Source organism: Aphelocoma coerulescens, chromosome 2 (genome assembly GCF_041296385.1).
Source record: "Aphelocoma coerulescens isolate FSJ_1873_10779 chromosome 2, UR_Acoe_1.0, whole genome shotgun sequence".
In the NCBI taxonomy this organism is placed as follows: Eukaryota; Metazoa; Chordata; class Aves; order Passeriformes; family Corvidae; genus Aphelocoma; species Aphelocoma coerulescens.
The window spans coordinates 118,479,329-118,623,092 of NC_091015.1; the positions used below are offsets into that span (position 1 = coordinate 118,479,329).

The 143,764-nt window shown below is 41.6% G+C and overlaps 2 protein-coding genes across 3 annotated transcripts in view; both read left to right on the forward strand.

The window, feature by feature from the left end:
- The first annotated feature begins 19,205 nt into the window (after nucleotides 1-19,205).
- COLEC12 (collectin subfamily member 12) lies at nucleotides 19,206-115,680 on the forward strand. Its single transcript, XM_069004569.1, has 10 exons — nucleotides 19,206-19,410; nucleotides 30,956-31,006; nucleotides 96,362-96,484; nucleotides 102,614-102,712; nucleotides 105,184-106,230; nucleotides 107,675-108,163; nucleotides 108,284-108,420; nucleotides 109,133-109,242; nucleotides 110,938-111,083; nucleotides 112,264-115,680. The coding sequence occupies exons 1-10, from the start codon at nucleotides 19,404-19,406 to the stop codon at nucleotides 112,281-112,283; spliced, it is 2,229 nt and encodes a 742-aa protein (XP_068860670.1). The 5' UTR covers nucleotides 19,206-19,403; the 3' UTR covers nucleotides 112,284-115,680.
- Nucleotides 115,681-133,527: 17,847 nt separating this feature from the next.
- THOC1 (THO complex subunit 1) overlaps nucleotides 133,528-143,764 on the forward strand; it is a 19,006-nt gene continuing 8,769 nt past the window's right edge. The window contains exons 1-14 of one of the 2 annotated variants that reach the window (XM_069004570.1): nucleotides 133,528-133,950; nucleotides 135,061-135,134; nucleotides 135,242-135,302; nucleotides 136,236-136,302; nucleotides 137,354-137,472; nucleotides 138,154-138,202; nucleotides 138,702-138,797; nucleotides 139,084-139,166; nucleotides 139,641-139,714; nucleotides 140,312-140,420; nucleotides 141,492-141,623; nucleotides 142,040-142,140; nucleotides 143,382-143,448; nucleotides 143,619-143,669. In XM_069004570.1, coding sequence (XP_068860671.1) covers nucleotides 133,768-133,950; nucleotides 135,061-135,134; nucleotides 135,242-135,302; nucleotides 136,236-136,302; nucleotides 137,354-137,472; nucleotides 138,154-138,202; nucleotides 138,702-138,797; nucleotides 139,084-139,166; nucleotides 139,641-139,714; nucleotides 140,312-140,420; nucleotides 141,492-141,623; nucleotides 142,040-142,140; nucleotides 143,382-143,448; nucleotides 143,619-143,669 — 1,266 coding nt within the window. In that variant the 5' untranslated portion in view covers nucleotides 133,528-133,767. The remainder of the gene's footprint in view (nucleotides 133,951-135,060; nucleotides 135,135-135,241; nucleotides 135,303-136,235; nucleotides 136,303-137,353; nucleotides 137,473-138,153; nucleotides 138,203-138,701; nucleotides 138,798-139,083; nucleotides 139,167-139,640; nucleotides 139,715-140,311; nucleotides 140,421-141,491; nucleotides 141,624-142,039; nucleotides 142,141-143,381; nucleotides 143,449-143,618; nucleotides 143,670-143,764) is intronic. The other variant, XM_069004571.1, reaches the window with a different exon arrangement.

Below are 143,764 nucleotides of genomic sequence, written 5' to 3' on the forward strand. Positions count from 1 at the left end.
TAGGCACAGTGGAAAAAGAACACCATATAACAATTCAAAGTGAAGCCATCTGGCTTTGTGTCCATCTAACAACGCTAACAAATATCCCACATCTAAAAGAAACATGCAGTACTATTTCTGTGCTGTGATCATTTACTTCACTTTGAAGAAGCACGACACAAACATGCACATATTAAATGAAGCGCGTGCTTCTTCCCGTTTTTTTTACCATGGCATTTCATTACTTCTTTGCCTGTGCTTCAGCAATTTTGCCTCCACTGTGGTGAGCCTTAAAAATAAAAAAAAAAATTCTCAAAGCCATGATCTTGCTGTTCCACTTGGTGTGGGCTCCTACTTTGCAGCCCAGGAGAAGGCAGCTTGTCCAGACGTGACTGCAGGTAAACTACTCCACATGAAGGGAAAATAGAAGGGAAATGCAGTTATCACCAGGATGAAGGCCTTAATTCACTTCAGAGTAACTCATTGGCTTGTCCCATACCCAAGTGTAATGTGTTTACACTTCCAGTATGTGAGTGCACTGGATGATGCAAGATAAATATGAAACATGAAAATATGAAAAATGTCTCCCTTCCTGTTGGCATTTTGATATTGCTTGTGGGAAGAAAAAGAAAAGAGCAGAAGGGATTTCAAGCTTAAATTCATGCTACTAGGAAAGTCTTACAATTAGTCTACACCCAGTCTTCCTTAATGTGTGGTCTCCAAGACATCAGAAGGGAGACTGTGAAATGATTGCAAATAAAATTTAAAAACACACGCACGCACACATATTCCCACAGATGCAAACAAGCAAGCAGACAAAACAGGAGAAAATAAAACTAAATATATAAAACTAAGTAAATAAAAATCCTGTATGGAGTCTAGCCTTAGTATTTGCCTGTAGTGAAAACTATCTTGGCAAGGTGATCCTTGGATTTCTTTTTTCCTCCCCCGACCCATTAGATCATACTTCAGTAAGGAGCAGTGATAACAGTGGCAAACACCTTTAGTGAAGACACAAATTTCACCAATAAACAGTTTGTGCTCACACAAGCACAAAAGGGCTTCACAGAAAAACATCACAAATAGACACAGAGTTTGTATGGACAAGCCTGTCAGTTTGGGAATGCTTATTTTAATGCTCCTTTCTGTAAAGCCATAGGCCAACACAATAACTCTGGCCCTTCCACCACAAGGAGGTAGGACAGCTTTGATGAAATAGCTCTGCTTGGAAGTGAAGATGGGCATCTCTGTAGCTGCAACTGTATTTTGGTTAGGAGGCAATTGCATCTCTCTTGGATTCTCCTCCAGAAGTTGGTACCTGTCTGGTATCTATACTCTGAACTGTCCCTTTTTGGAGGCACAGAAGAGATGGGCAATGGCCAAGGACTTGTGCTGCTGCAGATCCCTTCATCCCTCCTCTCCCACCACTGAAGGAAACTGCAGGTTCCAGATAGAAGAAAATTCATAAGAGCTTCTGCAGAGCAGCTGTCATGATCTCTGCACCTCTTCAGGCCCCGGGCATGTGCAGCTGAGTAAGCAAATCCATAGGATGGCCAAGATTTAAGTAAAATAAACAAATAAATTAGTTAATGAATGTTGATATATTGAACTCCTAATTTATATATAGCATCCACAAATTATCATTTGAGCCTCTCAAAAGATGGGAATAGTTTGGCATATTCATTAGAAATTGCAGTATGTTGTTCCTACTTCTTAAAAAAAGAAGTCCAAGGAGCCTCTTGCCTTTCAAGAGAGGAGCCAGGGGCAGGCACCAGCAGTGGTGGAACTCCAGCAGTTGTGAGTGGGATCCTGTACCAGGATCCAGGGAATCCTGATGTTTGCACGCACACACACACATGCTCAGCTAATCCAACTCTGCTGATACTATCAACAGCTTTTCTTCTTCTTTTTCATGACCATCTGTGGTTTTGACTCATTTATTCCAAAAATGTGTAGCTAACTCTGCCTAGCTATCTAAAATTAAAGATCTTAGCTGGCTTTTCCTTTTTTTTTTTCCTCTTTTTTTAAAAATGTGGTTTCATTAGAATCTGTCCTCATTTCTGCTCTTGTGACTGAAAGGAGCTCTTTTAGGTGTCCTAAGACAGAGGAGAAGGGTTCAGAAATTCTGTATGGTATTATCTTCATTTAGGGGAACGTGTCTGAGAGAGCATTGAAATCTTCTGTGTCCGTGCTGAAGACTTTCTCTTTTTCCTGGTGACACAAGTGTTTTCTTTGCCATTAGCTCACCATGTGGGAATCAGTGTCTTAACATGCATAACAGTGCAGCAAAAGTTTAGAATATGCTACAAAGCTTAATGACAAAAATATGTGTAGAATCAAATAAATCAAAATCTTGCTTTTGGACTGGTTTCTGTGGGTGGAAGGTTGTTCTTGTATTTCATTTTAAAGCCTTCATTCATTCCTGCAATAGAATGCTATCTGTTTTGGTTTTAATTTGGTCAACTTCATGCAGTTTTTTACATGCAACAGTCTATAAAAAGCAAAAGCTGCACTTACCATTAGACAACAGATTTAAGATACCTCTTTGCTATCTTTTCTCTTTATCCAACATCTTTTTAAAAAGTATGTGATGTTTACAGTTTGACAGAAAGTAATGCCTTTTACTCATCTTAGAGACTTTAGCACCAGGGGCCTCATCAAATGTGTGTCTCTTAATCACACAGCCAAGCAGTCAGGCTCAAAGGGATTATTCTTTTTAGCATAAACTCACAAAAATATGTCTTGTTGAGGCCTCCCAATATGATGTAATATAAAAAATATATATAAACATAGGAATTATTCAGAGAGGTTTTGCAATCTTGACAAACTACCCATTTAAAGTTGGATCTTTTTCCTGAGAGGGAAAGTTATTCTTAGCATCAGAACAGAGCCACTTTCAAAGTAAAGTAAGTGAAAGGGGGGCTTTACTTGTTCACAAGTAGTTCAAATTTGTATAGACCTTGAAAAAATTGCAAACGAAAAAAAATGGCTGTTGAATTTTGCATCAACATGTAGAGAACTGCAGTAAAAACCTTAGGAGTGTTACAAGTGGAGCAGGAGTGGAAAAGTCAGGGTGGGCAACCACCCAAAGAAGCAACAGGGAAAGGTTTAGGAGTGCAATATCTGCTGTTAATACCTGGATTGGCAGCATTGAAGAACCCAGATGGTCTGTGTGCAGCTTCCCAGGACACCCAGACTGGGAGACACGGAGGTGGGCCAGGCTGAGTAACTGATGCCTCAACTTCTAGATGGGTTGGTTGAAAGAGGCACACACAAGCCCACATCACTGTCATCAATACAAGAAGAAGCCAGGACATGTGGGGAAGACTTAACAGGTGACCCTTGTCCTACCTGCCAAGGAGTCCCAGACAGACTGCCTGGATACTCATATTTGGATGCCTGAATGCATTGATTTGGGTATATATTCCTCCTGGTGCTTGTCAGCATCAGTGTATGGACACAAGAGTGTGAGTGAAATTTACTCCATTTTACAAATAAAATCACCTTCCCCTCTCTAACGGTTTGCCTTGATTTTTGATAGATCACTGGTAGTGTTGCAACATTATTTCTTACAGATGGATGGGAATTTCTGGCTTTCAAAGAACTTAGTGTGTTGTTATGAATCAGCGATTGCTCTGCTGCCTGCCTGCAGTGAGCACGGGCAGGTTCCAGCACAATTTGCCTCTAATAGCATAAAATAGTAGTTACACATCCAAACCCATCAGATGTTTGTTTAACTGTATTGGATTTGCCCAGTTTTCCTTTCTGCCAATAAAATACTAAAAAAAAGGTAATCTTCTCAACACACAGTGAAATCCTGACTCTGCTGAAGCCAATGGCACATATCCCATTGATTTCAGAAAGGCCAAGTTTTCAACGACGCCTTCGTGTCTTCCAAGCTGTTGAATGTGAAAGCTGAAAGCACAGGATGTCTGCAAAGATGCCTCCTTACCAGGCTCTCTAGAGTCAGCACCATCAGAAAGAGCAAAAGCAGTAAGACTACTCTAAAAAGAGCATATTCAACGATCAGCTGAAGTTCAAGCAGATATTTAATAGCTTTTAAAGAACTAAACAATAGCCACTCCTGTAAGAGATGAAAAGTAAAGAGCATCTTTCCCAGTAAGGTTAATGGCAGTTCAGTCCATCCCTCAGGAAACAAGCAGCAATATCTACATCCATGTCTGCACTTGTCCTTGCAATATGTTAATTTCCTTCCTATGGAGGTTTTAATAAACTGCCATCCTGTCTTAGAACAGTACCTAAAACACAGGCTGACTTTTTCATCAAAATATTTGCCAATGCAGTAGTGGTCTTTTCATCTAAATTGAAACATTTTAAAATATGTTGATAAAAATCAACTCCTCCCCCAAAGTCTTTCAGCACAAATGTTTCAAGAAAAGCAGTATTTCAAGAAAATAAATTTCAGCATACATTATAAACTTCATTTCAGCATTCTGAAATTATGTTTCTATTTTTCTTGTATTAATTTAAAAATAAATTTTCTAACTTATGGCATGTTATACAATACTACAGTTAGCAGATGACAACATAGCACAATGCAATAAAAACTATCATCACAGCTGAAATATTTTATTCCCTTACTGGGTTTTACTATCTTTTAAAATCATTACTGTGTGCTGCTTTCTATCACCAAATGAAACATCTTTCCTTGATCACAGTGTCTCGTTTTTTGCAAAGATCTGGTATGTCACTCCCATCCAAGTATTTCCTGTTTGTTTTGGAACTAAAGAGTCTGATAAAGTCTTTCAACACAACAGAAATCGGAGACAGCTACACTGAGAAGATTAAATGCTTCAATGTGTAATAAACAGAAGCCCAATTTAATGATTATTTAAAATAATATAGAAAATATAGTTGCTCTGAAGTCATAAACTGATTTCAAAGCAATAAAAGTGGCATAAAGTAATATCAAAATGTAAAAATGTAAACCAATAAGCACAGCAAATATTAAAAATATTTTAACCCAGAATTTCAAACTCCAACCCATAATTTACAGTCTTCTAAGTAGATAGTATTTTTTAAAAAACATTTTACACCATAGAGTGTAGGGAAAATGGGTTCAAATGTCATTTTTCCTTTAATTCAGAATAAAAACAAATTTTCAACAGCAAAATTTCCTGAACACATAAATTCCATCTTTTGATCAGAACTGTTATTTACGCAAACAAGACAGATGAAAATTCCTCTTTTCAAAAAGTGCCACGTTATATAACAGCATGAGCCCAAGTGAGCATTTAGTCAAAACTGTTTAAAGTCAGAGTGGTATTAATAAACCATGAAGGAATTCAGTTATTGTTCCAATATCAATTCATATATCATCACCATGTACAGTGTAAGATTATATATAGATTTCTTATTAGCCAAAAATGCTGCCCATCAGCATAACCAGGAAGCACAAGTCCAAGTAAAGCTGTGTAATTATATACAAACCATTTCAGCTCACCCTTGCCAAGAAAAAACATTAACAAAAGTGTTGTCTGCATGACCAATTAATTCCTGCAGAAGGCTGAGAGCATCGGACCGTGCACGAGGCTCTTCACCTGCAATATTTGGTAATACAAGGGTCTACAACTGAGTGAACACACCTGAATATATCATTTGTAACAGTGTTTTGACTGACCAGCATGAACTTGCCATAAAACTAGCAACAGAGACTTTAATGTAGAATTTAGAATTTACTTTTTTAAAGAATCATTTAGGTTGGAAAAGACCTCCAAGATCATCAAGTCTAACCATCAACCCAGCACTGCCAAGTCTTCCACTAAACCATGCCCCCAAGAGCCGTATCTACACATCTTTTAACTACCTTCAGGGATGCTGATTCCACCAATTCCCTGGGTTTAAAATGTCACAAAACAATCCACTCGATAGGGCCCACCTGGACACATATAGGTTATGAACTTTCAGCTTCCTCCTTCATTCTTTGCAGTTATTAGTTGCAGTCTTGTTTCACAAGACTCTTAAAATTCAATGTTTTGGCAAGAGCAACCCATTACAAGAACTGCCACCACCCTGAAAAAAGCTTCCACTGGTATAAAATGCTGCAGCCTTCTTAGTTAGCAGAGCAGATCATGTCCAAGGTTTCATTCTTCACATTTCAACCCCACCATAAAAGAAATCCATTTCAAGATTTCTTGTCTGGTGATCAGATGCCCACACAGCTATGTCAGTGGATGAATTCATCTCCTGCATTATCACCTCTTAAAGCAATTGTTTTTCTGGGGCAATTACCAAAGTCAGCAAAGAAGCTCCAAAGTGCAGCAAATGGAGGGCTCACAGGAGCAGTCTGCTTCTAACTGGGTGAAAGAAGCTGGATCATGGCCATGCCATGTAACACAGGACTATGTATTGTACCTCCTATCAATGCAGAGGATTTTCATATTTCATGGATTCAAAGTTGAATTGGGACTGGAATACATTTTGAGAAGACATAATGAGGGTTATAGACTCCCTATTTTCCCAAATAACTTATGTAAAGGTCATGTTTATGATTTAACTGAGCTCCAGTAATTCATCACAACCACTAGAGGAGGGTGGTGAAGAAGAACACGGAGCTGGAGCAGCTCTCCTATGAAGACAGGCTGAGTTGGGGTTGTTCAGCCTGGAGAAGAGAAGGCTCTGGGAAGACCTTATAACAGCCTTCCCGTGCCTAAATGGGGCTACAGGAGAGATGGAGAGGGACTTTTTATGCACACATGTGGTGATAGGACAAAGGGGAATGGTTTTAAACTGACAGAGGGTAGGTTTAGGTTAAATATTGGGAATAAATTCTTTACTGTGAGGGTGGTGAGGCACTGGAACAGCTTGCCCAGAGAAGCTGTGGATGCCCCATCCCTGAAGTGTTTAAGGCCAGGTTGGATGGTCTAGTGGAAGGTGTCCCATGGCAGAGGGTTGGAATTGGATGACCTTTAAGGTGCCTTCCAAACCAGACCATGCTGTGATTCTATGATTCTGTGTTGAACACTTTTTCTGAAATTGGAGGCTGCCCTTCCACGTCCCTTTTTTTCACCCTAAGGATGCAAAAAGGTCTTGAAGAGTTACCAGAAAACACTCTTAGTCACAAGGAACTCATTCCCTGCAGGAGGGGGAAATGAGAGGTGGCTACAGTTATGGCCAAGGCTCTGCTAGCTGAGTCTGTTTGCTGGCAGCAGCTCAGTCCCTCTCAGGCAAGGTAATGCTTGTTCCTGTAGCCAGCAAACACAGCCAGTTCTCACCCTCATCCCACGAGGCACCGAGCTGCTGCTGAATCAGGGTTACACAAAGACAAATGAGCCCAACGGGAAAGGGCAGGGAAATGGAGACAGCTCACACTCATAAAATGAGAAACACAGCGTTAGAAGAATTACAGAGGCTATAAAAATCCTCTGCACTTTGGAAGGTCCTTCTACTAGCAAAGCCTGGGAAGTCCTTTCCCCACAGTAATTCCTCTTCTGTATCATCCAAACCTCAAATTCCTCTCTGGAAATGAATGTGGATGGGACTATATTTCCCTGTGGTTATTGCTGAATGACTCAAAACTTTTCCCTCCCTTTTCCTGTGAGACTGAGGGGCCACATCAACCAGCAGCAAAATTTTGCACTCTGTGTTTTAGTTCTGTGAAAGAAGTAGCATCTGGGCCAACAGAACAGGAAAATGGCTTACAAGTTCCAGCTTTCTTTACTTGCAAACACAAATATTATCAATATGTAAAATAAAAGACAATAACATGAAGTTAGGCTGTTTGGCTGGGTTGATGGAGGCTTGCAAGGGTGGACAGAAAGTGGCTCCATGGCAGATGTCCTGCCTTTAGTACAACATACACTACTGCTCCTATGAGCTGGGCCAAGGCAAACTGCCTCAAAGCATCCCTGTTTGCCACAAACACCCCACACCTAATGTACATTAACCTGGGCATATTTCCAGCAGGTTCTTCTTAGGATTTGTCTGGAAAGGTCAAAGGGGAGGAGACCACTGTCAGGAGCAGCTCGTACTCTCCAAGCTGGACCCATGGCTGAATGTAGCAGCACCAGCAGCTGCAAGGCTGAGCAATGGCTTCTTTGCCCTGGTCTTCACCAACAAGATGTCTCAGACATTTATGCCTAGAAGTAATGGTCAGGGAGAGGGAAACTAAAGAAAAAGGAAAAATAATTGAGTCAGAGGTTCCTTGACTCTAGGAACTAAATCTATGTCCATGGTAGTAGATAGGGTTTGTCCAAGGGTTTGAAAAAGGTTCAAAGGATAGTGGCTAATGATTCCTGCCACCTTGTCTGGAGACTAGTTACAAGCAAGATCTGTCCTATCTTACACCTTTATTCCTGACCTGAAGGAGGGGATGGGATGCACTTTCAATAAGTTCACTGATGAAACCAAACTGGGGAGTGTATTCACTGTGCTTGGAAGCAGTTGTGGGATCTAGGCAGGCTGGAGGACTGCGCCAACAGAAATGTTTTGAAATTGAAGACCAAGTGCAATTTTCTGCTCCTGGAATGGACCAACTTACTGGAACAGTACAGGCTGGGCACTGGGAGCACGGGGAGCACCTCCACAGGAAGGGCTATGAGGGCTGTGTGGGCTGTGGAGGACAGTGAGCTGAACATGAGCCAGAGGTGCACCCCAGCAGGGGACAGCAGCTTCCTGCTGGGAGGTGAGGGAGAAGATGGAGCTGGGCTCTACACAGTGCTCTGCGTTGGGAGGATGAGAGACAGCAAGCATGAGTTGAAACAAGAGAGGTGCAGACAAGGCATAAGAAGAAACTTTTTCAGCCTGAGCCATCAGCCTGAGTCACATGCAGGCAGGGTTGTAGGCTGCTCAGAGAGGCTGTGCAGCCTCTGCCTTTGGAGCTTCCAAGACCTAAATAGGAAAATCTGACCTGGTCTGGTCTCACAGCTGACCCTACTTGGAAAAGGAGGCTGGACCAGAGACCTCCTGTGGTTCCCTCCAACACAAATGACTCTGTGTTATAATTTTGCTATCCAAGTGGGTTTTGTTCTCTGATACTTCTGCATATATTTGGATATTCATTTCTTTGCGAGAACCTTGACTATGTTCATTTAATAAATTAAAAAATGGAACTTTATTACACAGGCAAGTATCTCGGGGGGGGAGGGGGGAAGGAACATTATGAGCAGACCAGCTGCCTATTACCAATTTTGAAGTACATTTTCTGAAATCTAATACAAAGCATAACCAGTAACACTCCTAAACTCAGAAAAATACATGGTAACAGAAGAAGCAAACTCTTCCCTACTTAAACCTATAAACATCCCCCAGGAACAATGGTCAGGTGGTACTTCTGGTGCCTTGTTTCATTCTCCTTCCCCATGGAAATGTTTTTTGCTTGTATTACATGTGGCATGTGGACTGAACTCAGTGTCTACTGCTGCTCCATGCTTCACAGTTCTCCCTGCCATTGCAGTTATCCATTGCCCAAGAAATCCCAGAGATCTCCAGGTCATAAGGGAAAAATTTGAACAAACAGGTGTATCTATATAGTTGTTCTGCAGTTCATGCTGATTTTGACAGATTTTGACCAAAAATTGTTCTGTCAACAGGCATGCCTGGTCTTTTTCCATGAAGAAAACAGCATTACAAATGACAGCATGAAAATTCTGCACTTCAAAGGGTTATTTTATACATGTGTGACAGAACTCTTTCCTCTCCATCCCAACTGTCCCTGCAGGAACAACAAAGCTGGTGAATAACATGGAGCTTTGCTCCTGATTTTGTGCTGTTCCCTTTTTGGGAGACAAAGCTGGTGACCTCACTGAGCTCTGTCAGCCACAGCAGATGTGCTTGTGCTAGAGCAGGAGTGAGTTTTTTTCAGTCTCAATACTCTGCTCTAGCACCTTGTGCCGGTTTGGCCAAATTTAGAAATATATCCTCTGAGAGCAGGCAGGTGACAACCACCCCTCCCCCATCAGGTTCAGGGGAAAAAAAAAATTTCCTCGAAGGAAAGTGAAAACTATTTATTTAACAAACACACAGGAAAAGGATAATGATGCTAAATAATAAAACCTCTCACTCTGCTGAGAGAAACCTGGGAAATTTTCAGAGTCCTTCCGTAGATCTCTCTCTGTCCCTCCCTGGAGCTGGGACAGGGTGGTGAGCCCACCTCCAGGGCCAAGGCCTTGGTGGAAGGTCCTCCCAATGTATTCTGATGTTGAAACAGTCCAGCAGAGAAAAAGAGGAAAAAACAAAGTCCCAGGACAAACAGAAGTTCAACTCTCCGTCTCTCCCGGGGAAAGAAAAAGGAGCTGAAAAACTGGCCGAAAGCAAGCCGGGTGCTTTCCCAACTCTCGCTCTGCTGAAGCAGTTGAAAAGAAAAGGTCTCTATCTCTGTGTGACCTTGAACGAGCTGCAAACTGCTTTGAAGAAGTTTTGCTCAGGTTTTCCTCCCCCCTCTCAGGCTCAGTTTAAAGGCACAGAAAGGCACAAAATTAATTTCTGGGCATGGGGCAGCATGGGGATACACATCACAAAGTCACCCCAAGACACACCTGCACTGAAATGGGCTAATAACAGCACTTACTTGCTGAACTTTAGACTGAAATGCTTGGAATACTTTTTACACAAGACTCTGGAAGCCAGCTGCATGTGGAGTAGTCATCTTTCAAGTAGAGAAAAGGATGGTCTGTACTCTGCCTGGGGAGGTCTGTGTGGCTGATGCTGAGCCTGGAAGCTGAAGGCTGTAACTCATGGCTCAGCTGGGCTTATAGCTAATTTTATGTGGATCTGAGAGAGGTATGGATGCATGTGTTTCATTCCTCACAAATATCTCAAGTAGAGAAAATGGACTTTTCTATTGTGGGAGAAAGCTTTGTAGAGCTTTCAAAAGACCTGATAGCCTGGAGTGACAGAAGAAAAATCAAAATCAGCTTGTTCCCCTGTGTCCTCTCCACAGATACCTCCAAACACATTTTGAATTATGTCTTCCCTTTACAGGGTTGCATGATAGATGGAAGATTAAAATCACTGGCCACCATGGTCATTCTTTCTTCATTCCCGAACTGGTTTTGGCCTTTCCTTAAAGTTACCCAATACTTTCCATTATAAGGACCTTATAGCCTTGCCAAAATTCAGTCATTCTAGCTGTAATTTCTCCTGCTGGCTGGATTCCTCTGGCTGATTTTGCTTGGACTTCTTTTGATAATTTTTTTGGAAAATTTTCAGTCATTTCCAAGAAAGAACCTAGGGGAAAATGTATATATTGTTGCCTATGTCAAAAGCCTGTAGATGTTTTCCTTTAAAAACTCTCATTTCCCAGGCTTTGCATCACAATCCTGAAATCTGGTGGATAGGTGATCTTTGTGCCTGGAATAACATTTTCTCTTTCCCAGTGGAAGTCTACACAGCATAGAAGCAAGATGTCAACCACAGATTTGCACAGTGAAGAAAACTTGAAGTCTTTTAAGAGTTCTGCCTCACTTATTCTAAAGGTCAGAGAAGAGGCAGGGGAAAAAGAAATTTCTGATTTTCAAAGCTGAAGCTAGAGAACAAGACTGACTCTGCCAGGGACAGGAGCAACTATACTGGGTCTGGTTGGGGTGGAAGTAATTTTCTTCAAGTAGCCTGCATGGTGCTGTGGTTTAGATTTGTGACCAAAACAGTGCTGTTTCTGCTGTTGCTGAGCAGTGCTTGCACAGCACCAAGGCCTTCTCTGTTTCTAACTCTGCTGCCCCATGAGTAGGCTGGGAGTACGCAAGAAGCTGGGAGGGGAGAGCTGACCCAAACTGCTCAGGGACATTTCACACCATATACATCATGCTCATCAATAAAACAGGGACTTTTTGTGCTTAACTGCTGCTTGAAGACTGGCTGGGCATCGGTCTGCTGGTGGGAGGTGATGAGTGATTGCCTTTGCATCACTTGGGATCTTTTTTTTCCCCATTCACTTATTAAACCGCCTTCATCTTGACCCATGAGTTTGTCTCAATTTTGGCTTTCCAACTCTCTCCCCTGTCTCTCTGGGGGAAAGTGGTCAAAGAACATTAAAAGGACATCTGAGTGAGAAACTGGGTGGGAGCCAAGCTGCCACCAGCTGGCCTTGACCCATCCCAGCAACTCAGCAACACCCAGCTCATCCTAGTCTGTCGCTACCCATGTTTTTCTCAACAATCCTGATAGGAACCGTATGGCTTCATTTGCAGAAGGACTGAGCACTGTCCCTTGACACGGAAGTCAATGGGATGCAGCCTTCCAGCTTGTAAACACTGAGCATGCCTGTAGCTGGACTGCTGGTCTGCGATCAGCAGACCATGGCCTCGTGTCTCAATCATCCTCACGTGGGGTTTAACTCAGAGCCTGCCAGGGCTGCTCTTTGCAGGTTTCACACACATAGAAAGCAGGGAGAGAAAGGTCAGAGGCAGCATTGTGTGTAGCTGAGCCTTGTGGGGCTGCCACTAGGACTTTTAGCCAGGCTTGTAAAGTAGAAACTGGAAGGTGTCCTCAGGTGTGTAGTGTAAACACTGACTATAACATTGGGTACCTTGAGAAATCATTGCACTTCAAGTGATTCACTTCTTAGGGGAGAATAGCTTTACTCTTACTGTGGCTCAGTCCTATGAAATGGACTCCTCCTTACTGCTTGCTAAGTTTAATTAACATTTGTGAAATGCTACCCTGACAACAGGAATAGAGGAAATCAATAATTTTATCTTTAGAGAAGAGCATGAATGTTGAGTGAATGGGACTTATTGGAGCAAAGAAGAAAAGATAAAATATTGAATGGGTGCTCCCTAAATGAGTTCAGCCCCTTCTCTGTACCAAATAAATGGAATTACTGGAGAAAAAAAAATTAATACACCATTATAAACTAGTATCCATATTGATACCTTTTGTCAGTAGGAATATATGTCTTGTCAATAATTCCAAACATCGGCAGGTATATTGAGGTCCCATGGGAAATCTTTCTCCTGGCATCTCCTATCCTGTGAGTGCTTGATCTCACCACCTCAGTAATGTTCTTTGACCACAACTATTTGTGCATGTCTGACAAAATGAAAAAGCCATGGTATCTCTCCAAAATCTTCATTAATATTTCCAGTGAGTATCTCATGCTCTGTAATCTACCTGAAAGAAGACAGAAGCACTGCATCAGAAGCAACTGTTGATAATATGGTCTCAGAAGCAATATATGAGGAGCTATTTTTTCACTACCTATCTTCTGGTACATTCGTTCCTTTTGAAGTCCATTTACTGTAAAAAGAAAGGTCAATGTAAACCTGGTAAATGCTACTAAAAGTACTAATCAGAGTGGCCATCTTTTATTGTCAGTATCTCCCAACAAGCAAAACTTCAAAGGTTCGACATTCTCCATAAACATTAATTTACATAATTTACAGACGTGTTCTACATAGTGACCAAAATACTTTACAATTGCAGTCATGATGTTCCCTGATTTTCAAAGGGTTTTTTTCTGTACTTTCTGGGCCAATGTCAGAGCTGAAGCTGTAATTTAATATTCCCCTGGACCTACTTACACCCACTTGTTGAAGCTTCAGGGAATCTTAATGGGTGGAACTCACAGGCTGAGGAGCCAAAATACATTGCAATAATGTTAACTTAATATAGGGAGGATTCACTGTATTTTTATGTGCTTTCCTTGCTGTGCTCCTCTCCTGTGACCAAGCAATATAGAAGCCACACTCAGTCTCTGAGGTCTGCACTGCCAGGCAAGAGGTCAGGAAGACCATATGTGGTATTCCAGTACCTGAAGAGACCCTACAAGAAAGATGGAGAGGGACTTTTCACGGGAGCACGCAGTGACAGGACAAGGAGGAATGGGTTCAAATGGAAAGATAATAGATTTAGATTAGATAATAGGAAATTATTCTTTACTGTGAAGGTGGTGAGGCACTGGAACAGATTTCCCAGAGAAACTGTGGATGCCCCATCCCTGGAAGTGTTTAAGGCCATGTTGTATAGAGCTCTGAGCAACCTGGTCTAGTGGAAGGTGTCCTTGTCCACAGCAAGGGGGATAGAAGTAGATGATCTTTGGAAGGTCCTTCCAACCCAGGCCATTCTATGATTCTGTAACTGTATCATGTATTTGGACTTACCATGTGAGTCTCTACTAACATAACCAGCGAGTTTGGTGAGTGGACACAGCTGAACCAAGCTCTGTTGATGTCTGTAAGTAGTTTACACCAGCTTCCACTCCCTCTAGTGCCAGAAGCCCTTACAGAGAGCTCTGTGCACCACTTTACCTCTGGGAGAAGCTGCACAGCCAGACTGGAGCATGCAGAACACACCCAGCTGAACCCCAGATGTGTGGCATGTAATGACAGCAGAATGATGCTTCTCTGGGCTGACACAGCCCAATTCTGGGTTCCTGCTGGCTTGCTCCCACTGAAGATAGCCATAAACTGAACATCACTGGCATTTGGACGGTCTCAAGAACATGGAGAGATCTTTGCTGCTTTCTGTCAACATAAATCAAACTCTGGCCAGTATCATTTTGATAAACTCCAGCTGAAGAGCTGACCTGGTTAGACCTCAGGTAACAAGAATCTATTCCTGATGCAATCAGAATTATTTTTCTGTGTGTTGAAAGAAACACATACTATGAGCAAACAAAATGTCATAAGTAATGTATAAAAATCTGCTTCTGCAAAGATCCTAATAAAATTAGCACTAATTATTTGGTCTTGGTTTTACTGTCTTCAGCATTTAAGCACTCTAGCAGTAAGGGAATTACTTTTCATTATGGAAATTTTGGAGTGCAAATGTCAAACATTTCATTGGTTTGGATATTCAGCAGATACAACACTTACAACTGTTTTAGGAAATTTTGACAAAAAACTGTGCAAGGAAATCGGTCTGTGAATTGCCAGAATAAAATTTCACAAACTTTCTGAACTGCAAACAGTCTCTCTTCATTCAAAATATGAAAAAACACTGCAACAATGTGTTTTATCAAATATCAAAAATATGAAAGAGTGGTCCCTCAATCTCATCCACAGATAATCATAATAGCTGTACTTCTACTTGCATTCCAGCATTTTGCTTTTCTTTAAATTTAGTGCAATGTGACTATCCACCTTATTCTAGACCTGTCTTCCTTTTTTCCTTCCAAAAAAGTCAGTTTCTAAAAAGGTCACAGCAATTGAAAGACAAGAGAACTAGCACATGAGCCTTTGCATGATTAACATCCAAACCATGGCTAGAACAAGTCTGTATCTCTGAGTAATTCTGGCATACTGAAAAGACAACCAGGTGTTTTGCTGCTTTCAGAATCTCCCTCAGTCTCACAGTTAATCAAAAAATAGGAAAGGAAAAACAAGAACCAACCTCACTTGCCAGGGACAAGTCTAGATATCTAAATATTTTCAAATTATGAAGCTAATTACCCAGATTAGGAAAAGGCTCATCTGCAGATTTCACAAAATTATTAGCAAATAACTTCACCATTTGTTCCGGATCATTTACAAACTCATTACCCAGATCCAAGGATAATGTCTTCACTCTGGGCACAGCTCCAAAATGGTCATTAACAACAATATGAAATTGTTGCGCAGAAGAAGATTTATCATTAAAATATGTTATAATACTCAAGTCTTACTTTTCAAATGCACATTTTGTATTGTACCCAAATGGTACTTACTTCAGACAAATGATCTTCCACATATGGTTCCCTTGTCACATGCAGTTCTCCTCAATGATGCATGCAATTCTTCTTCAGACATTTTTTAATTTAATTTCTGCCCTTTCTATTGTATGTGGGTTCAGGCTGTGAGAAGGCTGCCGATCAAAAGAGAATGTCACACATACCTCCATGTGCAAGGACCAAGGCTTCCAGTATCTCCAAGACTTGCCAAAGAGCACAAATTTTGTAGGTTAGGCCCTGGGAATGAGCCAGGTGAAGGAAAACTGTCCATTGTGAAATGGAATCAAAACGAACAGGAACTGAGCACATTACCTGTGGTTTAAATCACTTTAGCACAGCCTGCACCATTTATTCTAAAGTGAATACAGAGAGATCAAACATTAACATCTTTCTCTCTTGGATTACTGCTGAATTTGAACACATCTTGCAGAGTAAAAGTGAGTGAGACCCATTATAAACAAACATCCTTGATATTCAAGAGGAGACTGTAGCAAGGAAAAAATAAACAATTCATACGTGGTTGGTAAGTGCTTAAAGTCACACTGTGCCACAGCAACTGCAAAGCACTCACTTGGGTACCTTATTTCAGCATTTGATGAATAAATTGTGATAGTTCCATATAAACAAGCCATATTAAGGCAATATGTAAACATTTCTAAAGGAGGATGATTTGTTTAGATCCTTTAGTCCTCTGAGTCTGAATCTGGCTGCAACATGGGACCACTTTGTGACAGGCAGCCCGTCATGGTAGTAAACTGCTGTTATATTACTATTGTTGGATGAAAAAACAGGCCTCATAATTTATGTCCTGAACTAGGGTAACAAAGAAGCCCCTAAAATGAAGCATTTCTGTGAAATTAGTTTCCCTAGAATGTGGTCTAAAGTTTCCTAAAAATAAGAGAATATGAAAATATACTTGAAACTTTTTCTGAGAAGATCAGTGGTTTTCACCAGAAAGGCAATATAACTATATTTGGCAAATTTCACCGTAGCTTTAAATGAAACTTGAAAAATATGAAAGAGTGTATAAAAGTTTAAGTTTGTGAAGGCCTGTGACTGGGCAACACAATATTATGTTTCCCAGCACAATACAACCCTGTGTTATGTAGTGTACTGCACCCTAAATATGTATGTATTCAGCTGAACATATACAGTAATTTACATATTCCATAATATCAATTATCCACTGATACTTGTTAAGTGTGCTTGATCAATTACCCCATCTCCATGAACCATCAACAATCTGTCTTCCCCTTCATTAATCCCAGGATTGCTAAGGGTGGTGATGGTGTCTAATACCTACACCTTCCTCTGGTGGATAGACATGGATCTGTGGGAAGGAAAAAGGAATGCTCACTTCAGAAACTAAAACATAAAATACTTGGGTTTAGAGGAAAGGTTTGACATATGAAACAGTTCATGAGTTTCCTGCATTTCTTTACTAACACTAGATTTTTATAGCAGTATTAGCAGAAGCTCATCAGCCATTTAAATTAACATATTTTTACATATACTTTCTTACACATTCCTAACATACGTGTAAGAAATCCAGTGTGGAATACAACTCCCGTGATTAAAAGCCTATATAGAAGCTTACTCTAGAAATATGAAGCATCCCACTGTGCTCACAAATTAATAAATATTTTCAAGCCACAAGAATGAAGGTAGATCCCAGGCCTACTGAATCAATCATAATCTCTATTTGAATTCAAAATACCAATCATTTTCTTTCAATTAGTAAGGAACATATTTTCTGCAGATGCAGCAATTCACTCATCAGTCTCTGCAATTTTGGTTGCTACCCTTCAGTTCACTAAGGTTACTGTACGAAAAACTAGAAAAGCATTTCCATTTACTTCTTTTGAGTAATTTTCTAAATTCCTGCACAGTCCTGCTCCTTGCACATCCCCTGATGACAAAAGTTTAAAGTAATATTCTTTTCTCCTCATCTTTTTTTACAGCATTCCTTCTGCATTGTGTTTTCAAACAGAAGTATCCTCCTACGGAGAACTGGGGCTTCATTTTTGCTTTTGTCCAGTCCATGAGAAGTGATGGAAAGATTTCTTTTTGGAAACATACTCATGGGCTTTGGATCGGAGTCTTGATAGCTTTTAGTTTTGAAAACTGAATTTTATTGATTCTTCAAAAGAAAAAATGTAAATTAATTTAGGAGACTTACACCACCAACTAAGCATGAGCCTGTCTCATAAACACTGTGGTCCTAATCCAACACAACACTACAGGGCACCCATAATTACCGGATGACTGAATTCAGATTTAAGTGTTTTACTCATAATATTGCAGTCAGCTGCTAGAGTGTAAACTAAAAGCTAAGTCAAGTCTCTTTGATATCTGAGCCCTGCTTTAAAGCAGCAAATGCCTACTGCAGCTGGTATTCCAATATTTTCATCAATCCCAAACTAAAGGTACTGCCTCCAAATCAGCAAAGCATGCTCAAGCTGATGTCAATGCAAGTAATAAGACCAACTGAAGGAATTCAGATTTCTGAATCTTTCTTTTTTGCTCTAGAATGACTACTTTCAGTGGATTTGAGCCTCCATTCCTTGCTGATATGAGATCATACTTGATAGGTTTCCAATGCTTTTTGTCTTGGTGTTAAATTAATGCTGTGACCCTGACCTTTCTGGTACACTACGGTCCCTATTGCAGCTATAGACCCTCTGAAAAGACCATGTAGTATAATAATTACTTTGGGCATCTCTGCATTCAACAGGCTGTGATGCCTCTAACTGCAAAGGCAAAATCACGTGCATCTTCTCACTGCATCAGGAAGGACTCTCTGGTGCCTCCACTATTTTGTTCATCCCCAGAACGAACTGGTGCACATTGCACCTGCCCTGCCTCATCAGCACTGATGTTAATACTCAAAGCTGGATCATAAACATTCACCACTGTCTTTAATTGCCTAAAAATTGGTAGCTTTGCAGAAAATCAAACCATGCCTTTCATGAAAGGAGGAGCCTGTAAATGATGCCTTATTCCTGGCAACATGCAGAACTAGAAAAATAAAAGATGACTGGCCTGTATATCCCTAATCCCACAAATATTTACACACACTCTCCAGTGCCTGTAGTGCACGCAGTCCCCCTGAATCCAACAGGACTAGTCGTGGCCCTTCGTTCAGCGCCAGGGTGAATTTCGTACATGCTGCAACCTCCTCCCAGCCGGCAGCTATTCACCCCCGCTCCAGGATCCCTCGGTCGACGTGTCGCGTGTGAGGCACGCTGGTGTGGGGAGCTGGAGAGGTCACACTCACGAGGAAACCCCCGGCTGCCTGCCATGGACGTGGGGAGTGCAGGGACGGGACCGTTCTCCTCCTGGGAACACCACGTCCCACTCGAGCTCCCCCGGTCACTGAGGGATGCCCTGTATGTCCCGTCCCGGGCTGCTCCCCACGGACAACCCCAGCTGCCCACGACCCCGCATCCCGGGAACCCCGCGGTCCCGCGGGGCGCGGCGGGACGGGGTGCGACGCCCCCAGCCCCCTCCGCCGGCGGGACCCCGAGCCCGCCCCCGCCGTCCGGCCCCGGCCGCGGCCCCTTCCCCGGGGCGGAGGGAGGGAGGCGGGGCCGAGCCGCGGCTCCGCGGGGCCGGGTCGGGCTCCGCGGGGCTGGCGGCGAGAGCTGGGTGCCGCCGGCGGCCGAGGAGCGAGGGCGAGCGGCAGCGGCCGGGGCTGCGCAGCAGGGCCCGCGGCGGGGGCATGGCCCGGCAGTAGGCAGGGAGCGCTCCGCCGCCCGCCGCTCCCGGCGGCAGCCCCGCCGCGCCCCGTCCGTCCTATGTGACCCGCCCCGGCGCCAAGATGAAAGGTACGGACGGGAGCGGGGCGCCCGCTCCGCCGCCCGCACACGTGTGCCGCGGGCACCGGGCAGGGCAGGGCGGCATGGGCAGTGCGGGAACGGTGTGCGGGCAGCGGGCAGGCGGCGGGCAGCGTGCCCGCGTGTGGACAGGCTTCAGCAAGGGGACAGTGCGGGCAGGGCGGTCTGTGCCCGCGGGGTGAGCCGTAGCCGGCAAGGTGCTGGCAGGACATCGTGCGGGCAGGTGGCGGGCAGGGCACGCCGGCTGCGGGCCGGGCACGGGCAGCCGGTGCCGGGAGAGGCAGAGCGGGGGTCTCACCGCGACCCCGGTCTGCGGGGTCTGGCTCGGCGTGCGTCGGTCAGCCCCGGTCCGGGAGCGGGCTGTCCCTGTCTGAGTGTGTGAGTGTGTCCCGGCGTGTGTGCTCTCCCCAGCACGGTTTCTCTCGACACCCAACTTTTATCTTCTCCCTCGCCGGTGCTCCGAGAAGACTTGCGTTTCTCCCTGGTTTATTTGTTTATTTTTTGCCAGCGTTTTGCGATGTTCTTGGTGTTGCTTCTAAACATCTGGCAGTGATTAGGTGCCAGTAGAGGCTTAACTGGCTTGTGAAATGTATTTGGCGTATTTCTCCTCTACATCCACCGACTGGAAAATTTTTGGTCTTTGCTTTGCATCTGTTCAAACTGAAACTACGTTTCTTTTCCTTTTTGTTTTTTTTTTTCCTCCCTTCCTTCTCTTTTTGTTTTAAATGAGTGAAACACTTGACCCCATCCTACATAGCTGTGACTGAGAGGTATTACATACTTTAAAACGAAATAAAGAAGCAGATTGCCAAATTGCTACACTGTAACCTAGTAAAGATGTATGGGGGGGTGGGGTGCAAGAAAGCCTTCTGTTTATGAAAATTGATAGCCTTACAGCAAAAGGCAGAGGCTTTACACACTGGGGAATACTTACAATGAAAACATCAAAGGACATTATGGAAAGTTCAGGAGTTAGTTGGGACTTTTGTGAGAGTTGAATCCAGTTTTTCTTCAGAGGCAAAAATAAGCTTAAGGAAAAGACGTACATATATGAAAACTGCTTTTGGGCACCAGTGTGCCTGTTCTTGGATTGCAGAGTTTTTTTCCAGATGCCAGGAGGCCAGTAAACATCATGATAGTTACACTGAGTTTCCAGAGTCTAGGACACCAAATGATGTGATTATTTATTCACTTGCCAGAGTAGCTGCCTGAAGGGAGGAAAAACTTTTGGGGGGCATTTATTTTGCAAGCCCACATACACTATTTAAGTTACTTCTGACACTGTGGCATGGTGTCTCTCCAGGGCCATGCAACATATTAAAAATAATGTATTTACAATGCTCTTTATTTGATGAGCTCAAGGTGGCTCATGCCAAAAATTTTGTCATCAGCTTGTCATTATCAGCATAAGTGTAAGGGCAGGAACAAACCAAAACAATGGGGATCCAGTAGTACAAACCTGTGCCTGTTATCGCTGAAAGCCTTGCACTCCATTCTTTGGGGTTTTGGGGAGAGCTGGGATGCAAAGGACCAAGGATGGGAATAACACATAATGCAGCCTGTGTCTCCTTCCATTCTGCCTCCACTGCTCTTTGCAAAGCAGAGAAGTGGCATTCAAAGGGAAGATGTAATTCCTGCTCCTGGGAGCACTTGCTGGTGCCCCACACTCAATCAAAAGGGAGTGCTAGTCCTTACCATTTGGTTTCCCTAAGAGTGATCACAGCCAGCTTTATTTCTTTCCCCCAGAGAGTTACAGAAATCAGTAATAAAACATGCAAAGAAGAACACTTGAATGACTGTGCTAATAGCAAAAGAAAAGCTTCAAACAAATCATCACATCAAGTGCCTTTGCCAGTGTTAGGGAAGTTGGAGAGCCAAACCAAATTTTGACTCGGTGATTTCCTTTTCTGGGTATGGACTTGGCTTTTCATATTTTCTCTTTAAACTTGATGGTAGTGATAATTGTAGGACTGTAGAACTTGGTAAAGTTACACATTTTTCTCAATAAAAACAAAAAGATCTGTTGATTGCAGCTGTCTCTGTATCTACTCTCTCTGGAGAATGGAGGAATATCTAAATAATTACATCACTAAATATCTGTAAGGAATAAATTATATTTCCCATTGCTGGTATTTGTAATGTGTTATGTTTTAAATCAGTAAAACAAATTGAAGTTTATGTTCAATATGCTGGCAGTTTTATTTCCAGCAAACAACACTGAGCTCACAAACTTTGTGATTATTTTTAGTAATAATTCATGTGACTTATATGGGGATCTGACTGCTTTAGGGTCAGATTTATCTTTATCAAATGATACTTCTAAGTTGTAGTTATTTTTTGGGGTGTGAAGGAGTACTTGTTGCCTGGGAAACAAATGAAAACAGCTTCCACCACCACATGTTCAAAAACATTGGCCCTAATTTAAGACAGGGACAAGCATCGTTAAGACTGAGAACTTCTTCCCATATATCTGCAATATATTTTGTAATTACTAATTTAAACTCTATCTGTAATCACTACTGTCATGGTGATAAGTATTTTCCCTGAAATATGGATATTATTTGGATAACCATTTAATACTAATGCCCAAACTCAGGCAATGACAAAGTCAGGGTGGTCATTTTGGGAGTGTTGCATCAGGATGACAGAGAAGCTCTTAATTATGATGCTCAAAGTAGCTTAGCTGTTTCTTTCCACCACTCCTCTTTCCACCTCCTCCCCCGCCTCCTCCTCCCTCTCTGCCATTACAAGCACCTTGCTGTGTACCACTTGTATAGCCATGGTGCTGGAGGACAAATCATCTAGGATCCTGTGAGTACTGGGATATGCTCAAGAGCCTGGAATGTGACCAAATATTCTGTCTTGTGCCGTTCCTCTCATATGCTAAAAACAAATGCATGGGGAGAAGCAGGTTTGTCCTTGGTTGTGTTCCACTGGAACCAGTGAAGCCCACAGTGCCTCAGGAGCAGCCTGGCCTGAGTGCCTGCCTTTCTCAGCACCACCCCTTTACCTCAAAGGCAGCTCAGTGTGCTCCATGCTCAGCTCGCAGTAGATAAGAGTACACTGAGCTCTCACAGGATATGCCAGTTCGGTTTATCCCAAGTTTGCCTTACACAGTGAACACTTTATCAGACAATTAATTAACATATCAGCCTGTATTGATAAAATTGTCTCTTCTGTGGGACTTAGAGCCTGGATGGAATTTGCAAGTAATGCCTACATTTACAAAAGCTGACTGTGCATGCAAGTTCAGTTGTTCTTTCTTGACTACTTTGAAAAGTCTGAAATAGTCTATTTATATGATGTTTACCTTCTTGACAGGTTTTGTATTTCTCTTTGTTTTGACGCCACTACTAATTTTAAAGAATAAAGGAATAAAAGTTATAATTTTGTAACACTGGAGGAAAGTCTCTCTCTCCTTTGTGTGCACAAAATCAAATGAACAGTCATCTGCAAATAGGTCTTTCTTGGTTAGACACTTCAAACCAAGAATTTCAAAAAATTCCAGTCCAGAGCATTTTGCAGAAGTCAGAAAGCATCTGAAAATTAAGGATTCAAAGTGGAGCGATCCAGTAACCTTTCCTTAGTCCAGATAGAGCTTATATGAATAGTAACATAAACATGAAACATATGCAGGAGGTCTGAGTGGTGTGTGTTGGACATGTCACAGGACCCTAAAGCAGAAGTTCAAAGGCATGAGCAGTTATAATAAATGTGTGATAAAACACAGAACAAATCCTGAGCAATGCTACTTTACAGTCTGTGTGTGTCCTGAATTAGTTGGTAGCACAGAGGATTTTAAATATATGGATGAGAAAGATGCAAGCATGTGTCAAAGGATATTCTTATTAACAATATAGAGGAAAACAGAGCTATTGAATTACAAGAGAAACCTGTTACTGCACAGATAGAAATATTACTATACAACTGCAAAGGATATTGAGCAGAATTAGCATATAAGCCATTTATGACAGGACCATTTTCAGTAAGAACTTGTAATTGTTCATCATTGGTTCAATTCTACTTTTCCAGCCACCTAGGACTGAATAGGACATAAGAATAGCACGGGCAAGCCTATCCCTGTGAGGAAGGGAGTTGTTTAAAATCTCCTGTGGCTCTTTCTTCTCCTACTTTGGATAACGTAGATTCATTTTAGACTGATTTTGCTACAGCTGAGGGCTGAACAGAGCCCTTTTTTGTTGCAACTATTAAACAGTTTACTTAGATCACTGAAAGACCGTTGTGCCCAGAGGTTCAGACACTTCTGCCTGCTAGGATAAGGAGAGAAAGGTAATCTTGCAGAGAGATAGAGCTGATCAGACCTTGCAGAGATAAAACAGAGTAAAATAAAGAGAGCTGGGAGAAATGTCAAGGATGAAAGCAGCTCAGTACTGCAAAGGATGCATGCCCAGTTATCTTCAGCTTCACAAAACGTTCCTTATCCTGAGGTTCTGTGTGTCAGAACAGAGAATCTCTCCTTCCCGCCCTCCCCCTTTGAAAGCAAAATAAAGATGCTTTTTACAAGGCATGGAAAGTGAACCTGATCCTCCTCATAATGTGAGTGCGAGGGAGGGAGCAACCTCAGATGAATTGTCTTTGGAGTTTGACCACTTCCCCCTAAAACTGCAATCCCTTTTGGTGCATAAATTTGAGGTGCAGACTGGGCCATCACTGGGGAACAAAGTGAATGAATTATGGGAGGTAATAGAGGCATGTGCTGTTAGGAATGTGTATGCCATTTTAATACTGCTGTTGATTGCCTCCTCTGACATACGGACAGGGAGGCACGATTTTTCAGTGCACTAATGAGAACAGATCTGTTTGCTCTTAAATCATTATTTTGAAATACAATATGATTTAAACTTTTAACTTCTAAGATTGATCCTCCACACCATGCAGCTGCTCTTGACCCTGGTACAGTAATGATGCTGTGTGGCACTTATGGGCTAACAAGTTGCGTTCAAAACTCCCTATTTAACCCCTATTCAAAACCCCCTATGTCTTCATCTTGTGCCTAAAGAATAAAACTAGAGTGATTGTTGTTATACCTCTAAACTTCACACTCTTCTGTCTTTTTTTGTGTGTTCTTAATGTAAATGCTCACATTTTTTGGGCATAGCAGTGGGGGAATAGATGAAGACCAAGATACTAAAATGCACCCATTTGTCATGATTATTGTTTTGTTTGTTTTATGCATGTGTTAGGTGATGAGAGACACCAGCCAAGTCGTAGGATAGTACCAAGGGAGGATCTCTGATCTAGGACATTGCCTCTTTGAGTCACTAAGTTAAGCAGATAAATTTCCCAAATCAGCAGTCTGGGATAGGACAGAGCTGAGGAAAAGCCTGTTTTGTTGCCAGAATCCAAGCTCAGACATCACAAAGGATGCTTTGGGATGCAGGGAGGTGGGCTCTCTTCCAGGACAGCCTCAGCTGAACCTCTGCCATGGCTGCCTTAAAGACCAGGTACTCTACAAGTGCAGATTCCGTGTAATCTCTGTCCAAAGGAGTTTGCTGCTTGACAAGCCAGACAAAGGAAGGGGTGGCTAATATGGACACAACACACTCAGCAAACAACAGTGAGTGTTAGTTTGACATGTCAGCTTGGGATCCTGTCCGTCAGGAAGTGCTTTAAGCGTGGGGTGGGATTTTATAAGGGAGGGCTCATCAAAATAGAGGCAGAGAGCAAGACTTGACTATGAAAAGGGCCTATAAGGAAAAAGTAGTGCAGAAAGGCAGAGTAAGAGGACAAGTGAAATAAAGCATCTGTGAAGAGAAAGGGGAATGAGCAGCCCATTAGCACAAGCAGGAGACTGTCCAGAAAAAAAAATATGAAAACCAGTGGAAACTAATTAGACTGATGAAGTCATCAACATCTGAAGGCCACAGCTGCTTGCTGTGCTTCTGCTGGCTCCATTTCACCTCTAGGTCAGCAGTTTGAATGTAGACCCAGTTAGTAGTGAGCAGAAATGCATATAAATCTGGTGGCAGCTCAAAAAGCTTTTGAAATGTGATATGAGAAAGATATTGGTGTCGCTGTTCTCATCTGTCTGAACAGTTGTTAATATTACAGAAACCTCACTAGTGGATGAGTTTTGCCTTTCAGTGAAAGTGCTGAGATGGAGAGAGTGGGCAGAGGCAGCTTTTTGACACTGCAAGCAGTCTCTCATGAAGGAGATGCACTTGTTACACAGTTCTGAGCAGAGTTCTTCATCCATGCTGACTCATGGGTTAAAGAGAGGAATATTGTGATTTTCATCTAATGGGCACAGCTTCTTTCCAAATGGTACAAGTAAAAATGTCTCCTTGATAATATTAGAATGATTTTTGTAGAGTTGCACTGGGATATAGCTCTACAGTTCCCATTAAGTCAGTAGGAAAGGTAAGGCTCTAACCATTAAAGCCCTTTGAGAGAGAGATTCATTTTAGATGAAATTCTTACACTGTATGGCATTTTTACTACAAATTAATCTTACAGTCTGAGTTTCCAGCCTGGTACTTAGGGGTAAGTTCTAATGTACTGTAATTCGAGTTTTCAGGGGGTTATAAAGCAACTTCTAAAATCTGAAACTTGGCATGACAATTTTCAGCCCAGATGCCTCATTCTCTCCTGGAATAGATTTTCCCAGATTTTGAAATGCAATGTAGAATATTGGTGTGTTTTCTTTATTTAAGACTTCGAACAAAGTCTTTAAACAAGGACTTTGTATTCATGTTTGCAGCACACAAGTGTTCGAGAAATTATTGGATACCACATGTCTACAGCCACCATATGACCCAGCATCTCTAATGGTTCTGAGGTCTTGTTTGCTTCGTTAGTTAATTAGGTTTAAATGGCTGAGCAGGGTGTACTGTTAAAAAGGAGACAGCTGGACACGTACATTAGTGGTGTACTTTCTGTAACACCTTTCATATGCCAACAATGACACCTGCAAAAGGAAGGGGCTAAAATGGAAACAACTTCCCTAAAATCACCTTGCACCAAAGATCTGGTGCCGTGGTTTTATGCCTGTATTGTCTCAGGGGCAGATTTAGCATCCATTTTGGCTCCAGGCCAGCTTTCTTACTTGACCTCAGAATGACTCATAAGTGATCCATGATTAATTTATTTAAGATTTAAGAACAAGAAATTAAACAGTTCTGCTCCACAGATTTGCTTTGCCTCTAGCAAATTAATCAAATGAGAGTCTAATTTGTTTTAGATTAAATGAATTCCCTCTGTTCGCTGCGTTAATCCCCAGCTGAACTGCCTTTTTATAATTCCCACTCCCTTGAAGCATTGTACTGTAACTTATTTAACTCTACAACTGTATTTATTAGAGGTGTTGCAGTAATAGCTTATAACTGGAGGGCAAGTGGAATTTGGCATTGATACTCAACGGGGCATGGATATTGCCAAAATATCTCAAAGGGGTTTTTTTGGTTTTTTTTTTAGACCAGAACTCTTGCTTTGCTCTGACTCCCTAAAACATGTGACTTACTGCTGCCGACAGTGATTTGTAGCAGTTTGCTGTAAGCTCCCCATGACAATCTGTTCTAGCATCCAAAGAGACTCTTGTAAACCCAATAAAAAAGGAGATCTCCAGTGGCCCTTCCCCTACATGGTTAAATACAATTGGTTGCTCACACATGTTTCTGTTCTGCCCAAAGCTCACCTTTTTTATGGACCTTCCTGCTGCCAGAGTTCTGTACAAGTCAGTGGAATAAGAGACCAGTTTTTTATGTTTCTCCATCTTTCTTATTCTGGATTCTCTATCTTTTGGTTCACAGCTGAGAGCTCACTTGAGCGTCTTATAACTAAGTTAGGGCTGGTCTTCCCAGTACTAAAGAGTTAATTCTTGTGACCAGGACATAACAACAAATTCTGCTTGATTGTCTGCTTCAAGGAGGAGTCTGCCCTCCATAATTTTCACCCATGAAAATAAGCCTTGCCTACATATTAATATATGTGTATGTAACAGAAATACTGCATTCATTCCAGTCCTCTTTGCAACTGAGAAGGACTGGATTTAAACTAAAGAGAAATATTTCTAACTTAAGGCTTTCACAATGTCAAACAAGCCCTTCCTACACCACTTGCAGCCCCACTCAAGAATGGGCACCACTGATGTGAAAATGCAGAATTTCTGTTTCTAAGATCAGCCACTGGTGCTCAAAGCTCATGAATTTCTTTCACACCGATTTCTGATACTGCTTTTAAAAGCATAAGCCATTAAAATGTACTGGAGGTGTTCTTAGTATTTTCTTTCCTACTTGGTGTATATTTTCTTAACCTCTGTAATTCATAACAGATCAAATTTTCATGGTTTTCACTAGAAAAGCTGTTACTTTTTCAATGAAAACTTAAGTTCTCCTGTATTTTCGTGATTTGAAGCTATCAGGAAGCTTTGAGATTTTTGTAGAACTTGTGACAAAAGTTTAACATTTCCATCACTGGAACAGGGAGCTGAGGGTCAAGTTTCTGCTGCCTCCAGTGAGGACAATGCTGCCCAACAGGCATGGGACAAGCAGGCTGGGTGCAGGGCTTTGCCTTAGGACTTAAATTTATAGGCTTAAGTTTTAATATTTCAAACACAGACTTCTTTTGAGGTCAGACTTTCAACCCATCTTAGTCTGTTTTTCCAAATTTCTGAATTTGGAAATTTCTGAATTTGGTAATTTCTGAATATTTAGTCTAAACTTACTTTATTAATTTCTTCCATCTTTATTTTCCTTAAACTTCTTACATTACAGTTAATATTGTAAAATATTGTATTTGCACATGATTTCAGCAAAGTTGCAGTTGTGACTGAAAGAACACTGAGCTTTGCCTGTTAAATAATTTTCATAGACTTTCCTTAAAATTACATTGACTGCCCCTTGCAAGATCAGCTCACAGAGACTGAAAAACATTTAATGTGATGTTTGAGATTTTTGTGAGCGGGAAGATGGGTCACCACTTGATATAGCTGTCCTTGCCCATTTCCACTTCTTTGTTTCAAATACTATGAGTGCTCTTCAAAATTAGGAGGTGAATGAATAATTCTTGAATAAAGAATAATTAGTATATAGAATGATATATAATATAATTATATTGAATAACTAATGAATAAAGTATTCAAAGCTTAAGGAAAAAAGCCATCCCTGGCATGAATACCATGCAGCATCACAAATATTGAAAAGCATATATATATATATTTAAAAGTACATGTGTGTATCGAAATATGCAAAATGTATTTATATAAATATATGTTGCAAATACAGAAAAGGCCAAAGAAACACAAATGTGATTAAAGTTGTAAAAGCCAATGCTGTTGGTCTAAGTGTGAAAAACAAGACAACTATGGAAGGGGCTGTCAGCCTGGGAGGAAGGTCTTGGAGATATGGTGTGGGATGAAGCTGCAGGATTTAAAGGTGGCCTGGCTGTATACATCAGATACGGATGGGATAAACCAGGTTACACTCCTGAGAAACAAAGGAGGCGATTGTGTTGCAGCCTGATAGCAGGAGAGGGCAGGAAGCTAAGGGCTCTGGTGCTGTTACCTTATTTTGTGCAGCATTTTATCTTTTGTGCAAGAGGGGAAGATTTTTCCTAAGTAGCTCACTGTTGGGATGAGAAGTTGGTTGTTGACTGTTTATGGTTTATTGGTATTTGTCTTGTTTAGTTGGGGGGCCTTGTCTTCAGATAGCATTCAGGACAATTGTGAGGGTTTGGTTGGTTGGTTGGTTGTTTTTAAAGGCTTCTTTCTGCTTTCAAAATCAGGATGTGTTTGTTTTGCCTAAGGAACATCCACTGCCTCTTCCACTTCTTAAATGCACATCTGAATTGGGGGTCTAGCTAAAGATACGCACAGGAGCACTGCTGGCAGTAAGCAAAATGTCTTACCTGGTGTTTTTAGCTGTTTAAGCAACAGTGCTGCCTCAGTAAAGGGTGATGTTCTGCAAAATTACACATTTCATAGACTCTGCTGCTGCTTCAGGCAAAGTCTCCTTCAGACTTCTGTGCGTGGCACCTCACAGGTCACAAGGAGGAACAAAACAGATTTCCTGCTGGAGACATGCACTCAAATCATTTAGGCTTTGTTGAGCCTGGATGCAGACTGTATCTTTACCTTTGAATTCATCCCCCCAAGGCTCTGTGCTGGCCCAAGTTAGCTGTGGCACCAGTTAGCCCAGTTTTGTGATGCAGAGCAGCCCAATTGTGCAGTAAGTCTGTGGGCAAAAAAGGTCTAACTAAACACAGACTTCTCACTCCATCACACGTGTTTATCTGCTTTGAGCTTGCTTTTCCTCCACCAGTCATTAAATGTTTCCTCTGGGAAATACAGAACTCGGAGAAGAACAGCCTGGGCTGTGCTGCCCTCCCAGCAGTTGATGGAGAGGCTGGTGCTGGTGATGAGGCCGGGCTTTTGCCTTTCCTGACTCAGCAGAATGAGGGGTTGTCTTGGTGGAAGGAGGCTGAACACATGAACACAAACATATCCTTTTTTCTAAAGTAGTCATGAGTGTATTTCTTTTGCTGATGCCAGCCTTTTCCTTTGCTGCTAGAAGGAAGTGGAGAGAAATTCAGCTTCTGACAAAATAAACTTGTGATTATTAGCATATTACTGCTTGCTAACTGTAAAGATGAGAACAAAAGGCATGAGGGAATCATCAAATGATAGAATATGCTGAGTTGGAAGGGACACTCAAGGATCATCAAGTCCATCTCCTGTCCCTGCACAAGCCAGCCCCAAGAATCACACCATGTATTTGAGAGCATTGTCCTAATGCTTCTTGAACTGAGGCAGGGTTGGTGCTGTGACCACTTCCCTGAGGAGCCTGATATTTTCCTAACAGCCAACCTAAACCTCCCCTTACACAACTTCCAGTCCCTCAAGTCCCATCACTGCTCACCAGAGAGAAGAGATCCAGGTTTTCCTCTCACAAGGAAGTTGTAGACTATCCTGAGGTCTCCCCTCAGTCTCCTCCAGGCTGAACAAACCAAGTGACCCCAGCCACTCCTCTAGAGCCTTCACAGTCTTCACCATCTTGGTTTTATTTTTCTTATCAGATCTGACATTTTCAGGCCAAGCTGCATGGGAGGTGGTGGATGGATGGATGGATGGATGGATGGATGGATGGATGGATGGATGGATGGATGGATGGATGGATGGATGGATGGATGGACAGCCATCCCCTCTGACTACGGTGGTCCAGACAAGCCTGACCAAGTGGAACATTGGTGACAGTTGTGGCTATCATTGTGATGAGGGACATATGTGTCCTGGTCTGTACTTAGCTGGCCAAGCAGGCCTCAGGATGGCTGCCAGGTGATAAATCTACACAGTTTGTAATCCAGAGTTCTGCTGGGGATTCTGTTTGGGGGAAAGGCTCTGAACTGCCTTCTGCACTTGGAGACAGAGGTGGGATAGAAGCAGCACAGGGGAAGAGCAGTAGCATGCCTAACAAATCAATTGAACTGACATTAATTCATGAACATGCACCTGTAAAATCTTCTTCCCATCTTTTTCCAGTGGTAGTAGTAATAATCTGCTGCTGTGTGTTTCTTTCTCCAGACGACTTTGTGGAGGAGGAGGAGGTGCAGTCCTTCGGCTACAAGAGGTTTGGTAAGTGCTAGCAGTCTTCAGGTTGCTTTTGTGTAGTGCTGAGGGTAAGTCAAACACTTGCTTTGAAACACCTTCTTGCTGGCAGCATCAAAACATACAGGTACAGTCCCATCATCCACATCCAATGTCCTCCCAGAGGAAGGTGTGATGTTTAGACTTGGTTTATTTTCTTGGCAAACATAAGGATTCCAAAATAGTTCTTTCATTATGAAATTGAAGCCCACACTTGAAGAGAAATGAATGTGCAGGCTGTAATAAAAAAGGGGCCATGCCTCTTACATATCCTCTTCCCAGCTGGGCATTGCTTCAGCCCCCAGACAGATGTGCAGCAGGGTTTGTAGGTGTTCCCCAGAGTGGTTTCATGGGATCTCCTGTAGACTTGCAGAAGCTGTACTGTCAGCTGAGCCAGGACATAGGCTGTGCACTTCTCTCAAAGGTAAAGTATACAGTATGAATGCATTCTGATGTCAAAAATTATTAAAATTAGGTTGGTCACTTTCTTTCCTTTTTCCACTTTCCTCTTTTTTTTTTATGTTTGTTCACCCAAAATGGTCTTTTCATGTGAGGAGGGCAGTGCCACGCATCTGTGCACCGGGGTCAGCAGCCTTCGAGGCCCCTATTTTCAAGGCTCTTGTGATCTCTTTCTGAAAACGTTTCAGTCTCTGCAGTCAACAGTTTCACCCAGGGCCGGGGAATGCCTGTCCCCGTGGCAAGGGGAAGGTGACATGGTGGCCTCTGAGCTCCCACAGTGCCAGCTCGGTGCTGGAGTAGCCAAAGGGGCTTATCATCAAAGCTGCTGGTGCCTTTTCACCTATAAGTCATCAGAATAATGGTTCACCTCATTTTTTCTGTCCTGGGAAAGTGGCTGCAACAAGAGTCACTTTCAGTGACCCCAGCTGGCAAGTGGATAGGAAAGGCAGGCTGAAAATAAAAATGAAAAATAAGTCCAAAATTCCTTCCATCCCAAAAGTAGCAGGGGGAGGCAGCATAAGATGTGGAGTTTGGGAGGTGGGGATCACATTCGCATGACCTTTTCTACCCCCTGAACTACTCCACTGCTCCCTGCTGTTGAGCTTTATTTTGGATAGATCAGCCAACCACAGAGCCAGCATCTGTGGCTTGGAAAGTCCTCCATAAGGCTGCACACAGGTTTTTTTCCTACTTTTGCTGTTGTTGTTGTTGTTGTTCTGGATTAAGCCCTGGAATAGCAAAAAAGCAAAACAAATCTTGAGAAATAGGAAGAAATGTTATCTGTTCATTTCTGTCACCTCCAAATGAGTAAAAAATATTGGTATTCATTAACAGCTATAAAAATAGGTTCCCTTGGTGTTATCCTCTACCTGGCTATCCCTGGTCAGCACTCTCTTGCAGTGAACTGCAGAGAATTTTACCGAGCAGTGGGTACTCCATTATCCTTACTATCCCAATAGTAAGTGTGCTATTGTGACATAATGGGATTTTTGCATACTAACTTGCTGTCATTAACTTCTTTCCCATGGGTATTGTGATGCTGCCAAGGTGAGTGATTTCCCCCCTTAGAAATGCAAGACCATTTCCAGAAATGCTTGTGCTGTTGGGCTTGGTGGGGCAGCATGGAGGGAAGAGAGGACTGGCAGCCAGGAAATGGTAGGAGGAGATTTCACCACAAGAGGAGGAGTCAGGGTCGTTCCACCCTTAGGAACCAACCATAACTGCCTTATGCCTCAGGAAAACAACATTTCTGTGGTCAGGGAGGTATCCCAAATATCTGCAGTACAGATGAAGAGCCTTGCTTGACTAAAGGGAGAATAGGATCATGAAGCCATAGCACTGTCACTGGTGAGAGCTGTAATTCAGTAGTGTCCCAATCCAAGCAGCATTCTTTGTCCACACTATTTTGGAGCCCAAACTTCCTCCCATACTCTCCTCATCTTTCCCAGTATCATGGAGCTCAGGGAGGATCTCAGCTGACCTGGTTTCCATACATCCCTGCACCAGCATACATGCTGTTTGACTGCAGATGCTCATGCTTTTGTGTCCCCTAAAGGGTTTATTTCCCTTTCTTCAGAAAACCTGACTCAGTGTATTTCCACCTCTGTAGTCTCTGCTGCATTTCCGAGCAGCCTCTGGAGGGAGTGGGAGCCTCGTGCCTTCAGCAGTGCTGGCAGCTTCCTCACCTGGCACTGGGCTCCTCCAGACAGAAAGGTGACCTGCACGTCTTTTAAAGACTCCAAACTCAGTGGGCAGCTGGGTCAGCATTTCAAGTGAAGCACTCTTGGCTCTTGGGGCCAAAATGCACCTGAGTAGATCAGGCTCCTGCCTGACCAGTAGGAAATGTTACACATGCTGTCTCAGTTGGTGTTCCCTCTTGGCCCTGTGTTCTTGACGGTAAAAGAAGGCAGGAAAGAATCCCAAGGCAAGAGCCAAGTTTTATTACACAAACCTTGATAAAAGGTCATTTTAAAAGAAGTCCTGTTTGTCTGCTGGCTGGCACTGTAGAAATGCCAGTGCTGCTCCTGTACAGCCTGCTGGCGTGGGCCGGGATAAAAACAGCAGTGGGGTTTTTGTTTCAGGAGTCATAGTGCAAGAGCAGTTGTGTTAATATATTGTGACTGGAGAAGTCCCTGTATGTTCTATGGACATGAGACATGGAGGACCATGAGTCAAGTACCTTTGACTCCATCATTTGGAGGGCTTGTTTGGAGCACAATGTGCTCTGAGGGGCAGAAGGCTAAAGTATAACTGGTTTGTAAAAAATGTGGCTAGCAGTCAGTCACTGCTGGCAGCTGGGAACATGTGTTGGTCAGCATTTGGCAGGCAAAACCTTGACCAAGTTGCTTTCCTAGAGTTCAGCTGAGGAGTTTATTATTAGCTGCTTTGTTGCTGGAGCCTGTAGTTTGGTTCAAGGAAGGAAGAGATCAGCAGAAGGAGGGAGGGAGAGAGGCCTTCTCCAACGATTCTCATTTTGGGGAAGAAGTTTTTGAAAAGAGGACTGAATATGCACTGTCTTACACCACTTCCCCTTTTTCTGAATCATTCTGTCCTTCCTTTTCAAATAAGTTAATTTCTGGGAATTTGTCAAGCTGCTGTATTTTTTAGTCAATAGAACATTAACCGGTCATATTAAGCCAAACATACTAAGCATAACACGCTAACATATTAAAGAACAATGACAACTCCTAGGAAAATACACATCAGATTTTTTCTCCTTTGAGCTTGGGACAGATTTGCTGCAAGGGGTCAGCGAGAATGAGGAAAACAGTTTTTCCAGCTCACTGATGCTGTTTACTTCTTTTCAATGGATGCTACAGATGTGCAGGGATGCTGCCAGAAGTTGCTCAGCTGCAGTGCCTCCAGATTGCTGCACTGAAAAAGTGAGGAAGCGTGTTTCTTATCCCAGTTACTTCATCTTCAACCCCATTTCTCAGGCTGTTTTAAAATTATCTGCTCCAGATGGCAAGCTAAGCCTCTCCACTGGTTTTCCTCTACCAGATTGCCATCAATGTTAACTCTTTCATCAATCAATGTCACTGGTTTGCACCACCCCATGCACAACTCACTTTGGGAAAGAATGAATGAGGAAAGGGCAAAACTTCCTTTCCAATATGATACACTTTGGGGATGCTAAATCTCAGGCATGAGAGCTCAGACTAGTTTCTAGATGATAGAAGGATGAGATCTCTTTCTGGCAGGATTTGACTCTTTCTTCTGAGATTCGGGCTCCAGGTATCTCCACAGGCAAGGGAATTGAAGGTATCAAATGGACTCCAAGGTAGAAGATCTGATCTTCCTAACTCATGGCATTCTGAGGTAATAGATGTAGAATTCATTGTGCATTTTGTTTCTTTATGTTAATGTTTAAGAACTTAAGATCTGCACTTTAACAAATAGAGTCTTTTAAGTAGAAATTTCACCATGAAATTACTGATTGCATAATTCAAAGCTACAGTAAATATGGAATTGCTGAAAGCAGAGGAGATGGTCTTTGAACTGTTGCGAAGCACACTTGTGGTATTTTAGAAAACAGACTTCAAAGAAATGAGCTGAAAGTCCTGCTGATGAAGAGAAGCTTCCCAAGGTATCAGAAGACAGGACCAGTACACTGTAGATAAGTGGAAGACTAAACAGCTTGTGTAAGATAATTGCCCTTTGCCCTTGGCAAACACAGCCAGAATTGCAGACTGTGAGCCTTTTCTCCTTAGAAACACCCATCTTGGTCACCTCCATGCTCTAGACAGTGAGTCAGGATACTCCTCACCTTCACCTCCCCTCTTCCCTGCTGAGCTGTTGGTAGGAGACAGTCTCTCATGTCCCTAGGGAGGTCCAGTGCACACCAAGGCACTGGTCCTCCAGCCTTCTCCACACCCCTGAGGTCAAGAGCTGACAGGGAAAGAGGGATAAAAATTAGTACGGGGCCCCCTCAGTGAAGGCAGGTACTTCTTTAGGTAACTTTTGTAGGGTATATAAGATATGACTGGGTCAGGATACGCCTTCCGTGCAGTTACAACAATCTAGCCCCTAAGCATGATTCCAGGTGTAAGAATCAAGTCTAGGAATTTCTGGACCAGGAATGGATGAATCATCCTGCCATGCAGTAATGAAATCAGTTATACTAAAAAAAGATGAGGGGGAAAAAAACTGGTTTAAAAACATACTTGTAAATTTTTTTTCCCTGATGAGTGACTTGGGAGCAGCTGAACTAGATCCATTTAACTGCTTTCTCACCATGCACTGTTTATAGCCTTTTATACAGTAAGAAGCTATATATTATTACTTCACCTTTGATAAGATACAACTTAGGGAGTTTTAGGAGTGTACAACTGATAAAAGCCATGTGAATAGGTTACAGCAAAAATGAAAACTTTAAGATACAAAGCTTTTTCAGAAAAGGGTTTTTTTAAAAAGTACAGGGGAGTTTGTGCCTATGAATAATTGTTCAGATATGATGAAAATTCATGGCTCAGAATTTTGCGATAGTTCAGGAGTAGCATTTATTCATTAACACTGCACAGACAGAATAATTTTAGTCCTAGTCTCTGGATAAATCCAGGCTATTGTTCACAACTCTAACAGGAAGCACCAAAAAAATGTCTGGCATCAGCCAGGTGTGCTATGGATATACACAAACCTTAAGCCACTTTGAAAAAAAAAAAAATTCTAAGCTTTAGGAATTTGTCAACTTTTCTTTATGGTTTGTAAACGACCAGTGAGGGATTTCAGGTGCCACAACCACATACCTCCCTGGGCATTCTTTCACATGTATGCCTGCAGTGTGTAATCATATGGCTCAATAAAAAGTCAGAGGGTCACTCATAATCACAAAGCCAGAGCAAAGTCAGGCACGTTGCTTCCAGTTCACTGATCTGGCCATGTGTGACAGATGAGGATTTTGCCTGCATGCGTCCTGGGGTATGAAATCCCCACTGAATGGTGGTGCCTGTGTGGCTGTTCATTTTAGTCCAAGAAATTCCATTTGGAGTGACCCTTTTAATTGCCATGGCCAGTACAGTGGAAGGGGGCCGAGCCTGCCCTCTCCTGGGGTGAGCCCTGAGCAGCTGAGAGAATCCAGCACCCTCAGAGGTCCTGGGTTTGTGTTGGGGCTTCAATCCCAGCATCAGGGGCTGCATGGGGAGGGACCACCTATGTACAGTTTCTTTGTCTTTCTTTTCTTTTCCAGTATGTACTCCCAGTACTGGAGCAGTTGGCAGGGAACTGAAGTCTAAATAAATAAATAAAGAATGCTGACATGTGTGCAGTATTGCCATTGCAGAGGAACGTGCTCAGGACCTGTCAAGGTGCCCCTGTGCCATCAGCATGTCCCTTCTCTGTCAGTACCTTTGGCCTTTTGCACTGTAATGGCATGTGGGATAAATGGAATATACAAACAACAAATTTGAAACTGCCTATCTTCATAAAGATGGAGAATAGTTGGTGGACCCTGAGAAATCCATCAGTGTCGGGCAGTAACAGCAAGATCCAAAAAGTTATCGGGTCTATGTGTCCTGTGCTAACTTAGGAGCTGAGACATTCAGGTCTGTGGGTTTGAGGCTGCCCCTCTCCAACCTGTCCTGCTGTGCTTGGCTAAAGGCACTTCTAATCCAAGCCTGTAAAGAGGCCTCTTAGCCGTGCTGTGGGGACTAAAGTCATTCCAGCTGTGTGTAGTTATGTAGGCAATCTATTTTCTCTTAGTTACGGGTTTTTTCCTATTTAGTACAATTAAAATTCTTGACGTGCTTCTTCATATATTGCAGTCGCATGCTTGGAGCAATACCTGTTTGATCAATCTCTGTCTTTTACAGGGGTGAATTGAAAGGTAGTGTGGTCACCCTGATGTGTGAATTTTGCTCTGTCTTTTTCATTAGAGCTATAAAATAGGTGTGTGGGCTGAACAGTACGTTGTATTTACGAATGGAATGAAAAACATTGGCTACACTGCAGGCGACACCTGGGGATTTTGTTTTTATTTCCCTGTAAACTAGCTAGACAAATAATGATGTTTGGTAACATCAGCTTGCTGCCAGAACACCTAAGCTGCATTGTGGGCTGTTCAACTTCATAGCAAAATTACCTGTGAAATTACTGTCTTGAAAGGAAACTGAGCACTGTGTTTTCAGCACTTGGTATCATTATGTTTTTGTGCAAAGGAGTAACACAGGAAAACTGTGGCAGAAATGAAAACTTCAGATATGAAGACATCATGAGATGGAAGGAAAAAATAGTTGAAAATACCCATTAGTGGACTCTGCCAGCACTGCCATGGGATTGTAGAATGCACCAGCATTACTCCTGAGCTCCTCTTAAGCTTTATTCCAAATACAAGTCTGCATTTGTAGCCAGCTGCTACTGTACTCTGCTCTTTACTGCATGCTGTTAACTCTATGCTTGCAAGTGCTCAGATGTGTCCAGTTGATCTTTGGCTTCTCTGTACCTTCTTCATAATGATTTCCCATCAGAAAGCAACACAGGGACACTGGTCTTACCATGAGAAAGGGGGGGACTGTATTCCCTTGAGTATTTTGTTGGATGAACCTAACAACACACAAATTAAACACATACCTGTCATGTGCTGCTTACTTTGATATTCTGGATTCTTTTTATTTCTTAGGCATTTCCTCAACCCATACTGTAGCTCTGTGTGTTGTTGGTGCCTGGTTTCCCATGCTCCCAGGGGAAGCCACTGCAAGGACGATGTGAAACGTAAGCTTCACCCAGACCTGAATGTGGGACCTGGACCTAGACCCCCTAGACCCCTGGACCAGACCTAAATGTCTCTGCTGTCCTCCACCATCACACTCAGCAGCCCTGAGCCTGGCCAGTGTCTTGGCAAAGTAAGATTCTGAGTGCAACATCATCACATTGTTGTACTTGACTCATTTCTTGATAATTTTCAGAGAGAAAATTTTCTGTCTGAAGATTGACTTCCATATGAAATCTGAATATAGGACTTAGGGTAGGAGTCATACGAGCTACTTTTAGGGATCTGAGGCAACTACCTCTTTAAAGACCCCTGTCCTTAAAATGGCAATAGCAAGGAGAGGCCAAAGAAAAGACTTCCATGCTGAGCAAGAGCATCACCATCCTGATCATTTTGAGTTACTACATAGATAATATTGTCAGTTCCAGATCTCTGTATTATGTCCCATTAAAAAGCTGGGGAAAGCCTATAAAAGGCTAAAGAAGCCTGTGAGAGAGAACAGTGTAAGGGATAGCACAAATGAAGAATGGGGTAAGTGTTTTAGGCTGATTTGTCCTGTTACAAACACTAGCAAGGAAACAGTGTGTTGCTTTGCCAAGTCACAATCAATTCAAACTCCACCGTGCTGCTCTACAAAATATTAGCCAAAATAAAGCCTGGATTAAAATTTTACCCAGTCTCAATTAGTCTTCTGTATATGGGTAAACCTTAGGTGAAGCAGCCAAGAGCCAAGAAATTTCCATTTGTCCCATTCCAGCCTGGGTTAAGTGAGTGGGCTGAGACTCTGGAAAGCGGAGAGAGGTCGGGAGAGAGGCGTGCGCGGGAAGGAGCCTTGCTCAGCGCCCGGAGCCGGCACGGACAAGAGTTGCGCAATGGGTGTGTGGAGAGGTTTGTGTCCTGCAGATACTTTTCAGCTCGGTCAGGAAAGCATCTGGAAAATCCACCCACTCAGCCAGAGAGAGAGATTGATGCCTTAAATAAATAAAATGTGAATGTGTTTTTGTGATTCGGCTCGTGACTCTTAATGGAGGCAGCTGAAGTTTCTGTAGTAGATGGAGTGCGAGACCCAAGGATCCACTTCTCTTCAGCCCAGCTGAGGCTTGTAAGGAGATTTTGTATTTAAAGTTGTGTGCAGACATTCAGGCCTAGGGTAGCAAAACTTTGTGTCTTCTCTGGTTTCATAATGCCACAAAGATGCAGACCAGAATTATTCTCCTTTAAGGACATCTGGGCACAAGGGTCTGCTTAACAGGGCTTCACTGCATATTTTTCAAAACCTGAAATTTTAAATATTTGGAAAATGCTTACTGATTTGCAGATGGAAGATGGAAAATTCTACCGAATTTTATATTTTGAATTAGTCCAGGAATGGATATGGAAGCTTTTACTTGCCAGGCTTGTTATGGTCCATATACCCTACATTTGGTAGTACTCAATGCAGAGAAAACCCTTGCCTTTTATGTTTTGTTAGTGGGTTAAGGTAGGATTTCAGACCATCTGTGTATGTAGTGACAACTGTTGACTGAAGGATTCCTTACATATATTTCTGCTTTATCATATGACAGAAGACAGTCTGGTTACAAGAAATAATAATACAAAAAGCCAAAGGATATTTTTCTTCCTTCTTCCTTTGTCTCTAGAAGTTAATTGGTTCAGGTGGAAATCTGGTGTATAATGCTTCATATAATTGGTGATTTCATTTTAAATCTGACCTGTAAGTCTCAAGTTTGGACTAGGAGAGATCTTGTCCTTAATTAAGACTTTGCACAGTCTGAAGCCAGATTAATCCAAACACACACTGTCCAGGTTTCAGCACAGCATCTGTGCACAGCTAAATTCATTTGTCCCCAGAAGTTACTACACATCCCTGATTATATGCACAGATGTTTATGTTTAAACCTATGTGCTTTGTGTGAATACCTCCTAACTGGATTTGGCTTAGTATATAGGACGACCTAACAGCACAACTTCAAAAACAGATCTGGAGGACTACATTGCATGTTGGTTCCATCTGGAAATTTGTGCTCCAAACATTGTTTCCTAGCTCTGGAAAGCCAAAAATCTGAGAGGTGGTTCTTGTGCTCACTGTATTCCAAGGCCCCAGTCACAAGTCTTCTGGCTGCCTCAAACAAAATAACTTGTCTCCTTAAGAAAGCAGGTTTCTTCTTGTTTAATGACACTACATGTTTAACCTCTTCTGCAAATTTATGAAAATGACCATATGCAGATTTCAGTGTTACACAAAATTTCTTTACTCCAAGTGCCTTGCAGAAAGCAGCAGCCTACCTTGGTTTTAAGGGGAGGCAAACAAACCAGCATCACGCTCTTCTGCTCATTACAAAAGGAGCTGAAAAAACCTTCCAGAATATTGATAATTTTAATACTGATACCTGTTTAAATAGTTAATCAAGGTTAGCTAAAATTAGGAGAAAATTTGGGGGGCTCAAAATAATGAGTTTGCTATGTGTGAGGGTCTGGATCAGCTGAAATACTGGAAGAGGAAGAAGGAGTAAACATGTCTTCATCGTCTTTCTCTTGCCTCATCAAAGAGAACCAAAGTAAAGATCATTTTTCAGAGATCTGTCATTCAACCTTCCTTTGCTCCATCTCTGCTGGTCTCAGATCAGAACCATCCTTTCTGCAAGGTCCAAAGCAGCACATGAAGCCACATCTGTGAAAGATCTCTGTGCTTTGTGTGGTGTTCACAGCTCAAGTTCATCAAGGTTCAGAAAACTGCAGGCTCTGTGGAGATGCTGGTTTGTGGTGCCATGGTCTGCTTTTGCTTTTTAAGAGGTAATAGGAGCAAGGCAGAGGTGGCTCTGTCCTTTTCATGTTCAGCTGTAAGTCTGTCCATTATTCCCCCTGCCCACTTGGGTTAGCTCCCAAGTAGTACAGCAGAAGGTAAAAAGCTCATCTCAGTACTGAGCCCACCGAGAGGATACAGGAGGGAAATTTGGTAGCTGCAGGAAATGCCTGCCCTTGTCAGAGGGCAATTGGCACCCCATAAACCCTGTAAACTTCACAGCTCGCCTCTTGCTTCAGCAGGCCTTGTCTCCGGGCCAGGAGCAGATGAAGACACAGCGTGAGTTTGAACCCCTTTGCCCAGCAGGTTACCACCATGCATGCTGACCCACAGGACGAGAGGGTGCTGGCTGGGGCCCACCTCTGCAGCAACAGCCACATCTGCTCCTCTGCTGCAGCTCTGACCTCTGAGAAACTCGTATTCTTGGCAAGCTGCTGTGTGAAATACAGCATGGTGAAGCTGTTTTTATTCTCAGTTGTCTTGCAAAAGGTTACTGTGAGTAGTTCTGTGCTTTAATAAAAAGAAATAGAGCTGTGTTCTTCACAACAAGCCCTTTTTATTACACTTGGTTTGAATAGAAATTGGCCTCTAATCGTGTCTTCAATGGAAAGAAGACCCCTTATGAAAGCCTTTCATTTACTACAGAGAATGAACTTTCCCATGCATGAAACCAGATTACCAAAACAAACCCAGAAAATAAGCAAAAGAGCTACCAAGAATATGTATATGTCCAGTGAGTGTTCAAGGTGACTTAGAAGACATTAGTTGGAAGTGTCTTTGTAAAAGGAAGCAGAACAGCTGACTATGAAATTAAAAAGCGTCTTACGTCAAAGGAACACTTAGATCACTGTAGCCTTCTTCATTTTGAGCCTGGTGATTGTGCTGATGTGGCACTACAATAATTTATTTTATTTTTCTCCCTTCTGGGAGGTTTCTAAAACAATATTTTAAAAATAAATAATGTCTAATGTCTTTTCAGTTGTTCTTCTGGGAAGACTTGTGGTGAGTTGAAAGAAAATACTTGGTGAAGCTGTGAATGGGAGACATTTCCAGGGTGGGTGTGTTTTGAGGTTTGTTTGGATTTTTATAACACTCTACTCCTATGTCTTTTTTTTTTTTTTATATAGTTTTCATAAGCTTTTAATACAAGGAAACTGAATTAAGAAACTCTTCCATATTCCACCAGTTATGGGAGCTTTGCAGGAAGACATGTAATAGAACTATTACCCCCTTTGCCATCCTGCTGGAAGGAAGCCATGATATCACCTTAGTCCTGCAATCTTCACTCAGGCAAAATCCCAGCAAGGGTTTTTTGGCAGGCACTTGTCTGTCCTTTTGCTATCAGATTTGTATATGAAAAGGATTCGTAGCCTCCAAGTGACCATTCAAGATTGCTGTTTCCAGAACATCAGAGTTCCCAGAAGGGACCAAAGGTAGTGCTGTGCTCATTATGATCTCATGAGAAATGTCCTTTTTCTCCAAAGACCTTCAGTTTGGAGATTGTATATCTTGTTCCCCTGCTCCCCCACACTGAGCAACACTTCACATCACAGGTAGGACTTGTTCCTAAAGCATCCTGGCACAAAGTGGAAAAACACCACCTGAAATCAAATTAGTACTTGAGAGAATCAGTAATTGTTCATATAATTTCCTTTGAGCTTTTTTAAACAAAGTACAGTCCTGCAGAGTTGACTGGTTTTATGAAAGACATCCTCTCTCCGATGGACACATTGCGTCAACTCAGCCACCAAAACTAAGCAGTTGAGGGCACAACTGGTTTTTTGTCACTGGAGTTACTAAAGCTGCATGAAGTCAGATGGGGTTTTCCTCTTGTCCTGTGCTGGAAGTCCAGTGCTGAGAGCAAAAACAGGAGAGCCAGGCTCAGGGTGGCACACACGCCCTGCTGCTGTGGGGAGGCAAAGCCACACAGAGCTGGCAGGGAACAACAGCGAGGGGGTCATCCCAAAACTCAGCCAAGGGACTCAGTCATTGCAGTCTGGTTACTCTTACTTGACTGCTGCTCAGCAGGGTTCATATTTCTGTGCCCATTCATAAAAAGCAGTGTCCCTTTGGACCTCTCTGACTGGTGCCTGTTGGGGCCATTCCTCTGCTGGCTTGATTTACTTTCTTTTCTATGTACCAGGCTTGACTTCATCAGAGCAGAGCATGCCACACAGGCATGTTTCAGGACAGGGTTAAAACCATCTGCAGTCTGGAAACCGGCAGGGTCCCCAGAGAGTGTGTTAAACCCAGGGAGTGCTGATCTGTTTCCTGCCTTTGTTATGATTTCTGCCATGTAACCCAATCTCGCCCACCAACCAGCCTGGCCAGCTGAGTCAGCAGGGCATGGACTGCTGCCGCTCACCTCACGTCAGCACAGCGAGCCTCCGAAATCCTGGCGGAGGGCTGGCTGATTTTCAGGTTAATCCTGCCCTGAAATCGGTGGGTGCTCACCGCCTTCACCCCCAGGCATCGGAGAACAGAGCAGAGCAGCAGTGGGCGGGTGTGAAGGGGATGCTCCCTGGTCAGCTGCCGTCGTGTGCCTGTCTAGAAGGGATATACAGAGCTATAAACTCACTGCTTTTTGTATGGGTCCCAACACAGCCCTTTAGGAAAACCCCATTGAAAATGGGTATAGCATTTAAGACTCTTGGGTGGGGACTCTTCTTTCATGTCCACTTCCACAATGTTTAAAAGGCTTCATGTTTTTAAAGAAAATAGAGCATTGTCTGCACATTTTTAGCCCAGCACAGTCTGCGTGGTCTTGCAAATGCAAATAGATAAAATGGGACGTAGTGTAGTGAGGGCAGGGAAGGAGAGCCGTGCCATGACCCTCCACTGCTCACAAATCCAGGGTGTTTCACCTCCCACACCCAGAGACAGCCAGGCCCTGCGTGTGCATCCACTGCCTGCCTGTGAGGTGGGCTGCCCTCACCCTGAACGCTGTCACTGTTCGATGTCACCTCAAACCAGCACCCAGGCTTCTTTGCCTTCTCCAGGACTGCCAGCCCAATGAGGAGGAGCACAGGTGGGAAAAGCCTGGTGCTGCCAGAATAAAGGCTGATGAGTTCTTTTGGGGAGAGGGGTGGGGTAGTGGTGGAGAGCACGATCCCACTCGCGCTGTGGGTCCAGGTCCCCTGGCAGAGATGTTGTGCTGTGCCCAGGAGCCCTTGCGTGCAGATGGGAGGCACAGAGTGATGCATGGCAAGAAAAACTCATCTTCTCACTTTGTTTTTTCCTCTTTCTTGCAAGACTGACATGAGCTGGCACTGACACCTGATCCGCTTTTGATCTTTTTCTAGCACGGGCTGTATGTTTTTTAAAGCATTTCGCTGCCAGAGCTGACCACTACTAAGAGAGAGAAAAAGCAGTCAGCAAACATCCCCATTTAAAACGGTGTTAGTTTTAAAGTTTGGCAGATTACTTTGCTTGTTTTTCAGACACCTCATAAGATGTTGCCGGCAGATTTCCAGTAAATTAGACATTTAAGTGAAAGTGGCTTATTTGAAGTATTTGAACAGTGTCATGGGGAAAGCTTAGGTAAAAGACAGAGCTGGGAGGAGGATGATCTGTAATTTGTCTGCAGCTCTGCCTCGTGCAGATGAGATACCCACAGCAGACCATTATTCTCTTCATCTTATGGTTTGTTATGAGGATTTGGGATTATCCATTCTGATTTCCCAGGCCTTAAAATTCTGATTATGCATTTCAGCTGTAGTACAGTAGGCAAAACATTGTGGGTTTTTTTCTGGGATTTCTTGCTTCAGGCTCTTTTTGAAATTCATGGAAGCTATCTCTAACTTAATTTTCTCATAATAATTGTAAATATCTTTTAGAAATCTGAGGAGAGTGGAGAATTTTGTGACTGTCTCTCAGGAGTTACATTCTTAGGTCACAGACAATTCTGTTCCAAATAGCTGCAGCTCCGCTGATTAAAGCAGTGTTGTCCCTGACAGTGTTGAATTGTGAAATGATTTGGGTAGGTTTGTGTTATCCCACTGTTAGAAGGCAGAGAGCTGAACAATACTTGTGCAGCCAGCTGAAAGGCCTAAATAAGTATGTTGCTTTAAATCACAGTAAGATCCATCATTCATTTTCATTGTATTTAGTGAATTAGAGCCAGGATCTCAGTGAGCAAGAATAGATTCCTCTGTAGCTGCATGTGCCATGTAGTCCTTTAACACTTGTCAGAGGAACATAAGCAAGTTTGTTAACACCTGGATAGCATCAGAGAATTATTGCATCTCACTGTGAAGGTTTTAAAGTTTTGCAGTAGTAAAGTTAGTCCTGCCATGTAGTTTTGCATCAGGTTGTTATGGGATTTATAAAAAAACCATTTTGTTCAGTACTTGGTCTCCTCACTAATTGATAGTTTTAAGAGGCTCTGTTTCCTTTTACTTAATTAGTAAGTTGGTCTTTACTGCAAGCTGATTTGGGATGGACATTCCAACATCCTCATTGCTGTATTACTAACTTTTAGCGAATAATAGAGATGTTGAATGTGGTCCTAGATGACTGGGTGATAAAACAGCTAATACTTAAACTTGATTTTATGGTAATTTATGTTCTGAAACCATATCCATCTCCTCTATATTGGATAATATATATTATCTCAGTATGTATGCTTCTGACATTTTCTTATCTTTTAATGGGGAAAACCTTGTAAGAAGCAGACTGAAAACTCAGAGTTTACCACCTTGCACCTCTGTTTTCCAACTATTTTTATGTGTCAAGGAACACTGTTAGTTACTTGTTGTTATGCCCCAAATGTCTCGCAGATATATGACAAAGGAAAAACAGCAAGAACCAGGAATAAGCAATATCTTACTTCCTCTGTTTTGTTCAAAAAAGCTTCAATGTTCATTCAGCTCCCTTGAGGCAGTCCTCTGTCCCCCTCTTGATTCTGGAAAAGGGTTTCTTGCTGCTTTATGTATCTGGCCCACTGGGCCATACACATGTCCCTGCTCCATAGATGAGCTGCCACAGCCATGTTTACCTTCTCGTCCAAGCAGTAGCACCCCTCTTGCTCTGCAAGGTGGGGCTTTGTTCATGAGATTACTTGGAACACTGCCCAAAACACAGACACACACAAAAAAAAAGGACAGTTGACCAAAACAGGAAGGCCAAGCCTTTCTTTTAACACAAAATACGGTCATGGGTATCAGCAGCCTCTGTGGATGGTGAGCTCATACCCATTCCCTCAATGGCATTTCCACTGCAGGCTGAGGGAGGGACTGGGAACAGACAGAGCACCTGCTTTGTATCCTGTGCTGGTTGTTGTGGGTTCACCGTGGCCTGGGCTAATCAGAACGGACAGCAATTAAGAGTAATTGAGGTAGTCTTTCTAGCCCAGTGATTTCCCTGTAGCTTTTAATAAGGAGAAATCAGAAGGGAAAACAAATGCTGTTGTTCACTAAGCTCTCACGAGCGGTTTCTGCTTGTCTCAGGATTCAACAACTCATTAGATGGAGAATTGGCAGCATCTGGTTTGAGTAACACCAGTTTTCTGCATGTCTGTGTGATGACATTGTTTACATTCTTGAAACATGTGGAATGTTAATTTTTCTGTTGGGTTTTTTTTCCTTGGTATGGGGTTCTTGGGTTATTTTGAGCCTGAGCTTGTTTTCCTCTATTATGTAAGAAGTCAAGAACATAGGAAGTGTGATGCACTTTCCTCTAGTGATACTGCAGTTAAAGAAACTACAAAGACAGGACTGGCCAAGTAGGATCTTTGTCACTGGCCTTTGGTCACAATAAATCACTGGGTTGGGAAAATATATTAATAATATTATTTTGTTTGTTTGTTTGTTTTATAATGTTATCTGTGTCTGGTGAGATGAGGACAAGCAAGTACCAAACAGATTGCAAAAGAGAAACATGTTTGTAGTGGTAACTGTCCTGGCTGAAAAAGCTGCTTCACCTGCAGCCTCTGTTCTGGGCGGTCTCTGCTGGGACCATGCCTGACATACCAAACCTGTGAGCAGTGTCAGTGCCTGCCAATGAAAAGAAAAAATGTTTAGGGAAATTTTATCTCCCTCATCCCCCATCCCAAAATGTGGATTACTTTTTTTCTCCCCATTTGTTTTGGCCTAAATTCAGGACCCCAGAGAAAGAACTGCAAGTGGTTGGTGAGAAGGGGCAAAGAAGATTCCATGTAAACTGCTCATCTTGCTGCCTACGTTGCAGAGAGCCCCTCATGCCCACTGCTCTGTGGATGCTCTTGCCACACCATGCCTGTAGGAGGACACCTCCATGTTCATGCATGCCTACAAACTGGGGTCCTCAACAGCCTCTATTCATAACATGCAACTAAAATGGTGAATCCTCTACCAAGTTCTTCTCATAAACACCACACGTTTTTTACAATCAAGCCATTCCAGCGTAAGTTGGGATCAGTGAACTGTGGTAGAGAGTACTGTAACAAATGGGAAAATTGTGCTTGTAAATGCATAAGCTTTTCAGAGGCAACTGCTGATAAATTCTTTTAGTTTACCACAGCTTCTCCTAGGAGATTTGTGTTTTTCCTTTTCTTGACATCAGGGCTTCACAAATAAAGGCATATAGGCTGATGTCTTCATCAGTTTCCCATCAGGCAACTCAGGTCTTGTTTTGGAGGGTCTGTATGCTCTCAGTCTATCTGTATACAGAACACATATATTTATGATGTTCTAGAGAAAGCAAGCAGATTCAGAGGTCTTCACTTCAGATTAGCTACTACTTTGAAAATACTTTCTCAAAATGCAATTTTCACATTTAAATAATAAACTGTCATGTTCTTCCTTCTTACATACCACCTGCCTCACCCAGATGTTGATGTGCATTATTCCTGTCATCTGTGCAGTAACCCTCATCTTTGTTCACTGAATGCTTGAATCTTGTTTTTCCAAAGCCTGACTAAAACAGTCCTGTGGCTTCCTGTAAAGCTGAGAAAATCAGATATTCTTCTTGACTGACCAATCAAATACAGGAGGAAAGCTTTAAATGGACAGTAATTGAAGGTTTGAAGGAAGTTTGCACCCAAAAGCTAAATCTGCAGCCATGATGGCACAAAACATCCAAGTAGTGAAAACCCCACTGGATCCTCACTCTCTCAGTGCTTGGGTTCCTTTTTGCATGTCTAAAATCACAGAAACACAGAATCAAAGAATGGTTTGGGTTGGAAGATACATTAAAGGTCATCTAATTCAACTCCAATGCCCTGGGCAGGGACATCTTTCACTAGATCAGGTTGCTCAAAGCCCCATCCAACCTAAGTTTTACCATGTCCCATAATGAGAAATCTACAACTTCTCTGAGCAACTTGTCCCAGTGTCTCACCACCCTCATCATAAAAAATTTCTCCCTGGTGTCCAATCTAAATCTACCCTCTGTCAGTTTAAAACTGTTTTCCCTTGTCCTATCACTATAGGCCCTGCTACAACACCTCTCTCTGTCCTTATTATAAGCCCTCTGTAAGAACTGGAATGCTTCTATAAGGTGTCCTTGGAGTCTTTTTTCCAGGCAGAACAACTCCAGGTCTTTCAGCCTGTCTTCATAGGAGAGGTGCTCCAGTCCTCTGACCACTTTTTTAGCCCTACTCTGGACCTGCTCCATGTCTTTTTGTACTGTGGAAACTGGGTGGACATACAGAACTGTATGAACAGTGTTCCAGATGGGGTTTCACGAGAGAGGAGTAGCTGGGAGAATGATCGCCCCTCAACCTGCTGGCCATGTTTCTATGATGCAGCCCAGGGTGTGGTTCATGCTGGCTCATGCCCAATTTTTCATGCATTGGTATCCCCAAATCCTCCTCTGCAGGGCTGCTCTCATACCCATTCACCTCCCAGTCTGATACTGGGGATTGCCCAGACCTACATGCAAGACCTTGCACTTGATCTTACTGAACTTCATGAAGTTCATGTAGGTCCACTCCTTAGACTTGGTCCAGGTCTCTCTGGATGGCATCCCTTCCCTTTGGTGAGGGACCACTGATGCAGTCATTCCATCATAGAAGGCCTCTGGATTACTCAGGCATGATTTGCCCCTGGTGAAGACATGCTGGTTGTCTCTAATCACCTCCCTCTCTTCCATATGTTTCAACATAACTTCCAGGATTACCAGTTCCATGACCTTACCAGGCGTGTAGGTGAGGCTGACTGGTTGGTAGTCACTTTTAGCAATGAATTCAGGAATTAAGTGAAAGACTGGGGAGAGAAGGTATTTTTTCTGTCTGTTTTCAGCCTGATTCATGGCCCATCTATTTGTGATATGGAAGTTTCAAAGCATCAAATGCTTCTTTCATTTAGATTTCATATGTGGGATTACATACTGCAAATAGGACTGCATTGCACAGGGCTGAATTTGGTGTTACATTCCAAGTATGTAAGTTTGTTTTCATATGGAAATACCTCTCTTCAGAATTAGTGCAATGCTGATGTATTGCTCTAATAGTAGAGCTTGTCAAAAACTTTTGACTCTTTTGTCCCAGAAAAAAATGCTGGCATTTCGAGTTTTTGTTTTGTTGGTCTGAATAAAGGCACCGTGTGATTCCCACCCACCTTCCCCCTCCAAGGGACTGTTGTAGAAATGATCATCTTGGAAAAGCTTATACAGCTTTATTTTGAGGTCTTCAGCTGAAGACCAGCTTCAGAATTCCTGAGTGACTGAGCTATTCTACTTTATTCTGGTGTGATTTAAAATCTTGCTTCTTTATTTCATGGGATGAACAGATTAGATAAATTTGTCTCATTTTTCACTAGGAGGCTGGGCTTCCAAGCTGGAAATGCATGGGGTATCACAGTGGTTTATTTAGGAATACTGCCCAGTGTTTCTTTTTTGTTGCCTCAAAGTAAACAAATTTCAATTGAGTAGTGCAATTTTTCAATTTTGCAGAATGTTTTGATGCTTGTTCATTATGCTTTGTCCATGATCTAAACATTATCCACAGCTTATTTTAGTTTCCCTTAAAGAAAAATCTGAAAGTGTTTGTAAATATTAAATCTTTCAAATGGAACTGCCTTCTTCCATAGACACATTATTCTAGTAAAACTTCCATCGGGTTTAATTTCCAAAAAAAAATTGTCACATTCTTCACTGTGGTTTCATCAGCAGTGCCCTGCTCAAAAATACATTGCAGACTGCCCCTCCAGAAATTCTGTATTTAGTATCTGAAAATCTGAGAAGATCTGACTGAAATGTTTCATGCTTGCAGTGAACAACTGTTCCCTTTCCAGTGTCTAAATGATGGGCTGTTGCTGTTACTCATGATGCTTATTTCATAGCATCTGAAATTCATCAACAAAAAATTCATACTAAGAATCGTGCAAGATCTTGTGGTCTCAGCAGGTGAGATGAGCAAAGAGTGGGTAATAACCTGCAAGCCAAGGGAAGGATGTGACAGCAGGAATTCACACATCTGTTGGCTTCTAGGCTTGAGATTCAAAGTGTAAAAATCATAGACAGTAGTAGCATTTTAGGAGCATCCATGATTCCAGGAGAGCCCTCCCTACTGGGTTACTAAATCGTCAAGTCTTTATGAGGAATAAATAAATTAGTTCATCTCTTAGCTGTCATATAAAAGCATATTTTCATCTATATTGCCTTCCACAAAAATTACTGAAAACAGGCAAGGGCTTCTAGCCCTGTTTGTAACCAGCTCGTAAACATGAGGTTGAACTATGCTCCAAGCAAATTCATAAACACTTTTTTTTACTTGTTTGAGTTGTTTCATCTTAACACATGCTACACATGCTACAGACCAAGTCTTTATGTGTCCATCTTCTTTATCTCATTTAAACATCCTAATCTGGAACTAACACAGGGACATTTTACTAACAGATTTCCAGTTACTTTTTTTTTCCACTTTGAGTATCAGAATACAATGTGAGTTTAATGAACACATTTTAAGAAATCACCAAGAGAATATGTAGTAGAGCTCAAATTATGGTTTCTAGATGCATCCAAATTATGCTTTAGAGAACAAAAACCTCTCTAAAACTTGCAGAATAGGATGCAGAGATGGAGGACGGGGAGGGATCTGACACTCCCATTTCTTCTGCTCAGTGCAGCAGAGGTTTAGCGTCAAGTGATGTGGTTGTGGCTGTAAAACTGTTCAGTGTCCCACACAGATCAGGGCTGTATTTGCTTGGAGTGTTCTATGCTGAAAAAGGACTTGTTGACAGACTCCTTACTGCAGCAGCATCATGGAAGGTATTACAGCTATTTCAACATGTCTCTGGCAGGAGTTAGGCAAGTTTGAGGCTTCTGTGGTATCACTGTGCTTCCACATCAGCATTTGTGAGAGTTAACCTGGCTCCTTATAAGCAAATATAAACAAACCAGTTCAGGTTGTATAAATTCCAGGGGTGGAACCAGTGCTCACAGCTATGACAAAACAGGAGTGTGACCTGTCCAGAACAGAGGGATACTGTTTCTTCCTGAAACACTCTGAAGGCAAGGAAGATGGAATCTGCTGAAAACGTATTTTTGATGAAAAATAACTGTAAAGTTACCATGTTTTCTGATATTTAACTTATTCTGTTTGTTATCTGAAATGATGGCACGGGCCATTTTTTTATTACTGTAGTATGTTTACCAAGTCTCATGTAATTAGACTGTTTTCAGTAGAAATAAGCAAACTGAAGGAGCAAGTGAGATCTTCTCGGATCTTTCTGACAGAAATCCATGATAAGCAATTAAATCTTTGTCCTGTCACTGTGGAGAAAGGCAGGGTGCCCACTGAATCTGATTAAGCTTTTCCCTTGGATTATTCAGGCAGCTGAGTCCATCAGCTCTGCCTAGTTTGTTTGGGTTTTTTTTGTCTGAGGTAGGTTGAATGTGATGTAGAGGGGTGTAAGAAAGCACACTGGACAGATCATGCTTCTGTATGATGCAGGATTTTTTGTACAGTTATTCAGCAGGTTAATACATAAAAACACCTGCTGGGTGTTTTCAGGTGGCTGCTGACTGCATTCACTTTCATTATTGAGGGCTCCTTGGGCACATTACAGAATGGTCCAGGAATTGGCTGCAAATCATGGATCAGCTGCAGTGTTCTGGATGAGGTGTTGTGCACCCCAGCTCCCAAAACACGTAATGTAAACAGGATGTGTTTCCTGGTGAAGTATGGAAGGAGTCTGGCTGACCTGCTGTGTTCCTCTCCAAAGCCTTTTGGATGACTTAGAGGAGCTAGGGAATCACCAAGGGGATCAGGGATTGAATTGTGAGGAAGGTTTGTAGAGTTTGGGGTGTACTCACTGCTGAGCACTAATGAAGCGAAGCTGTCCTTGGCTGTGCATGCAAGGGGGTGATACTGAGTTATGTAGCCCATGGGCCAATTCTGTGTAAATTAAACTCTTGTTGACACCTCACGGGTTTGGGTGGGTGGCATGTACTGTTTCCTTTTCTATCCAGAGCATTTTTGGGGTGGTCATAGCACTTCAGAGACTTGCACAGTGTATACCTCCAGCATCATGACTTATAGTCCACTGTCTTCTGCCCAGGACAACGTGGTGACAGGGTGGGCAGCCATGCCTGGGTTCAACAGCAGGGGCCTTGAAAACCACCTCCCATGCCCGGGTTCAACAGCAGGGGCCTTGAAACCATGCTTTTGGGGCTGCCCCCCACATTTGACCCCAGCTCTGCCAAACTGGGGAATTTTCACTTGATCCATCTCACCAATCTAAAAGGTATCATGCTTTTTATGCCTGCTTATGACTTCTGTCATGGCTAACCAAACTAAGTAGGTATTGATAAAAGAGAATTTGGTGTCCTGGATCCACCATTAATTACTACTTAAGAATGGCTGTGAGCTGCAGACTTCTTTCAGTCTTCCCCAGTTTTCATGAGGATAAATCCATGATGAGATTAAATAATCTTCCTCAGGATGCAGCAAATTGCGTAAAGGAAACAGTCATTTGGAAAGAAGGATGAAGCAACCTGGATGGGTATGTTAACCTGGGCACTGAGAAACTCTGGGTTCTTGAAAATGTTTTCCAGGGGCTATCCCAAAGTCCATATAGCTTCATTAATCCAATGATCAGTTCCAGCTATTATCATGAGCACCACAGCATAATAATCGTCTCTGTGTGCATTACTCATTCTCCATTTTATGGTATGTCTCAGTGCTTATTAAATCACTGACAGTGGGAACAAGCCATGCATTGAAGGAGACCTGGATGTAATTAAGCATTGTTCAACTGAATCCTATTAGTGTTAAATAACAAAAGATGTTACACATAATCTGAATTAGTAAACTACATGGAGAGTACAGCAGAGTCACGAAGGCAAGGAATGATGCTCAGCAGAGACTGCTGCTTTGGGAGATATAACCTTGATGACATATTAGCCATGATGCCTGTTAGCCATGTGTCATTAATTCTGGCTTAACATTCTCCAGGTATGAGAGAGAAATGCTGAGGTTATACAGAAGCTGACTAAAGACAAATAAAATATGGTCGGGAATAGAAGAACAGGAGATTTTTGTAGTTTGTAGTGAGCACACGCCCAAAATAAGAGAAGACAGAAAATACTTCAGGGTGGTGCTTCTGCTTTGTCACAGGAATGGATGTGAAGTCCTGGGGAATCCTCTGAGCCTGTGTGACAGAACAATAGGAGCCAGACAAACCACTATAAGCAGACCCCAGCAGGAACCCCTCATCGTGCAGGTGGCTGACATTGCACTCACAAGTCTGCTTGTGTGACTGTGGTGCAGTGCAGGGACACATGAACACACAGTAAACAGTACCATCAGCATCCAGGGTAGAGATGCTCCTTTTCTGCAGCAGAGTCCAAGGCAACCCAACCCTACCAAGCCCATTTTCTGACTGACTTGCATCTCGTGTGTGGCTTGCACTCAGGCTCAGATTGCTAATAAATTCAGTCCACTGAGGTGCTCTAATAAGGGATCAGTTTTAGGCTCTAGCTAGGTGCGAGTCTTGCCAAGGTAACTGTGCTCAAGTACTTAATTTTGGATGGATTTCCTCTTAGCACCTGGAAACCTATAAATGTGTGAGTTGAAAGGCAGGGAGAGAAAATCCTTCCAACTCAGAATATTCTGTGAAATACCTGGGAGATCACTTATTTCCCCTGGTCAGGCAGGTGTTCAACCATGTCCAGAAAAGCTGGCCTCCATCACATGTAACGGTGACTTGGGAAGACAAACGCAATCACTCTAAATGCCCCCGTCTTCCCCCAGCTCTATATGCTGAGCATGATGCCATATGTTATGGCATATTCCAGTGGTCAGCTGGGGTCAGCTCTCCTGGTTGTGTCCCCTCCCAGCTCCTGGTGCACCCCCAGCCTACTCACTGGTGGGGTGGTGTGAGGAGCAGAAGAGGCCTTGACTCTGCATAAGCACTGTTCAGCAATAATGAAAACATCCCTGTGTTATCAACACTGTCTCCAGCACAAATCCAAACCATGGCCCCATATCAGCTACTATGAAGAAAATTAACCCTACCCCATCCCAAACCAGGACAATAAGCAAGAAATAGCTGTGGACTTTAGTTTATACCTCATGTGTTCCAACACAGTGAAATGTTGTAGGAATTAAGGCCGACAGGCACAGTACTGAATGCAAGGATGATGAAAATAATACTGGTAGGATTAGAAAAAAATATACTGATTATTATTATTATTATTGTTATTATTGTTTCATCAGAGGTCATTATCCTACAATTTTTCTGTCAGAACCGGATTTCAAAAGTGATTAAATGATTTTCTTTATCCAACCATATTTCAGAAAATGCCATTCTCACCACGTATACTTGCAGAGGAAGATGCTCAGTTACATCTTGTACATCCATTTGACTTATTAAAGACATCTGAAGCTAAAGAAAAATTTTGCTAGTCACTCTTCTTTTTTATTAGAAGAAGAGAAATCACACTGTCTTCAGCACAATTATGTTGGTTTCTTGTGTATCATGTCATGGATAAGCTGCATATTCATCAACAAGGTGGGGAGAGATGAAGAGTTTTTATGAAAATCTTTTCCTTAAAAACAGTAGGAATTTGCTGGTCATTTCTCAGTCATCACTGATCTTTTCAACAAGGGAAATGTGCGTCATCATCCTTTTGGTAGAGGAGATGAGACTGAAACCAAGGCAAGAAATTTGCTTGTATTCATGGCAGATCAGTGTTTCTGAGGAGCAGGTAGAGCAACTAGCAATTAATGTATGCTCTGACACAGGACAGGAGGAAAGTCCTGGTGGTCTTCCAGCTGTAGTGCAAGTGCCTGTGTTGTGCTGGAAAATTTACATAATCTCCATCTGAAAAAGTAAGGAGGAGAAAACGCAATTTACAGATTGTGTGGTTGGTTCTTTGCTTCTGAGAACAGCAGACCACAGTCACCAGGAGAAAGCAAGGGAGCTGGAGGCAAAGCAAGGCTGGTGGGGGGCACCCAGGTAATTTACCTGACTGTATCTCAGATCCGTGATCCCAGCATGGAAACAAAATGCAAAACACATTGAACAAGTGATTTATAACTGAGGAGGTAAGTGCCAGAACTAAAAGTTTAGTGTTACTGTGGGAGATTCTTAAATTGAAGTAATGGTAGGAAATGGCACTGTTAGGAAAATGTATAGACATTTCTAGAGCATGTAAAATTATTGGTAAAAAGTAGTGAGGCCATGCAAACCCAATTCACAGTGCAAATTATCTGTCATATACATTGTCTTTCCAAATGTAGGTGTAAAGGATAAGACAAGTAACTATGTGGCCAGCTTGTGCTATGGCTAAGAAACTTGGCATAACTAAACATATCATACAGGTCTTCCCTGTGGAAGAATTCCACATTTAGAAGGAGCAGGTGCCAGTTGCATCAGTGCTAGAGATGAGTTGCATCCAGCCAGAACCAGTAGGAATGCAAGCTCCAATGTGTTTCAAGAAAGAAAATGAGAACTCAATTTTAGATCAAATTTGACTATGGGATCTTGGTTCTCGAATGGTTTCATATCTGGGAGAAATCTATGGTTTGTAAAAAGTTAACACCTTAAAATGCTAATTGTGGTCAAGAGGTTTCTGCCATTCAAAGTAAATGATAGTGCTTTGTTGCATGTAAATAAGAACCTAATTTATTTGTCATCGTACCAAGTTCTCCAGTCATCTCTGGTAGCTGTGTCTCTCTGAGATGAAGGAAATTTTCAGCTGGAGGGAGTAAGTGCAGCCGAGTCTTCTTTTGCTTTTTTTTTTTTTTTTTTTTTTTTTTTTTGAGTGAAACTGCAGAACAACTACAAATGCTGCACCAACTAAAGAAGTCTGTAAAGAAATCCCCCAAGGGGTGTTTGCTGTTGTTTTCAGAAAATTCATTATGCTATTTTCAGATAAGAAGTTAAGCTATGGGGAATAAACACAAGCCTCCCAAGCCCTGTGTTTGAGAGATATCTAGATTGAAGGCCAGTCTGTTAGAAGACAAATCTACCATGTAACCCCACAGATTTGTCCTGTATCTGTGTGGTACTTTACTTGTGGGTTGAGACAAGTAGTTGTTCACAAACAACTCCTGTTTTGTTTCAAAGCCACATTGTAGTAGGCAAGTTGTTTGTGCAAACGGAGTTAGGAGCAGCTTTCAGCTGGTATGAGTACCTGCTGACAGGCAGAAAATTACATTTGCAAATGTTTTATCAACAATATTTTATGCAGAACCTTTTGTAATGAAAACAGTAATATATCTTCTTGTTTACTGCAATGCTGAGTTTTTAATACATCACTTTCGCTCCTAACCATCTCATGATTCAGGGATTTGGAGAATCTGAGGAGTTCATGTGGGTCAGGAAGGCTGTTTTGAACCATGCTCTGGGTGAGGCAGAGGTAATGTCTGGTAACCCACCTCTCTCTCTCATATTGCTAGCTTGTGCTGACCCCCAGTCCCTTTCCAGGATTGCTGAGACTGCCATATCTGTAGGATGGGAGTAGTCCAGCACGTGGTCTCCAGATCAGTGAATCCACCCACCAGCCAGGTATATACAGGACCTAGGATTGAAAAGCCATAGTTTCAGGCAGCAAGGGAAGTGCAACTCTTCTGGCCTTGGTTGCTGAGAGAATAAAGAGTAAAATCTGTCTGTAGACTGGCAAGGATGAGATCCAGGCTCCTTGGCTTCTATTTAACAAGGGTACTCCCCCTATTCATTGGTGTTCACGACTCTCCTTAGCCTTGGAGAAGTGAAGAGAAACTTTGAAGGAGTGTTTCATCTGACGAAATGCTTACTTGCTGAGCTGTCTGAGTGACATTTCTTGATTGTTAAGCTCAAGATACATCTTAGCACTTCATGAACTGTTGAAAAAAATCCCTTCCTGATGCTCAGCCAAGGTGGCCATGGAAAAGCAGCATGGCTTGAAGGGCTGTCGTAATTCCTAAAATTGCTTTAAACACCCTGTGCTACTGTGGGAGAAGTAACTTTGGAAACAATGCGAGTCCCTCATGGTCATGTAACCTAGGGAGTCTGTGCTGCAAAATGCTTTGGAGGCTGCACTTCTGCTGGAGAGGATCCTGTAGTCTGCTAAGGCCTGGCACTGCTGTTGGCTGAAGGGGAGTGTCACTGCTTGTGATGCCAAGAGCGAGCCGAAGGGCTCCTTCTCCTCTTTGAAGAGGAGGACCCCAGAGCAGTGTTCCTTGGTTACACAGTAAAATAATAGAAATGCTAGTTTAAATTTTGAATTAGTAAAGAACTATTTTTGGCTTTCTCAGAGACAGCATCTGTAAATAATCAGGCAGAAGCCTTTCCATAAAACAACACAGAAAAACCTCAAAGAGCATTTAGATTCTGCAACATTTAAACAAGATTTTTAACTCATGGGGAAGCCAACATCAACACAATGCTTCCTGCACATAAAAGCATGGAATTTCTTAGCAGTGTGGGGGCAATAAATGGCTATCACATTTCTCTCCTTTCTAAAACCTAAATATTTTTCAATGGAAATAGTAATATTGATGGAAAAAAGAAAAGAGGACCTTGAGTTATGTAAGAATTTATTTAAGCTCTGAACCTCTGTACACTGCAGACTGGAGACTAATTAAAGAAAAACTTCAGCTGTTCAGTTTTGCTCTAATTGTCCTCCAAGCTCAGGAGATCAAATATACTAGCTGAGATCCTTCTAATCATTCACATTCATGACCCAAGTTTTGAGTTCATTCCTGCTGCTCTCAGCCAGGTCCATCCATAATTCAAACAAAAGAGGTGAATGATATACTCTTAATTCTGTCCTCTACAGAGGCAGGAGGACGTGATGATGAACAGCTATACACATTTATGCGCCTAGCAACCTCTGACCACAGAGTTTGCCCACAGTGTTTGTGAAATCAGAAATTCATCCATAACCAAGTACATATGCATGGGTTATTTGTTAGGGAAAATGTAAACATTTACCAGTGAAAAAAAATTAATACTTTATTCAGGATGCTGTTACCTTGATTTCTTAGCTCTTTTAAGTGTGCTGTTGGCTCAAGGGGCTGCCTAGTCAGGCTCTTGTGCTTTTGAGTGGGAAATTGTTTATGAAAAACTGGCTACATTTCTGGTCATTAGACCTGACTGAAACCTATGGATCTCCAGGCTGTGGATGAATGAACCAGTACATACCAAGTTTCTGGGAGGGATGACTATTGCAGGCAAACAAAACTGGGAAATGTTACGCTTTAACATGGCTCCACAAGCAAGCTGTGTGGTTTCACAAACCTCCCCTGGTTCATGAACTGCTGCTAGAGAAGGGCTGAATTAAGCATTTATTTCATCTGTGTTAATCTCTGGGTAAAGAAGCAAAAGTCAGTCTTTCACTTCCTGTTTACCAGTCTGGTTAGCTTTTAGCTATAGTTTGTAAGTTGTCATTTAGAGTGTCTAATTATCTAGCTTCCCACAAACAACAGATTTGTGACTTTTCCCAGATGAGGCATAGTTATGAAAAGTTATACAGTAGAGGAGTCAAGATAATGGTATGCAAAACTGTGCCTAGATCTGTTTTTCTCTGCTAAATGATTTACTCATTTTGATATTCTGACAAATGCTAAAGCAATTTCCCAAAAAATCCTAATGTTTGCTTCAGCAGCAGCTTTCAGAGAAAACAAAATGTTGTGGTTCAGACGTGGGGAAAGATGGTCACAGAGATACTGAGCTTACCAAAGTGCACCCATTAGGAGTTCTCAGAACCCTCAGTAAGAGGTCAGTCAGTGTTGGTGGCATCTGGGAGCCACCCAGTTGTAGCTCCTGGCTGAACTGTGTCTCCTGGCCACCTCCTGCTTTCTGGCTCCCCCAAGCAGGTAGTGCTGGAGCACAGGCACATAAAGCAGTGCCCAGGCTGTGCATGGTCTCTCTGGAACTCATCACTGCCCTTTTCAAATGCACAAAGGGCATCTAAGCTGGTTTGCAGCTTTGAAAATCCTGGTTGGGTCTACCACCACATGAAAATGCTGTGATGAAAGTAAAACGTGAATGAAGACAGACTCCATCTTCTGGAAAGATTTTAAACTCTGTCCCACAGTAAGAATTTCTTTGGGGGGATTTTTGGTTTGTTGGGTTTTTTGTTTGCTTGCTTTGTTTTGTTTTGTTTACTTTGTTGTTTTGTTTTATTTTCTAACTGTTAAGTTTGGGAACAGAACAGAGATTGGCACTTTCATTATGGAACCACGAGAAAACCAAAGGTTTGTTCTGTAATTCCTTTTTCAGTGTAGCTTTCTTTTCACAGAATCACAGAATGGGTAGGGTTGGAAAGGACCACATCTGGTCCAACCTCCTTGCTCAAGCAGGGTCATCCTAGAGCACATGGCACAGGATTGCATCCAGATGGTTTTTGAATATCTCCAGTCAGGGAGACTCCACAACCTTTCTAGGCAATCTATTCCAGTGCGTGGTCACTCCAAAACTTATCTAAGCTGCTATCAGGAGAACAAAAAGCTGATGTGGAGTTTGTTATCAGCAGACTGACAGACCTGCGGTGATGAAAGTGTGTGTCAACCCTTATGTGTTGTCTGCACAGTAGTTTGTTTACTTGTTAATATGACCTGTGGCTTTTAACATTTTTCTTTGACTACAGGACTTACAATTTAAGAAGGATACTCTGTGAGTTTTTCCTGAGGAAGATACCCTTAAGAAAGGTTTCCCTGTAAGAAGGAAGGATGCTGAGCAGAGGAACTCACACAGGAGATAACTGTCAAAGTATGGCAATCTTTCAACTCTTCAAAGTAGAGCAAGAAAGTGTCACTTAGCTGCAATGTGGTTGACAAAAAGGTTTATTAACTTGGCTAACACATATCTCTTCAATTTACAATTTTTCAGCTAGTGTAAACTGATGACAATAGATTTTTAATACTTAAATTGAAGATATAAAAAGCAGGTGCATTTCCCCAAGTTACTTGACCTTACGTGTCTTATGCTGTTGCACTGTCATACAGGTACTCTAATTTTTCACATTAGATGCAGTATCCATGCAAGACATGACTTCTCATGGTACTTACCAGGAGTACAGAAAGTAAAGGCAGGAACAGGGTTGATGTAGTCTCCCAGATCAAAAAAACAGTGGACAAGATCATGCTGTTCAGGTGTTGTGAAACATTTTCTGTCATCCTAGTTCAATAGGTAATGAATGCAGCATGATCAACACCAACACAGAAGTAATAGTATACAATATGTTTTTGAACTTTTTGTTCCTATTTTCCCCATTCGCTCTTTTCATGCCATGTGGGTAGCTAACAGATGTGTTACATTATACTGCATTAAATCCCGTGGAGGCAATAGTCTTAAGTGCTGTGTCAAATATTTATAATGTGGAATTGTTTTAGGACAGGAGCCAAATGCAATATGGCATCCCTCATAGTGTCTCTCTTGTTTTTGTACGAAGCGGAAGCTCAGCTACTTACAATTACAATTTTACTTCTTCTTTAATCTTCAACAACCCTTTTCGTTTGCCACCATTCAAATATGTTTTAATTACTACCGTACATTAGAGTCACTGTTGCTTTCTTTATTAGCCCTCTTATTTAAACTGGGAAGGGCCAAGTTCTCAAGATTCTCTAGTCCTGTTTCTCATCTGGCTGGGTAAGACCCATCTTCCTTGTGCCCGTGAGGCTCAGCACACGTGCAGGAAGTATGGACTGATTCTGTGCCCTCCAGCAGGCCCATGGCTACCAAGCAGGTGCTGGGAGGTGCCAGCCCGGAAGCCATCAGTGCAGGCTGGGTGTGAGGTGATGCCGTCATGAGGGGCCCAGGATTTGGCTTACTGGTGCTTCTGGCCCATGGGTGAGGCTGTGGGATGTGGAGCCCAGGGGGGCAAATAAGCCTGGAACATCCTGCCAGCTCTTTTATACCTTTTCCATTGCAGGGAGTTTATGCTTTTTGAGATTATGTTCTCCTTGGTGTGCAAGACACTAATAGTTTCAATAGCAAGAGGAATTTTCACTCCTAAATCCGCTTTATCTGCATAATGCTGTGTTTATAGACATCTTGCCTTTTTTTTACTTTGCAAAAATGAAGACCCTAACCATAGCAGCCTGTCCTGAAAACATCTCAAATATTTGCAGATATTTTCTCTTTAGAAAACCAGCAGATTAAGGGAGTTTGTTGTTCATCTAAGGCCACATGTCTTCCATTTATGAGTCTGCTTAAATGCCAAACTTCTGCATGCATCTTTTACTTTCTTTGACTTCCAAACTTATCCAAGTCACTCTTTTAATGGAATTGATTTACAGGTTAAGTTAGTTGTTAAAGATTCTTTACTCAGAAATACTGGCAATATCTTTACTCCTTATTCAGAAATATTTCTCTCTGAATGCATTGGTTACTCAACCAGCTGTATGATTGACTGCATAATTAAATTGTTCTGTTCTTTTGATTGTTTTAATCATTTGCCCACACATGCAGGATCCCAGCCTCACGGTTTGATACTCAACAGGAAAATATCTTTTTGTTTGTAGACAATTTTCTAAAGACTTCAGATATTGTTTTGTCATGTAGATAAACGTTTAGAAGCATCATTCTCGTCTACTGTAATTCACAGGGTTTCAGTTTGGTTGAGGCCAGAGTCTGTTTCAGTGCCTCAGTTTGTTTGTCCATTAGCCTGTGGGCATGGCTAATGTAGCATGGAGAATGCCCACATATTTCCATGTCAGTCTCACGTAGTGACACATAAATAGGACTGTTTGCTATCACTCTATCACTTGAAGTGAGACTTTACACTGATCAGCATTGGTGTGGCTCTAGCTAAAATACAAGAAAAGATGGATGAGATGAGATGAGATGAGATGAGATGAGATGAGCACAGAGTTGAGTGATGAGATATTTTGTACAATAAATGTGTGTCCTCTGCCAGACATTTTCTGAGTGGTGCCAGTCCTTACCCTGCACAAGTGGTATGCATTAATTTCAGTGCTATCAGTCTTACTGGAAATTTTTCTCCACATTTAGCAACTTAGAGAATGCATTCAACTGCATTGTCTTGGTATTTTATCGATATTTGCTTGATTTCCAAACTAAACCCAAAAGCTTCTCTATTCTGATCATTATCGTAGTACAAAGAGGGACAGCTATGAACAGTATGTAGCAAGGAAAATGAGGATAGCATCCAAGTTTCTTTGTAAGGGCCTTCTTTTAATACTTTCAATCCCAAATCCTAGTGTAAAATAACATAATTTTTATCATAGTATCTTGACAACCTTAATCTTCGCTGCTGGCACAGGCTGTAACTCACTCTTCAGACCCTTTCTCCTGTTTGCAAAAGGCCTCAAGGAAAATGGAAACTATCTGCTGTTCCATTAAAAAAGCAATTGAAATAAACATAAAGATCTTGGCAGAGAAGTCCAAGTCAATCTTGGTTTCTCAATTCAGTGTGGCATTTTCTCATTCCTTAAGAAAGGAACACTGTCTGAGGTTTTCAGCTACTCTGGGTGGGCTCATGAGCCAGCAAAATGAAGGGGTGGTTTCTACCAAACTTGGCTCGGGTCTTGTGTAGCAGCTCATAAACACCATGATTTACATAATCTCTCCAGCATCTGTGTGAAAGAGACTGTCAGTCAACACTTCTGGCATGTCAGGGTCATTCTTAACACATCAGATGTGAAAGGGCACCAGCAGGGTGAACTTAATATCCTTCCACTGATGTGATCCACATACCATCCAAGACAGAGAAGGATGTTTTCAATCGGGTCAAAATGAAGATGACTACAAGTTGAGACCGTTCAGTCTCTGAGCCGTTTATCGATCAAACTTCATATGTGATATTCTTGAAACTATCTAAATTTTCAGGTCTCATTGAGATATAAAATAGCCAGACTGTCAGTCTGGTTTTCATTTGTGCTCCTTCCAGCTCAGCTGTAATTGAGAGCAGCCTCATGCAGTCTATCCATAGTTTCCATATACCTCTTTTAGGCCTGTGTGCTTCCTGCTTTCACACAGGGTCCATTAGAGTAGCAACAAGAGAGAACTTTGGGGAAAAATAAAGAAAATGTACAGAATACATTTGCTCTGACAGACTATTTGACTACAGGACCCTGAAGAAATTTTGGGTTTTTAATTCATGCTTGCTTTCAAAGTCACGGGGTGGTGGTTTTTGTTTGCCCTTTAGTCCCTGTTTGATTTCAACAAGGTTTAGTTGCTAAGGCACTTCCTAAAGTCACAGGGGGTTTGCATCTGCATCTTTAGATGGTATAGTGCCCGTAGTAGCCTGTGCCTGCATGACTTGCTCTGAGCCCCAGTAAAAGCCAATGAAAGGACATTGTCCATCCCAGGACAACATCCTGGTTCCTGGCCTGTTTTTCCTTCAGTATGTGAAGGAAAACAGGTGAGGTACAAGAGGGCAGTGGGAAAAAATAAATTAAACATTTTATGAAAAAATTAATGAGGCAAATGACTTTGTGAAAATTGTCACACCTGGGTCTCAATCTTTCCTTAAGCCATGTAACATTTCTTAGAGCACTTAAGAGTCACTGCAGCCCCTGACTAACTGAAATTCCTGCTTTCATGCTGAGCATGTTCCTAAGTTCAATCCCCTTCCTTCAGCAGGCTTGAAAGAGGGAATGCTTTCAGTCAGGCCTTCTGAGGGTTTACCCACTGGCCTATGCAATGTCTGTTATGGCAAAAAAATCAGCTTCATTCTTTACATATTTCCTCACCATTTGTCTGCCATTATTCATTAGGGGCTTTTTCTAGTTCACTCAAGACATAACCATTTGTTGGATGCTCTGGTATATCTTGTTATATATTATCCCTGGAATCTATTTAGTGCCTAGTATTTTTTTGAAGCATTTTTTTTTTAAATCATTTGGAGTCTGCCTATGTTTTTAATAGATTTCCATCTTTCACATCCACAACGATGACAAAAGTAATGTGTGAGTTGGAGATTTGTACTTTGGTCTTTTAGAAATAGATGTTCGCTGACCAAATATTGTTTAAAATGGTAAATGTGGCTGTTGCCCTGTCAATTGATATCCTGCCAAAGAAGATGGCCTCATCTCCTTTTCTGCATCTCCAGGGGGACAATACGTTGTTTCCAAGGTATGGAAATTATTTAATGTCCAGTATTCATGCTTATTTCCAAGTAGTATTTGCACTAAGATGTCACTGAGGATATCATTACTTTGTTGGGTTTTTTTTAATAACAGACTATTAATACTTCGCTTTTGTGAAGCTGAATGCTTCATTTGCATGTTGGCTGGGCTTAGAAGAGCAGGACTATCAGCAAACTGAGCTTATTGTTGATAAACTTTGTAGTAACTTTATGGTAGACCTTCTCTTTCCTCAAAACTGAAGTACAAGTCAACAACTGGAGATGGATATGGGGATTTTGTTCTAGAAAGGCCAAAGGAGCTGGGTTTTAGGAGTGCTAGGGAGTGTGTGGACCATCAGGGGAGTGCTCTGCGCTCTTGTGCTTTGTCGTGGCTTTTTTGGGGAAACACTGTTGCTCCAAAACATTAGGTATGATCTGTAATAAACATTGGAAAGAGTGTTAGAAGAATGTGCTTGTAAAATTAAAGCCAGGTCCAGCTTTGAGTCACTCTGTGATAATGCCTGCCTTTTGCAGACTTGCTTGTTTTAATCAGTTTAAAAAGAGGCTGAAACGCCATGATGATGAACATCATTTGGAGAGAAACAAATTGAAGTAGAAGGGAGTTCAAATGCACATCTGTCCTCTTCTTAATTTTAAAGAACTTCTTATGAATAAGTTCCAAATGACACAAGCAGATTAGTTTGCTGGTGCTTTTTGTCAATTGATTTTACTTCTTTTTGACAGCTGCACCCCTGTGCAAATGTAAAATCTGAGCTCCCCACTGAGCTCTGAGTTTGGAATAATTCAAACCTCATCTGAAACTCTTTTTCCAAGCTTCAGTACTGTCATTCTTATATATATATATATATATATATTTCCAAGCTTCAGTACTGTCATTCTTATATATATATATATATATATATGAAGTTCAAGTCTTCTTTTTCTTACATAAAAATGGTTGAAGGACTTTTTTTTCACTGAAGACTGGTTGAACCATGTCCAGTGTATTTAATTCCAAACAATCCGTTCCGTGTGTGATTATAAAATGCTTTTCTTTGCAAAGTAATGTGGGCACCTCTTTAGTACAGTTTTATAATGCCAGTACCTCTTTCTCTCTCCTAAGTCTTGAAGACTATATGCAGCTAGTAAGAGCACAAAAAAAGGTCCATTTATATGCAATGTGCATGTGTGTGTTTGTGTATACATAAAACATGCATGGATGCTACACATGCCTGAGTTAGGGAGTATCCTATGGAGTTCTAGGTACATCATTTACCACAAACATGTTTTCTAAGGTGATGGTAGGTTTCCCATCTTACTCTGCTTTGTCACACTGAGAAACAATGAGGGCTTTCCAAAATAGTTTAGATGCCATATAATTATTTTAGCAGCTGTGGTTTCAGTTACCTTTAATTAGTTCCCCCTGCAGCTCTAAATAGAGGCTTCTGTTAAATGCAGTTATTTTCTTCTGCAGATGGCATGATGAAGTGTGGCTACTCATAAAAGGAGACTACTGAACACCACATGGCAAACTTGAGGATCTAAAGAAATGTGATTATGAGTTAAGGACATGGATTTCTCCATGGATTATTCATGATTTCCAGTCACTATGTTTTTATATCAGAATGGTCAGCCCTAAATTTTATGTCAGCTGGCGTTGCTGAAAAAGTTGTCTTAGATGCTTGAGAGCTGGTGAGATAACCCTCCACCTTAAAAGCAAATGGTGCTTTGACACTGTCCTGTGTTTTCCCATATCATTTACGTGGTTCAGCGGCCCCAACCCTCCTAGAAAGCGTGGCTCGATCTCTGTGAACATCTGTTAAACACATGAAAAAGCCTCCTAAAGAGAGTTTCTTTCTTTTATGCATAGGATAAATTTTCAGACCCCATTCAGGCCAAGACAGTTACAAAACACTTCAGTTGGAAACTGTAGGGCTGCATTCTGTTTCCACAGGACTCAATGGTATGTGCCCTACTGCCATCCATAGGAGCAGACATACGGACTACTTCTTTCCACTTAAGATTTCATATAATGACTTCTTACAGAATTCTTCAGGTATTTCAAGTTCATCAACTTTGTGACTCTTCAGCTGTATGAACAAAAGCCACATGAAGCAAAGTAAGGGTTCACAACAACACGAGTTTTAAGGGGTAATTTTAATTTTTTTTGAGAGGTAAAACCAAACACAAATAAAGATGCTTGACTTGTATTGCTGCTGACTAACAAGGAGGGATGTATCAGAGTCAGGACTTGGTTCTGTGAGCGTGTACTTCAGCCTGGAAGGCAACACAAGACATGGTGTAGCAGGTCCCAGCAGGCAGGAGAGCCCTGCTGGCTTCCTTCTGCAACTTCTGGATTGTTTAATTAATTAAAGAATTGTTTCTCTTGCAATCACAAATGTTCCAGTTTGCACTGTTACCCAAGGTCAGAGCTCTTCTGACCTCCCTGGCAGAGGAAGAGAAGGGTAAGGAAATCAGGAAAAAAGAGAGTAAGCAAATCACTCTAAGGAAGCCTTGTTTCCTTTACCCCAAACCCAGCAGAGCAAAAAAGGCTGAATTGAAAGGCAAAAGGGCTAAGACTGAGATTGATTAAGTGAGGTCCAACCCGAAGAAAAGGCAAAGAATGAAACAACTAAGACAGAGAAAAATAAACTACATTAAGATTGAGCTCAGATGAGGCAGTCGGCCGCTGGCCAGGAGGGAGCAGCTGCGGCAGGAAGGCCTGGGTCCCATTGAAACAGAAAAGGGGCCATCTTTCTGCTGGAATGAAAGGGCAACAAAAAAATAATTCACCTTGAAAGGAACAGAAATGGGATTTGAGGCCAGGGGAAGGGCAGAGAGGAATAAGAACTTGTGAATGAGATGAGTTATTTTATTTCTGAGAACAAGGCAATGGCTGTTAAAATCCTCCCAGAGAGCTGTGTGATGGTGCAGGTTAATCAGACCAGCCAGAGCGGGTAGGACACTCCGAGCAGCTTCATGTTGCATTCAGACTCTTGAATGAATGCTTGAAAATCAAGCAAATTTTCTCATTTTTACCAGGGGAGATGAGACAGATGACATACTATACTGATGACATCATGCCTCGCTCCAGATGTGAACAGAGAGGAGAGAAAGTGTAAGATGGACATTTCACCACAAGCCAGTGAAATCCTCGATACTGAGGGAGAACATGAAGTTGCAAATCTCAACGCACTGAGGTTCCACAAAATAAAGGGCAAAAGGAGGCAAGGCAAAACCCTGTGCAATTCTGAGTTAAAATTCCAGGTTCAAGCAACAGAGAACAGATACCTTGAATTAAATGTTCATGCCTTGTAGAAAATGTACTGTGCACAGCAAGTTAATGTCGCATTAACACCTCAGTGTCACAGCAAAAAGCTGTCTGCACAGTGTCAATATAGAATTTAGGCTGGAGGAGATCAAAGGGTATGGAGAGAGCATCTCACCTGAAACAATCCACGAGGAGGTTATTTAGAAAGATCCTGTGGTTTCATATGTCTCAGAGCACTTACCTGCTGTTAGAAGAAAGATGTCCCACTTCAAGAACTGTTCCAGTCTTGTGGTACGAGAATTGTAGGTTTTAAGGCCGTGCATTAGAAGCAAAATTTTCAGGTGTACGTACCTAGTGAATGTAGAAGCAAAATACCCTCTTCAATTCTGCTGGACTGGAGGTCCTAACTATCATAGGGCTCCTCAAACTCCCTGTTCCTAAACTGTCCCATTGATTCTTGCTAAATTAGATGCCAGACCTTTGCTTCTTCAGGTGAACAGGTCTTGCTCCAACCAGACTACGAGAAGGTTGAGATTCTTTAGCTTGATGTATTGGTAAGACTGACAAATCCTGGGAAAAGGGACACTGTTGGAATATATATACTAAAGCATGAGAAATACAGCATATGACTCAGCTCAGGAAATCTTCAGAAAACCCATTTGCGTCGGGGAAAAAAGAGGAGCTAAGTAATGCTGCTGTAAATCCTTCACTGATGCAAATACTGTGTGGGGACAACAGGAGGGTGGTACCACATCCTTTTCTTTTCTTTTTTTTTTTTTCAGAATTGCTTTTACAGGTTTTTGATGATGGTAGATATTAATTAATTGTGAACTTGTTTGAAACTCTTGGTAGTGTTTCCATCATCTTTGAGTAGGTGATTTATCTTGTGTGTCTGCAAAAATTTACAGCTGTACCAAAAGTAGCTGTTTCTCAGCACTGCATAAATTGTCCCCAGATTTATACTGACAAACTATGCAAAGACATGCTGGGGTTTTGCAATATTATAATGCATGTTGAAGCCCTCCTATAAACTATAAACATTAGGTTAAAGAATGACTGCCATGTTTGCTATTTAAAACTTTTGCAACATTTTCCCAAACTTTGGAGTACTGTTGTAAACAAACAAACAAAGCCACAGGAATGACTACAATTAAGCAGTATAAACAGGCTGCATCCAGATCAAAACAAGGGCTAGCTAAATTCAAACAGTTATGGTTGCATTCTTATGCAAAAGAGGTTGGTTTGTAGTCTGAATGACCCTATCCCTGCGTAGCTATACCAGGCTTTCCATTATGGTGTTTACTCTTAGGACCTGCAGTTAGGTGAACTGGAGGTTAGAGTACAGCCCTGAGAAGCTGTGGCTCAGGTTTGGCTCTCTGGTTCTGGCACAAAACTTTACAGATAACCACATCCCACCTTTTGAGCGGGTAACTGAATACCTGAAACACTGCTCAGCCCCGTGCCTCCTCTGAGTCGTATCCCGATTTCCCAAGGTGAGCACCGCACACACAGCCTGAGTTACAGATTGCTGGCTCCTGCCCAGTCCAACGAGACACAGCAGCAAGCAGAGCACAGCACAGATAGCCAGCTCTGCAGGGGCATATGCTTGTATTTCATCCTTGTGTGGCAGGGATGCAGCTAGCGACACAGGGGGAAGGCAGAGGGGCACCAGAGGAGCCTGCTGATGAAGTCAGTGCAGGAGGTGACACCAAGATGATCCTGGAGTAAAGAACCAGCAAAGGACAAGACAAAAGCAGTGAGATCCATCTTTAAAAAGCCTTGGAAATACACTAGACCCAAAAAGTGCCTAATCTTTGTGTGAACCAAGCCCTTGGTTTTCCAGCCCAAGCAAGCCAGCACAGTAATGCCAGCTTCCCCATGTCTCTGCTAATCTTGATGAATGCAACTTAGAACATGAGAAATGCAAATCTGTACAGTGTGTTGAAAGAGTTGTTGTGACATGTCGCCTGTGGTGAGCAACTCCTAGCAAGTGGGAAGCCACAGTGTGTGGCAGCTGTTGCCTCTGACTGATCTTCAAGGGTAGCTCCAAGCCAGAGTGCATTGCAGTAATTACGTCTTGAAGAAAAATGGAATGGAAGTGGAAAGCTTTGGCTAACTATGCCAGGACCTGGGCCTGAACAAAAGGTTCTAAAGCCTTCAGCAAAGCAAATACTGTGTGGGGACCTAACCAGGAGGTTAGTGTCCCCTCAAAATCATGAGCTTCTTGCATGAGAAGAGAATGGCAGTCTTTAACAGCAGCAGAAACAAGCCTTTCCAGTGCATCACTGTCTTTCCCTCCTGTGTATCAGTGAGGTACACATCTGGAGTTGAATCCCAACTCAAGCTATGCTTCAGCAAAAAGAGTCAGTCCAGTCCAAATGTGAGCCAGAAACTGGAGAAACAGAGGAAACTGAACTGCACTGCTTAAATGAAGGCAGATTTGAAACACACGTGTCGCCTGTGAGTAATGCAGCAGGCTCCTCACACTTACTGAACTGCACCTATGGCACTAGCATGTGCAAAATAAATGGCATACATATTTTTCGTTTCTAATTTGATTTCTTCAAAGTCTATTCTTTCAAACCACTGTGGAATGTTAACTAAGCTTTTAATATCTATTTACAGGACAGAATAGATATTTTGTATACACTTACTGCCTCTAGATTTTTTTTTTTTTACAGTGTCACATTGCACTGCAGTTGAAGCTTTTTTTTTTTTTTTAATCCAACCCCAAGTTTCCATGGTTTTCTCAAGATAAAGCCAGAAATTGTAAGTGTAGTCAAATTTCATGCTAGTTTGGTGACAGGAACACAAGGAATTGAGGCATAGTTAGGTTAGATATAGCTTTGGTTTGGACCTAGGTGTAGCCAAGTGCTTTCTCTTTAAATTTTCCCAGTTCTGTGTATTATGTTATTAAAGAATGCAACGCATGTGAGTGGGTATATAAACATCCCCCCAACAGCAAGGAACAAGGCAGCCTGCAGAACGTGTGGTTGAAGTTGTCAGCTGCAGATACTTAACCCACATGCAGGAATGGAAATACTGGAGACATTCAGCTGTTCTTGGTCTGATGAAGTATTTTTGTTTGGGGTTGGGTTTTTTTATTATTGTTTTTGGGTTTATTTTAATTAAGATGACAGACACCTCACAACTTCTGCACAGAATTTATAGTAGATGGCTCTGTCTGTACTTGGTACATCACACAGATATGCTACAGCAAGTAGCCTCAGATGGGTTCTCACATACAACACTTGGAGCTTGGCATTGTAGGTCACTTCTCTGTGAAGAAGACATTCTCTGAAAGCAGTGAAAGCTGAAACATCCCTGTCTGATATTGTTACCTTTTCAAAAGATTCTCTAGCAAAATGAGATGAGGAGGTGGTTTTGGGATTCTCCTGTTTCTTGAAGTGCTGCTAAGGCTTTAGAAAGAACTTTTTTAATTTGTTGAAACACTTCTGGGCAAGAAAAAAAATATGGCTCACTGCTGAAATTACTCAATGAAAAGCAAAAAACATAGGGCTCTGTTTTGATTCAAAATCATGAAAAATGACATGTGGGGCTAGCCCTGCACAGATTTTCAAGAGGGTTAAGAAGAATTGTATGAAGAGATTTCTGCACTTTGCACAAGGAGGAACCAATATTCTTAGTCTTTTGTTCCGGAGTGGCAAAGGTCTGAGTTTGATGTTGTGAATTTTCCCTTTGGTGTAGTAAGGAGCACTTGCAAACTAGACACTAGCTGTGGGATCAAACCTTTAAATGGTTTTCTTGAATATTGAAAATACCGAGCAAAACTGCTGACTCTGTACAGTCAGAGGAAGCACAGACTTGCATGAACCTTCATGTCCCACAAAAAAAGTAGGCTTATTTTGAGTATCTTGTAGTGACACAATTATTCGTCCTTGTGCTAAGACAAATGTAAGGTTTGCCTGGCTGTCTAAGCAGAAAGGCTCTGGAGGGGTTTGCATGCACAATGTCTTGGGAGAAGCACATTTGGTCTCAGAAGGACATATCACCCTTCCACATTACTGAGCAATCAGTTTTTTCATTTTCAGATTTAAATACATTTGCCCAAGACTGTTGGCATCTTTTCCTAGCCCCTCATTGCTTTTAACAACACACTACAATTGCAAAATGGTGCAGCTTTGAAGTTGTCTGCACAGAAAAGTGAAAGCCTTTTTATTCTTCTGAATAAGAGTAACCACATGAGGATTTAATGTGCTTTAAGTCACATGCAACATGCTTCATATGTCTAATTGATTTATCTTAGCTTTCCCACATGTCCTCACACAAGCATGCCTCAATGCAGCTTGAAAGGAGGGAGTGCAGCCTCCTGGCTGAAAGCTGATGGTAAGTAATTAAACCTAGCAGCAGTGAGAACCCCTGAGAAAAAATCTTTGGCAGTTTTGTACACCATGTAGTGAGCATGGGTCACCAAGGGCCTGTAAATAGCATCATAATGACTGGTTCCTCAGCAGGGATAAACATGTGCTTTGAGTTTTCTAAATGATTCAGAGGCATGCTGTGAGATAACTACTGATAACAAGCAGATGTGAAGTTTGCTTTTCAAGACAGGGAGGCTGAGGAGGAAAGTCAAGTAGATTTTGGCTTATGGTCCACAGAAAGCCTGATATTTGAAGATCATTAAAGCTTTTTCTTTTTTTTTTTTTTTTTTTTTAATTCAGAGGAGGAACTCAATTGTATCTGATGAAGGTAATGCCGTTTTAAACCAGTTCTTGTCAGAGCTAGTGGGATAACTGTAGGCAAAGCCTTCTCTGAGTTTAAATCTGAAGACAAAAGTGACACCTCACTTTTCAGGATTAGGAATGTTGTATAATTTCAAAATCTGTTTTACATTTTGCCAGTGCCTTTCTAAAAGCTTCCTCAAAACTTGCATATGGATAAGTCCTTTTTTATTTTTTTTTTTTTATTTAAAGGATGCCTAAGTGTTGAAGGATGTATTTCATCATACCAGACAGGAGGACACAAAACAAAGGTGCTAAGCTGATGTGCCCATACTCAGTGGGACAAGTGCAGTAATGCTGTGGTGCTGGAAGTGCAGGGACAGGCTCAGTGTTAACTTGGGGCTCCCAGCCCTGTGTTTCACGTTATCAGCAGTGATGCATGAGCAGTAGGATCGTGCATTTGAGAGGCATCAAAGGAAATCTGTCGGTCTCCCCAGTCAGGTTATCCATTCTTTCTCAGGGAGGTTTGGAGTTTTGCTAATAGTGCACAAGTGGAGTGATATAAAGAAACTGCATCTCTTGGCATTATTTAAAAAGCCAAAGACCATGCCAATATTCTTTCCTTAATTACAAGAGTTCACAGCAAGCTGAAAGGTGAGATGAAAGCTGTTTCAGTGTTCAAGGAGAGAGTGAACTATTTAGTAAGAAAAGTGGTTGCAGACATCATTAATCCACAGTGACTTCTTTGAAACATGTTGGAATGGTTGTGGGGATGGATTTTTTTTTAAAGCAGTTTTTCTGTATGTTGTTTTGGAGTTTCCTCTTAAATGGCTCACCCTTATGCCTCACAATACTTGTTTTTTTCCTGAAACAGCAAAAGAAGAAGAAAAGTTTCTCCCCCCCCCCCCCCCCCCTCCTTGAGGGGCCAGAGAGGGAGAGAAATGAAATCACCAAAGCATACTGGGGCTCATCAGTTGCCATATGTGTCTGGTGCCTCTTCAGTTTCTGCTGTGTCCCAGGTTTCCCAACAGAAATGCACTTGTTCCTCCTGTGACAAGAGCTCCCTAGCTGAAGGTGCACCCTGCTGGTGCACATGCCTGTGTGGGAGCTCACCCCTCGTCTGAGGGTGGAAAGAGCCAGGTCTTTGGGCACAGTTTGAACGTGACTGGCCTGACACACCTGGCTTCCCAAACACAAGTCCCAGGTGAAGCACAGGTACTAGAAGCAGGAAAGAGGTGACTGGGGTGACTTTCCTGGTGCAACAGGAAAACTGATAAACAGATAAACATCTCTTCAAATGCATTAAGGGAATAAGCATGACATACTAGTAATATTTTCCTTTCTGATCTTCTACCCAAGGAAGATCCCAGCATGGCTCGGGCAGCCTCTGTGTGCTGAGAAAATTATCCATGGGGCATCTACATGTTTGCTCCTTGCTGTTCAATTGGTTTCCATAAGCACAGGCAGCTGGTTACTGGCTGTTGTGAGATACCCTCTTCAGCCTGTCCATCAAAACTCTTTTTATAGTCATATAGTTTGGTGCAATTAATGGTTTTCAAGAGCATAGAGTGCTTTAAAAATGCATAGGCTCATAACTTTACAATTAGAGGGCACCATTATGATCATGAAGCCTGACCTTTTACAAAATACAAGAGAGCAGAATTGCTGAACAATGCCCGTAATTTTTTTTTCCTGTAGCTAAGGCATATTTTATTAAAAGACACCCAGCCTTAATTTTAACATTTCATGCAGCAGAAAATCCTGTTTGTCTTTTTTGCTGTTTCCTATTGTTAATCATCATCTCTTATAAGAATTATCTGTTTGTGTCTACTTGGAATACGTTTAACTTCACTGTCCACCACATTGGCTTTTATCATGTCTTTGTCTATTTGAAAGCCATGTATTGTCAGAAGGGGTTGCATTTATGAACAAAACATAAGTCAGCTTAGCCTCATCTTTGATAAACTCAGTAAAGTTACATTTTCTTTAACCCCTCATTTTAAGGAAAGTTTTTATCATCCTTTCATCTGTATTGTCCAATTCAATTTTGCATTTCAGTTGTTCAATGAGTAGATGCAGAAACAGCATAAACTATTCCAGTACCATCACCAGACACAGTTATACCACGTCTCTAATTTTGCTTACAGACTTAGCTATGGCATTTACTCTCTCCTCAGTTACAGGGTTTCCTACTGTCAGGCTCTGGTGGTTACCCACACTGCCTTCCCTGCTTGCTGAAACACAGTCACCTATCCCTCCTACGTGACTGGGCTCTTGCCTTTTATATTTAGTTGGCAATATTTTAAAAGAAGACAGTACTGGATGAGCAAAACCAATTACCTCACAATTGAGCTGCCTTGTAGTTCTGACTCCTCTGTATTTTCCAAAGTTTGTGTCCTCTGGTGGGGTTTTCAGCCATGACCCACAGACTAGTGAACCTACCACAATTGCCAGGTATTTTATGCTGAACAGACATATTCTCCATATCCTCATGCACCTTTTTGGAGATTATATTGCCATTTGGAAGAATGTGGGGCTGAACACGGGTTTCAAGTCAGGCTGTTTCTGGCTCAGTGCCTCTTTGATGTGTCCTCATTCAATAGCCAGGTGGGCTTGCAGTCTGTACAAAACTTCTGACAACTGCAGCCTTCAGATAACAAGTGTATCAGCATGGTGGTAACCTCCTTTTGATATACAGTGAACATCTGTTTCTGTCACAGCCTCCTTACATGACACGATGCTATGTGGGGAAGGCAGATACTCCTCTGAGCCTTTGTTGAAGCGGTATTGCCATGAAAATGGGTGGATTAACTGTCTCTCCTGCTTTTTCAGGGATTGAGAGAGGAGGAAGTTTAGAGGGGTGGGTTTTTAGCAAACTTTGTTTTGGAGTGTTTCAAAAGCCCTCACTGCCAGACTTCAGACGAAGCAGCTATAAATACTATACTCCCCAAGTCATTTATAATACACTTTAGGTCACACCATTCAGACAGTAACTTATTCAGTACAGTCCCTGTCCAGAATTGCTTCCAGGTTAAGGACAGTGAACTGACCCAGAACACAAGCAGGTGGCAGACTCATGTGCAATGCAGCCACTGAATCTTGGGGCCACCAGGGACTTCTGCAGGGGAGTCAAAGGAGGAAGAATGTGATGGAGCAGGTTTGGGGCTCTTTGCACAAGGACCAGGTGCTGCTTGGCTCTTGAGAGATGGAGAGATTCCCTTGTGCATCAGAAGTTTTACAAGTGAAAAGAGGGAGGGGAAGGCCAGGGTGTGAGAAGACATTAGAGGAGGATGACTCCACAGGACATCTGGAGTTACTGACAGACCCATGTGTGTGTTGTGGAGATGGGGCAGCAGGACATAGCAGATGGATGCAGGAAATATGAGGGAGTCACTTGGGGGAAACAGAGGTAGCAGCTGCCCTGGAGCTCCTCTGGAAGAGGTCAGAAAAACATGTAAGGAATCCAGTGGCAAAGGGATTTTAATGACTGAGTCTAGGGGTGGCCAACCTAGGGTCCAAACGTTCAGTAGTAAAAGTGTGGTGAAAGCTAACTGTAGAAACTTCTAAAGAAAGAACCTGTATGACTAAATGACAGCCTCAGCCTGAGTTACTAATCTGAGATGTATTTGTAAACCGGCAAGGAATGAATCGTTGATATGCACCCCTTTGAAACAACATGGAAAATTAACAGTTTGTTGTAGGTGCCTAAAGGAAGGCTTTCTGCAAGTTTTAACCTCACATCCCACAAGCTTTCACAGGGACAGCTGGAATTGCTGAGGAGGTGGGATACCAACAGGAACTGTGTAATATCTAGCTGTGTATATGTTCATCCACGGGAACTTCAGAGTGTGATAGGCACGTCAGGTAAAGCATCAGAGACCTGCAAAGTTCTCAGGGTGTTTGTGAGGGGGGAGATAGGAAAGTGTGGAGAAGACTGGAGATAACCGAGTAGTGGGTTCTTGCAAAACACAAGTCACGCAGTTTTTACCTCATCTGGCTAAAATTCAAATTGGTTTCAAAGGGCTAATTTATCCCAGCCTGGTTCCTAAGTGTCTGGTATCTACCAAGCTGACTAGCTGAATTAGAAGAGAGAGGCCTGGGACCAGAGTAGCAGGGAAGCTAAGTCAGGATGGAGGCATGTGAGCTATAATCACATTATTCTTCAACCTCACTTGGGTAAATTATGTGGTATTAATTATGAGATGGTCTGAATGCAGATCACTTCCTGAAACTGTTAAATGAGCTTTTAGATTTTCCTCATATACCACTTTCATAAAGCAGGAATTTTATGTACAGGAGATATCCCAATTGAGCATGGTAAATTTGCAGAATGACTATTTTGCATCAATTTCTCCTAATATTATTCCCCACAGCCCAGGCTTTATATTGCATGTTTTCAGAGTTTTTGAGGGTGTGCCTGGAAGCACTGCCCTGACAGGGAACCAGGAAGGGCTACAGAAAGATTGGGTCCTGTGAAGATACAAGCTGATTTTTAATACAGTTCTTGTTCTGAATTGATGACCCCTTTTTTGAAGTGCTTTTGAATATCCCACAAAATATATTAAAGTAACAAAACCATAGATCTTGGACATGGCTTCTACAATCTGTTTCAACAAGTAACATTTTAATTGCAGTATTATATTCTAGTGCTGTTCTGTTTTCACTTGTACCCATTTAGATCTAGAGTTACTATGCTGAAATTATCCTGGATTCACACTGATATAAGAGTTGAAAACTTGGTTCAGAAATAAAAAAACTTGCTCAGGAAAGCAGCAAATTCTGTGGAAAACCTGCAATTAGGACTCTGCTCAGTGTATCTCTGCACTGGAGGGACCATATATTTCAAACTACTACCTGATGGGAGTCAAATTTTGTTTCTGTGCTATTTAAGGTGGACAGCATGACTGGCAGTCTGTATTTGAGGGCAAAGGTGTAAATACAAAATAGTACAGTAAAAATTCCACCATCAAGCTTAACAGAATGGCCTATGTGGCATATTTTAGGGCTGAAAATTGGATTATGCTAAAAATTTAAATCTGAGGAAAAATTATTGTAAATAAAGAATTTTCTGTTGGGAAAAAATGTCATAATTACAGGGAAAAATCTTCTGTTTTCTGTGGTCACTGAATCACAGAATTCTTTTTCTTGTGAGTTCTATGTTCATCCCAAATATAAATTTTGGACAAACTTCTTTTTTTAGAGCTTTTGGTCTTATTCTGTCTGGTAAGTCAAAATCAAGATCTCAGCCACTTTCTGAATGACAAAAATAAGTAAATAAGTGGGATTAGTCTAGAGTCTTCAAAACAGAGACCTCGACTATATCGTAATAATAGACCAGATTTCAGAAGAATGAACCGCCAGCAACTTCAGTTAACCTTCTACCCAGGTATTTAATGTTAAACTGTCTCTTTGATGAATGGCCCCAATTTCAGCAGGAATTCCCAGGTAATTTTGAAATGTAGGCTGTTTATTTAGTAACTCCCCTGGACCTGGAAGTGCTTTACATTCCTGTGGGGCAAAACCAACTCTTTTCCATATTCGATGTAGAGCCGAATGGTGTGTCAATACTGAAGAAATGCTTGTCCTGCTGACCAGCATGTTGGAGGCAGAAGAACATATATTTGAAGAATTGCAATGCAGACAGAACTAGGAAAACCTTTTCATTTCCACTGTCTGCTCATTTTTATGAGCAGTGGTGTTTTGTACTAGATATCCTGAAATTCTGTATTAGAAAACATCTTCCAATAATCTGTTCACTTGAAAGTCAAAATATGTTCATTTTTTCATCAAACAGTTGCAGATTTAGGGACAAATTCTGCTGCTTTCTGAGTGCCTACAGCTGCAAGTTGAGTTGATGCATCTGTGCTGCCATATGAATACCAGACTTCATTTATGAGGTGAATTTCCACTACAGAAAATTGTCTTAATCATGGTAATAATCTTTTAGAGCCGAGTTTCAGTCTGTAATAGCTGCTAAGAAAATTCAATCTGTTAAAATAAATGTACATTCACTAAAGAGTCTCAAGCTAAGTAAAAATATAAATTTTGGAACTTGTGTCTTTGCTAGTTTTCACACAAAGCTGAAGGATGGGCTGTTCTCTTTCTTTTGATAAAGGGTGGAAAACCAGGGAATGGACATCAGTCAGCACACCAGATTGTGGGCTGAGTTTTATCTGTGTCATGACATTAACTCTGTGAGGCTCCAACAGAGCAGGTACAAAGGTAATTTGGCCTCACTGGTGTAAGAAAGTAAAACAGATTAGTCTGCAATTTATGTTGAAGACGGGATGAGTCAATGAGAACTGACACTGAATCTAAACACTGAGCCTTAATGAAAATTTGAGGCAATGGGGTTTTTTTCACTTTGTAAGATTGCCAGGCACTGTTCAGATGAATTAAGAAGACACAGGCTCTCAGTCTTCCTTTTTGCAACACATTAAGCATCCTTGTTGAAATGCAACAGTGTTCATTTAAGAAGCACCCTCGGTATTACAGTGGCATAAGTGGTTAATAAGTGTCAGACTGGATACTATAGGATATCTGGGTGCTCAGCCTTCCACAGTTTGCTGCCTGCTGGAAAAAGGTGCTGAAAGAGTAACACACCTACAGGCTGCAGAAAAACTGAGCGTGAGTGTGAACATCCCTCAAGCAGTGCCCTGAAGCAAAGGTGGCCACACGTTCTCTGCAGTGACTGTCCCCCTTCCATGACAGGGTCCCTGCCACGCTGCAGATTCCCAAAAGCGCCCTTACCACTTCCCCCAGCGCAGCAGTGTGGAAGTGGCTGGAAGCAGAGCACAAGCCGCCCCCAGCTGTGACTAACATGGGGAATGATTCAAGTTACAGCTCAGAGGGAGGCAGCTTTCTTGGCTGTAAAAGGCTGATATGTTGATTACCCGTTATGCCATGAAAAGCTGACAAAAACCCACCATTTCTGTCTCTGTTCTCTTGCAAGTTCCAGGAACCTTCCCAGCAGATTTGGATAAAGGAAAGTTTGCAAGAAAGCTGGTTTTAATGCTTAAGCTTTCATGCATGGCTGTCTTCTAGCAATCTTCCAGTATTTGATTTATTATATAATTCAATATCCTTTTTTGGTTGCAACTGAATTGTCCCAAAATGCAGTATTTAACTTATTTACGGAAGTAAGGGTGCAAATACAACAGAAAGGATGCTCAGGATAGGGACTGCAGGGACCAGCTGGATCTCAGTTTTCTGTGAATGTCAAGTGAACTTTATCTTAAGTAGTACTTCAGTAAACAGCTTCTACAAGCCTGTCCAAATTAGCCCTTTTAGGTTTTCTAGATAATGCTTCTGTTTCATGTCCTGATCCTAAATCCTTACTTTCCATATTGTGATTTTTTAGTAGTCACTAGCATTAACAGCAAATTTTCATTGATTTAAACAGTAAATCATACTAGTAAAAATAGTAAAAATTTAGTATGATTATGTTTTCCCAAGCTGTATTAATCAACCGAAATGTTGTTCTTCCCTTGTACTTTTCCATACTCGCTATACTCTTCAAGGAAAAAGTTGCACTTTGGCAAAGAGTTTTCCTCCAGAATTTGGCTGACAGCTCCAAGTCCTGTAGACTGGAAGAACCAGCTTTAAAAAAAAAAAAAAAAAAAAAAGAAAAGAAAAAAAAGAAAAAGGGGTCAAGATGAGAAATGTGACCTTTCACCCCTACATAAGAGACATATACTTGACTTAGTTGTTGCCTCCCAAGGTGGATATCTGTCCCCACTCTTGGGAAAAGCAACAACACAGCAGTTTTGTTTAACAAACCGGGTCAAAGATAACTCACCAAAGCTCTTAGCAATTTCTGGCAGTATTAGAGGCCCATGATTCAACATAATGAGCTATCCCTGAGCAGTTTCTCCCCCTGTATTAATAGAAGTAGGCTTTTAATTAACCTCCAGCCTTTATTCCTTTGGATTCACTTTATTTTGTTTCTTGAACAGACTTATTACCTGCTGTAAAAGAAAAACACCAAACCCTCTTGTGTTCCAGCATACACTGAACCTTATCATCTGCTGTCTCCATCCAGTGCCATGAAATCTGGGAGGGTTAGCTGCCCACTCCCTGTTTTAGTTCTGAGCTCAGCTGGATCTGAAAGACACATCCCCCTAGGGGTAGTGAGGCATCTTGTCATCACTGTGAACTTCCCCATGAGACATATATTTTTTGTGCAGCAGGCCAGAGCAGAGACACACGTATTTCCACATGTAGGGATTAGAGCCAAAGCACTTAACTGCTCTGACCTCTTGTGTATGATAGGCTGTGCAATTCTATCTAGTTACTCCTGTACAAAATCCAATGACTTTGTTTTTGGCTAAAGCATATCTTTTAAATGAGGAGTCGGGCTTGATCTAAAGGCATTAAAGTACAGGGAATCCCCTGTGATGGTAATTTGTTCCAGTTGTAATCACCCCCACTGCTTCAATTTTTGCTTTTTTTCCAAGAAGAGTCTCTACCTCCAACTTGTAGCCAGGAGTGTATGTTACTCCTACCTCTTCATAAAAGTGCCCTTTAGTGAAGCACCCAAGTTTGCAGCCAAGTCTTCTGGCTTTCTTTTAATTACTGTTTTCTTCCAAGTATGAAAAGCATTTGGCTCAATTTAAGCCTCTCACTGTAAACCCCGGACTCCTGGTAAGACTCACAGTGGTGGAAACACCTGGTGTGACTTGCAGCCTCCCCACTAGGGACATTAGGGTCATTAGCTCAATAGCAGCTCCCCCCTGTATGTGCTACCTTGGAGCCAGTGGCCCTCAAGACTCCTGACTCCATCAGGAGCTGCTCTTGGTCACCAGCTCCAGGAGACCTTTTCTCTTGGTCTTTGAATGAGTGGCCTGGCCCTGAGCTGTAGAGCTGGTCCAAGGTTGTCCAGCCTCCAAGTACTGTCTCCAGCATAAGAAGGCTGGAAGCCACAGCAGTGAGTTGGGCTTTTCTAGTCCCTGTGTTGAGCTGAGTTCTCATCAGTGCTGCAGTGCTCGAGGCTGGACCAGCTGCCCGCTCACTGCAGCAAGCCAAGAAGCTGGCTCTGCCTTTTTGTCCCTAACATCATGGTGGGACTTCATTGCTGCCTTCATTGTCATCTCACTCGTTACCTTTTTTGGAGCCACTGCTCTCCACTCACAGCACACAGGGTTTGTGATTTTGTTTCCACCATACTCTTGGATACCCTGATATTCACTTTCCTGTATGTGGTCCCAGTTTATCCTGTGACTCAGCTTGCTTAAATGGCTGCCCTGACCTCATCATTATGTTTAGTTATGCACTAAGGTTTGTGTTCCCTTGGGAAACCTGTAAGGTTTGTGTCTGCGGCTGAGAGAGGCCAAAGAAGGATTTCCCACAAAGCTGTATGCCATTTTCAGACAATCCAAAATACTATGGAGCAGCTAAGCAGTTTACTAACTAATGAAATAATGATTAAAAATTAAGTGCTCTTCTGTCCTCTGGCTTCTGTCCATGTACAGTAAAATTTTGACCTGAGTTTGCTCATGCACCTTGGCAGAACACTTAGAGGAAATTTCTGTAAGTGCATTTAAATTTCTTTGACAAAGCACTCAGCAAAACAAGAAGTGGAAAAGAGAAGAACCTGCATAACAAATTATGCTTCCCAATTTCTACAGAGGTGTTACACTTCTTGCTGGGCATATCCTCTCTCATCTTTTGGCACAAGAACTACCAGGACATTTATCAAGCAGTTTAATCTATTTTAGGGTCATGTGCAAAACTGCACAACACCATTCATCTACAAATTTACAGACATTTATCTCACCAGTAAAATATAGTATTCATATAGTAGGATATGAAAAAACTGAATACCTTAATTCTCCTTAAAAATATTTTTTAAACTCTTAGTTTTCACAGCATTAAAGAAAGTCTTGTCTAAGTTATTTAAATAGAGTGGTGCATTGCTCAAATGAGCAAACAAGATGCTATCTTTTCTTGTGGATTGGGAAAGAAACATGGAACAAGAAGAACATGAAAAGCAGTGAAAACTCTTAGTCTCTTACATGAAAAGGCTACAGCTTATGTGTTCAAACATTTCTTCCTTTTGGAGGCTGGAGTAAGATTCAGAGTATGAGGAGGTATAAAGTGTGCTTAACAAACACACTACACATTTCATTGAAAAAGAAGGTTCTGCTCACACTGAGAACTCTGCTTTTCATGATCCTATTTGTGATGTGTGCCTTTAGCTATAGTTTATGGTTTTCAACATTTCCAGCTCTGCTTTTCAGGAGGATGTAGTTCAGCCATGGAAAAAATTTGTACTGGACTGAAACTTAACCATACAAGGAACTAGCCAAGAAATAAATGTACTCAGTCAAATAAAATTGCTGAGAAACAGAATTTTAGAAAATATTTTTACTCTTAATACGTGAAAATTATTTTTCAGCCTATTAGTTATAAATCTTAGAGCACTACAGGGACTAAGTGCCTGTGGATTCCAAAGACACAAGGAAGAGTTATTTTGTATTTTATTGGATTTTCCTTAGGCAGATTACAGTGCTGTGTGTTAATTTTTTTTAATATAAAGTTTCCACTGAGCTGCCAGTGTGGCAGCTTCCCCTGCTCTTCTGTTTTATGCTTTTAGCTTGACATGGAATAAAAAACATCTTCCATCTCCCTGGCTGAGTGATACACCTGCACTGATGTAAATTGCATGTAAGTGTGGAAGCCAGAGAGAGAGGTTGCACTTGTGTAACTGAAATTGTGATAAGGAACAAGAGTGTTTAGTGCAGTTTAGTGCTAAAAACATTTGACACTTGCTTTGAAGAAATAAATTACAGTGTCTCCACACTTAGTTGGAAAGGCTGTGGGTCAAGGGTGTGATGTATTTCTCTGCTGGAGTTCAAAAGAGCAGCTGCAGAGTATGGCATAAATAACAGCAGATATTGACTTCTTTGAGAGTGAAAAGGCAAGATATATTGACCCTGAAGTCAAATATTGACCCCAGATTTGTTTCAGTATTTTTTTTCTTTTCTTCAAGGAGCAATAAATCTTGGTGTTTGGCAAAAAAACAAGAATGAAAAAGCAAATTCAGGTTTGACACAAATACAGTCAATTCTATTAGCTTTCTAAGTTCTTTCCACCTTTTACAGAAAGGGACCATTTTCCTTGTATTTTTAGTGGTATATCATATTGAAACAAGGAGACTGATTATTACAGCCATTGTTTGAGAATTTCAACATTCTTAAAAAAGTTAAAAGTGTGATAAAGTTACAAGTGTAGAAGAACATTGGAAACCAGTGAGAAAGTTCTAAAGCAGACGTGTAGGTTTGCAGTCCAAAAGTCTTTGGCATTAACTTCAGGCAGAATAATTTTTCAGAATGAGTTTAGACATCTTGACTGTTTTGAGTTCACTTAGTTTCCTTCTTCCCTCTTCCCTGAATAGCTGTCCTCCAAATTTTCAGTTACTTTGGGATTGCTTTCACTGAAGCACAAGCTAATTTTTGGGTTTGGGGTTTTTTATTGCATAGGGTTGTACCTTTCGCAGGAACTTTTAATAACATATTTATGTGTCAACTAGGGGAAAAAAAAAAAAACCCACAAGGTCTCCTTTACAATTTTTTGAATTAAAATTTACAAACTCCCACTTGTAACTATAGATTTATATTATGCTTTCTGTCTCTTAATTAAAATTCCCTGGGATTTTCTCTCCCTTAAAGCACATAGATTTTATAGTGAAAAGTTCTACGTTTTTTATTTAGTCTTCTGGTTAAGAAAATTATTTTTTTCTGTTTAAGCCTTTCACTGTCAACCTCAATCCCCTGATAAAGCTTGTAGCAATGAGCTTGAAATGCATGGTAAGACTTGAGTCTTACCAGACTAAAGACCAGTAAGTCGTACTTAAGTCTTGACCTAAGTCAGACTTTAAATCAGACTTAACAGACTTTTAAGTCCTATGAGGCACGGCTGAGGGAGCTGGAGTTGTTTAGCCTGGAGAAAAGCAGGCTCAAGGGTGACCTTATCATTCTCTATAACCACCTGAAAGGAGGGTGTAGCCAGCTGGGGGTTGGTCTCTTCTCTCAGGCAGCCAGTGACTGGACAAGAGGACATGGCCTCAAGCTATGTCCCCTGCCAGGGGAGGTTCAAGTTGGACATGAGGAGGAATTTCTTCACTGAGAGGGTTGTCAAGTATTGGAGTGGACTGCCAAGGGAGGTGGTGGAGTCACCATCCCTGGAAGTCTTCCAAGAAACACCTAGATGTGGCACTCAGTGCCGTGGTATAGTTGACAAAGTGGAGATGGGTCAAAGGCTGGACTCAATGAACTTGTAGGTCTTTTCCAACCAAAATGATTCTGTGATTCTGAGATTTTTAGTCCTTCATCTGTGGATGTGGGATCTCAGGAGACCCTGACCTCATGGCAGCTGCCTTTCCCTCGTACTGCTCTGAAGACAGAGAGGCTAAAACTCCCAAGCTCCATTAAAAAGTATTTTGCAAAGACTTGGTTTTCCAAGATTTCATAAGCTATCAAGAAAAGGATTGTAGCAAGGAATATATGTTTCAGGAAAATAATTATTTTTGCAGGTGTTATTACTATTGTTATTGTTTCTGTTGAAAGTGTAGCAAATGTTTTCATGTTTAATGGATTTGTCAGCTTCTGTATTTTCATGATTGCAGTAGAGTTTTCACCTACTTAATACAGTGATTGCGTTGACATGAGGAAGGCAGCAGGGTAGGTGCTATGTAGGCAGGTAATATGTTTGTTGTCTAATTGTTGGCTAATTCCTTATCTTTGCAACTGTGGTGCACTGTATGCCCTTTTGCATGGCTTTTCCTCACTAGTAACAAGCAGATTTAATTCATCCTTTCCCAGCATTTGTCAAGATAGTGCAAATTTGCTTATTGTTTTCTTAGGAGGGAATTACATTCACCAACCACACTCCGACCTCTGTACAAGAAATTTCTTGTAGTAATTTACGGAACAAAAATTTCCTCTCTCGATAAGGGTGAATATTAAGCAAGGAAAAATCCCAGAAACTGTGATGATATGAAGTAGAAAAAATCCATTTATCAGGGCTGTTTGCTCCTTACACTGCACAGTCATTACACATTGACACAAGTGTTTGAAAAAAATGTTCTGGTTGACTGAGGAATTCATCCTAAGTCTTCGTTTTATGCAGGAAATTGGATGCTAGTGAGGTGTGAATGAGCCAGGGTTAGGGAGATCTCAGGAGTCAGAGATGCTACAGGACACAAGCAGACAGGAGAGGGTGGAAAAGGGGAGAACAGAATGAGAAGACTGAAAGATGGGAGCTGCATTGGGTCACAATCCTTCCTTAACCTACAGATCCAGCTTCACAGAGGAAAACTTCCACTTTGAAAATGTAAGATTCTGGAAAAGGAGGCAGAGGGGGAGGTTGATTAGGTTGGAGGATAGAAACAGGATTTATTTTGTCTGCCACCAAGCCTGCAATATTTCTGTGGAAAAAGCCCTACCTTTAGAAAGTGGTTTTAGAAGGCCAGTGAGGTGAAAAATAAATCCAGGGCCTGACAGCTCCTCTCCTTTGGAGGTGATTTAATGCCAAGTCTCAATTGAGCTGAGGGGAGTAAGGCAGCACAGTTCCAGAGGAGCAGCATTTATACCTAGACATAATTTCTCTCCTGTAGCTGAACATGTAGCCTCAAGAGATTAGGAATGAATTTACAGCCAGTGGATTTGTGACCATGAGCTATGTTCAGTGCAGTGCCTATGGGGATCCTTTCTTCTCAGTTCAGTATTGGTATCTCAGCCAAGCATTGTTGATATCACAGGGAAAAGACTAATCAGAAGTGGCAATTTGCATAACTAAAAGAGTAGAGCAGGCTTCTTTATACCTATTGTTTTCTGAACTCACTTTTTTTTGAGGTCCTACTGCATTCTTCCTTGTGGTCCTCTCCATTTTTGGGGTCACCTTCTAAATAAGAGATCTATGTACCTGCTAAGTACCCAGCATGGATAGAAACACTTTCACCTCTTCTTTTTTTGTGCACATTAGTCTTTTAAATTCCAAATAATATCCTCAGAGAGACTTTTCAGTTGGAGAAAGGGTAATTTTTATATTAGAGTGGTTCATAATGAAGGCAACAGGAGCATTACCACTAAATCCAGAAAAGGGTGTATAAAGGTCTATACATTAACTTGAGGTGTCAAATCTTGATGAATTTTTTTCAATTATTTTAATGCCAGGATTTATTGCAGCATTCCAGCTGGAACATGTAACAAAACTTGTAGTTCCAGATACATCTCCAGGTTTGATTTTCTGCATGAAGTTGGGTATACTTTTTCATAGTCAGCAGGCAATTTTTTTCCTTCTGAAAACCTCATAAAAATATCCCTGTATTTTTCCCTAACAAAAAAAAAAGATACATACAGTTTTTATGTTATCAAATATGGTTGAAACTCTATTTTGTTCTGCTCCACTAGGTAGTAGATGAGATGAAAAATCCTGATGAGAAGGGCATGCTGATTGTGCTTCTAACTACTGAGTGAAAATTGGTTTAGATTTGTATGAGCTACAAGAGTTTAAAAGCACACTTTGCTGTGACACATGGTGTTTTACATTGCTCCTAAATGAATGACCTGCCTCAGCCATGTCAGGGGTGCATGTGTGCACAGAAACTTACATGGAACAGATGGCTGCCAAATATTTCCATTTAACTTGTGAAGGCACATAAAAAATTTAATTTCTGTAGTTAACTGGAATAGCATTTCTGACAACATCAGTGGATACAGAAATGTTGATTTGTTGTGCATAGCTGAAGTTTCCATTGTTTCTTGTTCTATAAACAGTGATCCAATGTTTTTAGTATTGCCCTTAATGGTAAAAGTTGCAGAAACTGGTAAAGCAACAGTGAAAGCTTCCTGTGAAGAGCATTGTTTTTGCACCTGTGCTCTGGATGACTTCGTCATGTCCTTGGTGAGTGGCCCTGCAGCACAGGTGTCACTGCCATGGCTATTGGCACCTACCACACTCACAGCCCTGGAGGAGATCATGTTGCTCTCTTCAAGAAATGTATCTCAAAAGCCACAAAGTATGGAGTTGACCACTTCTGCCTACCAGTTAACACCATTACTAGGGTCACTAACATCTAAATACTGTGTTACAAAATTAGAGAATGTTAGGGAAAATGTACATTTTGGGTGTGTTACCTTTTTTCATCCTTTCAGTTGAATGTAAATTGAATTAAGATTAAAAATCATGTACATTAGTCATCACATTATAGAATCTTAATTAGGCTCTATGTTTCATTATGAAGCATATTTATTTCAGAATGGAAGGCCTGGACTTTGACAAAAATGGCATTACTTTGCCATGTGGCACAATTCTCAAGGACACATCCCTTCTATGACTTCGCTAAAGCTTTGTTACCTCTGGTTTTACTTAAATCATTGAACGGAATATCTTCAGGTTGTCTAAAGAAGCTGTTTCCCAAACAAAAGATCTGGCTTTGATCTCCCTATAGATCTGGCTATATTTCTTCTTGCAAGTCAGTCTAAATTCTTCTCTATTGAGACAGAGTTTGAGAGAGGTGCTTTGCTGTCATGTATCATGGCTGTCTTACCTGTCATTGAACAGGTCTTTAATTCATACATAATTTCTATCTTCTTTTAACTGTTCTAGTTTTTCTAGTTCATCTAGTTCAGTTCATCTTTTGAACAGCCTAATTAGATTTTTGGGTTGAGTTGCAGAGACATGCACTGAGTGATCCCTTGCTTGATTTACAGTAACTGAGGACAGATGCATCTCTCTTATTCCAGACAGTTATTTAAAAGCACCAGCACTTCCTGAGGTTTGTTCTGGTTTGAGTTTGTCTTTAAATCTAATAGCCTATGGGATGCTGGACCCTCTGCTGGTGTGATATTCTTACCGCATTGTTATGGCTGGACCTTAAGCTGTTGCAAATCCATAATCTTTCATAAAATTTACCATACTGGTTCTTCAGCTCTGTTCATAATATTTGCCTAACATACAGTTCAGATACTCAGCAGTCTTTGCTTAGCCTGTGTTGTGGTTGGGCTTTTTGTATCCTTTCAATTAAAATATTTAGTGTTTAATCACAGTAGGACATTGTTTGGTAATAGTATATAATTAAATGGTGGTGGTTGTTGAAGTGTATAATTAGGATTTCTGACAATTCATTGTGATTGTCTGGACTGCTGCAAAGAAGAACAAAGCCAGAGAGAAAATGCTGGCTGGGTTATATAAATAAGTGAGAGATGATGATGAGGGTTCTCCCCTCATTTAATGAAAGGGTTTGTGTACATTACATAGAATAAAGTATTTCTTAGGCTGAAAGCTTTCCAGAGATAATAGTGTTGGCCCTCTGAGGCTCTTTATTATGTCAGATGTGGGATTCTGATTTATGGGAAGTGGCCGCTGCCTCCAACAGACTCAGTCTGGTGTGTGGAGGAGAATTTGCTTGACGGCCCCTGTGTGCAGAGCTTCAGGCTGCAGTGTGCAGATCATCAAGGGCTGGGTTTTCCCAAGGTGTCCCAGAGAAGGAAACCCCTCATGTTTACTGAAATACCCTGGGCTTTTGGGACAAAGTGCACCCCTTCCACTTCAGGGGCTGAGGGACAGGGTGAGCCCTGCCAGCCCCAGCACCAGCATTGCCCCCTCAGTGTTGAGACTTGCTCTGTAGAGGTGAGATTATGAAACTCCTGTAAATGGTGGAGTCTCTATTTTCTTAAGCCTTAAGGAACAACTCCTCACCACTTCTATTTCTTAGGAGTATAGGAATCTGCTGTTCTCCTAGAATGCAAGCTGAAAGTCTCACATAATTAGATAGCTGCAAGAATCATAGAACAGCTTGGGTTTGAAGGGACCTTTAAAGTTAGTCATCTAGTCCAATTGCTCTTCAATGAGCAGGGACATCTTCATCAAGATCCATTTGCTCAGAGCCCTGTTCACCCTGACCTTGAATGTTTCCAGGGATGGGACATCTACCACCTCTCTGAGCAACCTGTTCCAGTATTTCACCACACTAATTGTAAAAATCTTCATTCTCTTATCGAATCTGAATCTACCCTCTTTTGATTTAAAACCATTTCCTCTTGTCCTATCACAAGAGGCCCTGCTAAAAAGTTTGTCCCCATTCTTCTTATCAGCCCCCTTCAAGTACTGAAAGGCCATAATAAAGTTCCTTTGAAGCCTGCTCTTCTCCAGGTTGAACAGTCCCAACTCTCTCAGCCTGTCTTCATAGGAGAGGTGTTCCAGCCCCTCTGATCATCTTCATGTCCCTCATCTGGATCCACTCCAACAGGTCCATGTCTTTCCTGTGCTGGGGACCCCAGACCTGTACACAGGTGGGGTCTTTCCAGAGCAGAACAGAGGGGCAGAATTGCCTCCCTCCACTGCTGGCCACGCTGCTTTTGATGCAGCCCAGGATGCGTTCGGCTTTCTGGGCTGCAAGAGCACACTGCCAGCCCATGTCCAGCTTTTTGTACACCAGCTTCGACTTGTACTCCCAAGTCCTTTTTAGCACAGATGCTCTTGATCTGTTCATGCCCCAGCCTATATTGATACCAGGGATTTCCCCAACCTTACACTTGGAAAGAAGAGGGCACCAGGTGAATTAGAAATCTTGAATGTGAAGTTCAGGATAAAATCACAGGAACTGGGATCACTGGCCCTGGTAGGGGTTGTGCAGCATTGTGAGGCACAAATTCTCAGATTGGGCTTTTGAGGTGTTTTCTTCTCTCCAGAGGTTATTTGCACAAGCTGCCAGCTGTGTAGTAGGGCAATCAGATTATGCTGAACACTGTAGAAACCTGTGAAGATGGAGTGGTTTGAGTTGGGTCCATTTATTTATTAATTTTTGAAGAAAGAAGCTCTGTGTCTTGCAGTGTTTACTTGAAATATAGAGTGGCTGTTTCAGCCTGTGTCTTGCTGCCATGCTTCATGATTTTCCACCTGGCATAGGAAAACTGGCACAAGTTAGGTGAGTACATACCCACTGCTTAGATTTCAAGTTTAGCTGCTTTAATTGCTTCCTAATAAATAACGAGAAACTTTTTCAGAGCAAGCATAGCTGGCATTTATCCCTATTTGATTACAAAACCAGAAGCAAAACTAGCAAATTCCAGAACAAATGACAGCATGTTTGTGCTAAATATTTTTTCCAATGGCATTGTAAAAATCTCATCATTAAGTTAAGCAGGCTGTTGCAATCCACCTGCCCACAAGCCAGCACTGCACTACTTGGCTGAGCAGGACCATTGCCATTGTGGAGACAGGGCTTGCCAAGACTGTGGAATGGGAGGAGGTGTGGACCTTTACACATTAGATAGGAAATACGTAGGGCATCTATTTACGTGTAGTTCAAATTGTAGCTTTAACAGTGTGAGAATAGACTCTAAACTAGAAGACATCAGTTTTATCTCAAAACAATAATTTAAAAAGGCATGAACCAGTCTCAATGTTTGCCATTTGTGACCATTATAAAGAGCAATTGCTTTCTGAAGTAGGCCAGCATATGGAACCATCAAATCATCAGTTTTGCCTGCTGCAACAAAACCATTCATGAAGGATCATGTTTTCATGAGTGGTAGGTTAATAACCTGTGACACAATACAAAAGAGAAGACAAAAATCGCACTGTGGATTTTGTGGCTGGCTGGATCCAGTAATCACAAACCTATACAAAGTTATTGTTGTCAAAGATGCTGTTGCCTGCTTTTTCTTAGACTGTGCTAATATAATATGCTGGAGTTTTGTCATTACCAAAGCTTCTCTGTAAAAAACATACACACACATATTTTTCCATATATTTGAACACAAATGTGTGTTTCTGTGTATATATATGAAAACACACACGTGCCTGAATTTTAAAATCCTCTCTCTCCTATGAGACAAACTTACTTCCATAATTTCTAGTCATGCATATTAGTAAACACCTACCATTTTACACTTGGATGCCTGAATTTAAGCACTTAGAGATGGGTTTTTCAAAGCATTTAGAAATTTAAACCTAGAGATTGATTCCTTGTGGGATCACCTACCCTACTTTTGCTAGTAAGATAGACACCATTGGGAGCTTGTTGCAACTCTGCATGGTTAATTATCTCTCAGTATTTGACTCCTAGTTACACACTGAATTACAGAATGGTTCATGTTGGAAGGCAACTCAAAGATCATCTAGTTTCTGCCTCCCTGCCATGGGCAGGGGCACTTTCCAGGACAGGAGGCTTGAATTAGATGTATATAGTTTGCTCAGGTTCCTTTGAATATAGGTATTAGGTCTACTGCTGTTTTGAAAACATTAGCTTTGAGAAAACAATCATTTGAAGGCTGCAAACTAGGTTTGCAGTCTTCCTTCCGAAATTCAAGGGGTGTTATCTCTTTTCAGTGAATCATCCTGGGGAAAACCCCTCCAAACTAATGTATTTTCATTTCCTGCACTGCATTTCTTTATCTTATCAGTACATTTCTTGTCAGGGTTATGAAGGAAACGTTGCATCTTTGTCAAAATTGATTTGCTAGCAGAAATATTATGAGGCCACCTATGATCCTGAAGCCAGAGCCAAGAAAAGAACTCAGAGGCAAATACTTCCAAAAGAAATACTCAGGAAAAAAAATGTGTGTGCATGTCATTTTCCAGTGTTCAAAGATGTGCTCCTGAAGCATAATACAGTTGAGGAGTCAGGCATTTTGTAAGGCAGTTACAAAGAGCAAAGATATTTATTCTCCCATTAAAACCATGGAACAAAACAACAACAACAACAACAATCCCCCAAACAAACAAAAACCCAAAAGCCCAGCTCTTCGTTCAGCAAAACCTCTTCTTGGAGCCCAAAAGGAATCTGCAGATGTATACCCCCTGCATGAGAACAAAGACTTCAGTCACTGGAATGCAATGCTATAAAAACAAATACTACAAAGCCTGGTAACAGGGGGATGTCTCACTTGCATATTTTTTGTGACCATTTTGGTTTGCAGAGAAGGGGGTCCCCAAAGCATGTGAGCCAGCAGGATCTCTTTGTACTAAGCTGCTGTCTGTTTGGCCAGATGTCTTCCCAACAGTGAGGCAGAAAAACCAGGGCTCTTATTAAAATAAGTCAGGGAAAGGAATGGAAAAAAGCATGTGTCCAGTGCAGTGAGGCACATTGTGTCCCATCTGATATTTATTAAACATTGATCAAATCGGCAGTGAGCAATGCACGTCATGCGGAAGTGACCCTGGCTCCCTGAGTTTGGAAGTCAGTGACAAATATCTGGGAGCAGACCAACATTGAAAACACATGTACAGGACGCAGAGAGGAGTGTGCTGCACTAGGAGCATCACTGACAAATGGAGAAGAGCTGACTTCAGCTGAGAACGCCCTTTTGGAGGCTTTACATTTGTTCTGTCAATGATATTGGCTGTGTAGGGTCTTTCCCCAACCATTTAGTCTACAGCTTTCTAGATGAGATGTGATACATCTCCTGGAAGAACACTGCGTTTTGTGTAAGCCATGACAGAAAGCAGTCTAGTGGATAAAATTGTGGGAATTCTGTCAAATTAAAGCCTGAGCCCAGGCTCAGGCTAGCCTCAGCTCAGCTTTTGTGGTAAACCTTCATGATTTTATGCCAACCTGCTGAGTTTTGTGTATCACAGTAAGCATTTTTAATTGTCTCCCATTTGTTGTTGCTTAATGTTTTGGCTGTCACATCTTTTCAGAACAACCTTTCAATAAAAATGTGTCCTCACAACATGGACTAAATGCATCTTCTACATCAGAACAATTGTATTTGGCCATGATCCTTAAGCAAGGTAGTGGGGAAGAACAACGTGGCAAGTTGAAGTCAGGGTGTGTGCTGGGGAGGTTGGGGAGCCCTGATTATGCTGTAGTTTGTCCCTGTAGGGAGAGGGTTGCATTCCTGGCTTTTGCCTTTGCGTATAACCTGACATATTTAAATGCTTGGACATCAGACTGAGGCTTCCAGGTTTTTTCTTCAAGGGGTACCTATATCTTTGGTATTTTTGTAGTAGTTTTCATATGTTTAGTAAACTAGAAAATCAGGTGTTACTAGCAGCAGACTTAAGCACTACATATTTGCAATAAAGAGCAAATTTAATTGCTCTGAAAGACTTTACTGCATCCTAGGTGAAAGAAAACAAGGGAGCCTGTTAGAGCTCCCTGGCTTTTCACTCCAGTCCTGGACACAGGTCATGTTAGATGAGGGTAGCAGGGGTTCATTGGCAATCAGATGTAGTTTTAGGCTGACAGGCAGAAAGCCCCAGCAAGGAATGCAATACACAGTTGCAGGCTGCAGGCCAGCTCAGTTAATGGAATCACTCCAGCCTGTATGATGGTTTTAGTATGATGTGCCTGTGTTATTGATACCAACCGTGCTGGACTGTTAAAGGATGGGAAGGTCTGGCTTTCGTTGGGGTGCTGCTCTGATGTCAGTTTGAAATACACTGAAACTAAAAGTTCCGAAAAGCCGAAGTGCTGTTTTATTGAACCAGAGGTAGGGAGGGCTGAGACAAGTGAAACTAGATCCTTATGAAGCACTGGAACATACATGATGCTTGATGCTGAACTGTAGTACGTCCAGTGACATTGGTGAAGTTTCAGCTCATTACACTACCCAGGAAGCCAGAGAACAGTGACAGAAAGCAGGTCATGTCATAAAATGAGTAATCTTAATATGAGACACTTATCAAGTGAAACTTAACTTTGTGCAATTGCTGCCAAAGGCTTTGTTTTTACTTCTGCCTTTCTCTGTGTTTTATATGTCTGCAGTCCATCATTCTTACCAGATAGGGATCTAGGCCTGCCTCAATTAACATTAAAATAAGGAGGATCAAGCTTTCTGTTATCTGCCGATTTAGAAAGTGAATGTGATGTGAGATTTGCCCTTCCCACCCCCCAGCTTGTTTTTGGATATGTGGGACTTTCAAAGACAACCAAATTGGAATCTGAATTTTAAACCCTTCAGGGAAGGAACCTCGTATTTAGGACACAGGAGCTCAGTGAGCTCATTAGTACCAGCAAAGACCAGAAAAATGGTGGTCCAGACAACACCGAGTTCCCACTGTGAAATAATGTCAGTCTCTGAATACCTATTGCAAACCTTTAGAAAACTGCACTTTCCCTTTCCTGCTTTTTCAGCAATTCAAGCTCCCTCACCAGCAAACTCCTTGAGACTTGCAAAGAAAGCAAGCCAACCCATGTATCAGGATCCATAAGCAAACCTGACTACTGAATTATGGACCCCTTCACCTTTTCTTTTGTGGTGCAGGAGTTACCACCCTTCCAAATCCAAGTCACCAATAAATAGGTTGTGCAACTGCCTGTCTCTGTGCCAGCTCCCTCCCTTCCCAGCTCACAGGCAGGAGAGAAGCCTTTACCCTCTGCAATTTCTGTTCTTGAGTTTATGCTTACAAGCCTTTGTCTCATTTTCCCATAATGTTCCTGAAAAAAGAACCAGATGTTCCCAACTGGTCTTATGCCTAAACCCCAAGGAACCCAAATCTATGACATCACTTTCATCACATGGCAACAGAATGTGATGTCACACCTGAAAAGTTTAGGAAAAATGTGTGATGATGTAATGTGGAAAAGACCTGCAAAAGATGCATTTCTGCCTTAACCACAGCAAGTATATGTGCAGAGGGAATTGAAGAAAATGCCTTGTCAAATAAACTTTGTATAAATACTCTTCCTGAGTTGCTCCAATATGGTAATCCTTCCTCCTTCAAGTTCCTTAGGTTTAAAGGAAGGCATTGGAAAATGTCACTGGAGAGAGAAATGCAGTTGACTTAACTCATTATGTTGGTCACCCACCCTCCATTAACCCAGGGGAAGTGGCCCGTGCTTTTCTCTTAAAAAAAGGAGAAATAAAAAACCACTCTGCAGAAGGTCATGAGTTTGGAAAAGTAAAATCATCTGTGCGTTAGGCCTTGGGGGAAATATAAGTTGCTCATAAAAAGCTACAGAGCAAGTTTTGATTAGTTAAGTAATCTGGTACATAGAATTTATTAGAGCTTAAAGCTTTCCTGTGGGACTCCCCTAATAGTACACAAATAGAGTGAAATATCAAAGAAATGCATTTTCTGACAGACACAGAAAATTACATTAACCCCGGCCTGCTTAACGCACCTTGGAAAGGCGGACAAATCCCACCCATTTGTTCCAGCACATTGGCCCAGTTTTCAGGTTTTTACACATTTGTGCTTCTGATTAATAATCAATGCATCCAGTGCTCTTGAGTTGTTCCCAAGGAGCACAAAAGAGGAAAAATTGCTTCCCTAATAGACTCAAAGATAGCAAGCCATTCTGCAAAAACACTCAAATACAAAATAGTAAAGCTCTGTTTTCACTCATCAGCTTGAGGCCCTTTTTCTCAAGCTTGTCCACAAAGAGAAATTCACCAGCATTTTTTCTGTGGATGTACCAATGGCTCTATCACCCCTTCTTTTCTGTGGAAATAGTGTTGTCCAACATCCCCCAAAAATATGCAAAAAGTCTCTCTCATTATGGAAAGAAAGTGTTTGCATGGTAACTATCTGTGGTAATTGCTACAAAGCAGAACTAGTACTCCTACCAGGTTTTCACAGTGCTATTTTATTTCTGTGTTTTCCTTCTGCTAGAGCATCTATTGTGTCCTATTGCCCCCACAGAGATACCAAATGCTAAGAAAGAGCTTCTGCAGTGTGATGCTTGACAGAGGAGATGCTAATAAAGGTTTTATTTCCAAAGCTCACCATAGTCTTGTTAGCACAATCAGAAAATAGCCATCTCTCAGGAAAGCCAGAGGTTTTCCAGTGAAGCAGAACCTACTTCTCTTACACATGCTAAAATCCCAAAGCGATTGTTTCACTGAGCTGATGTTTTAACCACCTTGAAGTTTGTCCTGGCAGCTTAGGCAAATAGGCACCCCATATGTAAACAACATCTGCTTACATAAATAATTTGCTCTTTAGAAAACAGAGGAAAGGAAATGGGGAGCTAAACCCAGCAATGTGTTCTTTGCCATTGTTTTAAATTACTTTAAATCTTCTTTTGCAGGTATTCAGGAGGGGAGCCAATGTACCAAGTGTAAAAATAACTGGGCACTGAAGTTCTCCATCATCTTATTATATATTTTATGTGCCCTGTTAACAATCACAGTAGCCATTCTGGGATACAAAGGTATGTATGCATTGAGACCAACATTTCACTTTCAGACAAGCATCCAAGAGCATTGTTGCTTACTAGCTAGCCAGGCAATTTGTCATATTTTCGCCTAAATATCAGTACCTGGGCAATGTTGGCTTTTTGTACATACATAACAACAAACTGCAACCTTAGAATTTCACTTTCAAATAACTATGAAATTTTGAAACTACATTAGACATTTGAAAGAAAAGTTAAAACAAAATGATCATTCCTCCACCAAGGAGTACTGGAAGACTCAAAGCTGTGTAACATATGCAGCAGACAGGAATATCTTACTAATATAATATTTAGCACAGGAACAAACTGTAGTATCAATATTAATTTTAAATATCTGGAAGAAGAAAAATTTAACCAGGATGTCCCAATGTATTGCCTATCCACGATAATTGTGATGAACAAAGACACTTAGATGTTTTTAACAGTAATTTCAAAGATTCTGGTAGTTAAGCAACCCAGTAATGGAGACAATTTCATTTGTGCAAGTCATTGGTTGGGCACATTGGGAAACATGGCTTAAAATTCCCATAAATCCTTATCCTAATTAAATGTAGCCACTTAGGCATTTTTAGAAATGTTTTGATGTAAATACCTGCTTATTGTGCAGCCATAATAAGATAAATAAATAAGGTGTGGATTTCTGGAAAGAAAAAGAAAGTGAATAACATCATTGTGAGCATTATAACAGGACATCACAGCTTGCTGCAGAGAAAACCAAACTAACTCTAAACTACCTGTCTGAGTATGGCTCTGAGAGTAGCTTCAAAACCCCTCCAAGGAGCTGGGTAAATATTCATGTGATTAGCATGCAGTGCGTCCTGTGCCGCCAACAGCTGCGCTCATTGCAGAGCTGACATCACCTCTGGTCCTTTGCCAGGGAAAGAAAAGGAAATTGTAGAAATAGAAAGGATAAATAATTATTTAAGAGGATTTGGCACAGTTTTGAGTGGGAGAAAACTAAAGCTATTTGGTTTAGATGGAAGATTTATCCAGAGAGAAGAGAGGATGTGAGGAACAGATAGAGAGACTTAGATAATCCTGTTTCATGATAAAGCAGACAGAATGTGGCAAATTAACATCAAATGTAAAAAAAATGCAGTAAATCTTTGTGAATACATCTCCTGAAGTAACTGGTCTCTGGAAGTCAGGTTTTGAGGGACAAAAAACCTTCCAGGATTCAAAAATTTGTTCTTGATCTATAAATAGAAGATAATTTGATCATATGGATTAGTGGAGGCCTTTTGTAGACATAAAACTGGAGAGATCTGCTTACATCAGATGAGAATGAGATCTTTCCAGACTTAACTCAGCCACTAAATGACTGGGATTTAGCAGAATTTCCCTCAAGAGTTTTACATAAAGCTGTCAGTTCTGGGGCTTACCAGAAGAGTCAGACCTCACTCAGCATCAGAATCAGCGTATCAAGTTGGAGGGACTACTGCTCTTTATCTTGCTTTGGCAAATGATTGCATGTGTGTAGGAAGCAGTAGCAATAAGGAAACTGTCCAAGACTTTGGTAGAAGGAGTTTGTCTTCCTCATTTCAATCTAGTTTTCAAGCTTCTTTCTCCATGGGGGCCCCTAGCACCATCTTTTCCCCAGGCTTTGCTCTTTTCTTGAGGCTCAATCTTTGCTTCACTCATTTCTAAACTTTCTGGGAATGAGCAATCACTCACCAGGGATGAGTCTTTCTGTCTTAGCAGTACCAAATCACAGCTATCCAGGGCAAGGACAAAATAATCTCTCTTCCACAAATAAATGTTAAAAGGATTGTAGGAAGGTGGATAAGGCATATCTTGCTCACAGACCCTAAGACATTTTGGTGACCACTGCTCCACCCTCACCATCTTGGTGACTGCAACATTTGAATGCCAAGGGAAAGAGGCAAAGAGACAAAAGTCTTGTTGAATTCAAGGTATTCCTTCTGTAACACCAAGGAACAAATGGTCATGTCAGGAATTAATTTTTTGCACTTTATACCTGCAGTTTAAGGGCTTTGTCTTCATGGTGCCTACGTGCTAATTTGCAGGTAAAACATAAGATAGGTAAAACCCCAGCTGACTGTATATATTCAAATGAATTACTGCAATATTTTTGATTGTTAAGAAGAAATTAGGCCTTAAAGAAAGAACAAAACTCAGAATAAAAGGATAGAGTTCTTGAACTCTCCTCTCTACATCAGAGTTTGGCTTGTCTATTTTATTGCAATATTACACTGAAAGAAGGAATTCTGCTGGCATCAGGGATTCTTTTAGTCTCTTAGCTAAGTTTCCATTAAATTTGCCTCCCACACTTATGTTTATAAAGCCCAAAACTACTTTTAAAACTTTCATTTCCTACATCGCATTTAGATATCCTTTGTGATTTAAAATGTTAAAACTACTAATCACTGGATTAAATATGGCAAGCAAAAAAGTAACTTAATGGGAGGCAAAGTCAACACAGAACAAACCTGCAAACTGGTGGTAAAAATTACATAGTATGTTGGAGAAACCTGAAACCAAAACATGAATGAATAACAAGGAAACAAAACATGAAGGAATAACAAGGCAGGTTTATTGTTTAAAACATTAATAAAGCAATCTGTAATTTTTTGCACATACTTTATTAAATTAAATGAAAAATACAAAGTTATAATTTTTCTGGCACCAGCCAGTGTCAGATTAGTCTACTGAAGATGAATGATCTTCCTGTTCCAGTAAGGGAATGCTTGCAGCTTGAATTTCTGGTAGTTTTTATTCTCTAGTCAGTCCTTGTTTTTAAGTTTCTTGAGTAATGCCCACCATGACTTTCATCTACTTCTTTTATCTGTCTCCCAGACATCGTTTGCCTGCCATTACCTGGGGCCAACACATCCTGGTGAGATGGCACATTTTGTCGCAGTGGCTTAGATGCAGACAGTTCTCACTGTTCTGGTCAGCAACTTCTTGAAACTTTGGCTTCCTTTAGAGGATCTTCACCACATTTTCCACTGTGACCTTGTCAGAAATTGAGTTGACAATGCAGAGAGACCAAGCTGTGAATTAAGGTGAAGCTAACCAAAAACAAGTTTAGGACATACACAATTTTGCCTTTTTAAGAGCAGGCAGATTGTTGGGAGCAGCAGAGTAGCCTTTTGTGAGGGATAGTACAGCTGCTCTGCCTGCTTTGCCTTTTTCTGGAGAAGGTGGAAGGAGAAGGCTATTCAAGCCTGGGGCACTCACTAGATGTTGACTTTCACTTCTGAGAGTGTTCCACATGCTCACCTACCACTGAAGGCTCCATCCAGAGATGGTGGTGGGAGCTGCTATCAGGGAAGGAAAGGCATTCCCAGTAACAGGACATCGGTCCATATGACCTCTTTTGACATCAAGAGCAACAAAACCCAACATTGGCCTCTCTTCTACTCATTCTCTCCCAAGTTCATCCTTTCCACTTGCAGGGCAGTAGCAAGAAAAGCAAATAATCTACAACTTGCTTTGGGAAGGAGTTTGGACAGGGGATCAAGTTCCCCAGACCCATGATTTGTTTGACCATGGAGGCTAAAATCCCATCCCTGTATAAAGCAAATACATGCATTGGTTTGTATCTATGGGATGGCAGCTTAGGCCTGGAGCTTAGACTGCAGTCACGTTTGCAGAGACCTCTTCTGTTTCTGCTGCTGGAGTTGGGTGGTTTGGGTTTTTTTTCACTTTGAGCAATGAAAATACCATATGCTGTTGTATTTACTACTGTTCAGTCTCATCTAACTGCCAGACAACTACTTATTGATAGGATTACTGTTTTCATTTGCTTTGGACTCTTCAGGGTGATATTTTTAACCCAAGTTTCCAGTGTTAGATTTCATTCATACATTTTCAGTGTATGAAAACATAGTTGTTTTGTGACAGTATAAAATCTGAGTTTTACAGACATCAAATCTGAAGTACAAACTGGTATTCATTTGGACAGCAAAAAGAAGAAATTACATTTTTCATTTAATTACTGATAATATATATTTATTTGCTGACTCCAATTGTGATGCATAACTGGGGAAAACAGTTGAATATTACACTAAATCTGAATTAACAAGAGCCATAGGTGATGTGACATTGCTAGTCAAGGCACAGGTTCAGCAGAAACACTTGAATTAGGCCTGCTTTTTTAAATGCAGATGATTTCATCAGGTCCCTCTAAATGCCCAGAGTGAGCCATGCCCTTCACAGTGACTATCTGTAGCCAAAGGAGAACACCACAGACTGAACAAGGAGCTGCCAAGAGCCAGAAGAAAAGCCAAGTATGGTCCTCACGCTCAGTGCATGTGATACATTGGTGTGTACGTGCATCAGCAGAGTGTCAGAAGTAGCTGAAGGACCTTTGCTGATAGGGGCTCCAGCCTGGAATACAGCTGGGTAGGACAAACAGAGAATCAACTCTGGTTTCATTTAGGAAAAATGGCATACAGCATTTTGACAACTTTAACGGGCAGAAGAACCAGTGAAAAATTAGTGCTATAATGGGGAGAAAAATTCTTTCTAAAGCAGAAGGTATTGAGCAACTGTCCCCCTGAAAAAACAAAGCCATTATTGTAGCCTGGCTCTGGTGTTTAGCAAGCGATCTGTCATCATCTCAACTTCAGAAAGCCACACTCTGACTTTGCACACACAGTAAAGTCTCTGTTTTACTGGCTTTTTAGCAGCCTAGAATGGAGCAGGCAGGTAATTCACCAAAGGATGTCTGGTCTCTCTGAAGACCCTGAGACTTTTCTCCAGTTGTAACTTCATTCACCTCAGTGCCGTTGCAGCAGATAGTCTTGGTCTGTTTTTTCTCATGTTGGTTTTTGGGAAGCAGTAAAAGCCTTCTGTGTAACTGTGGTGCCAGAACCAGAAAAACAAAGGCAAAAGTTAAAGAAGAAGCACCTGATGTACTACACTGTAAATGTCTGGGATTCATGTGGTTGCTTATGAGCCACAAAAGATCCTTAAATTTCACTTCTTGTGAAAACCCAAATCTTTACATAGCAACAACTTCTATGAGATTCTTTCCAAGCTGCAGATCATTTCACAGACAGAAAGAGAGACAGAAACCTACCCCTCACAGGTTTACAAAACATGTTACAAAACATGGGAAATGCTATTTCTTCCGTTTGAAAGAGGGAGCTGGCTCAATAAATCATGTAACCTCTCCCAGGGTTGTTACAGACCCATTCTGCTCCCAGTGTAGTAAAAGGACTAAATAATCTCGTGATGAGAAGCAATTTCTACCCCTGGTTGTGGCTGGAAGGCAAAAGGCTATTAGACAAGGTTTGGTGTGAAAGCTGTAGGCTTTCACCTCTAACCTTGCAAGCATTTCACATTTTTGCTACTGGAAGCCACCCCGGGCTGTTTATTTGTTGCTCTGCTTTTTCCATTCCCATATTAATTTCATCAAATAATTGAATGTCTCAGCGACAAGTACTCAGGCATTAAAAATAAATTGCAGATCAGTCATAAATCTGCGCTTCCTGAATGACCATCCTTTCAATCTTAACAAGACAGAATAGTTTCAAGACTGTTTTGAGTGATCTGTACCATTATCAATATGTTTAAACCCCCCAAAACGTTTAGTAGTTACTATCTCACTGTCTCAGTCCTAAGTTCGCTATCCAGGTGGCAACTTTTAATGATGAAAAGGCACAAGAAAAAGAAGTTATTTTTAAGGAGAAATGGCTCATAACAAAATTAAAGGAAGTCTTCTTTCACATGTCTGAGCCTTTAAGGAGAATCAGGTTGCCTTTGCCACACAGCACTGTGCTTGAAGCGTGGAAATACTTTTAAAAGAAAAGGACTTCGTTCGTGAGGAAAACCCACAAAGAGGGATTTCCTCATTCAGGACAGAGATTGCTCATGGGCAAAAGAAAATGTCTAGGGACTGCTGGCAGACTGAAGAAGTGGAAGAGTTCTGGGTCCACCAGCAAGTAGAAGCTCATCCTTCCAACATTTCACAGAGCAACAGCAGAGTGTAATGACAAGCAAGGCAATTTTAAGGTGTTTTCTTTTTTTGCTGTTTGATGGTAGTGGTGTGAGGTTTTGTTTGCTTTAGTGTTTACTAGACTTTTTTCATAATTTCCCTTTTCTTCTTTCCATAACATGCTGTTCTCTTTCCCCTAGTTGTAGAAAAAATGGACAATGTGACAGGTGGCCTGGAAACGTCCCACAGAAGATACACAGAAAAGCTCACAGAAGTGGAGAGTGATCTGAAGAAATTAGGTAAACTACACACAAGCAAAGCCCCTTTGTGTTATGGATCTGGGGTGTTCTCCTGGCAGATGGAGGCAGGAAATGTGTCTGAAAAATCTCTACCTATGACAAGATACAGCACTTCTATTCCAGTTTCTCAAATACTTAGTTAAGTCCTTAAAATTAGTTCAGATCAGCTCTACTTAGGAGAGCATTTTAAGAATACTTCAAAATTTACAATGTCCACTGAACTCACTCTGAAAGCATTTCTACTTAAATAAACAGACACTTAAATGTCGTCCTCAGGAGAGAATCTTCTCTGAGGTAGAGATAGAAAACATAGCAGAAGCTGTTCCACAGCACAAGAGATTCTACATAAAATGAGAATCTGTCACCCAGTCATCTTGATGGTGTTTTAGCAATTAAGATTCAAAACTGAAGGCCATTTTACAAGGTACACAAATAATCAGCTATTCAAGATTCTTATGTCTGAGGGGTGTGGATTACTTCCACAAAATGTTTCTTGATCATCTCAGGGAATACAGGACATAAGGGAATACAGGACATAAGATTGTTATGTGTTTGGATCTCCCAAGTGCTATCAAAGTTTTCAATTTGCAGGAAGATGTAAAAAAAATCATGGATAATGATTCTACTCTCTAAGTGTACATTTTTACCTTTCTTCCTAGCCACAGACATATAGTTTTTATTGTAGAAGTATTAATATACGCATATATGCATATGATTCTTGAAATAAATTTTGTCTAGTTTCATAAACCATATATTGAGATGTGCATTTCTAGGAAAACTTACATGCTTGCATCTTGATTATAAATTTTTACAACTTTTTTGCCCCAAAAAGCATCTGGCTTCTAAAGTATTTGCACATTGCATTTAATTCAAAGACATGGGGTAATTCAGTGTGATGTTCTCTAACTGGCACATCTACAGAAGTGTTACACTTGGCTTCTATGTGGGTTATTATATCATGCTGATTAAATTTTCACAACTTGGAGCACCTTTGCTTCATTCATGACCACACATTTTTACACACTTGCTGGATGGATGCTCTGTGAGATGCTCAGGATCATCAGTTCCCATTTAAGTGGCTTTGCCATGGAGGCAGTTAGGAAAGTTCTGGGGCAGTTTGAGTAGGAGACACAAAGGTAAGAGAACAGCTGCAGGGCAAGAAGGATAACACCGTGTGGTCAATGGAAGACAGGCCTTCAGGGATTAGCTGTATGTGGACCTGGCAGTTGTCAGAGCTGTGTGAGGAACACAGTAGAATTTGAGCTATAGCCAAGAGGTAAACATAGAGTCAGAGCTGAGAAGATCTGGGAGTGAGACAAGCAGCAGGGAGAGGAACTGTGCTCAGGAAGATGTCCGTCCACAAAAGACTCCATAAACACTTCAGGCTGAAGTCTCACAAGCCATCATTTGGCATTTGCCATCGTGACTCATTCAATCACACCAGACAAAGCTCCATACACAGCTGTATTCACTGTAATTTATAAAAACCATACTGCTCTCTCTTGGCATAATCTGAAATTATGGACTTCAGACTGTGTAATTCATAAATATAGCTATACTTAGATGAGGACAAAAATAAATGGACTGTGAGCAGGATAGTGAAGTGATTGAGGTCAAGCAAGGGAGTCTTCCCTGAAAGCAAGTGTTGACTGCTTATTTCCTTGGCTTCTCTGTCCTGGATGATAGGCTGTGCAATCTCAAATGCTTTATCATACTCAGACAAGCTTCCAGAAGTATTCCATCGGGCAATGTCAGCACAAGCAGAGATGTTTCTCAAAGATTAAAGGTTTTGCCTTCCTCAAACTCAGAACATGAGGAAACAATAATGGAAAAATAAATGTCATTAAAAGCAATAGTAATGTATTAGAGAGAAAACCAGAAATATATCTTATCCTGACATATCTGAAGTAGCCTGCTGGCAAAGCTTTTGTCTCTAACTCAGATTGCTTTAAAACTTACTTAAAACTAAACCCAAGATTTAAAAAATTGGAGTTATATGTACTAAATCACAATGAATGTACTGTACCTGCCATGAAAAGAAGGAAGAAAACATGAACAGATAAAAAAACTTCTGAGCTTTCAGCAAAATCCAGTTGTACCTTTAAAATCTACACTTGCTGATACCTGTTTAATGTTTTGGATTCTGTTTCCCATTCAGTTTTCATTCAGAACACAGTGTTACTTGACTGCATATGCTCTAACTGTGGTTTTTCCCATTTATGATGACAGAATCACCATTTTGTTCTCTTCATCAAGACACAAGGTCTTCATCAATTCCTCTCTGCTTTTTTTTCTCTGTCTAGAGGTAGAACTTTGCTCAGTGGTTTCTCTTTTCTGGAAAGGATAGCATAGAAATTCTCTTGAACAGTTTGACAGCCTGACTGTTCTTAAAATACTCTGTGCTGTTTTATACTGTGTTTTTAAAAAACCCCTAAAGCCTTTCTGGTTTGTTTTTTTTTCCTGTACAACAGATGACCAGGCTGGACAAAAAGCCTTGAATACTAACACTGAACTGTCCAGCTTCAGATCTGACATTCTGGCTCTTCGTCAGCAGCTTCATGACATTGCAGAGAAAACTACCAGAAACAAAGATACACTGGAGAAGCTGCAAGAGTCTGGAAATGTATTAGATGATAGACAGAACCAAATGAAAAGTGCCTTAGATAGTAACTCTTTCATGATCATCAGTGTCAATAAGACTCTTCAAGCATATACTGGCTATATCAATGATCTTCAACAAGACACAAGTAATATACAAACAAATCTGCAAAGCCAAGTGCATTCTCACAATGTGGTCATCATGAATCTGAACAACTTAAACCTGACTCAAATACAGCAAAGAAATCTTATCAGTGTCCTACAAAAGTCAATGGAAGACACAAGCTTGGCTATATCAAGAATCAAGAGTGACTTTCAAAATCTGCAGCAGGTTGTCATTCAGGCCCGGAAGGACACCGACTGGCTAAAGGAGAAAGTACAAAATTTACAGACTTTGGCTGCCAACAACTCAGCAATGGCAAAAGCCAACAATGATACGCTTGAAGACATGAACAATCAGCTCAGCTCCTTCAGTGGACAGATGGAGAATATCACCACAGTTGCCCAAGCCAATGAACAAAGTCTGAAGGATCTCCAGGAACAGCATAAAGGATATGAAAACAGAACTGCTGCCAAATTCAGCCATCTAGAAGAAAGATTCCAGGTCTTTGAAACTGATATAGTCAATATCATCAGCAACATCAGCTACACTGCTCATCACCTACGGACACTGACGAGCAATCTCAATGAGGTCAGGACAACTTGTACAGACACCTTAAGTAAACACTCAGATGAGCTGATTTTTATGAACAGCACGCTAGCCAATATTCGCATAGACTCTACATCTCTCAAGGTGCAACAGGATTTGATAAGGTCAAGGTTAGATGTTGAAGTTGCCAATTTGTCAGTAATCATGGAAGAAATGAAACTGGTGGATTCCAAACATGGCCAGCTCATCAAGAACTTCACTATCCTACAAGGTATGCAGCTTCCCTAATGATGTGTGTGTGCTGAATTCCTGCTTGCATTACTTCTTTAGTTCTGTGGAAGTTAGTGCATGCCAGTCCAGAGTCCTGGGGTTTTCCATTATCTAATCCTAAACTTTGTACGTGTACATGTACATGTAGCTTGAATTTTCCTTACTAATTTTTCTATGCCTTTTTTACATAGCTAAAATGGGGATGTTATGAAAGAACGTTCTGACTTAGCAAAATTTTATTCTGTCTGACTGACTGACAGGATCTGCTTTTGATTTAATTTTCTAAAATTAGCAAGTGAAGGTGTGGAACCTCAAGAAACCAATCCCCAGTAAGGAGGAAATGGCTAAAAAATATATGTTGGACTATTCCCAGAAAGGTCCACCCTTACTGAAAAACAAGTTGTTATTTCACTTTAAGCCAGTTGTTAGTCTGCCAGAAAACATCCTACTTTGCTTAGTTTTTAATCCTGAGATATTTTATTTTCTCCAGAAATAAATAGCATCAGGTTTAGGAGGTTTCTCCCAGCCAAATATTATCCCAAATGAAAAGAACACTCATATTTCCAATCTGATGTGAACCCAAACTTAAAAACTCCAAACTCTAAAACTCCCATCACAAATATAAATCCATTGCTCCAAATAAACTAAGGCTGCATTAAAGCCAAGATTACATGTCAGTAACCTTAACCATTCTCATCTCAACCAGGCCTAAATGACTCCAGCTTGGAAATCTATCTCTGGAGGAGTTTGAATTATGTACATTGGTTCCAGGGGTGGGAAGGTATTGACAAGGGTTTTGCTCATGCATGAACAGAATCCCAAATTGTTTTGTTGTTTATTGCTGTCACAGTATTGCCATTTCCTGTCATGGGTTATTGTTCCCTGTCTTGTTGGAGCTGGCCAATTTGCAACTTCTGGCCTTTCCCACAGTTGGCCTGTTGCTCACTGTCCATCATTTTGTCTCTTTTTGACACCCCATTATTGACAGACCAACAAACAGGATCAGGAGAAAAAGTCCTGGGTCTAAGAGCAGAGAGGTGAGACTAGAAGGAGGAGGGAGCGTGGCAGAGTGAGGAAACAGGACCACCAACACACAGGACTAGTGCATAAACTAGTTTAGACTAGTGCACAGAGTCTTTCAGGGACTGGCACCTTGGCTGGTCACCTGGAGCACAGTGTCACTGTCCAGTTCACATGGCTGGGTGGATCAGAGTATTTTCTGTATCCTGTATTTTGTGGAGGTCAAGGAATGAACAACAGTATATAGGGCCTGGAAAGCAGCTGCACTGTTACAAGCACTGGTGAAAGCTGCTGTTAACCCAGTTTCTGTGTTGTTAAATATCCAGTGGTGTTGGTCTGAGATGTATTAAACAATCCCACCCTATGTGGGCTTTTTGTTTTGTTTTCTGTGCATATCCCCACTTTGCATGCTTACATTGTTTCAGGCCCTCCTGGTCCAAGGGGACCTAAAGGTGACAGAGGCCCTCAAGGTCCTCTTGGCCCCGCTGGCCTAAAAGGACAAAAAGGAGAGAAAGGAGAGCCTGGACCACCAGGACCTGCAGGTGAGAAGGGCCCACCTGGGCCAGCTGGGCCACCAGGAGAAAAAGGAGGGAAAGGTTCAAGAGGATCGCCTGGCTCCAAAGGTCAAAGAGGTTCTCCTGGCAAGACGGGTCTGCCTGGACCAAGTGGAGACCCAGGGCCACCAGGGCCTCCAGGCAAGGATGGTCCACCAGGGCTTCAAGGCCCACCAGGATTTCAAGGCCTGCAAGGAACTGTGGGACAGCCAGGGTTACCAGGACCAAGAGGACTAACTGGACTACCTGGAGTCCCTGGGCTGCCTGGTCCAAAGGGCCCACCTGGCCCGCCAGGGCCGCCAGGTCCAGGGATGCCAATGGCACTACAGAGTGAACCTACATCCGTACCCGAGGCTAATGGTAAGCCATGAACATACTGCATGCTGTATATGGGTATGGGTTCCTCCATTTACTACTGACCCTATTACTGCTCTGCTGAGTTACCAAGAATGGGCTTAACACAAAATACTCACACCACAGGTTGTTCTCCCCATTGGAAGAACTATACAGAAAAGTGCTACTACTTTTCAGTTGAAAGAGAAATTTTTGAAGAGGCAAAGTTATTCTGCGAAGAGAAAGCATCGCAATTGGTTATCATCAACAACAAAGAGGAGCAGGTAATTTCCTCCTCTTTCTGTTTTTCAAGGAGGAGTTTGAAGTTGTTTAACATGTAGAAACCACAAGATAATGGGAAGCTGAGAGCATCATCACACTGATTGACTCAGAATTTTGTCCACCCTCTGCCTGATCAGCAGCTTCTCCATCTGCAGAAGGACAGTGTGAGCAGAGCTGATGCTGAAGGTGGTGAGGACAGAGCAGTCAGAAAAGCTGCTGAGAATTGTAGGAGTTTTGAACCTTTAAAGATGGAATCCATTATGCCTTGTATATTATCAGTATTTTTTGCAGCAGTGAATATAATTTAATTTTAAATTATCTGATTTAACACATGCAGCCCAGGACTAGTGTGACCCAAAAGTATTTTTAATCTGACTATAAATCTAACTTTATTTTTAATACTATTCAACATGGCAGTGGGGATGTCAAGATACAATTGCTTACTATTTGGTTTTTTTTCAATTTGTATCTATAAGACATTAGCTGTGACTTCATGTCAACCTAATTTTCATGCCTAGCTCTCTCTACCTCATTGCAAACACTTCAAGGGATTCTAGTCTGGGCAATACATCCCAAGGCCAGCTCCTGAAACATAGCTTAGAAAAATTTCTCTGGCCCTCCTTATTCTGGTAACAAGAGGCTTATGAAACCAGTGTAGTTTATTGGCTCCAAAGACTGTCATCCTTGTTATGGACTAAGATCTTTCTTTCACAGCAATGGATAAAAAGGCAAATTTTTGGGAAAGGCAGCTTCTGGATTGGACTAACAGATTCAGAGAAGGAAAATGAATGGAGATGGCTGGATGGATCCTTACCAGTTTACACGTACGTAAACAAAAGCAATGCTACCACTCTTGCTAACACTTCTAAAAGCACCATCTTGAAACTATCCAATGGATCCAGATGGTTGTAGATGCCAATAATTTAATTTGTTACTGGGGGTGCTAGGCTTTTTTCTCTCTCCCTACTCCATGCACAAGGATTCCTTTCCTTGCCAGGAAGAAAACTGAATGTTGAATGAAAGAATCACATAACTACGCAGCGCAGTGTTTCTTGCCAAAACGTTTGCTCCTGACTTTTATTACGAAGTTGAGATGGAAAGCACAGACAGTTTTACTGTTTTGGTTTGAATTTTCCTTATTTGCATTACAACTGGCTATAAATAGAGTACTCGTTCTGATAAAAAATGACCAGTCTTTAGATAGAGCCCAAATCCAAGTGGAAAGCATTAAACATAAGGAAAATGCATGAAATGAGGGTGTCTATGCTTTGGCCAGCTGAAAACTGAATTGGCAGCTCTCCAGGAATCCTAGGGCTACACCTAATTTGTCCTAAATGGAACAGATTGCAACCACCCAAATTTTTAATACTGAGGAGTATACTAAGGAGTTTGTAGATCTGAGCATGCTGTGCTTTAGAAAAACAGGCTACACAGTCAGTCAGATGTTACGAAATGATTAGCTGTGATCTCATTGGTGTTCATTTAGATGAAAAACATGGAAAAAGTCAGATTCATTTCAAATGAGCTGTGATATTTTCCTCTTTTCGTCCTTTCCCGTTTTCATCTTTCTTCCTCTTTATGGCAGCACTGTGACAGATTCCCACTTCAGCCACTGCTTTTAGTAGATTTCCACTACACTGTGGTTTTAGGTGCTCTGTTGTAACCTCAGAGCTGTTAGTTACAGATTTTTGGAGCATTTCATTACTTCTGGAAAGCTGTGTGTCCTCCCAGGTGCCTGGTTGGATGCTCTGTGTCAGGCAGGCATGTTTTTTAGCTGAGCAGGGACTGTGTCAGCCAGCAATCACAAGCTCCCTTCAACAACCTGTTTCTTCAGGAAAACTGAGCTTTTAAGTCCTGAGTTCGGAAGCATTTCTCACTCGTTAAACAAAAACAGGATGAGGAAACACTTGCTGTAAGATTTTTTACTTGCTGCATTCAATTTCGCCATCAAAGCTAATGTTCTCAAAAGATGCCTGTAAATATACTCTGTGCATTCCTTGTAAATCAGTAGAATTCCCTTCCCATCTGAGCCTGTGTCCCTAAAACACGTTCATCTTTGCTGTTCCTCCCAAGATGCCCCCTTTGGTGCAGTCAGAGAGAGCTGAGTGCCTTTGCAGTGAGCAAGGGCAGGCTGTTGCCATCTTGGCAGTACCTTTGAGCCCATGGGCTCTTCTCAGTGCCATCTGCCATCAGGAATGCAGCATGCAGGTTTTGCAGGCTTGGAGCAATCCACATGGAGCATGGAGCACTCCCACTGTGTGTGGATGTACACTCAGAAACTAAAATAAAGTTCATTGGTCTAAATTTAGGTCTCTGAGTTTTGGCAGCCTGAGGCCAAATAGATTCCCTTCTCTGTAATACATCTGCTTTCCATTTTCAGCAAGAGTCATGTATTGTTTGTTTCAATGTGAATTTCCCGTTCAGAACAGATCTCATGATGTTTTTGTTAATTTCTTGTGGTGAAAACCTGCCATGTGTGCTGTGTTGTGCAATCATATCTCTTGCTTTTTGGTCGAAAGAAACTGGAAAATTGGGCAGCCTGATAACTGGAATCATGGGCACGGGCCAGGGGAAGATTGCGCTGGGTTGATCTATGCGGGGCTCTGGAATGACTTCTACTGTGAAGATCTTAACAATTTCATTTGTGAAAAAGACATGGACAAAGGTAAGCAAGGCCCTTGGTCTGATTATTTCATCTTGCCCATAGTAAATGTGCCACAGCTAGAGGTGAGATCTTGGCTAAATGCTACAGCAGAGCCTTGTTGAGGAAGAGGGGGAATCACATGTGAAGCACTTCTACTCAGATCCAGATGTGAGTGTTGGATTTATTGCACTTGGAAAAAGCAGCCTCAAAACTGGCTATAGCCATGGCATGCTCAGCATCTTGACCATCTCCTGTAGGCCTTACACATGCCCAAAATTTTGGGCATGATTTGGCACATGCTCCAGATCCTACCCACACTGGAAGCTGTCTTTATAGGCTCAGTGGCCACACAACAAGGTAAAGATGGCCTTAGGGTGGCTCAGGCACCAGCCTTCAGAAACCAAAAAGACTCTGTTTTGAAAGTTTGTGCAATAGGAGGCACTTGGTGACTGCTAAGGAGATCTTAAAATTCCCATTGCTGCCAGGAGATGTCCCATGGGACTGAGAAGCTGGGTACACAGGCCATAAGCATCTCATCTGTTGCAGCTGGAGTGAAGGACTCATAAAGTGCCCAAGTGGCCCAGCAGTCAGCCAGGTGTTTGCCACAGGGCATCTCTTTCTGTTGACACAGGCATTTCTGCAGGAGCAGAGGGCACGTGGTTCCCATGGCTGCTTAGAGCCCTGCCCCATCATCACAGAACATGGTCAAAGCTGCTGTTTGTGTTCATGGTGGGGCTCTGCCTGAAACGTTATCTCCTCCATACAACCTGTTTAAACATTGCTTTGCCAAGGATGCCTGGCTGCTCCAGTTGGAAACTTGTCAGCTGAATTTCAGTGAAGGCAGACATAAATGTCAGCTAGAGCCAAAATTACATCCCATCCATAGCCCCCTAAGACAAAACAAACTGCTGAACAAGCTTTGTGTGTATAACTCTGTTTGGAGGTCCAGATTGAAGGACTATGTGTAAGGAACAATATAATTTACCTTGGTTTTCCTACATACATTTGTTATTTTAAGAAAACTTCAAGGTTTACAAATATTTATCCTGCAGGACCTACAGGATCTGAATATGAGTCTGCTCAAATTTTTAACATACCTTGATCTCTGTAAGTTTTCTTTTTGGAAATTTGTTTAATCTTCACAGGCTTTTTACAGGATTTTTTTTTCTCTTTGTTTTTCTTTTTTTCTCTCATACTGTAGGGCAAATACTTGGAGTGTAATAGGCTGTGACTTTACAGATACCTTCATATTAAGGAAACTTACATGAAGAAGAAGAAGAAGAAAATCCTGGGAGAGAGCAACACTGACTTCCAAAATAAAAAAAAAAAAAAACAAAAACAAAAACAAAATAAGAAAAAAGCAAGCACTGAAAACTGATTTAAAAGCATCAAGGAATTCAGCAGTAACTCTTCTCCAGCATCCTGTAATTATTTAAGGCCTTTCAACCCACAGCATCAGGAAATAGTGTTGGACTAATTCTGTTTTAGATTTTCTTCCCAACCAGTAACCACATTCATAAGCAACTTGTGTCTTCTGAGAAAAGACATTCTATCAATCTGAGTAAGACTGTTGGTCACTCATATAGAAAAACATATAAAGCAACTGTGTGAACAGTTGCTTCATTTGCTAAAATCCCAAATGTAGGAAAATTATACAGATACACGAATATATAGATTTTATATAAATATATATATATAGTCCAACTCTTATCAATAATATGGAATATACTTTTAAGAGCTTTTAAAACTTTGTATTTTTGTACAAAATATTTGCTTTTTACAATTGTTCTCTTTTTTACTGACTTTTTTTACAAATATAGTGCACAGGGGCCAAAGAAAACAATAAAGGTACTAATAATTCATTAAGGTTTGCTGTGAGGCCTAGCTCAGCTATAGAGAAATATTTTTCCAGTTAGAAATATTTTTACTTTCCCAGATGATTTGTTCTGGTTAAATAACTTTTAAAGCAGATTTTAGATAGTGTTTTCCTTACTGTATGCAGTCTAGTCTGCATGTGTAACAATTAAGTTGACTAAGGACTAGATACTCATTATAGCTCTGATCACAGCCCGTGTTTCGTTGGGGTACTATGGAAAGGCCATTTTAATAAAAGCTTTTCCTTCCCTTCCTTCCTTCCTTCCTGCCTACCTGCCTTCCTTCCTTCCATCCTTCCATCCTTCCATCCTTCCATCCTTCCATCCTTTTCTGCTTGCCTGCCTTCCTTCTTTCCAGCCTGCCTGCTTGCCTGCCTACTTGCCTGCCATCCTACATTCCTTCCACTCAGGAGAAAATGCCTGAGAAATGGAAGTAAATCTCCAATTTTAAAGAATTATTTTGAAATGTTTTCATTCCTTCCCCCTTCTCGTAAGGAAAGCCACCCGAAAAGGTGCCACACATACTGCAGGTCAAGCCCAGGTGAGAGACTTTATGAAAAGAGAAACAAAGAAGCTGCACACACTGAAATATGTTTGTTTTTAAGACAGATTTCAAGATTTGGTGAGAAAAACATGCCGTGCTCAGAAAAGTCTAATAAACTTGCACTTCTCCAAACTGCTTTGAAAATCAATCTCTTTGTTTTCTTGGACCAGTACTTCTCTCCCAAACAAAGTAGAAAATAAAATATGCTGCAAAGCAGAAAGAGATGATATCATTACCCAGCCAGTTTCCTCCACAGTCCCATGAGCCGTTGTCTAGGCAGCAGTGTTGCTTATCAGGAATTTTAAAAATTAGCGGGTTAATTCATTAGCAGAAACCTTGGTATTTGTTTCCAGTGTTTATACTCTTCTCATCGCCACATGCTCTACAATGAAGGAAGTTGTTTTGGCTTCTTGGGAAGGGGAAATGTTTTTCCATTGCCTCATGACTTGCCATTTACCTTGGCTGAATGCAGATAAATTTGTTGAAATACTCCAGCTCTGTTGGAAAGAGACAAGATTTTGTACTTAAGATTTTCAAATATTGCTCCTAACATCAACCAGTTAAAGGTGTTTTTTTCTCTACATCTCAAACTCCCTCCAGTGTTTTAAATTTCAATTATAATTTTCTTTCAAAATACACAAATTGTTACATTTGGGAATCTGCCCTGTGGGTACAAATTAGATTTGAGACAGGAACAACCTGAAAATTGCATCTGCTTAATTAAAAGTGAAAGGTCTGTGTATTGCAGCTGCAGAAACCATGTGTCACCATCATGGAGGCAGGGCTTGTCTTCAGACAGTCTGGATTTCATAAGACTTTTCTTTTGGCTTTTTCGTAAGGTTTTGAATACAACTTGATTCTGCCGTGCACTGTCATGCTGTACCAAGGAGTTGCCTTGTAAACACATGCTGTAGTGTTTATATTTACACAGTGTCTGTGGAGATAATGTTAACCTGCTATTTTTGGATAATGAGGTACAAAACTAGTATTTTGCATGCCCAGAGAGCCTCACAGACCCTGGTGAGTGGAGCCTTGCAGAGCCACACTGAAGTGGAAGCACTGCTACCTTTGTTTTGAATGTTGGCTTATTTAGGTGAAATAAGTTTTGAGCATCTGCCACATTAAATTGCATTCTTCATGCTTTTTATTGATGCCACAGACTTCTGTCACCAAAATAAGTGAATGAGAAACCTCTGTTTAGGCTCAAGCTGTATTGCTTCCTTGCCCAGATTTCATCCTTCTCTTCCTTCAGCAACAGCAGTGATGGTACATACACGAGATCAGATTATCCAAGAGTTACCTAGTGTCCTACAGTCAGAGGAATGACAAGCTGAGGACACTGAGAAATGAAATGTGACTGGGCTCATACCTTCTGTTCACACACTTGAACCACACACTGCAGCTGTTAGACAAAACTGGATGAAGAGGGATGCTGCAGTTGCGTGCCTGATGTGCCCAGTCATCCTTAAAATATGGCCTGAGCAGCCAGGCGTGCTGAGACAGACCAGCATTTTGACCTAGTATTCCTGCAGGAAGGAAACAGAGGTGTCCAATGGCAACAAGGATTGAAATCACTGAGAGGACCAAGAGAGTGGTCACCTGTCACAGAAAGGACAGATTGGTAGGAATGCAAGCAGGACACCAGAATGGGCCAAGAAGTTGTCATGAAAATCAGACCTGCCACTCTTTAATGGGAAAACATCCCCGTCAAATCTTTCTGTATGCTTTGAGTAATAATGAGGGTTGTATGGAAAGTTTTAAGTGATAGCAAATTATTTTGTCCCAGCTTGAGTTTTGGCTTTCCTTCTTATGCATGAGTATTGTAACTTGTAATACTGAGCACACATTGCCATCACCCTTCTTGTTTTACATTAAATTAAATTCAAGTCCATATACCGTGGCAAGCACTGGAACTGTTGGAAGAAAAAGAGGGAAAGGCAGAGAAGGTACAAAGTCACTGTGATTTACATTCAGTTCTGGATTTCTTAATGTCATTTCTGACTCGTTTCATTAATTTATTTGGAAATGCCTTCAGCTGATTAGAGCTTATAAATCTCAACTCTCATTTCCTTTGTTGTCTATAATTAATACTTGCAAATGTTCCAATAAAGGAATCACTAAGCGGAGACATGGAGATGAATGTTGTTCACTTTGTGCATGTGTGTGTAACAAAGAGGGATGTGGAGATCAGAGAGATGTGGAGCCAGAACATTCATATGTATTAAAAATCAAACTGATGAAGTTTTTTTCCATTAAAGCTTTGCTTTTCACTTACACCATCCTAGTTCTAAGCATGACCGGGGCTATCTTATCCCATAATTGCAGTTTTAGTGCCTTGTTCTTGCAGCGCATAGGGGCTAGGAACATGGGTTCGAAGGTCTGATCTGAACAAGACCTTTAAGTAGGGCTGAAGCCCTTTGCTGCTTACTGTCCTAGCACACCAAGCACCTCAGATGGGCCCCCTGGTGAGGGACATCCTGAATTGAGTATCATCAGTCCCCACATTAGCCACTATGATGGCTTAAATTGTCTGTTTATAATGGCCAATCTGGTCTTGCTATTCCTGTCTCTCTCAGATGGCTGACCTCCTCTTTTAATTTTCTGTTCCTGGCAAGTAGCTACTCTGCTTTTAGCAAGTAGCAGGAACTGGTGTGTGATCACTGGCAAGGCAAGGAGCTGGTCGGAGAGCAGCCACTGGCTGTGGGAAGAAACTGCTCTGCAGGGAGTAGAGGAAAGGTGGCCGAGTCCACTCTCATGTGAGAAAACACAACCACTTTTCCCCAGTGCAGCCCCCTTGCCTAAGAGCACAGCAGCTCACACATCTGTAGCATCCAAAGGGAACAAAAAGTCTCCAGCCCCAGCCTCCAGACTGACTTTTTTTTCCTCCCTCACTTCTGCTGGTGTCTGTGCACCCCAGAGATGTTGGCTCCTCCATGAACGCCTGGCTGTCCCTGGAGCGGTCTCTGTGCTGCCCTGTGCAGGTGTCAGGGCTCACACACGAGAGTCGAGCAGTGGGACAGCTGCCCATGCCTGGCACTCCCCCAGCTGGGACACTCCGATCTCTCCAGGGCTTGGGCAGGAGCAGGAGGAGGAAGTTCCCAGTGTTACCTACACTCAGAGATAGCCTGGGCATCTATAAATGCGATAGTACACTGCTTTACAGACAAAATCCTTGCTCCCCAGAAACCAGGCCTTCCTAAAACCAGAGCCTATTTGTTCACTCACCATCTCCACCTCATTTTTTTCATGCTGTCTAGTGAAAAAAAAAAAAACAAACTGGCTAAAAACTTTTTTGAAAGTTCTCATCTGTTTTCTTTCATATGGTGGAATACGTTTGTTTTTTTTCCCATCTGGCTCAGAGATGAAAAAAACATTCTTTGATTTCTTTTTCAAAATAAACTCAGTGTAACGCTACAAAGTTTGTGTGGAGATGTTTTGGGTTTTTTTTGACCAAAACAATAAAAGCAAATTACTAGGCAAATAATGCTCTTTTTGGAGAAGATCTTGCATGCCATGAGGATTTTCTTACCCAGAGAACTTCCCAGAGGCATGTTAGTATTGCCATCCCCATTTTGTGACTGGAAGACAAAGGAGATTTTCAAGAATATGATTCATTTTGATGTCTTGTTTTGGAGATTTTTGTTTATTGGGGAGGTGATTTTTAGAAGTGACTTTTTCCAGTGAAACCAAAATTGGCATAGAGCAAATTATTTTTTATACACCTCAAGGAGGGGAGTGAGCTTTTCAGTGCTGAATTAAACAGAATGGTGTCCTTCCCCCATCACCCTGCATATGGAAGGCAGACATTTCTGCTGCTGTTTTGGAGAGCAGAGCTCAGTGTGATCACAGCAGAGGAACAGCAGCAGAGTAGAGCAATGTCCTGTGTGGGTAAGAGTTAACACCTGACACTAAATTACCAGGAGACCCCCTTGATCAGAAACAAGAAGGTTAAGGACTGCTGAGACCTTTGACTCCTCTGCAGCTCAACTTCAACAAATCTTCCTGAAAACATACCAGCTTACACTTCAAAAATAATTAGGGGTTGCTTTGTCCCTTAAATCATTTTGGCTGCTCTTCAAAAACTTTATTAGGAATCTTCTTTTAATAACCAGTGTGAATGCAATTATGTTCCGTTTAGACACATTTGTTCTGTTTCCAGTGCTGTCCTTTAGCTTAAATAGCATCTCTCCTGGGACTATCAAGTAATTGTAGTGGTCAGTGTGGAGCCATTCATCTTGAGACACAGTAAGAGATGGTTGGGAACAAACACATCCCTCTGACCAGCTGAGGAGCCCTGATGACAGAGCCTGGCTCTGATCCCACCGCCCAGGCCCACAAAGGATTATCCGAGGACACTCTGGGTATCTTGCTGAATGGTGGAAATTTCCATACTCTTTTGTTAGTGTTGCAAGAGGAAAGAGAGCAACAAAATGGGTATAAAGAGTGGTTTCCCACTGATTTAGAGTAGGTTACAAGTGCTTGGCTTTTTATAAGGCAGTAACACATTTTATAAGGCATTTGAAAAATCACTCTGTATATCTGAGCTTAAGCACACTTATTCTGGGTTTGCACCAGAGCAGAATCTAAGTTCAGGTTATACTTAGGTTCTTGATCTTCAAGAGATTAAAATCTCCAATTCAGTGATTAGCATGGGACTTCTACTTTTTCTATCTGTCCTGCCAAGGCACAAATCCACAGCTCAGGCATCAGTGTGATTCCAGGCTCTAAGGATTGCTTCCAAACTCCCTGTATTTGCAGTCATGCTCCTGCCAGCCCTGCAAGAGGTCCTGCTGATGGAGGCTGCAAGTCTGAAATATGACTTTGGAAGAATTTTGTTCAGGAATCCCTCTCATTCAAAAGTCTGGGCATATTGCAAAGATGACATTTCTTTAATTCCATCTCTATTACCCACACTCATATCAAACGGATGATGAATTATTTTTCTGAATGGCAACAATGTATTTTTGTCCACTTTGGTTTTTTATGTCAAAATAAAAGCCTGGAAGTGGAAATCAGACAAAGCATCCTTGGCATTGCAGTATCTCACTGTAGCAGGCAAATAATGTTCCTGGATTATTGCCTGTGATAACAGCATGAACTGGTATCTGAACAGACAGCTTCATGCTATCTGCTTGTAGGAGCAAACTTAACTACAGGCACAGCCTTGTCACTGGTCCATCTTCTGACAGGCTGGGGCAACTGTGCTTTCCTGCTGTGTTTCAAAGAAACTGTAGGAGATAAGAAAGAGAAAAGGTAAAGAGAGAAGAGCTGATGACAGAAGGGAAACAGAGAAAAAGAGAAAGGGACAGCTCAGGGAGTAGAAGAGAAAAATATGGAGAATGATTGAGGAGGATAATGAACCCTGATGTCCTCATTGTGGTTTCTAGTAAGATCAACCACAGAGGAGGTCTCTTCTCAAAAACATACAACAGGGCAGTGTCATAGTTCTTGTAATTGCCATTCTTGGCTGTGAAGAGAACACATCCCTGCCTTGCAAGAGAGGCATATCATTCAGTTGGTGCCTGAAGGCATGTAATACTTTCCCAGCACAAACAAAAATTCCTGGTGGCTCCAGGTCTTCTGGGAGCTGGGTTGAGGCTTTTGTTTTGGTGGTTGGTTGGTTTTTCCTACATGTCCTTTTCCTCCTACACAAGTTTTGAAACACAGAATATTTTCTAGTTTTCTGTCTGTATTAGAAATACGACACTCAACTTTGGAAGAAAGAACAAAAGCAAGAACATACAGTAGGTCTCCAAGCAACAAAACACTGTCTGGAAAATACATCCACAGCAGTATTTGGACTCACAGCTCTTGTTTCTATACTAAATTCTCATTGGTATTGACATTTGAACAGGTGCACTTTATTAAGTGAAACATGGATCTTTGATAAACAAACTTTAATGAACAAAAGCTGCAGAAACGTACACATGCTGAAAAAGAGGATACAAAAAGGAGGTACCTTAGTTTTTATAAACAGGCAGTTGTTGAATTTGAACACCAGAGACACTTCAATTCCAAATACCCTTGAATTTGCTTTGAAGGTAGCATTTTTAAATGACCAACCACTGATTTTCCCCAGTTTTTAACTTTAAGATGCAAAAGCTGGTGACTCTCATCAGTCACCAGCTGGTGATTTCATGGAAAAAAACTAATTTCAAAGGCAGATTGGATCTCTGTATACCATTTTATCCAGATTAGCCATATTAGGAGTGGGAGGGTGGTCAAAAGTCCTGGTCAGGACTCTTCACTAGCTGAATTAACTCTCTCTGTGGAGAAGGAGAGCACTTTATTTATTTCAGACATCACCACGATGTCTCCCAGTCTGTGTCTATCTTGTGGCATCTTACACATGACAAAATTCTAAAAATAAAATAAAACAAGAAAAACCACAGGCAGAACAGCTGTTGTTCTACCCAGACAAAGCTTTGAATGAAAGCCTTTATGACGGATCAGACTCTGCAATTGAAAAGCCATTTACATTTTCAAGTCTGATTCTAACTGTAAATCTTGAGTTATATATATGACAGATTAAAAGACTCTGGCCTCACTGCACTTCTCCCTGGCAAGAGTAAAATCACCTGTACAGCATCACTTGCGCTTGCTTCAACTCTGTAGGTACAGATTTTTAAAGGACATGGTGATATATTTTTTTGTTTCCTTCCCTTTATTTTAACATGCAGCAAAATCACATGCATGGCATTTTTCCCAACCCTCTGGTAGCTGGGACTCAGGCTCAGGTGACTGATGTGCTTTGATTTGCTCTTTTCCTTCAATTTGAGGGGCTACTGCACTATTTCCTTTGTGATCACACCAGCTAGGGTAAAAACCTTGTATGAATATACGGCTGTGAAACTAGGAAAAAGAGCCAGGAATGCTGCTCTCTTTCCAAGCACAGAGAGACAGTGAAAATGAGTGTATACCATGTAATAGGCTGCACAAACCCATCTGGAACTGACTCCAACAGCACTCTGGCCATGCTCTGGGCTACTCCCACCATGGATATGGGATGAGGAATGACAGTCCATGCATGCGGAGAGCCAAGAACAAGCTTCCCGAAGCCCAGGCAAGCCTTGTTTCTTTTGACAGTTTCATCACCATTTGAGAAGTACCTGGCTCTTGTACCACAGTTGATGGAGGCAGCTCTCCCCCTCCACCGCTGATGCTGCAGCCAGAGGTGTTCCCATGCTCAAAGACCACAGATAACACTGGGTCAGCTATTTTCCAATGTACATGCAGCACCTTGCAAGATTCAGCCCTAATTTTTGAACATTTTGAAAAAGAAGCTGAAGAAGTCAGGAGAAGAATCTGATGTTCTGCTGGAAAATAAAAGCAAAAACAAAACCAGAAACTACACTAAGCCTAGAACAGGTAAATTCTTTGATCATTAGTTAAAATATGTGATAAGTAAAGCTTAGGGAAAATATAGTATTTGTTGTAGTTTATTGTCAGTGTGACCAGGGCTGTCAGGCACTGGAAAAGAGCACACACCACACACTTCTCCTTCACATGAGATGACACATCTGAGAGGATACAAAGTAAAAAACCTGTGAGAGGACAGAATCAGACCCATTACTTCTCTTCAAAAGAGACTGCTGCCTGAGAAAGAAAAAACAGGAGGAAGGGATTTATTCAGGCATTTACTCCTAAGTGCTTTACTGCTCAGGGCCACCTTCTCCCACTGCCAAGGGTATAGTCTCAGGCTGTGTCAGATATGCCACGGTGTGAACATCTCAGCAGTAGATGTGGCATCACAATACCTGTGGCATCATTAGGTGACAGCAAAGAGTGCTCACCAAACACACCACTAACAGCATCCAGCACCACACACAACCTGGACCTGATTTAGTGTGGTTCGTATAATAACAACTATAATGGCATGAACATTAAATTCTAGAGCATGAAATAAGTGCACTTGGAAAATACATTAATTGAAACATCAGCTAAAAGACTTTCAAATTGCCTTCTAATCCTGCAACTAATATATCAGAGCAAATTATGTCATTTACATGCCAACCAGAGAGAGAAGAAAAAAAACTTAGAGAGCATTGTGGTATCAGCATCTGAATTTAATGGAGAAGCAGTTTTTTCTAGTAGTGCTCATACTGTGGCTGTGAGTTTTAAAATGGACCATCCCACGCCTAATAGGGAATTACTGAATGCCACTGTGGTTTAGGCAACAGAAGTTAGAGGATCTCAATATCTTTCACCTTTCAGGAAATCAGGTGAAATTTGCCTTGTGTTTTAAAAACTCTATAGCCTGAAAACAGAGGATTTACTCAGCAGATGTCCATCCCTCTATTCACAGATTCTCTGCAAACACACTCATTTTATAGAGTCCTTTCTCCAGGGGAGTCAACCAGAGTCAGTCCTGCTGCTGTCACACAAGATTTCTATGTGTAGCCGTCTGCCACAAAACCAGTTCATTTTTCTTCCAAGCTTGTCAGATTTTTTTTTTTACTAAATAAAACAGTAGTTTGCTATAATAATTAAAATGTGAGCCTGGCAGAGCTGTAGGAGATATGGGTACTACCATCAGTTTTCCTGATGACATTTGACAAAGATCTAAAGGCCTGGTGTGGTAAATCACTTAAATTTTTGCTTGGCTTTAATCAGATTGGTCCCATTGATCAATGTCTAAAAGATTCTTTACCCCAGCTTTTCTCACTATCCACTACAGATGCTGATGAATTTTTTCAACCAAAGAAAGGTTTTGTGAGTATTCCCACAGAAACACCTGCAAAATATTTTAAGAAAGTTGGCTGAAAGATGGAGTAGAAATATAAACACACAGAAAAAATGCACTAGTTCACAAGATATTTGTAACTGACTAAGGCAAACCACCCTCTGCCTCATTTACAAAACAGCAACTGACCCAAACAATTACTGCTTCTTTTGACATAAGGCAGTGAATGGAAAGTCTATGCTGAGTGGACAGGCAGAATAATTTAGGGGGTAGGATTTAAGAACAGGACTCTTTGAGGTCGATTCTTGTCGGGGTCTCCTCCCCGCGCCCTGTAGCCCCCGGGAGCCCTGAGGGAGGCACGGGGTTTCCCTGCCCCTGCTCAGCCTCGTTCCCCATTGGTTGGTTTGTGTTCCCCTGCGCGGGCAAAGCAGCTCGGGTCCCGACTGTAGCGGTCTCTCGGCAGAGCCCGGCCATGCGGCTGGGGAAATAAACATCTCTGAAACATCTAGCAAGAATCCGTCCGTATATATTTCTTTTCCACGGGACTCCTGGTTTGATATAGGCGTGTTGCAGTATCCCCACTGCAACAAAATGGTGGAGAATTGTGAGCAGAACGATCCCCGATCCCTAAGCGACTTTGTGTGAGTAAACCCTGGAAACTTTGGATTCCTCTTCTTGGTTTTGTTTTGCTATTCCATATCTAAACTATGGAGGAACCGTGGGAAGACTCTTGGCTTTCAGAGCCGCATATGGACATTTATCTTAAACTTAAAATGATTCTTGAACAACGATTTGTAAATTTTAGCTTGATTCAAGCTCAGAAAGAACTGAAACACTTCCTGGCATGGTTGTTTAAGAACTTTTTCTATGTTTCTTGGGATTTAATTCTTACCAAGAGCTTTTGGAAGACCATTTGGACCCAGTTAATATTTGAGTCAAAATATATGCCGATGGAAGAATATTTTCGTGAATATTATTTAATAACCGAGACTGTTGAGCAATGTCAGCTGTGTCCTGGTGAAGGGAAGCCTGGCTCAGGGACCGTGCGGCCTCGGCCACGTGCACCGAGCGCTCTGCGAGCAGCAGCGAGACGGTTCCCGTGCGCGGGCGGAGCCACGCGGGCCGCAGTGTCGGTGGCGGAGCGAGGCGCGGCAGGAGCGGCGGGACCCGGCAGTGCCCGCCCGGCCCTGCGCAGTGCGTGGTGGAGCGAGCCCCGTGAACGCCCGAACGAGAGGGGCGGCGCGCGGGCGGCGGCTGGTAGCGGCAGAGTGGAGCCGTGCCCAGCCGGAACGCGCGCTGGAGCAGGGCGCGGGGGGTCATCGCTCGGGGGCCTGGCCGAGATGCAGCGCCTGGCAGTGGCAACGCAGCTGAGAGCAGAGGAGGCGACGCACGGAGAACGGAGCGGCACGGCCCGGCCCGGCCCGCGCGGCCCCGAACGCGACCCTGGGAAAAGCGCGCCGATAATTCCAACACGGGAGCGACCGAAAGAGAGAGCAAAGACACAGCGAGACAGAAAACAGCAGCCACTCGGAAAAAGGAAAAGACCATGGTAGCTAAGATCTTAGGGACAGTGAAATGGTATAATGTTAAACAAAATTATGGTTTTATAACAAGATGTGATAACCAGCAAGACATATTCGTGCATAGAACTGCTATTAAAAAGAATAACCCTGAAAAATGCATCCCAAGCTTGGGAGATGGGGAGGTGGTGGAATTCAAAATCATACAAGGTAGAAAAGGGTTACAAGCATCGCAGGTCACTGGGCCTGATGGTGTTCCTGTGAAAGGCAGTATATATGCAAAAAATCGTAGTCATGTTAGACAATATCTCCATTGTAAACCCCCCCTACAGTCCCCCCTTCCTAATCCCACCTTTCCCTTTTACCCTATGTCCTATTACCCCCAGTGTATTCCCAATCCGTTTTTTCATCCATGGTTTCCCTCACAAACCCCTGGCTTTGCCAATTGTTTCCCCAAAAATCCCTTTCCGATGCCAATGGGGGGATGAAAAGGGGGAGGAAAGAAATTAAACCCTCTCCTGCCTCAGTTTCCCCACAGGCATGTCCAGAGAGTTCTGTCTCCCTTCTGTCAGCCCTGAGATGTTCCACAGAATCTGTTTCGACATTTAAAGACTCAGGAGGGTGGCTTGTTTTGTTTTGAAACAGTTCTTGTTATGGTTATCCAGTTGTCTTCATTCTCCTTTTATTAAAATAAAACGGGTGAGATGTTGGGGTCTCCTCCCCGCGCCCTGTAGCCCCTGGGAGCCCTGAGGGAGGCACGGGGTTTCCCTGCCCCTGCTCAGCCTCGTTCCCCATTGGTTGGTTTGTGTTCCCCTGCGCGGGCAAAGCAGCTCGGGTCCTGACTGTAGCGGTCTCTCGGCAGAGCCCGGCCATGCGGCTGGGGAAATAAACATCTCTGAAACATCTAGCAAGAATCCGTCCGTATATATTTCTTTTCCACGGGACTCCTGGTTTGATATAGGCGTGTTGCAGTATCCCCACTGCAACAGATTCTATCCTTCCTTTTGTAAGAGCGGCAAAAATGTTGTGCTATATCTATAGAGGAAAAACATGAACTTGCATTGTTGCCCTACAGACTGCAGAACCAAGGTTGGGTCTACCTGTGAGAACAGGGGCACAGAAATAGTGAGATATGGCAACACTGACTGGCTGCTAACAGCATCACCATTACTCCAGGAAGATTGATCCCACCAGCAGCACCTCTCAATTTCCCCTTTGCCAAATGCTCTCAGGTCAAAAATCTGGGATAAGATTTGTGTGTACTGCTTGCTCTGCTTCAGATGGCCTTTCTTGCAACACCTCTTTCTCTGATACACACTCTTCTCATGTGAAGAAGCCACAGAGGTTTTAAAACATTTTTAGATACACAGCTTCACAAAGAAAATGCCCTGCTGCCTGTTGTTGAAACAGAAATTATTCTTCCAGCCCTGGATTTTAAAGGAAGGCTCCATGTGGCTATATTTAGTCTCTCTAGAGTCTAATAGATACCTGAATAATCTTAGGAACCTTCAGGTGAATACTTTGGAAAATTATTACTGTTCCCTTGGGTAATTCAGGGAAGTAATTTATATATGAAACTTAAGTAGGTGAGCTATATATAACAAGAAACAATGTGATTGATATAAAGCTGTAGTCAGGTGTTACATTTTGTCATTTGGGTATTTTATCTTCAGGTTAGAAATCACACTGTTACCTGAGCATCCCTACTGCTGTGAAGTACAGGGGCACCTCAGATTACTAATCCTCCTCTAAAAAATTCAGGGGAAAATATATTTTTCCCTTTTGTTTGGTGGACTGACTTGGTGTGTTAGGCAACTCTTTGCACATATTTCTCCATGTAATGAGTTCTCTTTTTTTTCTCCTACCTGATCTGAAGGAGAGTAAAACAACTTGAAAACAAGGAGAAAATGTACCAGTGTCACTTAAATTGACACTTAGAGTCAAGGGGAAGTAAAGAAAGTGAAACTACTTCTGGTGTGTCCTCCCCCTTCAATTTCTTCCCCAAGAGCCAGGAGAATTTTCTCGTGTGGTAGGGAATGCTCTCCTTCAGCTGTTTGCCCAGATCCCAGGTTCAACAAAGCACAGGAACTTGTCTAGTAATTTTTCCTTGGAGCTACCTGCATGCTTCAAATATATGCTAGCAGACTGTATTATTAACAATGACCTAGTGAAACCTTGTTCCTGAATTGTTTTTATGAATCTGTTGCTGCCACAGCTCTGAGCACAAGCTCCAACAACAGATTTAAAATCCAAAACCATAGCTCAGAGGCTCAGAGTTTCTTACGCTGCCATACAAACACTCTTGTTTTAATTACAAAATTGTGAAATTCCTCAACAATAAAAAGTCCAGTGGCCAGTAACTATGCCAAACTATTAGAATAGTTTGAGAATTCAAGTCTCATTATGAAGAATTCAGTACCAAATGCTGTGAGAAAACGGACACTGTTAATATAATGACTGTGAATATGCAAAGAGTCCAGACTTGTGAAAGTCTGAGGAACCAGCTAACTAAGGAGAGGAGTCACAGTGACACTGCAGATGCTACAGTGCTAGATATACCTCCTGATACATGCAGTTTGCAACCAGGTTTCATGGTTCTGTCTCAGGACCACAACCAAGTCCCAGAACAAGTGAGAAGGTTGATCAAATTTGTCTTTAGTTTTGTAAGAAGCATCTAAGGTCAGGAGTCATCTGGAAAAGCAACAGATCTGGGATTATCTTGAGCAAGTCAATTTAGCCATTACTCCTAGGCTGCAGCCTGCCGAAGGGCGGGTGCATGCAATCATCCTGCCAGTATGCTGGTCTGCTCCACTTGCCAGAACACAGCACAAGAGCAGTAGGGGAGATCATGAAGTTACTTCTGTCATTGAGATCCATCCCACCTAATTCATAGTACTTAACTGAGTGCCTAAGAGATAAGCATACTTGTCCTAGGCTTTCTGTAAGGACAACAGACCACCACAGTGTCACTTTCTCACCTAAATCCCGTATCACCCTTTCATTTTATCAGAAGATGTGTTTATGAAGGCTGGGCTCCTCACCTAGTTCCACACATGACTGGGATCCAGGACTTACTGAAGGAATAGAGCTATCTATGAGATATAGAATTGAATACAGATTAGAAGGTCTTCTACACCTTCCATCTCAATGCATCTGAGCCTGCCATTCCCACATCTTTTATAGGAGTGATGTTCAAGAGCTTTGCTTCAGGCTCTTCATCTAGGAGGGATGCAAGAAGAAAACACCCTTACCCCTCTGCCCAGTGATGACTAAGGACATCTTTTGAGCAGTCTCAGAGTCTAAGAGGGCTTTGCTATCTCAATCAATGCCATTTTGCCATTGTGAGTATTAGCATTCTCTTTGTTCATTTGTTGTCACTTAGTTGTTCTCCTGCTGGGAGACTAGAGAGGACTTTCCATAACAGTCTCAGAAACCTGCTCATCACATATTATGGTCACATAGGATATGAGGAGCCCTTGGAAAGGAGTTTGTTTGCATCACCATAGTGCATTGCATTGTGGCAATAACACTTGATCTTCTGGGCCTGCACTGTCTTCTTTCAGCTAGAGAAACAGCTCACCTTGGTGAAGATGATTGTGCATGTGAAAGCGAGGGTACAAAGCCTTAGGTTTGCTACAAATTGCAATGTTAAAGGACACTGGGTCTCCTCATGAGCTTTCTCCAGTACTGTATGGCAAGCAAGGCTGCCTGGAAAAAGACAGCTTCTAAAAGTAGCGAGCACTTGGAGATAACTGACAAAAATGTAAACACTGCTGATTCCAGGTCTGTTCAGATGTTTTGATTGAACAAGCTATACTTCCAAATGCCTTTCCATAGTTCAGTATGGAACTGTAGATAGTGCAACTATCTACAGTTGATAGTTGATAGTTGAACTGTAGATAGTTGCACTAAGGAACTGTTCAAAACAAGAAAACCTCTGGGGCATTTATATCATGGGGAGGCATATTGATGTTGCAGGGATTTTAAAGTGATTGGTTTCTCTAAAGCAATAAGAGTGACTAATTTCCCTTTCAATGAATCTACATATGCTCAGTTCTCAGGTTTTGAAAGGCAGCCAAAGCGACATTCTTTCAGGCTTTAAGTTGATATAAATAAAGTATAACAGAGAGTCCCAATAGCAAAGTTTATCAATGACACATGCCTTAGTTAGAATTTACACATGGACATGGCTGGATTTTTCCACTTTGTCTTCAGATGTCTCTTAAAGAATGTCATCAGCTGCTGTAAGCTGGCAGTTTCCAGCCACAATCCCTCTGAGAGGGGGACACAAAACCCCCAGGTAAGGGAAAATCTAGAATGACATTTGGAGAGCAGCAGGCTGAGGTGAAACACAGGTCCAACTTACAGGTTGTGCAGTGTTAAAAAAACAACAACAACCCAAAACAAAACCCAAACACAGATGAACATATTAATAAAGTGAGCTGGGAGATGTGACATGTACAGTTTGCTAATTCCCTGCTAGTCCTCCCTACACTTTTTGGGTTTTTTTCCAAGTACTTTAATAAAATTTTTAGCTGTAGGCCTTACATATTTTAAGATATTATACTGAATTTCAGTACAGTTTTAAAAATATTTTTCCATTCTTTCTTTTCTTCACTCTTTGTTAAGGAGAACCACCATGTGAGTGCAGCACATACTGATCATGCAGCAACTATACTAGAGGACCTTCTCTTGTAAATTATGCCCTGTGCTGAAGAACAGAAGAGATACAGCAGCTGACATTGCAACAACTTCTGATATAAAAACTTCACCCAGATAATCGGCCTTTTGGGGAGATTTTTGGATGAACTCCTACTACACAGCCTCAGCAGAGCTTTTCCTGATTGCATCTCCGTAACTTGAACTACAAGAGTTGATTCCTTCTTTTCCTTTTGCCTATGCACGTGACCATCAGAGGTTATTTGGACTGGACTAAACACTGGTAGGGACCATTTCCTCATTAACCAAGCCCCACACAGAGAGCTATCAGGCACCCAAATTAAAAACATTTGCAGCATGGTGGATTTCTTCCAAAGCAGTCTGAACATTTGAGCTAAGATTGGCTCTCCCTGCTTAGGTTCTTTTATTCCTCCAAAGGTTCCTTCTCTCCCTCTCCACTGAGACCACTCCAGCACTCATGACTCTGACCCCTTCTTACATCTTACTCCCACTTCCTTCCCCTTAAGGGTGGGTCATCACACTCGCTCTCTTCACCTGTGTCTTTCTGGGATTCTCACTTTTATGACTTCTTCCTTATTACCCCAAGCCTGGATTGCTGAGTATCTTTGCCCTCTCATTTCAAATTTATAGTCAAAGAAAAGCTCATTTTCTTTGACTTATGATCTTTCTTGGCTTATGATCAGAATTAGTTGCCTACCTCTTCCACTGGCTTTTGTATGTTTTTTTATGTGTATATTCAAACTAGAAGTTCTTAGGGGGAGAGCTGTATTTTTTCTGAATATTGACAAGGACGGGCAAAAAGAAGATGACAAGGAGGAAGGAATGAGCTTCAGTAGTGCAATCCACAGGACCTGAATCTACAAAAATGGTATCATTTTTCAGTAGCATAATGACAAAACAACAACATACTTCAGAATCCATACCAATGGCAGATGTGAAAGTAACCTCAGGCACTTGTGGTATAGAAACATAGGCATGTGGTCCAAAAGATGCCTTCCTGCATTCTTTAATAACTAAGTTTGACATTATAAAGCACTCATGAATTAAATTAAAGGGGTTCCATGTCAGAGTATGTACAAAATGAGAGGTATGCTGTAAGGAAATTCTAGCTAAAAAATGTCCAACTAATCCAAGTTCTCTGCTGGAATCACAGTAGTATTGTTAGGTCAGAATCCAAAAAATATTGCCACATGAGGAAAAGAGCTGCTGATAGCATGATTTTTGTGAATAGCAGCCAAATGTGTGACACCTTGCTTTTGAAAAAAGTCAGATTTCTGTAGTATTAGTAGCACACAGATACTAATTTTATGAAATTCTTTTGGCAAAGAAAAAGACACATTCTCTGCATTGGGATAAAGCAAACAATATACAGTAAACACTTCTGCAAGGTTTTGACTCTAAGGTCAAATCCCTGCTCTCAGTCATTAAAGTCCTTAGTGGGTGATTTGACAACCATTGCCATTTGTGACCATATTTCCACCTATGTGCAGATATAAATTGATATAAATAAAGTATAATACCTGGCAGTATTCCAGGTATTCTATGCTAGCAAGTCACATGTCCCAGAAAAAAAGATGAAGAGTAGAAAAATTATTCATTCTCAGATTCACATGTGAAGCAGTCTTCTAGGTGAATTGAGGTAAATGAACCCTTTCTAGGCACTCTTAGCAAATTATTTGAAAAATGCCACCAAAACATATCAGTGAAACATGTCTGCTGTAACTGGTATGAGGGAATGGGATCATATGGTATATATTCCCCAGCAATTTATTCAATAAATCGAGAGAAAATCCTGAAAGTATTAAATGCACCAGAACATCATCAGGAGGTTTAACAAACATAAAAATTATATGTATGTTCTGATGAAAAGTGTAATACAATAATAAAATGCAGAAGGATTCTCTATTATTCACTTTATAAAAATGTTATTTAAGTTTTCCTGAGGGGCTATTTTTTGTGTTAATCTAGCTTCTCTTTCATCAGTCCACACATTATTAATTGTATCTCACCGTCAGTAACAAGCTACAGTGGCTGGCAGGATGCCAACTTAAAATTAAGTGCCTAAGGTAGGACACCTTGTATTCATCACCGTTTAAAAGATAAAACTGCCTTGTGCAACTTCCCATGACTGGTTTGGAAGTAACAGGTAAGCTATTTTAACCAGCCTACTAAGGCAATTTATCCAGCTTTCATGCCTGTACTTCCACACTGGAGGGTGTGCAGGGCGGTGGGGAAGGAAGTGGGTTGAGAAGGAAAGCACTTTAGCACAAGGGTGGGCAATGACAGAGGGAGAACAAAGCACTAAGCCCTATTGCTATCAGAGATGGGAGGCTTCAGAGTCTCCAAACATGCCCTTCTGTAGGAATGGTAACAGAAATTTAAATGGAAACTCAATTTGGTCTTGGAATAGGATTTAATTCCAAAATACAGCATCTGGGTGATTTTTTTTGCAACTCCAACTACACAGCCTCTTGACATAAGATGATAGAACATCTGTTCTATCAACTGACCTCTGAGTACGGAGGTGTCCTGAGATACTGTTGCTGTTGATTGCTTTCATCCGAGCTTTCAGCTGGTGATAGCATTCAAATCTGGGCTAGCATTCAAATCTGGGCTAAAACATTATTTTGCTTACAATATTTCTATAGAAAGCAATATTTACTCCTTTTTTCCCCCCTTAGCTTCCCACCTAGCACATACTAGAAGACACAGCTTTTTCTAACATACTGCTAGCTAATTTAGGGCAGTGACTCTTCTTAATATCCAGGATAATTGTGGCATTTTAATTTACAGGTACACAGCACTACTCCTCTGACTGAGCTTTTGATCCCAAAACCCAGTTTTTTGCCTGCCAGCCCAGAGCACAGTTTGGCACCTCTGTTAAGGAGGTGATGAGGATGGCTCTAAGCAATGTTGTCAGATGTTGCAAGGTGACAAGACCACGTGGCAAGCAGAAGTGCCACGCTGCTGACATTCCTGTTGAAGGGGCAGTCTCTGCCCTGGCAGCACAGCAGCTGCTGGGGTGAGAACTTCTTCAGGCACTGCAGCCTCATTTGTCCACAACCCAACACGAGCACTAACAGCCCAGTGTTGATCCCCCCTCGGCATGAGATCCATGAGAAAATAACAAGCACCATTCCAAACAGGAAAACATCGGTATCAAACAAGAGGTGGCTATAAAACACTATTAAATCGCAGTGGTAACATTGTTCTTCCTCTTCATTTGTTCCTACCCCAAGAAAAAAAGTCTTCAGGCATGTTGTACTCGTTAACAAATATACTGTACTGCTTTTTTCAGTATGTTGGCAGTCCTCTCTGTTCACATAAAACATTAGTCTTGGCTTAAGGAATATCTATAGTCAAAAATACTCCATTTCCTTTGACAGTATCTCCTTAGAACACTTCTACTTTCACTTTCTACCATCTTTTTAAAGTTTAAAAACTTTACAACCAATTTAGAGAGCACTTTTTTGGTTCTCTTTCATACAGTAGGAGATGGGGGCTAGAATAATATCAAATTACTCATTTAGAATGGCCCTTTATTCAGCTGATTATATGATTTAATTTATTAAAAATAAGAGATGAGAAATAGTGAGGGGCGGGGGGGGAGAAAGTAAAATTTCTCCCAAGCCTGAATGAATGAACAACATTCAGCAAGTCTCACAGCACGTGCAGGTGACTCATTCAAAAAGACAGATCATGTGGAGCCTGTTTTCAATGTTATGAAGCCCCTTTCCCCATGATTTGAAATGAATGGGCATGGCTCTGGCACAGCCCACATTTTTTAGGCAGCGTCAAACAATGGTTTCAATTATAGATGAGGTAACAAACTCTGGGCTGGCAGGGTGCCTCCATCTCCCCATTAGCGGAGCAGCGACTGGAACCAGCCACCCAAGCGCGGCTCAAGCTACCCCTCACGCTGCATCCTCCTTTTCTGGGCAAACACTTCCCTCTCCCGGTACAAAAAGCTAACTACAGCCATACCACACCAAAAAAAACCCCACACACTCATCTATCCTTTCATGCGTTATTTTAAATATTTGCATTTAATAATGACAATAAATTTAATTTTAATATTATTTGCCTCTTCCCATATGAACAGGATAGTGGACGTTTGAGCTTTTTCCCGCCTATGAACAAGAGTTTGGCAGTACCCGAGCTTTTGGCCAGACACCAAGGTCCCTTCTAACCCAAACAATTCTATGATTTTGATTCTATGATCGTGAGAAGTGTCATTTCTTCTGGAAATATTTCTGTCACTGAGGGGGTGTCCATTGCTCAACCCGTAAACTGTGAGCGCTGAGGTGATTTGACTGACAATATAAAAATCCCTAATCATTCTTACTTCAGTGATACTTTGAAAATGGTGGCAGATTGTGGCCTAGGATTGCTTATCAGAAAAAAAAAAAAAACATTTCCACTTTGGCAATAATGAAACGTGAAGGGTCTGGGCACAAGTCTGATGAGCAGAGGCTGAGAGAGCTGGGGTTGCTTAGCCTGGAGAAAAGGAGGCTCAGGTTGTTGCAGGTTCTTTCACCTGATATTCAAGAGGCCAATCCACAGACTGAGTCAAGATATTTATTTCCAGTTGTAAGCAGAGAGGGGTGCTGGGTGGCAAATCCACAAAGCCAGCACGCCAACTACAAAAATGTTTCACTATTTATACATTTTAGCAAACAAGGGCATTGATGTTCATTGGCTACAAGTTACATAGTTCTCTTATTCATTTGTATTCTATCCTATGTTGGTTAAATAATTCCCTCAATTCTCATGCTAATTAGTCATATGGTCAGGCCTTTTCTTGAGTTGGTGGTCCATGAGTAGGTGGTTGCAATGTCCCTGTCAGAATTACCTTTTACCTAGCTCAAGCTGATTTCACCACAGTTGCCGAGTTGCCTTTGTTGATTCTATCCTTATCTCGGGAGTTCTGCCAAATGTTCTGGTGGCCTGTAAATTCTGCATTCTTTTGTGTCCACTCTCAGTGGCCCATCCTTCTCCCCAAGCTTTGTTAACCTTTGTCTGAGATCACTGAAACATGTCAAGTCCTCAACTTTAACAAGGCAATTCCATCGACAAGTAATTTATCCTTCTAACACCTGGACATCAAGGGAAGACCTCTACAACACCTCAGAGGAGGCTGTGGCCAGGTAACAAGCGACAGGACAAGAGCAGATGGCCTCAAGTTGTGCCAGAGGAGGTTTAGGTTGGAGATCAGGAACAACTGCCTCACCGAAAGGGTTGTCAAGCATTGGAACAGGCTGTCCAGGGAAGCGGTGGGGTCACCATCCCTGGGAGCGTTCAAAAAGCGTGGCCCTTGGGGCCGTGGTGCATGGCGGGCCCGGCCGTGCTGGGTTAACGGTTGGACTCGACGATCTCGGAGGTGCTTCCCAGCCGGCCCCGCTCCATGCCGCGGCGATTCCCCGGGCATGCCGCCGCCAAAGCCCACGGGCGCCGCGCTCCTCCCTCTTCCCGCCGGGAGCACGGCGGCCATGGCGTCATCGGCGCGCGCCGCGCCGCGCAGCGCCGCCCGGCCGGGAACATGTCGCCGCCGCTCTTCAGCCTGCCCGAGGCGCGGCTCCGCTTCACGGTGAGCCTCCCCCGCTTCCCTCCTGCCTTCCCGCCGCCCCTCTGCCCTTCCCTCCATCCCCGCTGCTCAGGCGGGGCCCGGCCGGGCGGGAAGCTGCGGGGCCGGGCTGTGCCTTGGCGCCTCCGGGCCCGCGGCCCGGCTGGGGCTGCTGCCGGGAGCGGCCCGGGCGCTCCTTTATGGAGCGCTCAGCGCGGCCGAGGTACGGCGGTGTGGGAGTGAGGGCGGGCTGCGCGACGGCTCTGCCAAGGGGAGGATCAGCCGTCAGGTTAGCGAAAATTAATGTAAAAGACAATGAAGGTATGGCGTGCCCCGCGCAGCAATACGTCCGAGCGTATTGCACTTGCCGCCTTTGCTGAGGGATGCTTTTCCTCTGCCAGAGCATGAGGCCTGCTTGTGTACGCAGGCCTCTGGATCCTGTCGTTTGCGACCCAGGCTGTCAGACAAGAGGGTGGGATTTGCACAGAAGTGGTCGAGGCACAAGCACTCGATCCATTAGATCGATTTCGTAACAGGAAATAGTAATTTTTAGACCATCTTCTTAGCAGGAAGTGGTAAGAAGTGCTTTTCAACACCTTCCTAAAGGTGCAGGACTTGCAGGGATCTTATGCAACTTTGAAGGTGATACAAAATTGGGAGGAGCTGTTAACTGCCTTGAAGGCAGAGAGGCTCTCAGGCACATGGTGTGATTCTTAGGGCTGTCCGTGCAGGGCCAGGAGTTGGACTCGATGATCCTTGTGGGTCCCTTCCGACTCAGAATATTCTGCGATTTGTATGCCAAACCACCATAACCACCTGAAGCTGTGAGTGTGGCACGTGAGACGATAGATGCAGTGTTGGTCACAACAGCGTGTTCCTCTGTGTATCACTTAGAAATGCTGTTTTCACCACACTGTTAGCCCAGGTTTGAGGTGTGATGCTCTACTAGCTCAGGTGTCTAGTTTCCTAGGTGCTTGTTATTTGCCCTTCTTGTTCCAAAGTTCTCGCTGTAAACTAACACATGGTGTGTGGTAGAAAGATTCCTTAGTATTTCTGTGCACTGTCAGAGGAATAGGAAGATCCTTTTAGTTTTATACTGGTGTTGTAGCTTTTTTTTTCTTTGCATTTTGGTAGACATCCACCAGAGAGGCTCTGATTAACAAAAGCATCAAGCCGCTGTTGAATGCATTTAACCAGGTTCCTGGGAGGTAAGTAAGGGCCACTTGGTTTTTTAAAAAGTGCCTATTCAGATAACTTTTAGTAATCTTGTGCCTGAGTGTAGTTACTGACTAAGGTGGAATGTTTGCATTTGCAGTGAAAATGAAAAGAAGTGTACCTTGGATCAAGCTTTTAGAGTTGTTGTAGAAGAAGAAATAGTAAGTACTTTAAACTGCTGAAGGTTATCTCTTGTTGAACCTCAAATTTCTATATGTAGGCTAGTATATTAATGTAACAGCAACTTACTTTAGTGTAAGAAAACATTGTTTATTAAAAACAGGAGCTATGTAATAGGTGGGATTAAATACAGATGATTCAAGGAGGTTGGTAGAATCTTGTATTTTACAGGTGTCACACTATGGTGGGAGCTGTTGACTGAGCCTCTTCCAGCAGTTCTTTGTAATGCTTATGAAAGTCTGCTACATCTTAAAATTCTAATTCATAAATGTGCATTGTTCTGTAACTGTACTTTAAGAGTGGGTGGAAAGGGTAAGTTTAGAGTAGGTGTCAGAAAGAAATTCTTCACTGGGAGAGTGGTGAGGCACTGGAACAGGTTGCCCCAAGATGCTGTGGACACCTCATCCCTGGAAGTGATCGAGGTCAGGCTGGATGGGGCTTTGAGCAACCTGGTCTAGTGAAAGGTGTCCCTGCCCATGGCAGGGGGCTTTGTACTAGGAGATCTTTATGGCCTCTTCAAATCAAAACTATTTTGTGATTTGTTACTAATATGTAACAATACTAATATGTATTTGTAACAAAGCTGCCTTGTCAGCTGAAAAGAATGATGTAAGGAGTCAAATAATGTTACTATCAAATAATACTTGAATGAAGTCTGAACGTGGGGTATTAATTTTCAGAGGTAAATGACTCTCTGTGTATTTGGGTCTTTAGTGGCTGGAAGTAGTCAAGGAAGGTTTCACACTCAATAAAAACTTATTATAGTTAGCTGACAGGTCAAATTTCATAGATTGTTTTAGAAAGTTGAATGTCAATATTTGTTTTAAATATGCTTACTTGGAAACAAAAAAATTAGTTTTGTTAGATACATTTAGGTCAGACTAGAGAATTTCAACACTGTTTTCTCTGTTTAGATAAACAAAGCTCCATGTGAAAATCTCCTGGCAATTATTTCTCTTGCTATTAATGGAGTCACAGAAGGTGAGCATCTCTCTTTCAAATCTATTGGAAGTTTTAGGGACCATTTAGGGGAATTTTAAGATCTTGATTTCTGTAAGTCACCTGCAGCAGTTACCTTTGGTGATATGTGACTCTTATGCTAGTTGTAAGTAGGCTTGGGTTTCTTTCAGAAGAGAAGTTAAGTATAATATAATTGAATTTGGTTATATATGTGACATTTGTGTTGGAATTTTGAATCTTTTTCTTCTTTTTAATAGAGATGCATAGGTTTCGTTGCAGCATGATTAGCATTTTCTGTCTTTGTCCAGCACTCTAAAATGATTAGAAGTTTCCCAGCATAATTTCAGAGATGAGACACTGAGGCAGAGATGTCAAATGATTTGGCAGAGCCAGAAGTGACATCTCCTGGATATTTGTGCTCGTCTCCTTGTCAGTACATGGCTGTTTTTCAGATACTTGAATCTGTTTCTGTAACAGTTTTTTATGTCAGAAATCAGTGTGCTGATCTCTTCTGAAGTGACCTTTGAGCTCTTCCTTTTGTTTATTTGTTCACATTATTCATCAAAAATTGTTTGTTTTAGTAAGTATAGGTCAACTACATGTATGTTTTGTGAGCTGTAGAACAGCAAGAACTGTGATATGAGGAATGCAGGCACTACCTACAGATCATGGATGGGTGGCCTTGGAGCAGTTTTAGTGGTGCTTGAAAAGGCTGTCGGGCTTCATGGGTGTGTGTAGTGTGACTGCCTGTGGGTTTAGAAGTCTGCAAGAGTTCACTTGCATTCTGCAGAAAGATGCAGCATCGTTTGAGGCTTTGTTTGAGGTCATTAGAACAGGCAATTTTTTAGTACTTGTTTTATGTTAGTGCAAAGCTTTTGCAAATCTCATTTGATTATGTGTAGAAATATCTTCAATGAAAGTTCCCATTTTAGTCCAAGCTTTCTTAGGAAGAAGAACTTCTCTCTTCTTTTTTTTTTTTTTAATAAAATGTCCCGTGAGTGCAATGCATCTTTTTTTTTTCTTTATATTTCAGTTCAAATTTGTTGAATAAAAGATTCCCTGTTCCTCACAGGTATCTGCACTGCGTCAACTCCTTTTGTGCTTTTGGGGGATGTTCTGGATTGCCTACCTTTGGATCAGTGTGACAAAATTTTCACTTTTGTGGAGAAAAATGTTGCTACATGGAAATCGGTGGGTATTTTTGCGAAATGTTACATAGTTTTGCCAAAGCTTTTGTCTACATGAACCATTTTTATGAACAGAATTTAACTGTCTTGTAGCTGACATGTGTCAGGAACCCCAGAGGTAGCACCTGAAGGGCATTCTACTGTCTCAGTGTTTTCCTAACCTGGATTTTCTAACCAGAACTTCCTCCTATAGTCATTAACTCAAGCTGTTCTGTTTCAGATAACATTGCAGCCCCTGATATATTCGCAAACTGTTCTTTGTCATTAATTCAATTAATTCTACTAATTTCTTTCTCCTGCTTTCAAATCACCAGTATTGTGAACACTGTAAATCTTTGTGAGTGCTCTTTGCTTATTTATATAAATCATAAATGAAATAATAAAGGAAATTACTGTAAAAATTAGTGTATTCTGAAAAAAAAGTGGATGCTGTTCTTACTTTCATTGACATACGTTTTTCTTTATGAAGGCTGGATTTAAATGTGTTTTATGCTTTGTTGGAATTTGTGGGATTGCTTGTTTTATCTTCTTTTGCGTGAAACCTGCCTGTTATATAAGAGAAGACTCAAATTTCAAGTTATCTGTAGGATTGACTCATACTTACTCATACCTTGTGGTTGGATTAAATCTGCACAAGAAGGTTTTATTATCTCTTAATGTTCTAAATGCCTTTACTCTGTTTCAGAACACATTTTACTCTGCAGGGAAAAATTACTTGCTACGCATGTGCAATGGTGAGTGGTAGTTTTTCGGGGAGGGGGGAGCAGTTTTAAAGAACTTCTTATCTCAGCAAATGAAAGTGAGTTTAATAACTTGATTTAAATTCAGATGTGTTCAATAAATAATAAAGTTAAAAGGTCCATCTCTCAGCAGATAGAAATTCATGAGTCTTGCTTATTAATGTAAAAGACGTACAGACCTCAGGGAATTCTCTTCGTCAGTGGAGATCATTATAGAAGATTATCATTCCTCAGCAATGACAAGGCTCATATCAGAGGCTGTATTTGAGTAGGATTCATTCAAACTTATTTTTTATTGGTGTTGAAAGTGTTAGAAGAATTGTAAGAATGCATTTGAAAGAAATATGTCTGATCAGAGGGAGTCACTGGCATTTAAATTTACAAATATGAGCTTCCTTTTGTTAGCTCTGTAATTAGCAAGTCTTGAATTCTATTACATGAGAAAGGGAAAGAGGGACAAATACTAATATTCTTTACTTTTTATGATATCTAGACCTCTTAAGAAGATTATCTAAGTCACAAAACACAGTCTTTTGTGGAAGAATTCAGCTCTTCTTGGCTCGGTTATTTCCACTTTCAGAAAAGTCAGGTGAGATTTTTTGCATTTCATCACACTTAACATTGAGACTAAATAAGCTGAACCTTGTAAGTTTCTGGTGGTTGCAGACCGAGTCCAGCTGGACCAAATCACTTTGCACTCGTATCCTAGTTCTTGTGTCTGTCCTTGATGTTGTAAGTGACTTTAATTTGCTTTGATTTCAAACATAAGTTTTGAATGCTCTGAGAATTGAGTACCAGCATTTCATAAACAGCTGACTGAATGAACAGACTGGGGAACTTGACAACTTCTAAAACTTACCCTTTGTTTTTCACAGGGCTTAACCTACAGAGTCAGTTTAACCTGGAAAATGTCACTGTGTTCAATACCAATGAACATGAGAGCACTCTGGGACAGAAGGTGAAAATTCCTATGTCATTTTTCACTGATTCTGCAGTAAACATGTTAGATTGTTTGCACAAGAAGTGTTTGGGACTGTTGGTTCGTCATTTGGTTGTTCCTCTGCCAGACCAAGCTGCAGTTTTGGGAATAGGCATGTTACCTGGAACATTAAACTGTGCACTCTGAGGGGAAAAAGACTGGTTTGATTGTGAGGAATAAGCACTGTCACTCACTGTGCAAAGTTTTCCCCACAGTGTGCAGAGAACAGAGCTGTCTCTTCAGCTTTTTTTAGGAGAAGTGAGGCTACCAGTGCGTTAAGACATGAATTTGTTGCACATTTTACAGTAATAATACTTCAGAGATGTTTTGAGTTACCAGCTTAAGCTTTCTGATCTAATATGTAATTGAATGTTTGTAATAAAGAACACTGTGAGAACCCTACGCAAATGTAGTGGCATTTGTATAAATTTTAAATGTTTTTTTCCTATTTAGCACACCGAGGAGAGGGAAGAAGGAATGGATGTAGAAGAAGGTGAAATGGGAGATGATGAAGCACCAACAAGTTGGTGAGCTTACAGAAACTTTAAAAGCTGAAGCAAAGCTTTGTAAAGTGAAAGGAAAAAAGCTATTTGGGAAATACCCTTAAATGTTGTGGTCCAAATTCTCCTCATCTCCTGCCCTCTGAAGATAAGATGTATCTCCTTGGTGAAGACTCTTGACAGTGCCTTAACTGTTCAAGTGGAGTTGCCTGGAAGACAGAAATGTACAGATTTGAAAAAGTTACATACCCTGGCTGAGAACCAGTCTGGTTTTGACAGTTTTCCAAATTCCCTTCACAAAACTTGTTGTGGTAAAATGTATTCAGGGATTTTGAGTATATGCTTTAGGAGAAGAAGTTGTGGTCCTCTTTGTTCCCCAGATTCTAAAAAACTCCTAAGCTCCCTTTTAGGTACTATTTTTGCTTTTGTGGTGAGAAAGTAACAATAGACTGAATGAAAAACTCTTACAAGGACAAATTCTGAGTTACAGATTTCTCTGTGAGGGTTCTCTACTGACTCATTAATTTACTTCCAAAATGAATGATATTTTCTGGGGTTTTACATTCCTGAGTGAACTTGAATGTTGCTTTTCAGTATGGTTTTTTTTCATTATTTTTTCCACAGTTCCATTCCAATAGATTATAACCTGTATAGAAAATTCTGGTCACTTCAAGATTATTTTAGAAATCCTGTGCAGTGCTATGAGAAGGTGTCATGGAAAACTTTTCTTAAGGTAATCTGAGTTCATGCTTTCAACCATTCAGCCTAAGTAAAGGTCATTGTTTACACAAGTAGCAGTGACTGCATAAGCATGGAACAGTTCAAAGGCTCAGGCTGCTGGAAGATGATAGTGCAGGAGGAAACGCATTTTGCTGTTTTCTAAAGTGAGCCTTTTGCAGTAAACAAACATGTTGTGTTCAGATGTGCAGTAAGCCCCCTAATACAGCTTGTGTAAGTCAGTATCAGAAATACTTCATATGTTGCAACAGTGCCAGAAGTAACTTTTTTGTGGCTTAACAGCTGCAAAAAGCAGAACTTGTAGGTTTGAGTGGGTTTTTTTTTACCCAGAGAAGATAAGTAGCTCTATCTAGTCCTAGCTCTTATTTTTGAATAGTCGTATTGATCCCAGTAGGATCCTAAAGATTGTTGGTTTCTAATGAAGCAAATCTCTTTATAGAAACTATGACTTGAATGTCCCCTTCAGCCAGCTGTTTCAGTTTTGTTTAGTATGAATATTGAAGATGATTTATTGCTAAGCTACTGTTTCTTCACAATTTGTCACTCAGTATTTATTTAAGTCAAAGAAGTCTAGTTATTTTTTTTTCATCTTCATTCTCTGTGTTCTGGTAATAAGAGGTGACATCTGCTCAGACATCCAAATATAAATCTAATTAATGAGGTCTACTAATGGGGTCAAAAAACAAAACCACCCGGGTGCAGTTCAGAAACTGATCAAGGCCAGACTTAAGTCGTTCAGGTGAAATTTTTTAAGTGTAGCACTGTCATCATGTGAACCTTTTTTCTTCATGATGTCTAAACAACAAAGCACTGTTCACAACCCAAAACGTTCTTTTTCTTAGCATACTTTAAATATTCCATATGATTAGGTGTTTTGACATGATAGTGCTTTCACTTCATTTGTGGTGTTCAGAGAGGTCCTACACATCGGTAACAAATGGGTTGTTTCAATGGGCTGATAGCAGATTTACAAATTATTTCACTTGCTTGGCTTTAAGTCTAGTGTAGTTCTCTAACTACAAAGGTTCAGTATTGTTTTCACATGCTAAATAACTCTGTTTTATAGTACTCAGAAGAGGTTTTGGCTGTTTTCAAAAGTTACAAATTGGATGACACTCAGGCTTCCCGAAAAAAGTTGGAAGAACTAAAAACAGGAGGAGAACATGTATATTTTGCAAAGTTCCTAACTAGTGAAAAGGTATGTGATTTCCTGTCTTGTAATCCTAGGCTACTTGAGGTTGGAAGGAACCTGTGTCTGGTTCAGCCTCCCTCAAAGCTCTAAACTGGAGATTAGCACTATGACCAGTTGGGCTTTGAATGTCTCCACAGATCGAGACTCCACAGATGGAGACTCTGGTACCCAATTACTCTGTTTGGCCAGTTTATTTAGATACATTTATTCTATTCCTTTTTCTATTTTATTCTTTTTTCAATTTTATTCTTTGTGGATTGCCTCTGTTAATTAATGACTCGGGGGCTTCTATTTCTGGAATAAGAGTCTTCAGTAAAGCTGCCATTTGTTTATTTGACTTCATTTGTAATGTTGTCTTTACAAAGATAAGTTAAAAGAGAATAAATATTTAAAGATCTGTTGCTTTTTTTGTTGTTGTTTAGCTGATGGATTTACAGCTGAGTGACAGTAACTTCCGCCGTCACATCTTGTTGCAGTACCTAATACTATTTCAGTATCTAAAGGGACAAGTCAAATTTAAAAGGTAGTGTGAAAATATTTTGTATTTTGGGGATGGAGAACTAGGAACTTGGAGATAATCCAAAATATTTTAAAATAGTTTGTCTACTTATTCTGAGGTTCTTGTGGAACTTGGATTGGTAAATACAGGGTATGGCTGAAGTTATTTTACAGCAGGAAAGCAGAGGTCTCATTAATTTCTCTGTTCCTCTGTCTGACTGTTTGCTGTCCCTTGCTCTAGTGTTGATTTGACTTACTGAAACTTGTGCCATTTACTATACAGGCAAAAACCCAATCTGCTCATCTTTGCAGAGTTAAGTTTTCTGCCAAGTTGGTGAGTTGTGGGGTCTCAGAGAAGTAGAGGCCATTAAAACTTGCTTACAGTGAGTGCCAGCCATGAGAGGGATGGAGACTCCTTGGCAGCACCAAGTTAGACCAGTGGGGGATACTTGTGTGGGGCATCATTTTGAATCTATAGTGGCTCTGCAATGTGGCATTGGTTACTGATTTTTTCTTAGTGTGCTACAGAACTCTGTCTAAAATGGCAAGAAATAACAATGGTGATTGTTGCTTTTATGAATTAATGGGATAGAACCAAACCCCATCTGTTCCTAGTATCTAACATTATGCTGAAGAAAATCCCATCTCTCTGTTCATTTCCTGTGCCCTGGGCCATATGTGCACATAATAATTAACATCCTTAACAGGGCAGCTGTCTCTCACCTGCTGTATATCGCTTTTTATAAGCAGCTCTCAAAGAACTTTGTGAACTAGGTTAGGATCATTACCCTAATTCTACAGATTATTTGTCAAGGCAGTCTAGTGACAGAGAAGGAATGGAATTCAGGTCTTCTGAACTGCAGTTCAGTCCTGTTGAAGTGACAGTCATTTCAATGTCAATGCATTAAAATGCATTATGACCACTTATTGGTGGTCAAGGATGTCATGAGATACAAATGGTGTAGTATAACACTTGGTTACTTCTTGAGGTAAATCTTTTCATTGTGTCCATTTGCTGGGTTTTGGGTCTAGCATCAAGGTGTGGTCTTGAATCACACAAATGGGCTTCCTCTTGGGTGAATCTAAACCTTGAAAGCACATCTCATTAATTCCACAAACTAATAAATGGTCAGTCCCTGGAACCAGAGCAGTTCACATTCAAAGTATTTTCCTTAGATCCCCTCCAACACTTCTCAGAAGGTATGTAGTGTAAATTATGTGTCCTCAGCACACTTTTTGATGTGTTGTTTTGGTTTTCAATTTCAGTTCAAACTATGTTCTAACAGATGAACAGTCTCTTTGGATTGAAGATACTACAAAAGCAGTTTATCAGGTTGGTACAGTATCTACTTTCATAAAAATGACATGGAAGAAGATTAAGCATATAATATTGTATCAACCACCCTTGAAGCAGTAAGGACCATTTTCTCTGGGGTTTTTTTTCCTACATTTTCTGCTACAGATATAATGCAAAAAGTTCACTTTCTTTTCTCCCATTCATAGCTTCTTTCAGAAAATCCTCCAGATGGGGAAAGGTTCTCAAAAATGGTAGAGGTAAGTACTTTGATGCCTGCCTGAACAAAGTCTATATAGCATATAAAAAATCAGTTTCAGCTTAAACAATCTTTTGGAACACAGCTGTTATATCT

What these genes read in the sequence shown, in the direction of transcription:
- COLEC12 (XM_069004569.1), top strand. An exon ending in CTTCGGCTACAAGAGGTTTG is followed by an intron (nt 31,007 to 96,361) that starts GTAAGTGCTAGC and finishes CTTCTTTTGCAG; the next exon opens with GTATTCAGGAGGGGAGCCAA. An exon ending in ATCCGTACCCGAGGCTAATG is followed by an intron (nt 108,164 to 108,283) that starts GTAAGCCATGAA and finishes CTCACACCACAG; the next exon opens with GTTGTTCTCCCCATTGGAAG.